Source organism: Ptychodera flava, chromosome 8 (assembly GCF_041260155.1).
Source record: "Ptychodera flava strain L36383 chromosome 8, AS_Pfla_20210202, whole genome shotgun sequence".
Lineage (NCBI taxonomy): Eukaryota > Metazoa > Hemichordata > Enteropneusta > Ptychoderidae > Ptychodera > Ptychodera flava.
Genome location: NC_091935.1, coordinates 11760060 through 11904238, shown reverse-complemented (window position 1 = coordinate 11904238; position 144179 = coordinate 11760060). Strand labels below are relative to the sequence as shown.

Below are 144179 nucleotides of genomic sequence, written 5' to 3'. Positions count from 1 at the left end.
GAAAATTTGGAAAAAATAATCGGTAAGAACTAAAATGTATTTATGACCATCATAAGGTAATGGTCCAACGATATCCATTCCTAGTCAATCTCATGGTCCAGAAACTGGAGTCGGCAGTAATTTAGCATGGGACGGGGGCACAGCACGTTTCCTAGTATGATTTACTAGGATTTACACTCCATTTGCATACTTATACGGCACCTTAACAGGAATTATCATTTCACGCCCTGGGGGAATTATCATATCGACAGTAGTTCTCAACGGCACATCAGATTGTGACTTAACACTATTTGCAATAAAATCAATGACAGCTCTATAACGCTTCAAAAACTCAAGTCCCAAAATTAAATCATAAATCATAAATCATAAATCCAACAACATTCAATTTTCCCTTCCCCGCTGTTTGTACACTACTATATTTTGATGTCCAAATCGGATATTTCCGTAACTCAGGAATTAAATCTAATAATCATATGGGAGCCACTGTAATACTAGCCCCTGTGTCAATCAAAGAATTTACCTTTCTGTTACAGATAGACACAGGAATTAAATTTTCTTCAAAAGTATTACCTTTCCCGGAGGAACAATCTGTATGTAAAATTTTTCGAGTTTCGCCTTCAGTAAATGACATACAACAAACAGCTGGCTTAGTAAATTTGCTCGGCTAAACCGTACAAACTCCTTCACACATTGACGGGCTATATGCCCTTGTTCCCACAATTATAACACATTCTACTATTGAAATAGTCTCTTGAATTTCTAAAACATTTCGAAATGTTATGCAAAATACCTTGACGGCGATTAGACCGTATTGCTTTGCTGTCAGCCTTTTTTCTTCCATAATTCTTTACTTTCCGTCGTCTCTTGCCTGTCGGTTGTGAGTCATTTTGACGCGATTGTTCATGCAAGTTCGATTCAATGTCCGACATTTCTTTCACAAGTTCTTTCAATTGTCCGATCTTTCTTTGATCTCCTCCGTTAACTCTGCTGGCTTCTCCTCTGGCTCCTGTTGCAGTTTGTTACAACTTCAGCCTTCTTCGCGTGTTCATAGGCGCTTGTAAAATCGGTTGGATTCATTCCTACGACGAATGCTTGTAGTGGAGGTTTCAATCCATTCATAAAGTACAATAAAAAATTTTTGTCGGTTTTCCTGGCTTTCTCTGCCTTCAGATTGGTATTGGTCGACTGTCTGGTTAGACTGTTGTTTCAATTTGAAAAGTATTTTATCGCACAACCAAATAGGACAACACATATTAAATCGCTCAAGGAAAGTCTTTCCTAGGATTTCCATGTCAGCCCGTCGATCGCCAGGTAAATTCCGAAACCACCTCTAGGCTTCATCTGATAAGTAAAGGCCAAAGCCTTTGAGTCTTTTTTCTTCTGACCAGCATCGAAAGTCCGCAAGTTAGTGTATCGCTGCCACCATCTTAGCGCGTTCTCATTTTTGTGACCGCGGAAAATGCCCGGTCCTAAACAATCGCCGTTTCCAGAGACGATGTCCTGTAACTCCACCAACCTGGCCGTGACATCGTTCTGCCATTCAGCTACATTTTATACCTTCGTTCTCAGCTGCATCCATCATGCTGTCCGTATTCTTCGTTCGGTGGTAGGTAGATTAATACCAAATTGGTCATTTTTCTGTCAAATTGTTAAAATTCTCTGAGAATACCCCTTGAAATCAGGCCCATAATTGACATGTGTCGCTAATTCATAATAAGTAATAGTTTCCGTGTAATTCACGATTTTAAAAATCAAAACAAATGCACGTGGCTATCCCGGTCAAATAGGGGAGCTTTTGTAAACATTGTGGACACATTTGCATTGCTATTTGCATAATTCCCCTTGAGTGACACAGCGTTGCGTAATTTACATAGTGACGTTGGGCTTCTCCAAAAACTAGGATTACTCCCGCCTGTCAACAATAAACCGTAACAATAATGTTTGTTTAAACTTAGTCCAATAAGTCAGTTTTCAACATACAGAAGTGTTTCCGCTCAAAACGCACTGCGGTCAAAAACTACGTGTTTTACCGGTATGTTTCACGTCTAAGCTTATCCATACCCGATACAAGTAAGACAACCGAAACTGTTCTCCATCCAACTTACTATAACGACCTCAAACCCAAAACATACGTCCAATTCTGTTAACGTTTTACATGTGAGTCGACACGCCACAAAGTTCCACACTCAAAATTCTTCGATCCTGCTCTGAATTAAATTAGGGCCGAAAAAAACAACCAAAAAACCACGACTTTTTCTGGTATATTGCGTCGGTCAATACAATGTCTGAGATTCAAAAACCGTTCCCAGAATCCCAACCTGTGATGCCGAACACCAAATTATTATGTCCGTTTCTGATTATATTTTACATACCTGCTTAAGTCCAACGTCCAAAATTATACCTGCTCCGAACTAATTGGAGCCGAAAAAAACGAACTTTTTTTCTAATGCGGTGATTGTGAATTACACATCGGTCAACCATGGTCCAACTCGGTAAAGTTCGCGTCGTAAGCTTATTATGCATCTTCCTCAATGCATCTGAACGTAATCACAGTGAATAAAGATTACATCCACGTACCTCACCAAGGGTTTAAGTGTCGTTTTATTTTGGAAATGGTTGCGATGTCATACAATTTGACAGTAAATCGTGCGACATCCCCCACAAACTCTTTTGAATTCCCCCGAATTGTGCGAGAAAAAATATGCCGACCTCTCCTCGGACCCGATCGGCGAACGTTGCCCGGGTAACACAAGTCGATTTTCTTATTAGATTACGTTCGAATGACCTTGATTTGGTTTGAATCTCCACTCACTGATCGGATCTCAGAGCAATTGAAAAACCAGACCACGGTCCCTCTTTGAGCAGACATTCGCTGCAAATGCATGAAGCACTGATGAGATGATGGGTCAAAGGCCATCTCTTTGTAAAGTATGCAATGATTTACAGTCCAAATTCGTGTCCATATGACCTTTTTAAATATTTCAAAATTTTGTTTGGCACAATTTTAAACTTTGGCAAGACTTTTATAGTAACATAAACCACAACAAAATACAAAAATAATTACGTTAACTCGAAAAATTACATCATCGCCGAACTTGCCATTTCGAATCGACAACTGGTTTATCGCGTAGATGATCTCAACCACGCTGAGAAGTGACGCTGGCCTATCCACTGCTCTCGTTAATCCGTACCTCAACGCAACGCGGGCAGCAGTCACGAACGAACGATGCCATTTTTGGTTTCAACATGTCAAAGAAGGCGATATTTTATTTAATGTTGAACCGAAGTACACGACCCGTATTTCATTATTCGTATCGTTGTGGGTTTTTAAGAATAACGTACTCTGTTAATATCCCCGTGGTCACAGATTCCCAATCAACTTTCAGAACAAGTTGCCTTCGTAACTTCCGAGACTCGCGATCAAATTGTTGTTTGACCAAATGATCAATGTCGGCGAATAAATTTTACGAGCCAAAACAGACAGATAAATAAATTTACGCGAGGCACACAACAAAATGGCTTTCATCCTGCCGCTCCAGACAATACCACGGTCAGTGATCGTTGTCTGGCTAATACAAAGCCAGAAAAAAATCGGAGAATAATTACCGACTCGTTTTTAACGGTACCGTAAAGTTCAGACTGTTTGCTTGAAAGCGGTTCGAAGTGATGCGAAGGTGCGCAAAGATTTACATACATGAATAAATGACACCTCTAGTGAGACAGATTTTTGGCCATGCTACAGCCTGGAAATTACATGGCTGAAAAGTTAGGTCGTGTTGCTGGGACAGCTATCGCTATATAATTTAAATACACATGTTAGTGGGGATTTATAATGAGCTGTTTGTTGATGGCACGATAAAGTTGCTGCGCTACTTGTCAAAATATGGAAACATCAGTCGGTACCCACCAAACTTCGTATGATAACCCTCATTATACAAGTAAGCTTATGCTATATCTCGAAAATACCCATATTTATGGTTGAAGAATGAACTAGCTGCATTGCAGTGCTTGACGTCTTTTTCGTCAATTTTTAGATTACTTCTCACAACGTGTGAACAATAAACAATTAGTCCGATAGTATCATGTCTAATTAGCGTTGCAGTCTTTATCTGGGGAACGCAGGCAAGCTTATTTACATATGAATTTACGACACGCTCGATATCAGTAATGACTGCTGACGTCATTGTTTTTGCCCGGTGAAGCCATTCGCTGTGGCGACTTGCCGAAACGAAGGTTCCAAAAATCGGCGATTTATTCTATTTTCCTCGGAAGTTTTCTTTGAACAACTGTCATTCCCGATCGACATTATCACTAGGTAACAAAATATGCCTGCGCTTAGGTTAATGCACGTTTCATTATCAAATGCCGTGGCAAAACAGTTTTTTTTGTGTTTTTCTCGAATTCAATGTGTGAATGAGGTGGCCTTCTTGACGCCTCGTCAATTCGCGCTCACAAACACCAGCTGCTTGAAATTCACACAGTGTCATTGGATACATAATGAACTCAAAATCCGTGCCTGGGATTTCCTTTATATGCTTTTATTTTTTTGTTATGAACTCTTGAAGGTGTTAGACTAAGGTGCTTTTCAAGGAATTGTAATTGTCATGCCATATAATTTGAATGGAGACACAGAGAAAATATTGCAGACACGGATTTGAAGGATATTGTCAAGAAATTTCAACCGGAAATCTTGCAGCGTGCTCACTTAAGGGCCTTTCAGAAAATATATACTTTATTGAGGTTTGGGACTTCCTCAATTGAGAAAAAAATAACAATCTGAAAGTGTCTAAAAGATATTTATCTACCTTAACTTTTCCAACTAGAGCTTGCTCTGTATACCCGGATTCTCCACCATGTACTACCATCGACAATTGTCTTCCTCGGAGAATCGCCATGCAAGAGGATATCGGGATACAGAAACAGAGTAGAGACTCCAAGTCTTCAAAGATAACACCGTTTATTTCTTATAAATGGATGCTACATATTGCCAGATAGTTCCTTAGAAAGTTCTCTCAAGATGTTGTCCCTTCGTCTGAGCTGATGTTCTGAAAGACACCTTGTATATACAATGCAATGCGTACAATCTTTATTTACATACAAATAAAATGCAACGTTTCTCTCTGACGTATTTGGTGCCAAGGTACCTACATGTATCATTGGCCAAGACCATAAACACCAGAACAGTATGTATTTGCTAGATTTCTCACAAAACACCGAAACAGTATGTACATGCTAGATTTCTCACATGAGGTACAATCATCGCACATAATTAACAAGTCTGAACCCGTCTGAACCTGATAATTAACCTTTATGCAGAATTGATGTCAAAGTCAATGAACTCTGTAACAGCTAGCCGCACCCATTAAAAGATGACGTTATATTCTAATATTGGTTTGACGTTTTAACACACGTTAGATTATAGTTCATCCAGTGACTTCAATTTAAACATCGCATTGACACAAAGGTTCAAAGTTTTCAGAACAAGGTATGAGCAAACCTTTAGACCTTCTGAGTGGCGTACCCTGGTATTCAAAGATACCGATTGATGAGATAGATCACGTGTAAGAGTCTATGCATCGACAACCTGTGCCTCCTAGATTTTAGATATTGATCGATGAAAGTCACATCTCCCTCGACATTCACGAATGCATAAAGAAACAAAATAAATAAATCTAACAATGCACGTAAAAATGATCCAATTGGATGGCATTCGGAAGATCAGATGTTCCTTGGAGTCACGAGGATGAGTACTCGACTAGGGCAATGTACGGTCATCAGAAGAATGACCGTCAAACAGTTCTGTTGTACGAATTCATTGTGTTGTTACACATTTAGTTAGCAGAATTCGGGTACGTGTAGTTCAGAACTATCAAGTGTTTGGGTACATTATTCAATTTCATTTTAGGACATCCTGTACTCATGGTTGACTTGGCCTATATTTACTGAGACATACCTGCGCATAGTTTGGGAAAAATTCACAGAGTGTAAAATACGCTGAGGAGAGTAGTTAGAGTTCGCCTCATAACGATTATCTAGTGACGTCCAATTACTCACGTTTTCAAATTGCAGACGAACTATCAGGTAAGCAGCGTTTTTTATTTAATGTCTGTTAGCTTCCACGGTTACCTTACTTCTTCTATAAGTATTTCTTGGGAACTCTGTTCCAACATATACTGCTGGTATGTTTTGTTCGCTCAAGAGTGTTCATGGTTACCTACAAGTGCCGCTTTTATACGTTTAAATGCAATTACCTCAATTTCATGTCGAAGCAAGCAACGAGAACAGTTGGCTCTATGAAACATGAATTCATCCCTGTAACAGGACTGTGACCTGGCCTTCCGCGAATAAACAGCACATTTCTGAAACAAAAACTATAGATTATATGCCTTAGATAACAGCACTTAACTGTAATGTATCATAGAAACACATTTATTTGCTCTATACGTTCAAAAACATACAGACTGAGATTTTCACTTCCCGTCGATGTGGTATGATATTGTAACCACAATGTGTAGAAAAATGTAAACTGGCGTCATTGTAGCTTAATTATTCGTTACACTGATTGCATTTATATCAAATTTATAGCTTATTTAATTTTAACTAGCTTTCTATTAAAGCCCCAGTAATGCTAACTTTTGATGATAATTTCACCATTTTTATTTTGAATGTGAATCATAATTTCTTGTTCTTCTCCCCAAAGAATGTTGATATAAATTATACAGTGTTCAGCGTGTCAACTCCGCCCCTATGGTTGTAAATTCCATTGTTATTGTTGACAGTGACTTCTGGTCGGGACTACAGTCAAATTTAAAAATTAAAAAAGTATTTTACACATTTGAACGAACAGTTGTCCAGCTAAATAGTGGGTGTTCAAAATTCTTTTGGGAGTAGAATAAGAAATTGCTTTTGATATATAAAATAAAATTAATGAAAAAAATCATAGAAGTTAGCATTACTGGGACTTCAATATTGATATCATTTACACCATATCAGTCTTCAGAGAAGGTCGGCAAAAATGGCAGTTTTTTCGTCATTATGCACGACCCCATGGAGTTTTCCTATTTCACTGAGGCATTCTACTTTACTAGCCAATAAATTCTGAACGCCCTGGTGCCAAGATTGTAAACGAAACTGCTTTGACGTGGTACATGATGATTATCAATAAAACCATATTTCCAAATTCCTGAAGAGAGGGGAGGTTTCATCTGTACTACCTATGGCACAATTGCCAAAAACAGAGCACAAATCAATAAAAAATTGCTGCAGTGAAAGGACCGAAAACCGCGGGAGAAATTTGTAAAGACTACAATCTTTGATTATAGCGCGAAAAATAAACTTGAAATGTACAGCTTTCATTAGAACAACACACGGACGTTTACGTTCATCAACCGAGTTACAAGCAAAAGAAATAAGTGTAAAGTGTCGAAATGTGCAACAATGCTGATAAATCAAGTGTTAACATGATCAATGTTCATAAATCATAATTGTCAACGGCTTCTGTACTCCTGTTTACAAGCAGGGAATATTCAAGCGCTAAAACAGAACATCACACTCACGGACACACTGTACGTGAAAGTACCCACAATGCAATGCAATTTGTACACACGGAGATCGGACAGGTAGTCCTCGTACCACTCCCTACTTTCTGATCGGAAAGAAACGCCAAAACAAGAGCACTGTGAGCCTGTCACCGGTGAATAGTTGTTAATGGATGCTTTTGATCTTCTAATCATGTTGTAAAATGCAATTAACAGAAAATGATCGTGATTCGTCACGGTAAGTATCGATGTGCTGCTCTTTGGGAGTCACGTGACTTGCCGTTCTGCGCACAGCCTTACAATCAAACTCAGAGTTTACATGTCCTCTTACCTCAGCATGTGTTCTAACACCAAAAATCTTACATGAAGACCAGTGGATTTATTCTAGTCAACCATAGAGGACATTTTTAGTTTTGTGGACGAGCTTCTCTTTTCAGATGGGCCGAAACTCTGCGGTAACAATTCAGAGTAAGTGGTCCGATCGTTGTGAAATCTTATTATCTGTGTTGTATTGTACATGTGTAACCCTCGTCAAAGTCAAGACACTTTTCAAATCACCTATTGCTGGCAAAAATAGATTTAAGGCGTTGACATCTTATCATTATTCTGCGCACTGTCATATAATCCGACCCAGACTTCTTGATATCAAGCGATAGCTAGTCTTTAAATAGAACTCCTAACGTGACTTTTATCAACTGAATAAACACTCTCGAAACACGTGTGTCTGTCTACCACTATTTTTCTTGCTCTTCCATCGTATAAGAAATTGTTTACTCAGTAGCTGCTTCGCCATTTGTCAAAATGCGTTAGAAACTATTTGCAACAAGAGGCAATAGGAGAAGAAGAGGGAATCCACAGATGATTTAAGCAATGTCATAAATAATGATGCTTTACCTAATAAGAGCTGGGTCTCTGCTAATTCTATGCGCCTTAATGTTATGAAAACTAAGAGTCTTTTTATTGCAACTCCTTATAGGTTAAATCGTTTAAATGATCGTGATGTATCGTTATCATCTGCAAAGGTCCTAGGTGTAACTCTCGATGAAAGCTCATCTTGGAATGATCATATAAATTTCATGTGTACATTGTTGAGCAAAAGAATTGGTCTTTTAGGCAGGCACGTTCTTTTATACCCATTGATGATCGTATCATTTTACATTTTAGTTTAATTCAAAGCACATTAGATTATTGTGCGTAGTATGGGGTAACACAACTGAGAAAATCTGGAGAAACTTTTTATACTGCAGAAGATAACTTTGCGTGTACTTTTTGAATTGCCGTATGATTTTTCTTCTTTTTGACTGTTTTCTTTATTCAATGTTATGTCAGTAAGACAAAGAATTTATTTTTTCCTTGCAATTTTAACATTTATGCTCCGAAATATCTTTCAGATATGTTAATCTTCCGAAGTAGAATTCACCAATATTATACAAGTTCTGTAGAAAAAACGGATTTTAATATTCCCAAAGCAAATATATGTATGGGTCAGAGAAGTTTTAAATGTCGATCGTCGCAAGTGTTGAATTCTTAACCCAGTGCATTACGACATGCTCCACATATAACAACATTTAAGGTGAAAGTGAAACAATTCATAAAACAAAATGTTCCTCAGTAATTATTTTTGTTCTTTGTATTGAGAATTTTGCTCTTTGTATTGATATTCTGCTGCTTTTTTCTCTGTATATTTGATCCCCGATGAAAATTACACTTTGAGTAACTCGGTCGCTTAGTAAAAGTGTAAATAAAAAAGTAGTATCTTCAATATACGTACAAAGTTTCGTCGATTTTGATTGAGTCAATTCAGACATATATCCCGTATTAGGAAGTTCATCAAATATGCAAATCAGAGCTTAACTTTCATGTCATACCTTTAAGTCTTTCATGGCGGATAAATCCTTGTGTGATCAACATTTCTAGCAAATCTAATCTGATTCTGTGCAGCCGTTCTCGATGTATGTCTTGTTTTTTTCTAAAATCATTGATTATTCAAATGAGCATGAAATATGCAATTGACTTACGCTTGCTATATTGAAAGTGGCGATACGATGACAGCAGTCAAAGAAATTTAGTATTTTTACATCAGCTAATAACATATTTATATGCTTAATGGCCTGCAGAATTAATATGTGGTGAATATTGTTCATGATGTTCATCATAACACTTTCAATAAAGTTGCAAACATTGGCAAAGGTTTAAATACATAGACAACTGCATGCACTACACAATGAAACACATGGGAATTTTCAGTTCATATCTGGTATGAAGATCAAATATGCTTATCTGACAACTTGTTAGAACGTTTTTAAAGGCACAGTTTATTATCACAGTAACAGGAAATGTGGCCAATATGCGATTGCTAGAAAGGTTACAGATGGTTGATAGATAGTCATCATTTACAGCAACTTAAGTAGTCTGATACAGTATGTAGTAGCTGATTGACAATAAGTTTAGGCAAACCAATCGGCTAATCGCTTCCAGGACGCTACATAATACCAGGGAAATTTATAATCGATAACGATTTCAATGAAGAACAAAATATTGACAAAGTGTTAACGATCACTTCATACATTCACTGATGCATGCAGGAACCAGGGATCGAGAAGACCGCCTTTAAAATGAACAAAAACTAAGTCTTGCACTCGAGAAGAATTATTTCCGTGAATACAGTTATCTAATCTATCGGCAGAAAAAATATCCTCAAGCGATTTCTTGGCGGGAAAGTGAGCAAGGCTTTTTCCCCACCTGCCAGGTGACCTAAGATTTCATTGTGGTTCTCAGCGGGCAACTTTAAAAAAGTAAGGGTCTTGTGAGCAAGCTTGCTGTAGGGATCGGTTGCTTTCGGGGATTTGTCAAGCAACATCAACAATAACATTATTTGTTAGACACATAGCGTAGGCTAACTTTAATAAGAAAGCGGTTGATGTAAATCCAATATTTCAAATACAGGAAAGTACTTTGCAAGGCCAATTGCAATAGAATCATATCATTCTCACTGTCAAAGAAAACGAAATTGAACTTATGGATTCAATAGTAACGTTTCCGAACGTTCGTATATGAAAAGCGGGATAACATTTCCATAAAAAAACTTATGTTTCTAGCTTGTATTGCGTTTTTTTTCTGTGATTGCGTTGTAGACGGTTTTCTTCTATAATAAAAATAATGTCAGGATATTACAAAATTTTTACACTGTATCTTTCTTTATAAGTCAGTTAAAAAAACTTTGTTTCCAGCTTGTATTGCGTGTTTTTTTTTCTGAAATTGTGTTCAGACAGTTTTCTTATACAATAATAATTATGTCAGGATAATACAACAATTTTACATTGAATATTTCTTTGTAAGTAATTCATATTTGAAAACTTCATTTGAAAGTAAAAAATAAGCCAACATCTTTGGCATTAAAAGTACGCCTATCTTTCGCGTACATAAAGGCGGTTATTTTTCTGACTGGTACTCGGCGGCCATCTCTGTAACCATGGTTACACTCTAGCACCAACCGGGGCTCCACACGCCGTTATAGTTGTCAGGATTAGCGCCCTCAAAGTCCAAGGGTGGGTTGATGGCCGGTCTCAATTTTTTCTCGTATTCCTTCAGCTTCTCCTTCAGTTCCGCCACCTTTCCTGGATATTTCTCAGCAATATTGACCTTTTCTATAGGGTCGTCTGAAACGTATGATAAAATATAAGTTAAATCACAGAGCATTTTGAGACACTGTGGTTTACAATGTCCAGGGCAAGACAGCAATCTAAACTCATACATGCAATAATTTGTCTTGCACGAAGACCTTCAAATACTTATCGCTGACAAATCTTGAAAAATATCACATTCGATTGTATAGACTATGAAAAGAGATGATATGAATAATAATGAACATGAGCTACAAACATTATAACTGATTTTATGTCTATGCAACTCTGTTCTTAACGTCGATGACTTATGATTTTTCTCTCTCTCAGTCTTAATGTCTAAACCTGCTTTTGTAATTTCATGCTTTTCTGATTGACCCGGCCGTTGAATGCATAATGTCAGTTGCCATTTGTGAGAACTGAATTTGAGTGTGGACCAGAATTAATGTGTCAACAATAAGTTTCCCTATTTTTACAAACTGTTCTGTGTTTGTCCGGCATGCGCGGTAATATTATGACAATATAATAAAACTTTACAGCTATTGTCCCTTCAATTTTTCTATTTGATAGGCACAAACAGACTAATTTACTTACCTTTTAAATTATAGAGTAAGGTTACATTTTGAGAGTCTGGCAACTTGCCCAGCTCGCCGAAGCGTACGGGTGTATGCTTTGGTTGGGGGCCATCAAGAATTGGTTTATGCCAACCATCTTAAAAAAAGAATTTTCGAGAAAAACAAATTAATGACGTCATCACTACTTGCTATTATTAATGTTATCGGTGAAAAGTAACGCCTGCAAATTTTAATGATAAGCTGCTTCCCTGGTGATGGCTTTACGCCTGGATCAGGCAAGAACAGGCATTGCAATTATTATAAAATTGTGATAAAGACAACGATCTTACATATAATGCTGAGTCTCAGTTCGTCTATGAACGTTTAGGTCAGTGGGATAATACACGCCACGTGACGCCTCGAAGCTGGGGCTTAAATGACTTACACGGGTGTAATCTTTTGCTAAACCCTTTTGTTACCGTGCAAATTTTGGTACTACAGAAACAAAGTTGAATGTTAACTCTACGGTTGAAACATTAAGTGTTAAATTTTCATAAAATTTCACAGTCTCCAAAATCTCAAACAGGAGTCCAATCACACCGCATATTAAACAGCAAAGTATTGTAAAAAATGAGAGCTGGAATATCTATCAACTTCTTCAGTGTTTACATTCTCTCTGTACAGAACTTACAGCAGTCTAGCAGAGTCTGGCAGAATCTGACTTTCTCTGATGTTCAACATTTTCATCAAGTGCACATTCTTCCATCCTTACCTGATAGTGCGAGGGAACGGCGTGGATGAAATATTTCAGGTTACCGATGATGAGCTTGTAGTCTCCAACTCTACAGAGGTGAAACAATAGGCAGGAAAAGGCTGTGAGCGTCGTGGAGGAAAGCTCGCCTACAGGCCTAACAAGCTAACACTGTAAACCAATGCCCTATAGACCATCGTTTTCTGAGTAAAATCTTTGGAGTGGGCATTTGCATGTAAGTAATGATTTGTTGTGGAAATGCGTTATTGTGAGATTTTAGTCGGTCACTGCTGGATCAACCTATTCTGATCTGCAGGAGTCAGCGATGCATGAAGTAAAATTCTACTTAAAACTTCCACGGACAGAATATGGCATAAATTCCTCAACCTTATAAGCCATGGACATTAAGCTTACAGGCGGCTTACTACAATATTTTCGGTAAGCGATTTGCTCATGTTCATTTGACGTCACTGCTCACCTGATAGCTGACCCAGTAGGTTCTACGTCATCAATATTGTACACCATCTCCGTCCGAGGCGATGGTTTTCCTTCTGATAGTGTGTCCCATACATCCAGACCATCTAGGTCGCCCTCTAAGAGAAAAATGTAAATTAAACAGGTAAGGTACTCGAAAGGTATCCTTTAACCTTAGCTAAACGACAGAGGAAGAAAATGCTTCTGAATACATATCATGTGTCGAGGTTTTTCAAAGTACCATTTCTTATGACGATTGGTTGCCACAAAGACACGTAAGACTACCGGACGTTCAGATACACTTATATATATATATATATATATATATATATATATATATATATATATATATATATATATTATATATATATATATATATATATATATATATATATATATATATATATATATATATATATATATATAGCATTAGATTAATTCCTTAAATTAAAGCAGAATGCGCCTCGGGGACAGATATTAGATATCTCAATTTTTCAGTACTTTCAGGTATACCACTTGCGGGCGTCATTTTAAAGCTGTTGGTGTTAGAAAAAATTTCACCGTCTTGGTTTTTCGAAAATAGACGAGAGCACAGGAAAAGGCTGACATGTTGAATTTGAAATATCGATTAGTGTTCAGTAATTTGTTCCTTTAGGACCCAATTTTGCTGTGTGACCCCTGAGTTGTTCTTGAATTGGTAAGAGAACAGTTGAAAGTTGCATTGACGAAAATTTGAGCATAAGTTAACGTCCTTTCACGGACTACTTTAAAACTTTCAAGTTAATTTAGTCGTGTTTTGGAACTCGTAATAACCAAATACAGCAATGAAATCTGTTCTGCACCGTGCCTACCTGCTTCGGCTCCAGCCAGCTTCAGGATCGTTGTGTGGAAATCTGTTATATGTATTAACCTGTGAAACGATAACAGCAGCGTTAAACATGTAGTGCATATTGTGCTTGAACGATAATAACCTAAATAGATAATGATTTTGTTGATTATTACGAAACTCTAAAGAAACGACTCCTCAGAATGAACACAGCGACGACCTGTAGTTGCTTGATCGACATAATTATTAACAGGCTGTGGAAGGCCATAAAACAGAACTCACTCGTTGTTCACGTAACCGGTTTTCTTCAAAGCGGAACTGCACACAAAACCAGGCACTCTGGATCCTCCTTCGAATAGAGTTCCGGCATTACCTCTCAATGGCCAGTTGCTTGCCGCTAAGTAATGTACTCCCCCATTCTGCCGAAAGAGGAAAATAGCATCGTATTTCATAAATCCCTCCTAGGGCAGAAAGATTTTAAGAAGAACCTTAAAAACTACATGAGATGAGATCTCTGTGTCTGTCTCGTCACATTTGTATTTCGCAAGTGGACAAACGGACCTATTGCAAAGGATGAAACGCGGTTCGATTGGCAGCATTCTACAAAGATAGATGCTCCGTATACATACGTTCGGAACGTGTGTATGATAACTATTTGGTGTTTGCTGTCGAGCTCGCTGAAGTTACAACAGTAAAACAAATATTTCGATAGGATCATCAACTCACATCACTGAAGAACACAAACAGAGTATCTTCCCACATTCCACGTTCCTTTAAGGCTCTCGTTAGATTTCCGACAGCTTCGTCGATGGCAGAAACCATTGCTTGGGAATGTAATCACATTTAAAGGAGTATTTTTATGAAGCAATGAATCAACGTGAGCAAAATGATTTTGTTTTTTATTAATTGTTGTCGTGCCGATTTGCTTGTGATTTTTTTTTTCGTGGGACCACAGTGGAAATAAGTTTTTAACTTTTCTGTGTTATCCCAGCACTTCTGTCTTTGTCTTTTTTCTTGTTTGTACTGTATGGATATTTTTTAAGTGCTAAATAAATCAAATCAAAATCAAATCAAAAACATACATTTGAGTGTCAAAATGAATAAGCTTAATAGGTACGACTCTTAAATTTCAGCGCGTCGTTTATAAACATACAATCTTACCTTGGGTCCTATAGGCTAAAATGATTTCGCAAATTACAACCCTATTCCTTATTCCTTCAAAATAAAGTAGTTCGCTCTTTAGAGCACAGTACAATACTGCATTGCAACTAGAAAATCAAGTTTGATTTTCCTTGGCTTCTCTGCGATAGAATGGTTTTTGGAACCGTGTCATCATAGTTTCAAAGGTACAATGAGATAGCAAATTCTGGTGGAAAATTCAGGCTCAAAAAGTCTTAGCGATAGCATGTTCGACAATGGTAGGCAAGGTTTAAGCAAAAAAAGCGCTGTGATCATGCAAGTTTTCTGGCAAAAGTGTTTTGTTTTTGTATATCCTATATAACATGTGTGCAAAGTCTAGAGAATATACGCCTCTGATCAGTCCGCCAATGATAGAATTTTATTCATGTCGTTACATGCTAACAATAAGCCGAAGGGACGGATCTATGGATCTCTTGAGCGAGGGCAGCACGTGTGGAAGAAAAGGTCAAAGAAAATTTTTGGACAAAAAGACCTTAACAAAAAGTATCACATTTCATGTATTATCATGATACACCTGTCACCACTGTCACAGTGTGGATGGGTATTGACGCAGGACGACATACATAATATGATATCTTTTTCACGCCAAAACGGCAACCTCCGTCTCCACAAAATAATATTTTTATGATATAAGTAGCATCCCTTGCTTTCGTCATCAGTTCATAGCCTAGACGATAGTTGGCTTTAATCGAATAGTTGAAACTCGCGTCTGTGTGCCTATCGCAAGTGCCTTGTGAACAATGTCCCGCCGATATATTGATCTCCCCTGTCACCATAGCAACGTGTACTTACCACAGAGTTTTCTACGGTCGGTGTTTTTGACATTCTTGTACAAATCCTCAAATCGTTGAGGGGCCTTTCGTTCAAGAAACAGAATATTAATTCATTAATCATTGATTAAAGTTCGTTGTCCAACGGTGACACGGTAAAAATCATGAAGTATTAATGTGCCAGTGAAATACTTTTTTGGATAATCGTGTAACAAACATTTTGTTGTAATTTTATGACAGAGTCTCATTTGAATTATTCAAAATACGTTCAGAACGCTACAAGTCAGGCTTGTTATTTATCCTTAATTTATTAGTCTTGTGGCACGTGTAAGTTAAATTTTTGAATGCCTTATGGTAAAAATAGGTTCGGATATTTCGACAAAATAGTTAATGACTCTCGGTTTCTAAGGACTTAATTTCAAACAATTTTGGCCAGAACTTTTCCCCACAATATTAATATTAATGTTTTCTAGTATGTCTTTATATGTTGTAGAAAAAGTGATAGAAGACCAGATCAAAGCACCGACTCATTTGCCCTAGTAACGTGCGTGCCTACCTCACTTGGCCATTTTGGAAGATCGATAGCAAAGTACATGAACATAGGGTCGTTGACGTTGTGTTCCTTGATGAGCTTCTCGGCTCTACGAACCAACATTTCCTGCGATGCAATGCATTTCAGAACACCGCATCAGAGTACACAATGACACTACTACAAACACTACAAACACTATAGTACTACAAGATTGTCTTGATTTGTACCGACGGATATTTGTCACTCAGTAGCTTCTACTTCGCACATGAAGGTCAAAATATACCCTGAAAATCATCACCACATAATCCTCCACAATAGTAAGTTCTGGAAAGCCTGATAATTTGGGAAATCCAAACACAAATTTCGATGATGATCTGGGTTCAAGGTGTGCGAGGGCTCTCGGACAGCGCCCTCTTGCGATGGACCTTCAAGTTTAGCGTTCACAGGTACTATAAATTTTAGCTTGCACAATCACTGGAAATTTCAAATAACCAGCCGGGCTGTTCATTTGCTGTGACGAGCTAACATGCAAATTCTTCTTTACCTTTCAAAGTGAGATGTTTTTAAAATAATACTACAAGTATCCTGCCACGTTTTCTGGTGAAAAGAAGTTAACATATTTGCATATACGAATTGTTTTAACTTGCTCTTACGTCATCGCAGTGTAAGCAGATCATAACTTACCGTCAGATATTCATCGCTTTTCTCAACTACACCTGTATTGTCCCGAAAATCATACCCTGCGACGTCTGTACGCGAAAAAGAATGAACTCGTTTCAACTTTGCTATTGATTCAGACCAGTAAAAAGCTATCAGTCTGATTTTTAACTCATCGCAAACCGTAGGTTTATCGAAGAAAGTTGAATCAATGTGCGTGCTAGCTTTACCGCAACATCATGCCAACTTTTATGCAAGGCCGTTGTTAGCAGCCAATTAGTCAATCTTTGGATAGCCTGGGTTGGCACAATTCGTAAAAAAAATCATGAACCCTTGGTATAGACAGACGTGTAAGCTAGCAAACAAGGACAGATTGTGCAATCTTAAATTTAACGTTCAGTTTACAGTATATTTTGAACGACATCATTTTCATTTCGTGTACACAAACAATCTCTGGAACTAATTTTGCCCTTTGAAATAACAATATGCAGCGACAGATCCGCTGAATGGCAATAGGGGTCTTCAGTGAGAGGATCATTATCGCTCACCTTGATTTTGAATGGTGCGATGCATCTTATCGAAGTGCGTCACCAAAAGATTGTAGTAACCATAGAAACTGTCAAATCCTCGATAGGTTGGTGTATATTCCCATTTGCAGTTTCCCAAATGCCACCTGTCATACACAAAAAATGCACCAATATTCTGTAATTACCATTTCAGTGAAATTCGATCACAGAGTTATCTGCACCACTTTCAAGAAACTAGGTATACTTGACATTTTCAAACAACATAAATTACAACTCGCACTTTTCGTACACGATGCTTTGAATTTTAGGCTACCAGATACCTTTTAGACTTTTTTACCCCTATCACACATGTGTACAGTACAAGGCAAAATGTTCGGAAAGACTTAGCCATACCAAAAGTCAGACACAAAGCAGGTCAATTTACAGTTAAGTATGCTGCAACGAAGTTGTGGAACAGCATCCCTTGCAGTATAAGAGACATAAAAAATAGACATCAATTTAAACGGCAATATAAAATGTATCTCCAGTCATCAAATTAGCCAGTCATGCATTGTTTTCATGTTCATTCTAAGTTAACTTTATCTTCGGTGATAGTTTTTTCTTTTTCTCTCGAAAATTGTGATGTTATTTCCAGGTTATTTTTCTTTCTCTTCTGTTACCAATTGATATCTTTATTTGTAACGATCATACCTGAAGCAGAATTCTTTTGGTAATTTTATATTAATATAATTTGATTTATTTGTACTGATTACGTTTCTGTATTACATTTAATTTAATGTATTGAGTATAGTGAACAGTTTTGCCCAGAATATTATTAAGAATATATTTGTTTTCTTTTGTATAAGGAGATGGACTTGACTAGTTGCTAGACAACTATTTTCCTTTCTCCTTTTCCCCCTTTTCTCAATGTTTTGTCACAAAGTGTTTGTTTGTATTTGTTTTGCTTTTGATTCTGGGAATAATATATATATATCTCAAAACATAAAAAGTGGTGTGATATGAAGAAGGCATGCGAAGACCCGAATAGGTGTATACAACTACATAGATAGATAGTTAGATAGTTAGATAGATAGATAGATAGATAGATAGATAGATAGATAGAGAGAGAGAGAGAGAGATAGATAGATCGATAGATCGATAGATCGATAGAAGATAGATAGATAGATAGACCATAAACACGCACATACATACATACATACATACATACATACATACATACATACATACATACATACATACATACATACATATATATATGCATGCATGCATGCATGCATGCATGCATGCATGCATACATACATACATACATACATACATACATACATACATACATACATACATACATACATACATACATACATACATACTGTATATAGAGACAGCCGAAAGATGGGGATATTGACTTAAGTCTTACTTTCCAAGCATGTGTGTTCTATATCCAACATCTCTCAGCTTTTCAGGAAGAAGTTTCACATCAAGAGGCAAGCCGTGTGGCTGAGGGGACCACAGAATTTGGTGCTGGAAGATAACAATGGTCAAGTTGTAAGTGCCGTAATATCAGAGATGATTTGTCTTGACAACAGCTCATCATTTAGGCTGTCCGAATTTATTACAAATCTTGCAAAGAAAGATGTGAATTTTCCTTGTCCAGCAGCAGACTTTGGCTCTTAAGGTAGTATGCACCTCGAATGTGAAAGACTTACACTTTTGCTTTGCTCAAACGTTGCTCAATGAAACTTTCAACCATTCTCTTACCAAATCAGGAGTATAATTAAGGGGTCAACGCGCAAAGTTTGGCACTAGAGAGACAAATTTTTACAGATATCTGGAATTCAAAATGTCCACCAAGCTTGTGTTAACTCCCTGAGGATATAAAAAATTTTGATTTACGAAAAACTAAGACGGTGAACCCTAAAGTGATAAATCAGAAAAGAATTGTGAGTAAAAATTTGAGTCCTAATATCTAACCTAGAGGCTCATTTTAACCTAACTTTACAACTTAAAAATCCTGACTGTATATTTGTGCTTCTTGGTTCCCCCTGTGCTCAATGAATAATTTTTGAGATGGTGCGATGTTTGGAGAATCGCAAAACTACAAAAAAGGTGGTGAATTACTTCCAAGAAGGCCATGAAGAAAAGTTATTGGGCCCTGGACTTCTAGCAAAGACGACAGAGGCAGCCAGCTATTTTCTCGTTTTCGTTCCAACCGACAACTTTTCCGGCTAAGTTTATGATATTGAGGTCCCATAGAGTCACTGAGTTTGGATGGAAACTTGCATATGGTTTCCAACAAATGCATTCATCATGAAAACCAACGACAAGAAGGCCATCATTGATAAAGTACATCTTGGAAATTTACGATGCATAAGCGGTTAATGGTGTCGGTTTTGTGACATTTTCAAAAAAAAATATTTTGATTCGACAAAAAGTGGAAGCGACGATTAGGGGTAAATATATTATGTAATTTTGTTTGACGGAATGGCAGGGGGCGCAGTTCAATGGAGTTGTGGTTTGCAGAATAATCGATATGTATAGTAGATTTTGTAATTATTCGAGCACTACTCAGCCGAAATATCAAGTCATTTGTACGAAGATGGCAAAGCGTAGTAGGAAAAGGTGATATTTTGACAAGGGTGACTTGAACAGCTAAATGCATGTCACATCATACTATATACGATTATTGGTATATCAAAAATTGTATATATTAACAGAAAACGGCATTCAAAATACTGAATTAACTTCTCTATATCGATGCAGCATCAAGAAGCTGAATTTTAATGTCACGTAAGTCAAAACAAAAAGTCTGAACCAATTTTTGTAGCGAATTTTTATATGCAGGGTTAATTCAAGCAATAAATGTATTGTTTTCAGACCAAGATGACCCTGAAAGAATAATATTTTTTTCTACCTGCAACCAGTGGATCAAATACCGCTCTCGCAACTTTTATAGGTAAAATAAACTATTCCTAATGAGTTAGGGGGGCTGGCTTCATCAATTTAGTCACATGATAGGGTTGCCAACTTAAAAGACAAGCAAAGAATGACGAGCAAAGAATGCAGCACCCACCTGCAAACCAACTCGATGAGCGTAGTATCCGCTCATTATCGCTGCTCGGCTCCTGTATGGGTTTGAAAAGTAGCATTTTTGGAATGAGGCACAATTAGTTCATTTCAGGGAAGACGAAAAATAAAATGCCCAAATATAGCCAGTCAGTTATTAGTTTTATATCAGTCCCCCTTGGATCCCACTTGTCGGGACCTTCTACCTCCGCATCTGGAACAAATATTGCGGCTTCCAATTGAAATATAATAATTTTGTCATCTTCACTTATAGCCATCGGTGACTCATCGCCTCATTATATTCCAATAGGGCCGTTCACAGTTTACGTCACTGTTCTCTCATTAATATGCAAAAATAAATATTTGTCCGCATTTTTAGATTACGCTTTTGAAAATTACGCATGCAAGAACGACGAAAATACATCTCATGGGCGACTGCTAGTGTAACAGTGAATACTAAAAAACATATTCACGACTCAGAGTACAAGCTGCAAAAACAGCCACGCATGCAACATTGATAAAATTTGTCCGCATTTCAAGCTGCGAGTCCGATGTCGCGCGCGTACAGCTATATTTAGTAACAAACCTGTAACCGTGAACAAGGCTATACGTAAATTGTATTAGTGTATTAGACGCTTGTTCGATTTTACGTGTTTTTGCTTGTTTAGCTGTTTGTTCTTCATGCAACTGACATGTGTAAGGGTTGTGAGTAATGTGGGTCAGAAACACGCCCTCGCAGGCAAGTCTTGCAAGTATTGCGGTTTCAAACTTATATGTGTTTCCATTTTCACTTGTAACCACTGATGACTCACTATCTTTTATTTTTTATTTTATTTTATTTTATTTGTTACGCAGATCAACGGGCAAACCCACTAACAGATCTTCGAAACAAAAAAGTCACACCATCACAAGACAAATGTACACTACTTCATGATATCCCAATAAGTGAGTCGTTTATGTGCATTTGTTGCTTGTTTGGTTTTTTAGTCGTTTTTGTTCACTTCAGTCAATCGGTGGGCGTATATTGAGTAACTTACGGTGTGCACAAAGGTTGTGAGTAACTGTTGTTCAGAAGCACGCCCTCGCCGGCAAGTCTTGCCATGTTCGGTGTTATCACATCCGGATTGTTCCAACTAACATCACCAAATCCTGTAGCAGGCCATATCAGGTGAGGTGGCGCATTCGTCAGTGGTTAAAGCCGGGGGTTAAAGTTAAAAAACGACATGAAGTTAGCGGCGACGTCAAAAGTTCAATGAAGGATAAAAAACTTAATTCTTTTAGTTTGGGGGTGGGGGGGGTTTTGACCTAAAAAAGTTTCTATCCTACAAATCGATTTAAGGTAAAAATTGCAAGGGGAATGAATATTTTGAAAAAATAGAGCAGAAATGCACACTTTCATGTTGAAGCCAGCGGAGGGAGTTGTTTTAACACGGTGCAGAGCTGCACCTGGCCTAGTTAGTGTAAACAATGTAGGCTGTTAGCCTCTGTTGCACCATAGACGGTAGTTTCTCTACTGTCTATATGGTTGCACTCGGAATTTATAATTGTATTTTGCTACATTTCTGGTGCACGTGTAGTCCGCCTGAATGGAGTAGTGTGAACTGAGTTGTTACAACCACCAGGACAGTTGAGATAGTTTTTATACCTCTGGAAGGAGAAACCTGGACTTTATTGTTGTTGTTCTTGTTCATTCATTGATAAACTTCAAGTTTGTTGTTAGTATGTTGTATTTACATTTGATGAAACACAGAGTGTGTTCCCAATCTTAAGCCCCACTAGCTTTATCTTTAAGCATTATTTTTATGATTTTACTTTCAAACTAAAATAAGTTGGTGACAATGTAGTCATTTAGGTCTGTGTACACACTTTAACTACCTGCCGGGGCTATATATGCAATTTTGAACAAGATAAAGATTACACTGCGATTAAATGTTCGCCCAAACATTAAATCACAGCCCCATGCAGAAAAGCTAAAACCTTGATACTATGCATATCTGCACTGAAATCTTAACATCAACTGCACAGAGTAGTCCAAATTGTAATGCACAAGGGTGAATGTTTTCAACTATGATATTGTATGTTCTGATTCCTTTTTAATATTACCAATTTTTGAAAATACCAGGAAATCAAAATGACCGTTAAAATTTTAATTTACATGTGAAATATTTCTGAAAGGAATGGTTTCCTAATGCAGTAAAAGTTCATATCTCTTCAGAGGGTAGATTTCAGAGAGGAGAGAATAGGTAGATAATTTGAGGTCGACAAATTTCAAGAGTTACAGCTAGTGGAGCTTTAACGATGCATTACTTTATTTCACCCCTAAATTGACTGATCCTTAGCTTTGCTTTACATAGAAAGAGCCTGGCAACAGGTTCAATATAAGTCAATTAAGTTTCTAGGGGGGTGGGGGGGTTTGGGGAGAAACTAAGGGAATTAAGTTTTTATCCTACATTGAACTTTTGACGTCGCCCCTTAGCTAAGGCAGGTATTGGAAGGTACTTGTGGGGCGAATGCAAACATCGGAGGCGGTTTGATGAAACAATTTAGATAAAAACGAACAGACATTCGGGTAGATACGGAGCAATGACACATACATTTAGAGGTTATTACCCAATATCGCCTGTTCCTGTGTCGTATCAGCATGAGTGTCATTTGTGCTGCGTCAGACACGAGACGAAGTCGAGTGTCTGACGCAGCACAAATGACACAAATGCTGATACGACACAAGGAACAGGCGATATTGGGTAATAACCGATTTATCATATACCCATGCCCATAATTTTAGGGAATTTTTACTAATAGAACGAAAAACCTTTAATTTTGAGGCTTTACTTTATTACGCCTTGCGCATAAATATCAGAATGTTTATGTGAACAGGCTTCATTCATAAAGTATACGACGAAGATGTCAACATCACGCGCGACATAGCTGCAAGTCGTCCATATCTCAATGAAACCCAAGAAGAAAGACACCAGGATACAAAACTCGTCATACAGAAGGAACATTTTAAGGTGCAATTTGCTAGTACAACTGTAACCGATCAAAAACTGCTCAGCTTTAAATCTATCCTGATTTCGATCGTCGTACGGCACGGAGCTCGCGCGGAGAGGGGACGCCATTTTGTTAGTTTACCTTTAGAGTTGCCATGTCAACAGTCGTCGCGCGCGCGACATCGCTGTCACGCCACGCGCTGACTACCTGTTCGGTGGAGACCGTGCACAGTGCCGACGCCGGGCAGAATGTTTGCTGGAACTTGACCAAAAAAATACCATGGGAAAACATTTCAAGACTCAACGTGATAGGCCTATTTCCGTATTTTGCAACCAGAAATACCCGTGTTCCTCGAAGCCCTTCAAGTTTTTACGTCGGCGACATCGCTTCGCAGGCGGGGAGCGGCAGACATTTTGTTGTTTACGTTGTTTACCAACAAACTGCTAATGTAGTTCGGGAAAACTCTAAAACTGATGACGTTCATCGTGCATATCTCGACGTTTACCGTGAAATATCACGGCTGATATTTTACGGTGAACGTCACTAGGATGTAGCAATATGGGCATGGGTAGGCCTATATGATAATGTTCCGTATCTACCCGAATGTCTGTTCGCTTTTATCAAAATTGTTTCATCAAACCGCCTGAAAAAATATGGAAGACATGATTATACATGCATGAACACCGAAATGCGCTAAGATTTCTATTGTATCACCTGTAGTGTTGTTCATTCAAAATCTCTGTCACAAAATGTTATCTCACTCAAACATGGTGACGTTTTGATCATGCGCAAAGATGTATATGTCGCCCAGCATCCGAGAATACAAGCTGAAAAGACGTGTCGCTAGATGATATGCAGCATTGGTGTACCAAAGACCTACCTAAATCATCAGCCAGAAAGTACACGATGTGCGGTTTCTTGGTCTTTTCGGCGGGTTTCCCATGGTCAGTACTGTCACGTGCTTGCCTGACTACTGTATCAGTAGCTGTCGCTGAAATATACCATACACGAAACAGAGGTGAACTTTCTTTGTGTAAAATTTCGGTCGAATGGTATGACTGCATGGAAAGCGTATCTTTATTTCAAGAATTGTATCCGAACACTATTTGTCGATTTGTCTACTTGAGTTTTTTCAAGTCAAAGCTATCGGGAAGAATTTGTCGTGTGAACTGGGTAACGCACTTCGCCACAGTCAGCAGATTTACATACGCTCCACACAAATCCGGCTGTGTCGAAGACTTTGCCAGATACAAACGTGAAGTTCACGGAAATTCTCATACCCCTTAGAATGTACAATGAGGTAAACTTTAAGATGCAAATCTAATTCGTATACTTTTCGAAAAAAAGTAAAGGTTTTTAATGTTAAAGCCACAATATGTAAGATTGTGCTCGAACGACCTGTGTTTTAACATTGACCGTATCACGTGAGATACACCGTCAGTGAACTTTCGGTTGTAGTAATTTTGGGCATTAAGGAGGGTTAACGGATCATGCGCACTGTCGACGTTGACACTGCTTCCAAATCGACTGATTATCTAGTCTGAGGCATGACGATAACAAATTATGGTCATTACATGGTAGTGCAGCGAGCGATCATTGTCATACGTTGTCAAGCCGTCGAAGAATTCACGGACCAATACTAGTATTCTTTGATCTTCTAGAACACTTTCGGCGCTGATTAGAATGTCTTAAAGACTTAAATAATCACGATACTGGATTAATTGGAAGTTTGAAGGACAACCTTGCCCGCTGTGACTTCACCAAGCTCGGTATGGGGAACGATTTCACGTATCGCACGAGTCGTTAGCGCCCCCACCCTTTGTACCTTCACAGAAATTAAACCGGACCGCAGTTCCAATCGTCACATATATCATGTACAGGATTTTATGAAGTGATTGACCGGTCAGAAAAGGTTAAAACATAAACTGGCGTGATAAGAAAAGAAACGATAAGATGACCGCGGGGCTTGAAACGTCATTGTGACGAGATACATGTAGACAACTGAGTACGGAGACAAAGTAGTAGAAGATTCAAGAATTGAAAAGCTAGAGTTGAAAACAACTTCAGCTTAGATTTCTGAAACAATACACACACGCATACATACATACATACATACATACATACATACATACATACATACATACATACATACATACATACATACATACATACATACACACACACACACACATACATGTACATACATACATACATACATACATACATACATACATACATACATACATACATACATACATACATACATACATACATACATACACACACACACATACACACATACATACATACATACATACATACATACATACATACATACATACACACACACACATACATACATACATACATACATACATACATACATACATACATACATACATACATACATACATACATACATACATACAGACATACATACATACAGACATACATACATACAGACATACAGACATATATTGGTACTTACATAGGTACATACACAGGTACATACATAGGTACATACATACTCTACTACTACAGGTGATCTTTGTGTATGTATGTATGAGGTAGATAAACTATTATTTTTACAAGGATAAACCAGTTTACATTCCCACTACAGATTTGTTTCGTCAGCAGGGCTGGCTACATCTGTCGGATGGTTGTGTTCGTACAGAACCAAAAAATTATAAATTTACCCAATTGCTGTTTGCGTGTTGCCTTCCATCTTATTAGCCATCACCATCCACAGAAATCTTTTAATTCTTTGCAGTTAATTACAATGAATAAGCCATCGATACATGCAAACATAGATCACCGATAAAAAATATATAATACGTGTTATTTTGTGTGATTAAATTCTCATTGAGTTTACCTTTGACAGTTAAAATTATTGCAGCGCCTCCTATGAGCAAACCAAGCAGGAAGTAGGGAGTACATGAGGACTGTCTCCCTGTCGTCTGACGACCATGCAAAGACGATGATTGACCAGCTGATCCCTGTGTAGAGGAAATTGGTGGAAACATCAGAGTAAAGTTGTAGAACATGACTATAAAATCTCTCTGTCTAAGTCTAAGAAATATAGCTTTCAGGACGAAAGTTGTTGTTTAGTTGATAATGATGAAGATGATAGCTATAGTGGGGATGGTGGTGGGATAGTGGCAGCGTCTGAAGTTGCAATGATGATGATAATAATGATGATGATGGTGATGACGATGATGATGATGACTATGATGACCATGATAATAATGGAATGAATGAAAGAATGAATGAATGATGATGACGATGATAATCAATCAATCAATCAATCAATATGATGATGATGATAATGATGAGGATGAATGAATGAGAGAATGAATGACATGATAATGATGATGATGATGATGATGATGATGATGATGATGATGATGATAATGAGATGATGATGATGATGATGAGTGATGATGATGATGAAAGAATGAATGATATGATAATGATTACAGTGATGATGATGATGATGATGATGATGATGATGATGATGATGATGATGATGATGATGATGATGATGATGATGATGATGATGATGATGATGATGATGATGAAATAATGAATAATATGATGATGATGATGATGATGATGATGATGATGATGATGATTTTGTCATTATTGTTCGCATATCCTCAGGATGAACGTTTTTGCCGTACGTTGCAATTTTATTTGAAATTTATCCCGAGAACAATCATTCATTTTAGAAGTCTGACATTTTCCGCCAATGAGTTGAATGTCCGCCCTAAATCGCGAGAGTAATGAACTTATACGACGAGCTGTAAACGTTTCGTATTTTGTTAAGAGAATTTTCACAGCACGAATGTAATGCAAAATAGCGTATGTTGCTGTTTGCCACGACCACGATTCGTTGATTATAAAACTTGCTCGAAGAGCTGGGCTCAAATTCTTTGAATTTACAGATTTGGAATTCTACTTTCATTGTGTTGAGTAGAGCACAAGTTTTCTGCTTTCTACAAGAGCTTCAAACTTATGTTTCTCAGATTTATGTTTACGTACAACACAATCACGTGACAAAATGCATGAAACGCTACAGAATCCCTGCAACAACGAGTTTAAATTACAAGATCTCTGCCACATCAGTAAAAGATTCCGCGAATTGCCAGTGGCCATTAGAAAATGTACTTCTGAACTGGATACTGTATAGACCTCGTTTATAAAAAGCTGGTACATTGCTAATGGGCGAAACTTGAAATTTATAACAGCGTAATTGCCTGTAATAAGACACACTATAAATGGACTGTGAATAAGAGAATATTTAATGACGAATGGCACATTTCAGTGTGGAATGTGAACCTCAAGTAATGGCTTCAAATCAGCAAACAAGTTCTGCAAATTAAACAGTCGTGGACTGATAACGCATGGTTTATATCGCGCGCTTTAGGGACTCGAACTTGGAGAGATCATTAATAACTTGCGTCGGCAGAAAGGAAGACAACGAGATAAGCCATCAATTTGTCTTGATATGACGACCTTTGCTTCATCTCGTTATTCTGGCATTACCATTCCCCGCCAACGCACGTGCCGCTGTGTGTAGAGATCCACGCAACCCTGACCCACCTTGCCGATGTCATCGTCACCAGTCACGCGCTTTTATCAGTCTATCGCTGTACATTGAATTGTCGTGGGGGGGGGGTTACATTCGCTGGCGTGGCTACCTGCTGGTTAGGGTAAGATGGCAGTCAAGCCAGATTCATGGGCTGGTCATCGCATTGTTGAACAAAGATATGCATATGGATATGTTATTCAAGAGATTCGTAAGGCAGCATTTTTATGACACCTCAGAATATGCGTCATTGGTATACCTTGGTCAGCTCAGCCGTACGTATAGTCATTCGACGTGGTCATTGCAAGAGGACCCCGTATTCCTGATCTGTAAGCGATGCTCTACAACGTTCAAAACACTCCAAACGACGAAACAACAACACTGAAACTCGTCAATGACTCGACATGTCATCGATCTCCATAAACAGAGAATGACATGAAACATTTTACAATAATTGAATCATCGAAGACATGAGAAATATCGATGTTTCAACGTTGAGTGCGCTAACTTTTTATCTTTCGTTCGCTCTTCGTTCTTTTTTGACAGAGGCATGGATTCCGATTATTGAGCAAATACACTCTAATATCTCAATTTATCAATATCCCGTCCATCGCGATACTCCAATACTAGCCGGCTGCATTATTGATAGCGAAAAAAAATCAGTTAAGGTAGAATTCGCCTAAAGTGAAAGACTTCAATTTTTGCTCAAACTTTCCTCAAGGAATCTTGCAACAATTCTCTTTCAAAATCAAAAATATAAATAGGGGGTCCCCGTGCAATTTTGTTACTGGAGAAACAAATTACCCAAGATTTACCGATATTTGAAATTCAAAATGGCCGACATCTCTGTTTTAACTCTATGGAGAAAAATAAAATTTCAATTTTTCGGAAAACTAAGATGGCGACATTTTTTTTACACCAAGAGCTTTAAAATGAACCATCACAAGTGGTAGATCAGAAAAGAATTGTAAAAGTTTTAGAGTCAGAATATCTGTCCCCGAGGCGCATTCTACCTAAAGCTCTACTGGCTAAGGCTTAATACAGAACATGACTGCGAGACGTAATGCCAGAACCTCAAATATTTTTGACAGAGGAATTTCATTTGATAAACTCTGGAAATCTAAATATTCAAAAACTCTTATTTTTATTGTTTGTCCTTTGATTCAAAAAATATTAAATCGCTACTTTTTTATTAACACATTTTTTAACGTTTTTAACGGCGTTCACAAAAGTACGCGATCTTGTAGTGTACAATTGCACTAAATAGGGCAAATAGCCTGTGACCCGAATCTGACCAGTGCACAGAACATTGCGATAACACCTAGTGAAAAGCTCCTCACGTGCATGATCAACATCTGCATCGCCTTGGTGAACTGTTTGCGAATACACTGGTCTGAACTGGTAATCATATCTATCCAAGTCTGTTTGAAATGAAGTAAAGGTCTATGTATCGCCAGCCCTTCTGTGGAAATGTTTGCCTCCTGGAGATTACGTCGGACGGTGACATCCCTCTCTTCCCCCCCCCCCCCCCGCGAAAAAAAATCCACAAATGCAGAAAAATCACACAATCAACAAACAGATTTAAAGTAACAAATCAGACTTCGCGGATGTGCATCAATGTCAAGTTCGGGGTTTCGACAGATTAATTTAAAGTACAGGTTCGGAGGATGAGGGAATCTTAATAATGTTTGGCATTTTATAGTGCGCAACCTTTAAAAGGTCATTAGCAGTAATTTTTGACGAAATTTCCCTACTTTTGTTTTTACCGTAAGTTTTTGATTCTACTCCCGAAAACATATTGAGATATACAGTATTCAGCTTTTCGACTCAGCCTGCGCTCTTGTATAGACTGTATTGTTATTGTTGACAATTAAATTCTGGTCCGGACTAGAATTCAAACATAAAAAATAACAGCGTATTTCATTCGTATACACGCTGTGGTGAGATGCTGAATACTGATGTTTAACATGCTTTGGGAAATACAACTAGATCTTGAACTTTCAGTAAGAGAACATCAAAACGTGCAGCTGCTGGCCCTCAAATTGTTACGCTGGAGTATCTCATCAATGGAGCATCGAGGAGGTCAGGTTTGTTTAGTCACTCCAACCAACTCCAAATGATTTTTTCATCCTTTATATTAATTCGTCATCGCTTTTATGTCTCGATTTCTTACTTCAATTGCATCCATTTCTATGTCGTACCAAGACTTCGTATTTCAGTCACATCAGATTTCTTAACATTGACCTCGATGTCCGCTACAACTTATTTTGGTAACCTCAAATTTTCCTAACATTACCGCCAATGTATGTCGTTTAGCTCACCCCAGCGTGTATCACTCGATAGTGATATTACGGCCTACGATGTGAGAGTATTGTGTTTTTTCCTTTCAAGTTGAACTTAAAAACGCCCGCTGCAGCGTAACTGGAGTTCTCTGTTTCACTGTTTCTCAAGGAAGCATCATTTTTGTCGTATGAGAGTTGCAAATTGCTTGAACTTTTGCACTTCAAGTATTTCAGAAACGTTGACTAGGATGAGAATGTCACTTTCTCAGGAGCAGCGGAGAAAGAAGTATCGTAATAAAAAATGAGTCATTAAATTTTCTGCACACTGTTAGTTACATTGTCTAACGTTGGTCAAATCTTGACTCAAATCACTCACCTGATGTCTTCTCTGCCTGGTTTCCATGATGGCTCTGACGCAATATCAACTTGTTACCGTCGCTGATGCTTCTGCGTGCATTGATTCAAGTCGATTCGAGTTAAGGCGAGCAAACATTAAAATGCTGACCCCCTCCAGAAAAAAATATATCCGTTGATAATGATGATGAATGATATCATTGATTTGTGGTTTCGGCGACAGGACCACTTTTCAAAGCGAGGTCATCATCGTCTCACGTGCCACCAAACTTTGCGTGCATATAGTAGGAGTGCACCCTGAAGGCATATGGAACACATCTAGATACCAAATGAGGCTTCGGTACGAATAAGTGACCGTTCCATCTGAACATGTCACTTTTTTATCTGAGTAATTCACTATCTTCAGTGACACGTCAGTAGAAACAAACTGACGTTGCGTAATGCGGTCACAGATGAGAAAGAATGCCTTCCATCATAATATTTGTGAAATTCAAAAGCCGTATGGCTGAGGGTTTGCAAATGACAGGCTGTGTAAAAGAAATTAATAAAATCCCTTCATCTCTGATATACAGCCAAGGTTAACATATTTTATGTGTCTATATAGTATTCTGAAATGTTTCTCTGTACAAGAGACCACACGTTACCAACACAGCTATGGTGGGAACGCCCAAGTTCGCCCGATTTCGACAGACGAAACTTGAAAACGTCAACGACATTTAGTTGGACCAAGCGACCACGTGATTTTTGACGGAAGTTCCAGTAGACCTTAATGATAAATTGTTTGAGGAGGGGCATTAAATGAATGAAAACTAAGAAGTACGTTGCTCATATGTTGACAGAAATTGTTTTCTTTACAAAAAATTATCTTATCTCCATAATGACAGGAAAGGGTCAGAGAAGATCGGTCATTTTTATCAGAGCAAAAACAAATTCTTAATATTGCAGATTGTACTTTATCGTAAGTGTAAAATACGATCGTATACAAGTTTAATGGAATCGAGAAAATCAATAACTCTTAGTTGTAAACTAAGTGAAAATTAATTATGCGTGTTTTAGGCAAAGCTAAAACATTTATCACAGCTTTACATAATTTATCTGCGTTTTGATCAATTTATGGATTTTACGCGAAAGATTGGCACATGGATGTGTGCAAGATGGATGCAGCATCGCAAATCATTTCTCTGCACACGACCCGCTATAGATAGCATGTTTTAAGCGCAGTTTCAGGTAAGCCAGCTCGATGCCCGTAAATGTGTGCTCAAAAGTTGCGATGCAAACCTTACGTTGAATGAAGAGAACACTGATGACGTCATAGGGACTGAATATATCAAACGATGAAGGAATAACAGCTTTTCCTGACAGGTTGCCTGTTGATCAATATTCCAGATAACAAAATACACCAGACAAATCGATCACCCGGTGTTAGAACAGCTGCTACTTAATAACGACTGAGATTTGAAAATCAAATTAATGGCGATGAATTGTGGACGGCTTGACTTCTTTAACCTACACTAATTTTGACCAACTTAAAGCCCCACTAGCTGTATCTTTTAGCATTATTTTTATGATTTTACTTTCAAAATAAAATAAGTTTGTGAGAATGTACTAATTTAGTTGTGTATGCACTTATTACTAACTACCCGCTGGGACTGCAGGTGCAATTTTTAACGAGATAAAGATTAGGGAGCCTTCAGTAATTACATGGTGTGGGCCGGGGGAATTTGGGGGAGGGTCACTTTTTAGAAAACTGTTCGGGGGTCACTTTTATTAAACCTATCTTGGAGGAGGGTCACTTTTGACAGAAGCTGATTTTACCTCCAAACCATGTGATATTTCGTGAATCATCGACGAAGTACATTGATTCTCTTAAATACATACACATTATCCACACGTATCACAAGCAAAGAAGATGCAATGGCATCCTACATTGAACACCTTGAGCAGTTAAATCTAATGAAAGCCAAGAGACAAAAACGTATGGGACAGGTGGTAAAGTGTATATCAATTATCAAACGTCTATAAATGCACAGATATTGTTAGTTTTATATTGGAAAAAATGTTTATTGTTCTCTCATAGTGCGCCTTGTATAGTGAATCAACATTTCGGTGAAATTCAAAAATCAAATTTCTTGGAAATACATGGACTTTTAACCACCCTAGTCTAATCAAGAACATTAATATCAACAATCAAGTTAACACAAATGCACAGATTTACCTCGTTTTGTATAGGAAAACAATTATTCATAGTTTCCTCATAGACTACCCTGTATAGTGAATCAACATTTTGGTGAAATTCCAAAAATCAAATTTCTTGCACACACATGGACTTGTAACTACCCTAGACCAAACAAGAACATTAATATCAATAATCAAGCGTTCATAAATACACAGAGTTTCCTTAAAGACTACCATGTATAGTGAATCAACATTTCGATGAAATCCAAAAATCTAATTTCTTGTACACAAATGCACACTTTTCTTCCACTTCAAGCAAAGTACCTTCAAATATATTGTCAAACATATATAAATGTACAGATATAGCTTGTTTTGCGGGGGAACACTGTCAATAGTTTGCCTGATAGACTCCCATATATTATGATTTGATATTTTGGGTGACGCAGTATATCAGCCACATCTTGCCTTCTTATAGTTGCACAAAATATGTCGTCCTTTCCCCAAAATGTATGAAATATCATATGCCTCCCCTCTGTAATTTCTGTTTCTAACTTACACAACAATTAAACCAATTGTTATGTAAATTAGCTGATACTGTTTCAGTAAGTTCCTTGGGAGAATACTGCAGTGGTTTGGGGGAGGGTCAAGTTTAGAATGTCAGAAAGGGGGAGGATTACATTTTACAGTACAGGTGTTCACAGAATTCCCCAGGCCCAACCCTTGTAATTACTGAAGATTCCCTTACACTAAATGTGTGCCCACACATTAAATCGCAGCCAAATGCGAAAAAGCAAAACCGTGGATACAGTGCATATCTGCACTGAAATCTTCACATAACCTTCACAGAGTAGTTAATGTAATACATATGGGTGAATGTTTTTGTATGTTCTGTCTTCTTTGTAATATTACCATTTTTTGAAAATGGCGGATAATCAAAATTACCGTTGAAATTTGAATTTACTTGACAAGTGTTTCAAAAAGGAAATGGTTTCCTAATGCAGTAAAAGCCCATATCCCTTCAGAGGGTAGAATTCAGAGAAAACCAAAAAACACCTTCCTTTTCCCACCTGATATGCAGAGAAATGGTATAATTGCTCTTTACTGGGCTTGAATTCGTTCAAGTGCTCTAAACTATATGGATGACAATACTGTCAAATATCGCGGTCCACCACTATTTCCAAAAGCACATCGAGATAAAAAAGTACGGTATTCAGCTTCTCAACACAGCGTGTACACACGTTCACTGTTGTTTCAGTTGATTTCTTGCCCGGACCAGAATTGAAACATAACAATGCGATCTACTCATGTACAGGTTGAGTTGACAAACTGAATACTGTGTTTTTCAATATGCTTTGGGAGTAGAACAAGAAAATATACTTGCTTCTAAACAAAACTAGGGGAAATATCATTAAAAAGTTACATCTACTGGCCGCACCCATTAAAATGATGACGTTATATTCTAATATTGGTTTGACGTTTTAACACACGTGAGAATATAGTTCATCCAGTGACTTCAATTTAAACATCGCTTTGACAGAAAGGTTCAAAGTTTTTCAGAATATGGTATGAGCAAACTTTTAGAACTTCATTGTTTGAGTGGCGTACCCTGGTATTCAAAGATACCGACAAATTTAAAATCATTTTTTAATTTATTGATAAGATAAATCACGTGTAAGAGTTTATGCATCGACAACCTGTGCCTCCTCTTTGATGATATTGATCGATGAAAGTCGCAGAACTCTCGTCAATCACGAATGCATACAGACACAAAAAAATACCCAGATAAATCTAGCAATGCACGTGAAAATTGCTCCCATTGAAGATAATCAGATGTTCCTCAGAGTCACAGGGATGAGTACTTGACTAGGGCAATGTACGGTCATCAGAAGAATACCTGTCGAACAGCTCTGTTATACGAATTCATCGCCTTCTGACACGATTAGTCACTATTAAGTCAGAATTCGGGTACGTGTAGTTCAGAACTATCAAGTGTTTGGGTACGTTTATTCGATTTCACTTTCGGAAATCCTGTACTCAGGGCTGACTTAGCCAATATTTACTGAGACATACCTGTGTATAGTTTGGGAAAAAATTCACAAGCGTGTACAAAATGATGCGGTTCGTCTTATAACGATTATCTCTTAACGCCCGGTTACTCACGTTTCCAAATTGCAGCGCTTTTTTTATTCAATGTCTTTTAGCTTCTTCTGTAAGTATTTCTCGGGAATTCTCTTCCAAAGTACACTACTGGTATGTTTTGTTCGCTCAAGAGTGTTCATGGTTATCTTACAAGTGCCGCTTCTATACGTTTAAACTGCAATTTCCTTTAGAAATTTCATGTCAAAGCAAGCATCGAGAACAATTAGCTTTAAGGACAGTCACCTCTATCCACATATAGGGACTGTGGCTTAAAGTAGTATGCGCCTCGAAAGCAAAAGACTCAAATTTTCCTCAAGAATGTTTCAACCATTCACTTTCAAAATCAAGAATAAAATCGGGGGTCACCCTGCAAATTTTAGCACAAACTAAGACGGTTAAAGTTTTTCTTACTCAAAGTGCTTTAAAATGAACCCCCACAAATGATAGATCAGAAAAAAAATGGAAAAGTTTTAGAGTCCAAATATCAGTCCCCGGGGGCGCAGTCTATCTTATTGAAACATGCATTCACCCCTATAACAGGCCTTCGACCTGGTTTTCCCTGAATGAACAGCAACTTCCTGAAACAAAAACTACAAATCATATTGCGTAAGATAACAGCACTTATAATTGTAATGTAACATAGAAACACATTTATTTGCTCTATACGTAACAAATCATACAGACTGTGATTTCACTTCCCGCCGATGTGGTATGATATTGTAACCACAATGTGTAGTAAAATGTAAAAGGACGTCATTGTGACGTAGTACATCGTTAGATTTATTGCATTTACATCAAAGTTTATAGCCTGCTTGACTAGCTTTCTACTAATATTGATACCAATTAAAACACATCAGTCCTCAGAAAAGGTCGGCATAAATGGCATCTTTTGTCATAATGCACTGCGCAATTGAGTTTTCCTATTTCACTGAGGCATTCTATTTTAATAGCCAATAACTTCTTAATGCCCTGGTGCCCAAATGACGTGGTACATAATGATTATCAAAAATCAATCTCCTAATACCCCAAGAGTGGGGAGGTTTCACCGGCACTACCCATGGCCCCCCTGCCAAAAAAGGGCACAATTTTACAAACACTGCTACAGTAACAGTACCGAAAACCGTTGGGGAAAATTGAAAAGTACAGCTTACATTGGAACAACACATGGACATTTCACTTCACAAACCGAGTTACAAGCAAAAAATGAAGTGTGCAGTGTCAAAATGTGCAACAATGCTGATAAATCAAGTGTTAACATGATCAATGTTCATAAATCATAATTTCAACGGCTTCTGTACTCCTGTTTACAAGCAAGGACTATTCAAGTGCTAAAACAGAACATCACACTCACGGACACAATGTACGTGAAAGTACCCACAATGCAATGCAATACGTACACACGGAGATCGGACAGGTAGTTCTCGCACACTTCGTACTTACTGATCGGAAAGAAAAAACGCCAAAACAAGAGCACTGTGAGTCCGTCACCCAGTGAATATTTGTTAATGGTTACCTTTGACCTTGTAATCATGCTGTAAAATGAAATTAAAGTGAATGGAAAATGATCTTGATTCGTCGCTGTGCGTAACGACGTGCTGTGCTGCAATAATTGTAGCCTTGGTTGGCCGTGGGGCTTGGGCTTCTGTCGTGCGGCTCGCGCCTTGCCTCAACCAAGGCGCGAGCCGCACGACAGAAGCCCAAGCCCCACGGCCAACCAAGGCTACAATTATTGCAGCTACGACGTGCTGTGCTTTTGGGGGTCACGTGACTTGCCATTCTGCGCACTGCCATACAATCGAACTCAGAACTATTGCCGACTGAACCAGATTTACGGCGTTGACATCTTATCACTATTCTGCGCACAGTCATATAATCCGACCCAGATTTCTTGATATGAAGCGATAGCTAGTCTTAAATAGAACTCTTAACGTCACTTTTATCAATTGAATAAACACACTCGAAACACGTGTGCCGGTCTACCACTACTTTTTTTTGATCTTCCATCGTATGAGAGATTGTTTACTCAGTAGCTGCTTCACGTCATTTGTCAAATTGTGTCAGTAACTATTTGCAACAAGGGGGCAATAGGAGAAAAGAGGGGCATAATCCAAAGAGGTCTTGATGACAATCATAGAATGAAACTTCACGTGTTGACTCTCCTTTTTGTCAATACGGTTATACCAACTCGTAAGTCCCAAGACGGAAGAGATAAAGCAGACAGCGGACTTGTCAATTCCTTCTAAATGGACCAACTATGGTGTTGGCTTTTTTCACAACAAAAGCACTGTTGCATAATGCAACATCGACTCGGCTGAAAAACTTATTTTTCTATAGTTTCTTTCAAGGAGACAAGCAGTTAAAAACGTAACAACGTATTGTTCGTAATCTTGAGATTACAAAATGTCTGTTCTGCATAGGAAAATCTGAGTAAAATTATTATTTCTATAATGAAGCTCGTGCTAGCTGGCACCCATTATTCCCTCCAGGAAGATTTAGTAGCTAACTGGAGAAGGGCATTGAATATTTCTGGAAGGGGATAACAGAGACACCGGTACCGAAATGCAAATGATAGAAACGGCCCCCGTACTCGAATGTGACAGAAAATTAAGGTATTAGAATGCCACTGAGACGCCCGTTTATAAAATATCTAACGATCTTCGACAGCGCCATGTGAAACGACTGTCCCCTGTCCCCACCCTCGCCCTCGAAAATGTTCCCAGCTACTTAGCCTATTTCACGAAAGTGCATTTGCAGGTACGTCCAATAGAACTGAACTCCATCAGGGGTCGTTGTAAGATTAAGTGAGTCAGTCAGTCAGTATGGACATTCGTATAGGATTGACCAGTGTCAGCCACCAAAGACAACATATATCGAAGACCCCTTAGACGACAAGGACTCACTGAGCACGATTGGTATGTCTCAACCACATAGGTTCATCTGTTTCATCTGAAGACAAGCGTAGAGTTCACGCCCAAAATTATCGGATGTGGTCAAGTTACATTGCAGCTTGCAAGTATATTGTCTTCCATGCTAAATGCTTCCATGTAAAATGTTATATGCAAAATCAGCTCAATCCGATCGAGTGTAAATCTATATAAAGTCATGCAGTTATATTGTTTATATTGACAATATCGGGACATCTGAAAAAGTTTTAGTGCCGGCGTTCTGATATTAGCATCTGCGTGATCATGGCTCGCAGAGTTTGAATGAATGAAATGATTAAGCAATAAAGCACACCCAGCGATGGTATAACATCGCTGGGTGTGATTTATTGCTGTTACATCATGACAGTATATTGAAATTCTGGCGTGGAAGGTCAAAAACGGACTTTTACTCAAGCTGAGAGCTCGCGCGCATGCCTGCTATGGTATATCGCCAAAATACCTTGGTTGTTATCGCGTCTCGACCAATCAGATCGCAGCATTTCCGCCATCCATATACTGGTATGATATAATATGAATTATGATTTTATCAGTTGTTGGTCGCGTTGCGTGACAGTGCGCAAACTCTGTGCGGTGAACAAAAACGATAAATTTTGTAGGTTGAGGCCTGCGACATCTCAACGTTTCACGGCGATGCCCCAGTCTCACGTGCGTACTTTGCCCTGGGACAAGTTCGTATACGGTTTATGAATATTTCAAAAAAGACAATACACAAACACATCGCGACGCCATATCGAACGACTCCTGATATGAAGTTATTTACCAAGAATGATACAATCGACACATTTGAAAAAAAATAAACAAACATGTGAATAAATTGTCAGTTTAGCAAGCATATCTGTCATGCACTGCGGTGAATGTTGAGTAGCCTGAGCATCGATAAAACAAATTAAAATGATGATTTATGTTAGAAGATACAAAACCTATGACTATTTGACCACAATATGTTCCTTGAGTGGCGAAACACTATTGAGTGCTTGGTGGCAGATATTCGGACCCTCAAACTTTTACAATGCTTTTTGGTCCACTATTTATAAGGGCTCATTTTGAACATGATGAAGCTCATTGGGTATAAGTAAAGTTCTCACCGGCTTATTTTTTATGAAAATCACACAGTTATTTTCCCCTTTAAGGTATGACAGGGTTGCCGGCCATTTTGAATTTCAAGTGTCGGTAAACTGAATGTTGGAGATTTGTTTCTCTTGTATTTAATTTTGCGCGGTGACCTTCGAATTTTTGTTCTGTGCTTTCACAAGGGAGTGATGATTTAATATTTCTTAGGGAGAGTTTCAGCAAAATGTTAAGTCTTTCATTTTCGAGGCGCATCCTCTCTGAAACATTTGATAAATACAATAAAATCACGATATCAGTTTTAATCTATGATCAGTTCCATATTGTGTGGTTTCTGCTCTGCAACAATGGGCGATATTTAAGCAATAAAGCACCCTCATCGATCGACGGTATACCACGGTATTTTGACCAGTTCACGACGTATATGCACAGGCGGTATATGTCATGAACTGGTCAAAATGAAGTGAACTGGTCAAAATCGAGTGGTATACCGTCGCTGGGCGTTATTAATTGCTATCATATCATAAAAGTATATTGAAATTCTGACATGGAACGTCAAAACAGGATTTTTGCTCTAGCCGAGACCTCGCGTGTACCAGCCGTGGTATATCGCGTGCGTTTTCACGTCTCGACCAATCAGATCGCTGTGTCTGCGCCATCAATATACATTGTCTGTACAGCACGCATCGCGTTCACGCAAAACAGGTGCGAGGGCGTCTTGAATTTTTACATTGAATAATAAAAGTATGAAACCACTGCGTTATCTTTAGCATACGCCTCCATCACAGATATCCGGACTCTCAAATTTAAACAATTCTTTTCTGAGCTGCAACTTCTTAGGGCTCATATTTAAGCTCTTAGAGTAAGGAAAATTGTCACCGTCTTAGATTTTCGAAAATTGAAAATTTTACTTATAACACAGAGATGTCGTTCATTTCAACTTTCAAAATAAACTTGCTCTAATTTAGGTTTGTGCCAATCTTCGTCTATTTGCTATTCTTCACACTCGTCAAGCAAAGAAATTGTTTCACAGAACATTTAACTCTATCCAATCACCCAATAATTGCACACGTTTTGATGAAGGTTTTCTTGAGTTTCAGCCCATGTGGATAAACGCCTCAGTGTGTGTTTCTGTGTGTTTCTGTGTCTTTCTCTCTGTAAAATCAGACGTGTTTTTTTTCAGTGGAAAATGACCAGCGCATGCTTGTGCAACTTTCCTTGATTCAACAACATGTATGCGTAGTTAAAACAAGAATCATGCCGCTGATGACGTCTTCGAATACACATGGAGATAGCGCATCATCTTGCCTGTATAGTCCTGTAAAATGTATCAGTGCACTTGACAGTCAGCCGAATGGCGGATGTAGATGTGGATAGAAGAGCGGGTGCATTTAAATTGCTGCGGCAAAAACAATAATTGCCACAGAATTAGTGAATCTATAACCATACCTTCGTGTTTGAAATCGTGTTGTAATTTTCCTGTTTTTCATAGTATTCGTTAAAAGAACTCAGACTCCAAAGATTGACGTTTGCAGTTTTTCGAAGAACATCAGATTTCGTGGCCCCTTCTATCGTGCTGCGCATGAATCAGAGTAGGTCTATAGTTTCAGACGAGAGAAGCCAGCGATCTTGAATGGTTCATAACCTAGCTAGTAAGCTTTTGACAGTAATCCACTGAAATGGTTTCGCAAAGAAACCGCCCGAATTCGTTGGTTTGCACGGGGACAACGTGAATTTGAATTGGCAGCATTGCGCAGTTTTGTAAAATCACAAAGGGTAGAGGGCGTCCTTTAGCTCTGAAATCGGAATTTCAGCGGAAATCGAGTGCAATAAAATCGATAACACATACTCTGCCTTCAAAATGTAATGTTAAAATAATAACCATACATTCCCCCTTCCAACTTAAGCAGGCTTCGGTAAGAAATTCCTTTGTTCATTGTTTAGAAAGAACATTTTGATAATTTAGAGTAGCTGAGGAATAAGGTACAGGGATATGACTTTATTGCGACTATATGAAGATGAAGGTCGAATCCATGTTATTGCATGCAACATGTATTTTGTCTCAGTGAACGCCTGTAACCATCTCACTGTTTTCATTTTTGCTCTGGTTCTTTCTTGCTTTAAAGCGAACTTTATTCGTTAACGAACACGAAGGAATCAGAACAGGACACCATATATTGTATGAACACACTTGCCAGTCCTCAAGAGTTGCCATGATGTTGTATTCCAAAATTTTCAGTGTACATCTTCGATTAGCATCAGAGTGGTTTGTTTGTTGGTGGATGGTAAAAGGATCGATCAATTTTTAATTCTCGGGTATGATGTCATTATTTGAATTGACATTGATATTTTGTCGTGCTGCCCCTCAATCTCTCTCTCTGACCTGCTCTCTCTCTCTCTCTCTCTCTCTCTCTCTCTCTCTCTCTCTCTCTCTCTCTCTCTCTCTCTGACCTCGACATGTTTTCAATCTGATTAAAATCAGATGTAGACATGGCAACGTTTCGACCTATGCTGTTAGCGGATAGTGGAAACTTCGCTGTCTCTAAATCTAATTTTAATCGCCTGCTTGGTGTAGTTTTTCTTTCGCATTAGAACAATTCGGACATATTTTACAATTTTATTATGGAGTATCACACCCCGAGACAGTACAGAGTCTTTATTTTACATAAGCAAGTAAGGAAGACATCTTATTGATGAGCTGGTACAACTCTGCTTCGATCTAGTCAATCCTACTTCCAGGGATAATATCAGAAACGTCCGATTGATAATTTTCATGTTTTTCGTGTTCAGTGTTCACTGCAACCGCATTCTGCTGGCAGCCGCGTCATGGCATGGTGCACATTTTGCATAGTTCGTGAACGCACACAGCATGTACCTATTGGGTCACCACTGAGAACGACACGACTTCAATTCACTTGTATTTAAAGTAGGAGACCCGCGTCACGCACCGAGCCATATTGTTAGATTATCGTCAACAAGTGCAAGTCTGGCCTTGAAATAACGTTTGCACGCTCTATATTTCTCGCTGTCATTCATGCTTCCGAACGAGACAAAACGTCCAAGAACCGAAGATTCATCGAGCAAAGATTAAGCTCAATCGTGAGTCACCCTTGTCATCGGGCAATCCTCTCAAAAGTCTTAATAACTACCGATCCCATATCTATAAACCAGATACTGCACTCGTAGTCACTACACGGTAAATCCTTTTGAATGTAATTAAATATAAATCCAAAATTATTTAAGATATTTCATGTATTTTCAGTCAAAAAACACGAATCCTATGCTAAACTCTCTAGGGCACACACGATACGATTACAGGTGTATTGTGCCAGCTCTATCCGGTAGGTATCATGTAGATAGTCTTACATCAGCCCACTTGTTCGCCGAAGGTCATGAAATATTCACACTACGTTTTGTGGCGGTTATGTTATTTTCTGGTCTTTCGTCTTCTGACAAGTACCGCAATTCTGCAGTAGCATTATCTAGGCTCCGTGTGTTAAAATCCAAGCTAAAATCAAGCAAATATTCGTGTTTCTGTCCATGACCAGGATTCGCCACGCCGAGCTGGCAGCAGTTGTTTGTCTGTAGCAGATCAGGTCCAAAGAGCGCCCCCATGCAGCGGCAGGCGTCGGTGTCGGCCTTTCCGAGGCTAGTAGATTGTTAGTTCGCAATCATCCGGTGATAGAATCTCTTGACCACCTGGCAAAATTTAAAAAAAAAAAACCGTAATAACAAATAGTGTGTGTGTTTGTAAATGTTTGATGAAAGTACTCAGGTCTGACAATACTATCTCTGATTTTTCAGTGACAACGTGAAAAGAATTTACCACAAAAGACGAATGTTAAAACACAAAATTTGAAAGTACACTATACAATTTTGCCCATGCTTTATCAAGTCAACCCGGCGTGCATAGCAACAGTGTAAAGGCATATAAATGTTCACTATCTTTTTTGGGGGGGTAATCACTGAATCGTTATTTTATGAGTCGTTTATTTTGAATGCCACACTTTCCTCATTTTTTACAACAGAACGTCAGAGCGAGTCTGTTTGTCAGAAGCCCACTGTGACGTAGTAATCCTTTACAGTTATCACAATCGAGTTGTAAAGGTGCATGCATGAAGGGAAAAGTTCAAGGTAGGCGGGAAAATGGGGTGTTTCATGCGGTAATCCATATGCCATGAAATTTATTAGAGGATTTTTTCAACCCTGACAGCCTTGATTTAGGGGAGACATCGAGGTTCAGTTATTTTTTTTGTTTGGATGCGTTATTAAAATGGCGGAAAGACAACAATTTAGTGAACATTTATAATTCCATAAGATCTCTAAACTCACGGAGAAAAGCGAAGCTACAGTAGTTTTCTTAGTACCGTTTGTTTCCCGAGTACCTATCGTCCTGGAGCTGAAGAATATTGGCGCGCCGTGGTGGGCCTTGCCCTCACAGAGCGTCTCGCCGATGATTGTTACTTTATACAAGTACGCAGGTGCTAAATCACCGATGACCATGCCGCTGATACCGGAACCCCGCGAACCATTGCCGATGTAGGTTTGTTGCCTGGTGGTCTTGGTATCCATGGTGATGAGATATCTGTCAATGTCCGGTTCTGGCTTCATACTGACGGTCAAGGAGTTTTCACTCATTTTCCCCTCCAGTGCCATGTCAGCCCTTGCAACTGAATCACGGGACAATATCAAGAGTGTTTAGCTTGAAACATTATCCTTAACTTTGTAGAACAATTTCGCCATATAAAACAGACACATTTTCTTGTTCTTAATTCTCAAATGCAAATTATTAGCCTTGCCATCACAGTGCATTGTATACAGTATGCGATGTTGTTGTTGAAAGGTGAATTCTGGTCCAGTCACTCAGTCAAAAACATTGGTTAAGAGACTGTGTTAGTGTCGAAGTTTCTACTACTCTGACTCTGTCTGTCTGTCTGTCCTGTTTGTCTGTCTGGCTGTCTCCCTCTCTCTATCTGTCTCTGTCTGCCTATCTGTCTGTCTGACTGTCTGTGTCTGTCTGTCTGTGTCTCTTTCTGTCACACATGCACACACACACACTCTCTCTCTCTCTCTCTCTCTCTCTCTCTCTCTCTCTCTCTCTCTCTCTCTCTCTCTCTCTCTCTCTCTCTCTCTCTCTCTCTCTCTCTCTCTCTCTCTCTCATTATAATTATATCAACGGTCTTCAAGATTACCTTCACACAATTTTGGTGCGGGTTCAGGCGGTGTTACAACTGTGACCAGATTGTCTGTCGGTGGAAGGAAAAAAAAAGAGTTTTTATTTGAAATAATAAGCTATTTCCGTGCGTATAGTAAAAAGTATAGTAGCTCTGTGTACACATGACTGAAAGAATGAAACGTTGATTATCGTCATCACAGCCTCGTGTCGTCATAATCACGCGACTATTTAAAACTAATTGACGTTAAGCCTTTTAAAAACAAAGTGCCGATCCCGTCTGAGGCGTCATCAGAAGTGCCGCCTGGTTTGATAAACGGCAATGAATTGCGTTGGTATGACGCCATCAGATAACACCTGTCAAATTTATGTCACGGGCGCAGATGTACATGAATAGAAAACGCACAGATCAATTTTTCATGTCGTCTTTCTCGTCAGAGAACTTTCAGTCAGCGTAAAGGTGAAGGGCCTACCCTCGTTTTACGCATGGGCAGATGAAGGAAGTTTCTCCTTGATGAGAAAGCTGCGACATGGCCTTATGGCAAATTGAAACATAATTTTGAAGAGATCATATTGAATGCCTTACCCAAGAATCTTTACAGTAATCATTTCCCCACTTTCAACGTTTTTTAATATATATCTCACTTTTGCCCATGCAATATATACCGTATGGTAGTATGCGCCTCGAAAGTGAAAGACTTAAACTTTTGTTCAAACTTTCCTTAGTGAAACTTTCATTCACTCTCTTACTAAATCGAGAATAAAAATCAGGGGTCACTGTGCAAACTTTGGTACCAAAGAAAAAAATTACTTAATATTTATCGATATTTGAAATTCAAAATGGCGGCCATCTCCGTGTAAACTTTATGGGGGAAAATACAATTTTCGATTTTCGAACAGCTATGACGTTGAAAATTTGTGTTATTCCGAAAGCTTAAAAAATGAGCCCCCACAAGCGGTTGGTCAGAAAAGAAGTCTTGAGGGTCTGGATATTTGTCCCCGAGGCGCATTTTATCCTGAGAAAATCAAGGCGATCGCTGTGGTGTGTACGGTACACCTTACGGCTGAAATTCTGACAATCGTCCACGGGGAGGTGTCGAAAATGGTGCGACTGAGTAGACATGTAGACCGCTCCGAAGAAAATTGGTGATTACATGATAATATATACATCAAATTGATTGAAATCAGATGAAGAAATGGCAAGGTATGAAGTCAAATCGCCAAGAATGATCAAGACCAATTATGTCACAATCCCTACATCTGATTTCAATCAGAATACAGTTGACACGACATATATCATTATTGTCGGCTTTTGAGAAATTTGCTGCTAGTAGACAATATCTCATGCAGCAACTCCAATGAATTTGGAAACAAGTGAAGAACACACATCAAGCTTTATGCAAGGTATTTTTGTATCTGAACAACCCTGAAATTTAGTGCGTGGCGAACTAATCTCGACACGAATTCTTCAAATGGCGCACAACGAGCGCATTGTAACCGACTTGTACGTTTATTTTGTCACTTTAGCATAATTAAAATCATATTTCCTGTGGAGTACTTTGTACTGGAATGTTTTATAAAAACTGGATTTCCTTTACGTCCTGCAAAATAATGCTGATTTTTGGCATGGATTGTTGTTGTTTTCTCACTTTAAACAGAACCGCTTAGAGAAACACATGTGTTATCGTGTTTCGGTCTAACATCACGATGCTGTGCACAATTTTGTGAACTGCACGCGAGACATTATACTTCAATTCTATTTTGGATGATCTACAACTTTCATACATAAGGATAATATGCGCCTCGAAACAGGAAAGTTTACCCAAACGTTCTTTAACGAAACCTCAAACCAAATTCTTTGCCTTTCAAACTCTGTTGATAAAAAAATCAAACTGTCTATTTTCGCAAAGTCAAGACGGTTAAACTTATTTCAAAATGAGTAAGCAAAATTGTCGGGGCAAGAAATTCAAAGTATGTTTAAAGTTTGAGCGTCCAAAAACTCTCCTGGAGGCGCATTCTAACCCCGGGGATTCTAGCTTAATCACAGTTAAGCAGGACTGAGCCGCTGGCTTTACAAAGGGATACCTGAATACCTGATGACACTGTAATCTCCAGGTTGACCGGGCTACTCCAGAACACGTGCCCCATGCATCGCCTGAGGGCAAAGATCTCGACCAGTACGACGCGGTCTTTCGGCACACCTTTCAACGGAATGTTGGGTCGGATTCCGCTTCTCAACGCAAAGTGGTATTTGTCATCGTATCCGTTGTAGACGACGAAATAATTGACCACGTTGTCTTCTCGCTGAACTCTCACCAGCGCTTGGTAGTTTCTGACCTGGCTCCTAATCTCGGTGACTTTTGGGGGCTCTTTTTATCGTGGATAAGATAAAAAAGAGACGAAAGTTATACGAATGTCGCTTGTTTTGGCAAAGTGAATTTTTAACAAATTACTTCACAAATTTGTCAAAATCGTCCTTCAAGAGTCACAATGTTAGTCGTCTATAATTCACAGATTAGCTGTAATCATTTTAAAGTAGCAGGAGAAAGCCTGATGAGCCGCAATTTTCGGCTTCCTGAGCTCCGTCTTTTTTCGGTAGGTCGTTTATCAAGTACCTATCTGCATTGTACATGTAAAGCAGCCTACCGCTACGTGAAGGAATGTCAATAGGTTTTCCCAGACTGTGTTGGGATGGCCGGATGAGAGCGCCGTAGAGCAGTCCGGGTAACCGAGACCACCATTCTCTCTCGAGAAACCAATCGGAAGTGACGTTGACTTTGTCACTTTGAAACGGAAGTGAGCTCTATTACATACAGCAAGAACCATAAGGATGCCTTGCTAAGGGAATTGAAAGATGCGAGTTTACTCACCAATGACGTCTGTTTCATCACAGATTCCTCCTCTCGCAAGCGATACCCATGTTTTCAGAAGATCGTCAACCTTCAAACGGCATTAATATGAGGAAAAGGGTTAGGATGTGTGCATCTGAATGGAAGAGCAAGTGCTTTGAAACCAAAGTGCAATTGAGCTGTCGAATGCAGATTGAAGCCTCTATTTTTGCTGTCAAATGAACATGTCAGCTGCAATGGAAAAGTTTCACTGCTGATTTTCCCTGAGGAGTTTCGTGTTAATGGGAACGGCAAGTTTCTAAGGTTTCAGACGGCGAGTCTTGTCAATTTTTATTAGCGCTGATCCGTGGGTTAAGCTAAAACCAATAGTCAGTTCAAAATAAAGAGCTCTTACTTCAAACTGACTTTTTGCCAACCAGTAACGTACTTGCCTTTAAGGCTTTAAATACACATAGTATGTTCTTTTCAAAAACAAACATCTCCAAGGGACTAAACGTGTTTTTTTGCTAAGGGGAACAGAAGCGCTCTTTTGTCGGTGATGGGTGAAAAATAAACTACTTAATAGCTCAACACCTGGGCGATTTCTGTGTTTATAGTGATGTAAAGGTCAAAAAGCACAGTTGGTATTTCTTCGCATTTCAACAAAACACGTCCAAAACATCATGGAAATTTCGATTTCAAGAGTCTTGAGTTTCCTGTGTTGGCAACTGAAACTGCTCACGCATCTGAATCTTTTTTTTTTCTTACTGTTCACAGTGGCACCAAAAACTGTTATAGTTTGGGTTCGGCATAAATTTGCGGTAGACACCTCCGACGAAACTCAAGCGCGAGAAATTACTTAGCCTAAATCAAGCAATCGTTTTGGTTCAGTACAAATTGGCGCCACCTCACAGAGTTTATATTTGACCGAAAGCGAGTGAAACTAGAAGAAACCCAGCTGCAAAGAGGTTAATCGTTCTTTTGATAAGTCATCACCGTCGTGCAAATATGTTTGCATGCAGTCCCTGATCGTAAATCAGTGTCTTTTCAGTCATCGACTGCTTGTTTCACTTCAGTGGTATTTTACAGTTCGGGGTATGAAACAGTATCTATCTATTTTAAGGACAGTAGCGGTAATTTTTGCACAATCTATCATTCTTCACAACATTTTCATGAAAGGTGCAGCGACGTGGCACCAACTTGATGCAATAATTATAACTTGTTAAAAGGGGTACCGAGGCACAGAATTCTTCGCGGAACGTTGGTAATGATCTGGTGCAGCTCTTGCCGACCATTCGATTTTGATAATTACAGCGCTTTACAGATAATTACACGGTTGTCAGATAATTTGAACCAAAATCCAAAATTTTGTAGGGGAAAATACAAGCTGTTTGCAGCTACCCTCTTAATACTATTCAAAATTTCCCCTCCCGCTCAATAGAGATACCTCTCTATACACTCCACAAAGAGAACTTTAGAATCTTTACCCTCTTTACTCGTTGAACGAGAGAAATAGCTTTAGGTACCGATTTTAGCGTACAGCTGTGTTGGCTGTCCTCGAGTTATCCTTTGCGCTCCCCGAGGTAGAATGTGCCTCTTGGACACTCAAATTCTTACAACATTTTTTCACTGGTATGCTGCATGTATGAACTAGTTTTGACGCCAGTGGAGTTGATGGAGTTGATCTAGTTTCCATTTATTTTTTTTGTTTTGAGAACATCGAAGATTTGTTTCCACGTTGAGTGAACTTAGAGGAAGTGGCATCCATTTTGAATGTCAACCATCTTTTTCTCGCTGTACCCCCCCCCCCCCCAAAGCAAGTTGAGATAAACATTATCCAGCTTGTCAACTCAGCCTGTGCTTGTGTAAAGTGCATTGCTATTGTTGACAAGTGAATTTTGGCCCGGACTAGGATTCAAACGTAAACAATAGCAGTGTTTTCTGAATGTGTTGCAGCAGTGTTGGCAAGCTAAATAGTTTGTGTTTAACATGCTTTCGGGGGAGTAGAACAAGGTATTACAATTGACAAACAAAGCAAAAAGCATAAAAAATTACGGCTATTGTCCCTTTAACGCCGAGATGTGGAATATTTGACTCGTGCAGGGGTGGTGAGATTGGAGAATGATGCTTACCCCCATGGAATGGGTATCCCTGTGTGAAAAGTGCGGTCCTAGTTTAGTGTGGTCTAATCGCTTGTTCTCGGCATCGACATCGGCGGAGGTGTAACCCTCATCACTAGTTTCATTGTTCGACGGTCGAGGTGATGTGCGTATGTCGGCAGAGTCCAACGTCGATGCCGCCAATGAGCTCGGCCCGGTGACTGGGACCGTGAAGACGTAGCTATCCTGGCACCACAGGGCCAAAAACACCACATAAACTTGTACAATTCTCATTGTCTCAGTCCAGGACGTGTGCTATTTACCTGGAAGAGAAAGAAGCCACACGGTGTGTTTTGATTTGGATATATTATCTGTGAGGCGTATTCGTGATCGAGACTGCGATATAATCACGTCTTTCTTTCAGTTCACCAACTCAAGCTTGGCAATGAATACGTCAAGAAAATTGAAGGCAGATAGGATAACGCGGCATAGATGGCTGTTTGACCGCGCGACCACGGAGAGTTCTGTCTAGAGTACAGGCGCGCTGATTGAATATGATTGCCCCCTTGTTACGTTTCTATTAGTCGACGCACTGGGTTGTGGAATGTAGGGTATGGCCGTTGACAGTTACACGAGCTCGGATTCATTCGTAAAACGGTGCCTTCCCGTAAAAGTAATCAGTTAAGGGCATCTTAAATCTTCACGCTGTAAGGGCAAGGAGATAGAGCACTGCGCCGGAGAGCAGACGGTGAACGCTACGCATCACTGCGAAATATAATAGATCATGCACAAAACTCATTATTGACGACTCGATTTGGACTATTTCTTATATGAGCAGTAAACTGCCGGTGCGCTCCTATGCTGAGCTATTAAAATTTGAGTATGTTGCTTTGTGTGAAAAGTCGAGTGCTTCATTCAGCTCAGGTCACTCCTCACGGTGGCGGAATGGAGATCAGACGTTGGACTGTACGTTGCACCCAATTGTTGCTGTTTATTTGGTCAAAAAATACTAGCAACGATAAATCTTATATGTCAAATACCGCATTAGTTGACGGTTTAAACGCCAGGCTAAGCGTAGCGAGTCGACGTAGTAAATTGTCGTACAATCATTTGAATCATCCGATTTTTTTAAAAACTTGAAGCCAATATTTGCTAAAAGTCGAAATGAAGCGACTATCACTACTGAGTAATTCTCTCGAAAATTTCACATTTCGGTGAAATCTTTTGAATTTGCTTTTTGGTTCCTTGCAGGCCCTCATTACTACCAGCTTTCGTGTGTGCCTTGTGGCCTGCCATGAATCCCTTGTTACTAAGGTTACTTAAAATTGTGACGAAATTAACGAAGTTATCATAGTTGACAGTGTTTACGGTCAAATGGGCATAAGAGCAACTGGACAGGAACTGACGCCTTTCTACATAGACACTGTATGTATGTATGTATGTATGTATGTATGTATGTATGTATGTATGTATGTATGTATGTATGTATGTATGTATGTATGTATGTATGTATGTATGTATGTATGTATGTATGTATGTATGTATGTATGTATGTATGTATGTATGTATGTATGTATGTATGTATGTATGTACGTATGTACGTATGTATGTATGTATGTATGTATGTATGTATGTATGTATGTATGTATGTATGTATGTATGTATGTATGTATGTATGTATGTATGTATGTATGTATGTATGTATGTTGTACGTACGTACGTACGTATGTATGTATGTATGTATGTATGTATGTATGTATGTATGTATGTATGTATGTATGTATGTATGTAGGCTATGTATGTATATGTATGTATGTATGTATGTATGTAGTATGTATGTATGTATGTATGTATGTATGTATGTATGTATGTATGTATGTATGTATGTATGTATGTATGTATGTATGTATGTATGTATGTATGTATGTATGTATGTATGTATGTATGCATGCATGCATGCATGTATGTATGTATGTATGTATGTATGTATGTATGTATGTATGTATGTATGTATGTATGTATGTATGTATGTATGTATGTATGTGTGTGTGTATGTATGTGTATGTATCCAAATATACGCAATACAGTAACTCCAATAAGTTTAACACACCGCAATTACTGCAAGAGTCACATGTCGTGTATGTTTCAATAATGTCTATATCATGTCAGACCAGCGGTCTCTGGTGTGTTTTGACATAGCTCACAAAATACTTCCCAAGGTTACAGAGACATCGATTCCGCCGGAAAGATCCTCGTTTTCCAGGAAAGCGGCGGATGGATGGTAGTTGTATGCGGGATTTATACGAGAGCAAGCTACAGTAATGACGCTTAAAACGTTGACCTATAAATTCTGACACAGTTCAATGACTTCGGGCGAATGTGACAAACAACTTTTGCTCGGCCGTGACGTCAGCACAAATAGGACAACAAAACAACGTTCTCTGCCATGTTGAAGATTGCTAGGATGCGGGCAAAAGAGAGTGCTAATTGACTTTCGAAATGTAAGGGAAACAAAATTCGCAGCGACAATATGGGTTCGCTCGGCCGATTGAGGGTCTTTGGAAAGCCCGACCTGGAGTTATAAAAAGGGAAGAAATATTCTGACATCGGGGTTGAAAATGGCATTTTGACTATCGGCCAGAAGTAAGATAGTGAACTGGAAATGTACAGTGGTGGTGGTGATGATGATGATGATGATGATGATGATGATGATGATGATGATGGCACACGGGTGGCGATGGCGGTGATGGAGTTAGAGAAAGTGAACTATAAAGACCTTATCATAAAGCGCATTATAGGGATGGTAATTGTAACTTTTTATGACATGTTCGTTGTCTCTTTCAGGATCGAGAAAACAAGCAACTTCAACTTTCCCCTCAACGAAGTCTGTATCAAAATTGACTTTGCTGTCAATAACGCTGGACATATCACTCATGCGCGCTTGGTTGACTAACTGAATACTAGAGCTCTTTCGACATGGGATTAGAAAAAGAAATTAGACTTGAAGACCAGAACAACTATGCTGCAAAGAACATCTGGAGAATTAAAAGTAACATAGATGATGGACTTTTAAATGATAACACCGCCATCTTGAAAACGGAGTATTAGTTCACCATCGACTTACCACTACAACTTTGAGCTGTCACAGCAAATGCGAAAGACGCGAAAAGCTATCATGCGTGTCACCTGGCTTCCCCTTTGACTGAAGTTTACGTGTTAATATTTGTCAACAAAGCGATAAAACGGAATGTAAACATGTTGATGGCTGACATAAAACTCCACTCAAAGCCAACTGCGCAACTGGCTAAGATACTGTATAGAAAAATCGCTGACCTACGGTGAGTGCGTATGATCAACGCTTGCATGACGTTCTTGGCAAACACAGTGTTGTATTACTTACCGCCTGTAAATTACGTCGTCGTTGAACAAGAAAGATGAATTGACTTAACGGGGACCACTGCCTAAAGCAAGATCGACAAAGGGTTCATTGAGGACGCGCACGGTTCTGTTTTTCTGCGCTGCAACACCATGGTGTTGGGATATATAGCAGTGGTTACGCACCCGTGAACATTGGCATACGTACAATGACCAATGACGAAGGTCGTTAAAGCCTCATAATTCTATTTGTGTTTTTCACTTGGACACGTGTTTACAAGTTGTAGATAGTTTTACGCTGTTTTTCTTAAGTTATTACCGAGGGAAGGAAAGTCCGTTGGTGGCGCATTGACCTTTCATACATCATAAGTTTCAGAGCAATTAATTATCTCGCTAATTAGGGAACCTCCGACCCCGCACGTTCCAGTGTCTTGCGCGAGATCCTCTTGTGTCTCATCCATTGCAGATGAGACCGCTCGTCGACCCAGCTTGTCGAAAGACATGAAGCATTCAAGCAGACAGTCGACTTCTCACTGAGGGGCCAAAAGTCATAATTTCCGATGATTGTTGTCACTTTTATATTTATTATGTCAACAGCACTGAAGATCTTGTTCTCCCCAAAGCATGTCGAAACACCCGCTTTTCAGCCTGTCAACACAGCGTCTACAAGTGTAAAATGTACTTATTGTTTCGAGTTTTAGTCCGGACCAGAATTCACTTGTCAATAAAAAACAATGCAGTCCACACATGCGCTGGATGAGTTGACGAGCTGAATACTGTGTATCTCAATATGATCTTGGGAGTATGATAAGAAACTGTTGTTAACATTAACAATAAAAGCAAAAGCAAAAACAAAAACTGCGAAAAAATCTTCTAAAGTTACAGCTAGTGGCTCTCTAAGCAGATGGTTGTCGTCGACAAGTTGCCAGCCCTTTTTCTACACAGAAAACGGACTGACATGGAAGTTATTCATCTTTGCTTAATGACAATAAGATTTCCTACTCTGCTAGAAAATAGTAAGATGCATAACGTTCCACGATGACCTACAGAACCTGCCTTGTTGAGAGGGACAGGAACTCTAACTTTTTATGATTATATTGTCAGTACCTTTCTTTTGATATCAACTACAGGAAATTGCAATACTAAACAAAGAACAGTGAAAACACGTCACAAAAGGTACAGCTACTGTCTCTTTAAGTGAAAAACATTTTTGTTCCATTTAGCTTGCATCGTTGCAGTCCGAACCCCCTCTCCACCACAAAACAAACAAACCCCTAGGCTGCTGACGTCTTCGAGGGAAGTGTATGACCATGATTAATGGACGCAGGGTTGAAAGAGTACGATGCTTGTCAAAACCATGACGCAACTTTTACTCCATCGGCAACTGAACTAAATAAATAAACTGATAAATTTATAGTCCAGCCAAATAATGCATCCACAAATCCAGCAAGCAATCAACCAATATAAATGGAGTTGACAATAAGTCTCTCTAGGGAAGACAAAGTTTATTTTGTGGCGCACCCTCAGTCCGTAATTTTTCCCCTTTACTCGTCCTTTGCTGGAAATGCAGATGGAATTTTGTCGTACCTCATCATTATTTCGTGTGTTCTTGGTAGTATTTAATCTGTCTTGTTGTGGCCTGTACAAAGTGTTAATCTCATTTTCCTCAAACTATCAAATGGTTCACCCACGGTCCCTCTATCACGAGACACCGGGATGCACACCCAGCCATATACTGAGGAAAGTTTCGGATTTTCCAACTGGTGTGCATGTCTAAAGCAACTCATTAGAGTGTTTGTTTGTTTATTATTTATTTATCTATTTATTTTGCAATTCACGTATTTAGTCATGCAGTCCACCGCCCTGCAGATTCGACAGAATAAAATTTATAAATTTGAAATAAAAAATTGACATCGAAAATGCAGGAAAATGAATTGCCAGCAAGAACCGATGAGCAGATAAAAAAAAGGTCACAATCGTCCGTAAAGGGAAGAAGTTGTTCCATACAAGGCGAACATGTCAAAGATATAAGAAAGATCATTGTTCGAGAGGGTCTTCCCTCAAGTGCAATTTATGTGATAAATATGAATATTTCAAGATGTCTTTATACTTGTGAGTGCAGATGTTGGTCTGAGAAGAGTATGGCGGTGTTATGCTCCAGCTGGAACGTCAAAATTAATTTTATATAAGAACACCTGGCAGGGTATCTTCAGAATGATTATTGGAAAACGGAAGTTTGTATATATTAATTCCCGCCAGCCCTCGTGTTTTTGGCGGACTAAATCTACATTGATCCAATGTATGGCTCCCCTGAGTCGGACAAAGACGAACCAGTGACAGAAGGAAAATCTATTAAATACATTTTGTTTGGATTCTTGCCAATTTACAATGTAAGCCGGGATCAAATAAAAATAATCGGGAGAGTAAATAGGAAAACAACATTCCAGGTGTAATCTGGCCGACATATATTGATTTAAAAATCTAGCTGATTCAGGTTCTTTTGGATTAGTTATTAGCTTATATCACCGGACACTTCAAAAGCCTGAGCCACGCCCCCACTCGAGTTTGTCTGAATGCATACGAGATCACATACGGCGAGACTTTGAAGAGTCTCGCGTGGAACAATATCTTAGTATGATCGATGGTGATTGGCAGCGCTCAATGTGTTGTCAGATGGGGGTGCACTGCACTATGTTCGTTCTAGAAACGTTTATGGTTAACGTAGGTTGCAAAGCAGTGGTCAGTTCTCGTCCATGCATGAAAACTATCAACAATCTAGAGTTATTATTTGCGGATATTAGCCCACTTAAAAATGTGATTCCAATTAGATATATGCTTTTCAAAAAACAGGGCATGCCATTTTTTATGTTCGAAATAATGAAGCGTTGAATGGTTCCTTGATAAAACGTTTTCAGATTGGATAGTGTCGTTATATCAAAACACAAGACTAGAGTAGGCCTACATATGTGTTTTAATGCCATCAAAACCGAACTGACTCGTCAGAAGTCTTCAAATAAAGAGGTAACTGTACGATGATCCTGTTCACAACATTAAACATGTAATAACTTTTGAAAGGCAAACCGAACACGATCAGCGCACATGTATGTATAAAGTGTTAAACTTTTGTAAGTGCCTGTTCAAGGTATTAAGGTAGAATGCGCCTCGGGGACAGAATCTGATATTCGGACTCTCAAACTTTTTCAATTCTTTTGTGACCTACCACTTATGGGGGTTCATTTTGAAGCCCTTTGAAAAAGAAAAACTTTTACCGTCTCAGTATTTTGAAAATCGAAAATTTTATTTTTCTCTATAGAGTTAACATAGGGATAGTGGCCATTTTGAATTTCAAATATCAATATATGTATATCTCGGGTAATTTGTTTCTCTAGTACAAAATTTTGCACGGAGACCCCGATTTTGATTCTTTGTTTTGAAATTATATTACCATGCCCTGTCCATTTCGTTTTAATTGGTCGAGCTGAACCACGTGACTGCCCACAAATACACAGTAATGGTTTGTTTTCATGCCCGTGAATATGAATAATATCGTGAACATAGTAACTTTACGGCTAAAACGAAAATTGCGATTTGTACAAAGATCATAATCAACCACAAAATAAAATGGAGCATTTGTGGGCCAAGTTCAGACGCCTTTTTCAAAAAATCTCCGGATTTGCAAAATTTTTGCAGCGCGCGCATTCCTCACTGACAGGTTCTGGGGCCCCGTTGTCGTTCGCATGGAAAATTTTCCTAAATTTTGGCGGTTTTGGGGGGTTTGTTGATAATATAATTGAAATAACATACTCCGCAATGACCATTAGCGTTTATTTATGGGCGCGGGCGAGAGGATAGCAACATTTTTGGCTTTCCTCTCGCCCTTGCCCATAAATAAAGGTTAATAGTCAGCGCGTCGTCCGTTATTTCTATAGTGAATGGTTGAAAGATTCCTTGAGTGAAATTAGAGCGAGAGTTTAAGATTTTTTACTTTTAAGAAGCATACTATACCTTAAGGTAGATCGCGCCACGGGGACAGATATTTGGACCCTCAAACTTTTACAATTCTTTTTTGATCAACAACTTGTGGGGGTTAATTTTAAAGCTTCTGGTGTAAAAAAAACCTTTTCACTAGCTTAGTTTTTCGAAATTCGAAAATTTAATTTCTCTCCATAGAGTTAACACAGGGATGGTGGCCATTTTGAAATTTAAATATCGGTAAGTGGGTCATTTGTTTGTCCAGTACCAAATTTGCACGGTGGCCCCGTATTTTTATTCTTGACTTGGAAAGAGAGTGGTTGAAAGATTTATTAAGGAAAGTTTGAGCAAAAGTTTAAGTCTTTCACTTTCAAGGGGCATACTACCTTGTTCAATCAGGTGTTTGTAAATCATGTGGCGTCTAAGTGGTCTTGACTAAATTATGACTATTATGCAAATGTATGCAGAGGTTCAACGTTGACGTGGAACCCTGCGGAGGAAAATTAGAGCAAACATTTCTCATGCAACGTAATTATCAACATTTCCTCACGCTTTCTCTGTTCTTCTTTTCTATTTTCAGTGTGTAGACAGAGGTAACAAGGCGTGATGCAATTTCTTTAGACTGTTTATCACAGTCGGTTTAATTTGACAGAGTGAACATAAGAGTTCAGCGGTTCACATCAATTAGTACAGCGAAGCAATTGAAAGAATTTGTGCGATAGTCTGGCGTATCCCAGGAGCGTTCTCTTAATCTCGATAATCTTGTGCCAGGACATCAATTAGTACAGCGAAGCAATTGAAAGTATTTGTGCGATAGTCTGGCGCATCCCAGGAGCGTTCTGACAATCTCAATAATCTTGTGCTTTGACAATCAGGAGTTAACCAGGTGTTACGGAGCGAGCGTCCTCTTGGGACAAACTCGTTGGTATGTCTGCGACGAAATTCTTGGAGTTGTATGGACTAGAAGCCATCTTTCTCCTCTGTAACAGCCTCACAGGGTGCGAGATCTTTTCGCGCGACAACATGTCGCCATTTTTTGTCATTGGTCAAAGTCTTTTCTAAATTACTGAAAACGCAAACTACTTTGGAACAGTAAAATGAGGAAAACTTTAAAAATTCCCATTTCATAAAAGCGACTACATCGAAGTTTGTAGAAATTTTTAATCGTGAAATTTTACAAGAGAAATTATCAGTGTACAGAGTCTTTACGTTTCTACCGGTGTACCACAGGGTTCCGTTTTGGGTCCACAGTTATTTATGATATTACTTAACCCTTTGAGTGCTGTAATTTTTCCCACCAAAATTTTCCTGCCACATTTTGCCAATTTTTATGAATTTTTCTGAACGTTTTTGATAATTTTGGACCAAATAGACATTACATTTCATTTGCTACAGTTTGTTATCAAAATTTTGACAAAAATCTGAAGAAAAATTGACTGGAGTGTATTTTCTAAAAGTGACAAGAATTAACTTTGGCGGTCAAAGGGTTAATGATCTTCCATTACCTGTCAATTCAAACTCCTTACACATGTATGCTGATGACCAAACGTTGCTTGCAAGGGGTAAATGTATCGAGGATCTAACTGTGGCAATGAACAATGGCGTTCTTCAAATTTCGAATTGGGTTACTGCCAATGCAGTGTGTATGCTTCTAAAACAAAAAGGCTTCTGATAACGACCCCTTACAAGTTGGGACGTGTCAAAGAAAATTGTGACCACTTTTCTATTCATATTGCTAGTACAAATATTTCTCGGTTACAGTATGGTTCCATTTTTGGCGTTATTCTTGATGAGACTTTGTCCTGGAACATTCATGTTGATAGTATACGTATATTCATTGAATAAAAGATTTTTAAATTCGTAGACTTCGTCACTTTATCCCAAATTGATGGATAATTGTTTGTGTTATACTATGGTTTGATACAAAGTGCCTTAGATTATTGCTGTATAATTTGGGGTAAGACGACTAAAAATATTGATAAAGTTTATACCTTGTAAAAAAGAGCATTACGTGTATTTTTGATTTGCCTTTTGATCTCCCGTCAGTAGACGTGTTACTTACTCGATTTAATGTTATGTCAATTAGTCAGAGAATTTCTACTTCTTAGAAGTCACCATGTACAAATGTGTACAAATAACGCTCCTTATTATCTCAGTAATGTTAACACTTATCAGATACGTTCTGCTTTTTAACAGAAACTTTATGAACCACATTGTCAGTTAAATGTAGGCAAAGGAAGTTTTCATTATCGAGCAACAAAAGTTTGGAACTCCTTACCCACAGAAATGAAATCCGCAAGAAACGAAATAAGGTTTAAAATTCTATTAAAAGAGTTTGTCATTACTAGTACTGTATCGGTTTTGCAATTTTTGTTTTCCTTTTTGAGAAATTTAGTAGTCATTGTCAGAAATATGTGGAATTTAGAAGAATCTTATATACATTGTCTCTCTATTGCTTTTTTCAGTGGTTCACTACAATTTTACTTAGTATATATTTAATATACTGTAAGTTTTGTAAGCCGTTGTCTACTGTAAGTTTCGTGAGCCCCGAAGAATATTTAAGTAAATCGGTCGCTCATTAAAAGTGTAAATAAATAAATAAATAAATAAATAAATAAATAATTTTTCAACCGTCATAGGATTAGAAATAACGTATAATACTTTCTCCATAGTAAGTTTATCTCCAAATCACCAGCACGGTGGGCTGTCACCCTAAAATGAAAAGTACAGCCAGCTATTTCGTGTCAGGAACCCATCAAGACGGGCGCCTGCTGAAACTACCGAGACTGGCCGGGACAAGTTGCCTTTAATTTCGATTCAAAATAATGCGGAAAAGAGAAACTCTTCGTAATTCTATTTATTTAAAGAAAAACACGTATGCCGCCGGTAGTTCGCTGAATACTGCAGCTTTGGTCGCGCACTGCGAAGTGAGAATAAACGACTGGCGCAGAAGTGTCGAAAATTTAGAGTCATGGGATAGAATGCGGTTAGTCATGCGGGATCTTTCTTTTTTCGAAGATAACACAAATGCTACAAAAAAGCAGCATTCCTCCAAATATTCAATCCTGTCTGAGTCAATGATCATCCAATTAATTCTCTCTAACCGAATTCTGACGCAACGTCCCAGGCGAGAAGTCAAGGGATGTGTACATGGCGTGAGTGTGAAAGGACGGCTGATTCCCAGGGCACTGTTTCCATGCTCAGCGGAACTTACTGCAAATTCTTCCCATGAGAACTTCGTCTCAAAACTCACGCGGGGTTTTGCATCGTTTTGCAAACGTTTGTTCGGAGAATAAACACCGTCTGCGGGGTCTGTTTTCTCAAAACTGTCACAGAAGCAGGCCTATACCACAATTACTAGTACTGTATCGGGTTTGCAAAGCATCGGTACCACACTCTGACGGTTACAGTACGTGGCGGAAATCGGGAACCACAGATGACTTCTTTCAATACCAATACATATAAATCATGATGATATATTGAAGTTATATCATGATGGCTGTGAAAAATAGTCGTGTGCCATAAGGGTTGATGACCTTTGGAGATTAACATTGGCTCCGTGTGCCTTTAGATTTAATCGTTCAAGATAGATACCCATACACACTTTTTGTTCTATTAGTGACCGTTTTGAGGCAAAGCGTTGTTTATAATAAAGCTTCTGAGCTGTATTTTCTGTTGGCAGTGGTATAGGAACTGACAACTGTGGTGATGAGATATTATGGAATCTATGCAAAATATGTCATACCTTAATCGTCCGGATCTCACTGTAATGTGTGTTGAAGCCCCTCGGCCTCGCTTGTCGAGACCACGTCGTCTTTGGATGTGACCAGTCTGTTGTTCCGGACAAACACAAGAACCGCGCCTTATATTCTGTTCTTTATCAGTGAAAACTTGAGGAGGCCAGGCCCGTAATCCAAAGCGGACAATCTTAGCCCTCTTTGAAAGTAAATTGAACAATTCACAGCGAGATTCCGGTCAACCTCATACGGTGGCTGCCCTCTATTAACTGGGTCGATGAGTGAACTTTTGTCAATGCAAATTGGATTGAAACGGGGTGGAGGGGTTAACTTGGCGAGTTTGTATTAAGTTCCTGTTTAAAATGCGTCGTTCATGGTTCTGGACACTTACAAATCTTTTGATTGCACCATGCTTTGCTTTAGGCAGGCTCTTCGAAAGCGTCTTGTTTTAAGGGGGCCGATTAAGCAATTCAAAATGTGACGGTAGAGAGATTATTTATAATATTCTGTGTACCGGTATATTCAAGATACTGTCAATTGAAACCGTGGTCCTGTGTTACAATGTTGTGTGGCCATTTTCTGAACATGACAGATTGCATAAAAATAATTGATATTACAGTTGAATGTCAGGAAATATTGTCCAAACGTTTTCCTCGTACCAAATTTTGCATGCTGACCCCTGAGTTTTATTCTTGGTTTAGAGAGGGAATGATTTGACCAAACGTTTTTAAGGCTATTGGATTTTCATATTTTTCAAATTTCTCAAAAGCGTTAGGTGCCGTACAGCTGAATGTTGCAATATTACAAATTACTCATAAAAACAAGGGTGTAACTTAAAAAGAAACGTGGATGAAGTCACATTTGCAGATTAAATCGACATTACTTCACCATCCAATTATCCCAAATTAGTTCCAGTTCGTGCTGGCTTTAAACTTCGAGCCATTAAACTAACCCAGCAAAACCAAATCGAATCTCTAACTGACCAGGAACTGATTGTTGTGGGAGCCTTGGATGATATATGTCACTTTTTATAGTATTTTTAGTATTTTGTTCCTTCAGAACAAAAAAAACCCATATAATTCTTCTTCTTCTCCCTAAAGCTTGTGGAAACACAAAATGCCACGGTCACTCTTGTGACAATATCTTATCAACACAACACAATATACAATGTTACGGTTGACAAATGGACTCTCGTCCGGACTGCGATCCGATTTACAACAATTACGCGGGACATTACACGCGTACAGGTGGCGTCGACAATATCAAAACCAGCCATTTTCGGCGTTCCTCTGAAGCAGCCCAAGACACTGCATTTGATATAAACCCATGACGAGGAAGAAAACTATGGATAAACAGAACAAACATATCTGAATATCGATCACAAGTTACAGCGAGGGGTGCTGTCAATGTCATTTATCGTCTTTCGAACAAAAAAGATCTATTATAGTATATCGGTGGTTTGCAGGACTCACGGTCCCCTGATCAAAGACTATCCACGTATAGACAAATTTCTACGATGATTTGTGTTTTCTGCTACCATACTTTAAACCCGAAAAACATCGTAAGAAATCGAATGATTGGAGATTGAGGGCCCATTTGTCATGAATACTCGATTTAGTTAAAAAAATCACAGCAGGACAGCATGCTTTGCGCGCGATAATCAGCTGTATATAGAGAGGAAAACTTGCAAGGTAAGACTCATTCCTCAAATTTATGTAAAGCTGTGCATTTGATGTGAAGAGAAAAGCTGGATGTCCCCAAGCGAATTTCAGTTTAATGAGAACAAAACCGAAGCCATGATAGTTATATCCCACAGATCATCTCCCTCGACAATAAATGTAGAGAACGCCGACATATCTTTTAGTCACAATTTGAAAAGCGCTGTTTTTTCCTGATACCCGTTTAGACACGCATGCCATTCCATTGTCAGAAAGTTTGTATAAAACAGCCGGCACTCGCTCTGGGATAGATCCTTGTCTTTCGCCACTAAACTCATGGGGGTACTAAAACTCCAATCTATGCACTTTTATTTCCTCGTTAGTATGGTTGTAATTCTTTCCTAGTCGGGTACCCATGCCCCAACCAAACATCTGATTGATGAGTTGCAGGGATTTCAAAATGCTGCCGTCTGACTTGTTTTTATAAAGCGAAACAAAAATCTTTGATACGGAGGGGGTGGGTGCATAGTCAGCCGTGGAACGTTGGAAGTAAGAAAAGAACGTCCGTCAGTTGATACAGTTGTGCATAGTTAGCTAATTGAGTATGCACCTCGAAAGTGAAAGACTGAAACTTTTTCGCTCAAATTTTCCTCAGTGAAACTTTCAATCATTCTCTTACCAAATCAAAAATAACAATCTTGAGTTCAGAACATAACTAGAGAAATACTGATATTTGAAATTTAAAATGGCCGCTTCATTGGTTTATAAAATTTTCGAGTTTCAAAAGACTAAGACGTTGAAAAATTTCCTTACTCCAAGAGCTTTAAAATGAGCCCCCACAAGTGGTCAATCAGAAAACAACTGTCAAAATTTGAGATAACCGAATAATTATCCCCTGGGTGTATTCTGTACCTTCAAAATCACTCCGATTGTCCCTTTTTTACATATATTTTATGTGTGTTTTCAGTCAATGACTTTCCCGTGTCTTATTCTCTTGACTTTCTGTGTTGGAATGTCGTAAGTTCAAACCCGCATGTTTTCCTCGGCGTATCGTGCTTTGTGCGCGTATAAGTTATATAGAAATAGGAAATTTTAATAAGCCGTTGATATTTGCGTGGCACTTGAAACTCTGTTCTTTTAATCCTAGAAGCACCAGTAATCGAATGAAAGGTGATTCAATGACAACCTCTGTTGACATCGTTGCGTTCGTATCCGGTTTGCGTGCATGCGAGATTTCAGCGACTACACAACATGCAGGTGCTATAAGTGATGTCACAACTGGGGGGTTACTCCGAGTTGCAATCTATTCTTGGAATAACTTTCTATAGGGGCGAAAATATGTTCAGTTTTCTTAGTGCACACAAGCAGTAAGTCAGAATTATTCTGCCGGCTTTAGCTTTTACGGCAGAATAAAGTTTTTGGTGGTTGAACAAAACTGTCCCGTACTCAAAGGGGAATTCTAAAGGACGCATATCGTCAGCAGCTGAAGCGATCTGCATGCGTACTTTTGCTTTTCAGGGAAGTTATTTTGACATACTTGCATATATTCTGAGCCACTGTACTCACGTGACCAAGATGGCTGACTCACGCAACCTGCAGCGCAGGCGTCCGCTGTATCATCTCAGGCATGGATGGGATGTGCTCAAAATTTGTTACTTTGAAGTGGGACAGATGATGGTACATTAATTAAATGAAAACTAGAGATATTCATAATTTATCAATTGAACACTGCTACAATATCTAAACTTGTATCAAGGGTTAGTAACATTTAGCAACAACTTTTTGGATCAATCAATCACACTCCTTCCAATGTATCATATAGACCTAACTCTGCGTGGCAGGGCTGTGTGTTACCGGCGTTACACGGACTCCCACCACAGGAGGCAGTGTAACGCCGGTAACAAACAGCCTTGCCAGGTAGAGCAACATATTATGGAAGACCGGTCACGACATGCGACATGCGACCTGCGACTTCAAAACTGCGACCTGCGTCCCGCGAGTTTGAAACATGCGACCTGCGACTTCGGCATTTAGACCTAGGTGTAACCTGCGACTTCACAACAGCGACCTGCGTGTTTGTCAAACTGTGACCTGCGACTTCACAACTGCGACATGCGACAACAACACGTAACGTTTCATGGTGTTTTCCTCAGTATTAGATTGGAGGCGTCTTGCGTGAACTTTAATCCTTTGAGCGCCAAAGTCTATTTTTGTCCCCTTTATATAATAAACCCCTGTCAATTTTTCTCCAATTTTTGCAAAAAAATTGGGAAAAACCTGTAGCCAATGAAATGTGATGTCGATTTGGTCCAAAATTATCAAAAAATTACAGAAAATTCATACAATGGTAAAATTTTGCACTAAAATTTTGGTGGGAGAAAATTACAGCGCTCAAAGGGTAAAACGTGGAAAGGAGATTTAACGTTCAACATCGATCAATTAATAAGCCATTGCTTTCGCTTTGGTAAATCGTTCACCAAGTCTGGCAAAACTCAATTCATGTACACACCAGTTCACTCATTTTCATCTGGAGAGATAATTTTATGACGGAAATGTTGACAGTACGTGTTAATGCATGGAAAATAATATGCTACGTGATCTAGGCATTTATATGTTTATATTATAATTTCAAATTATTTTAGATATTCTTCGTCTGCCTTACCTCGCTTCTTTCCTTATGTTATCGACAAACTTTTTGATTTTTAGAAATCTCTGGTATTTATCCTCATTTCACTGTGGTATAACCATCTAGCTGTCTGTTTAATTCATCAGTTGTCCCCCCTGTATCATAACTGCGTCAGTGTCATTGCAAACATTCGAATTTTCAGTTATTGTCGTTCATTTTCTAACATTTCCAGTTTTGTTCCAATTCTCTAGTGATTGATCATCGGATGTTGCCATCTTTTCGTCTAATTTCATTTTTACTTTTCGTCAAAAAATCGAATTGATCCAACTTTTGTTAAAATAAAAATATTCTTACTGGTTAACTTCGGACTACATTTGTCTACACAAATAACATATGCAAAGTAAAGCAGTTAAAATAATACTGATATTGACAGAAGTGCAAACATATTTGCTAACCATGAATAGCCAGAGACCGACTCAAGTTCCTTATAGATAACGCGAGTTAAAACTGTAAAACAGGACATAATTAAACCTCGAGCTCCTACAATCATATTTTCAGTCTTTAAGCCTAATATGTACATACTATAATATGTACATATTATTTTTTGTGTGTATATAATATTTTAGATCATGTAGGCAGAAAAGTTCCAGAAACTATTAAACACTGATGTAGACGTTTAAAACCCTATTGCTATTGCATTATTTCAGATCGGTTTGCCTTTCGTAAGAAAGAAAATAAATTTGTGCTCTTCGTTTGTGGAATTCTCTACCGTCACAGCTTCATGCACTTCTATCGCTGGTTGAATTCTTTCGCTGGCCGATTTTTGCGTAGGCCAGCGGTGCGAAAATGATGCTCTGGTCGCGAGAATGCGGTAAACCGGCTGTTTTAATATAGTGCAATGGTGTCCCTCGTGTTTTTCAGGCTCGTGTTCAGAGCAATGGTGCGAACAAATCAAGACTGATATCGCAGTTTGAAAAACACGCAGGACGCAGGTCGCTGTTGTGAAGTCGCAGGTTAGGCCTACACCTTGGTCTAAATGCCGAAGTCGCAGGTCGTATGTTTCAAACTCGCAGGACGCAGGTCGCAGTTTTGAAGTCGCAGGTCGCATGTCGTGACCGGTCTTCCATAATATATAGACCCATCGCGGATGTTCGCTCTCGCGTGCGCTAGACACCTTTAGTAAAACACGAAGCAGTCATTTTGGTCACCTGACTAAATAGACCTATAAACATACACGTTGGTCGAAATCACACTTCTGAGAAGCCAAAGTAGTTATATTATCACATTAATAATTTACTTTTCAATTCAAATCATTAAACATTTTTGAACGACGAGAAAGAGCTAAAAATAAGCAGTAGCCTTTTTCTTAAAAAACAAAGGGGAATTCAAGAAAAGTTGCGTCTTCTTGAAGTATTTCGTCACGACTAGTCAGTCTAAGTCTTGTTCTTCAAGGAAAGATATATCGTACATTGTATACCAACTTCGGAAATAGATTGCTGCTAATTCTCGTGTTAATTTCTGCGTCGGAATGTTGATCTCACCTGCATGTTTTCCTCGGCTGATCGTATTTGTGCGCAATATATAGGCCTAAAGACAGGAAAAATAAAAAGCAGGTGGTATTTGCGTTTTACTTAAACTCTGTCCTTTTTAATTCTCCGAAACACCAGCAATAAAATGAGGGGTGACGACAATCCCTGTCGAGACCGTTGAGTTCGTATCCGGTTACCAAAGAAATACACGCATGATTTATTCACTATAGTCTACGGTTTATGGTCAAAAAGCGAGAAAAATGTCGAGGGCGTGCGGGTACAATTTGCAGGCACTATAGGGGATGTCACCACTGGGTTACTCAAAGTGTATTCTTCGAATAACTTTTGAAAGCGCCGTAAATACCCAAGATTTATTCTGCCCGCTAAAACCATAGGGGGTTGTAGAAATGTCCGTCCCCATGGGGTAGGGGTGTCTTGGTCTCAGCACAGCTTTCTTCTTGCTATAGTTTATTTTATTTTAATACTTCTGACTATGATATGTATTGCCAATAAATATTTATACTGCCAATCTTTGGTGCTTTGGTCTCAAGTTAGCACTGGTTTTGTTAAACGATTTTTTTTCGCCGTCCGCGTCGCTGTGTCATGCACGTATCTGTCCTTTGACAATCTTACGCGAAGTTTTGTCACTGTGTTGCGTCTATTATCTGATGTGTTTGATTACCTAATAGGCCAAAGCAAGCAAGGGTAAATTACTAATCTTAGACGCTGTCACCAGATTATCACCGGATTAACTTTGACAAATTCCATAACAAACGCACCAGCAAGGTATACATATATATATATATATATATATATATATATATATATATATATATATATATATATATATAATACCTTGCTGTTGCGTAAGTGTTGGACTTTGTCAAAGTTAATCTGGTGATAATCTGGTGACAGCGTCTACAGATTAGTAATTTATCGTTGCTTGCTTTGGCGCATTAGGTAATCAAACACATCAGATAATAGACGCAGCACAGTGACAAAACTTCGTGTAGGATTGTCAAAGGACAAATACATGGCCTAGCGAAGGAAAAAAGGAAATCGTCACAAAAATAGTGCTATCATAAGACCAAGACATTAGATTGGCAGTATAAATCTTTATTGGCAATACATATCATAGTCAAACGTATTTTGAAAAAATAATATCAAGGAGAAACCTGTGCTGAGACCAAGACCCTCTAGACCAACCCCCGGGGACGGACATGTAAACAATCCCCTATATGCTAAAACTTCTACCGGAGAGAAAGCTTTTGCAAGTTAAACAAGTCATCGCTGATGACACAGTCCCCACCTGTTAATGGGTGCTTTGATTACAGGTCCTCAGAGAGGATAGAGTTCTCTTCATTAGGTCTGTGATAAAAATACTTTTGAATAAATTCGCTTGATACATGTCTTGTAGTTCAGGACATGAAAAAATCGTAATAAAATGGCGGCCATATTGGATTGTATCACAAAACAAATCAATGTGCATATGTATGACAAAGGTCAATGGCCTTGTACCAAGTTTGAATAAAATCGATTGAGATATGCCTGAGTTATGGCTCTTTACATGAAAAAATCATAACAAAATGGCCGCATAGCAGCCATATTGGATCGTATCACAAAACAAATCGACGTACATATGTATGACAAAGGTCAATGGCCTTGTACCAAGTTTGAATAAAATCGATTGAGATATGCCTGAGTTATGGCTCTGTACATGAAAAAAATCGAAACAAAATGGCCGTACGGCAGCCATATTGGATTGTATCACAAAACAGATTAACGTGCATAGCTATGACATTGGTAAATGTCCTTGTACCAACTTTGAGTAAAATCCGTTGAAACATGCCTGAGTAATGGCTCTGTACATGAAAAAATCGTAATAAAATGGCCGTATGGCAGACATATTGGATCGTATCACAAAACAAATCAAGTACATATGCATAACATAAGGATGGATCCTTGTACCAAGTTTGAATAAAATCACTCCAGGCATCTCTGAGAAATTTGCGTGAACGGACTGATGGAGGCACGGACACGACAAAACCTATAAGTCACCCTGGACGGTGTCCGTAGGGACTAAAAACATCTGCACAAAGTTTCATCAAATTTGGCACAGTTGTACCAGAAACAGCGCTGTAATCTCGAATTATGCAAATTAGAACTAATTATGCATGCCACACCAATATAAATAGACCTGCATATGTATGCCATAGTGTAGTATCCTTGTACCAAGTTTAAAAAGAATTGGCACAGGAATATCTCAGATATCTGCATTCATGAGCCCCTATGCATGGACACAGCATTAATATTAATTTCATTCTTGAACGCCTGTGGATAATACCTGGGGACCCTGTGGATGGATATCAACTACAGGAAAGAAAACGGCCGTCACACGGCCATTTATGATCGAATCATTACAAAAATTGGCGTGCATATATATATATGTGATAGGGATTAATATAGGTACCAACTTTCAATGCAATCGCGCCCTGGCGGCGGGCATCGCTGAGAAATTTACGTGAATGAACGCACAGTCGTCAAATATAGGAAACAAAATGGCCACCACACAGCCATTTTAGACCGGATCAAAACAAAAATCAATGTGCATATGTATAACATATAGAGTAATCTATGTACCAAGTTTGAATGAAATTGCTCCTAGCATCACTGAAAAATTTGCATGAAGTACGCACCAACATCAAATACAGAAACAAAAGGCTGCCAGACAGCGCATTGGATCGTATCGTAAAACAAATCAACGTGCATATGTATGGCATAGGTGATAATCCTTGTACCAATTAGTTTGAATGAAATCGCTCCAGGCGTCTCTGAGATATCTGCGTGAACAGACGCACGGACGCACGCACGTGACCAAACCTATAAGTTCCCCCGGACGGTGTCCGTGGGGACTAACAAAACCATCAGAACGCAAGCAAATGAACAATACCGCCTCTACTAAACATTGCCACCAACGTTATATTTCATCACATTTGCTTGTTTTTTAGGACACCGTGCTCGAGACGTCCGTGGTGTATTTACCTCCCCATTGTTTTTACTTTCGTGTATGACTGCTTTCAAACCGAAAAATGCAAACTGGCCGAGAAATCAGAATTTTGCACGTGAAAATTGTATTTGTCACTTGACAATTGACATTTTACGTTCATGCACTGCAAAATTTATGTGAAAATGTGGCATGAAATGATAGAAGACTGAGCAAAGACACAACGAAAAGATGATGCCTTACATCATGGTTGAAATGATAGCATATATTTCAAAGAACACTGGGGGCATAGTCATCACATGAAAACAGCCCAACTTTGAATTTTTTCAAGTCTACACCAAATCCATGATTGTCTATTGCATTACAACAGATACAATGATTGTCAAAACTGCAAAACAAATGGAAAACACATTCTTCTTGTTTTTGTATAACGTTAACACACTCACTTGTATGATAAGGTGATCCCCTATAAATTCGTTTTGGGATCAGACTAGGTATAAAAACAATAACATTGGACTGTAAATGAAAATATTTCTACAGGGTTCATACATCCGGAGACACTTAAAATTCAAGGAATTTCAGGGACTTTTCAACAATATTCAAGGACCATTTTAGGTTAAAACTGCTACTCTCCAGATATTCATCTCATTTTTATATATCATTTCACTTATAATTGTTTTTGATAGCACAACTGATTATCTTGTCATTTTTGAAAATTGTGCATGAATTATCGAGTTTCCAGCACTTTCCATGATCCAATTTCATTTTCAGGACTTTTCCAGGCTTTAAAATTCAAGGACTTTCCAGGACTTGCCAGGAATGCACGGACCCTGTTCTAAATTACAGAGAAGTACATTGTTCCAACTGACAGGAAAAAAGATTGAGTAATTTCAATAAAACCTCCTATAAGGAGTTTCAATAAAATACATTCATCAATTCTTACATTGGTTCAATCACATCAAAAAAGATTTGCCATTTACAAACAAACAAACAGGCCATACTCAGGGTTGCAATGCATTGGCGTGGACTGACTTTACTTTTGCATGGTATAGTCCTATACAATGCAGGATTCTGGGCAGATGAATATTCCACATTGATAAAGAATCATTAGCATAAAACTATAATACTGAAACAATGCTCATTAATATAATTTGCATAAATTAATACAGATATGCCCTGTATCTTGCACTAATAGTACAGTCCTCTTAGTGCAAGATGAGAGGTTGATTGGCATTCATTTATGCAAATTATAATTGTGAGCATTGTTTCAGTATTTAAATTTTATGCAAATGAATCATTAACGATGTAAAATATTCATGTACCCGGCATCTTGCATAATTGTATACTCTGGCCATGGAGCAAACAACAACTTAAGTAAAATTTAAAATGAACTGGTTCTGAGATCAGTACTTTGTCTCATACAGGACAAATCCCTCCAATTGCTATTTTGTCAACAGGTGATTTGACTTGTAACTGCAACTGGTACAAGCCACCTCATGTCAAAAATTACATCAAAAAGTGTTTTGAATTACAAGACAAGATACACTCAATACCATCAAAAGTTCCTGTTGGCTGAATGGTCATTGACAACTGAAGTTGTTTCAAAACCTCCTACTTGTCTAGCCTTCTCAGAAACTTATCCTGTTACTATAGGAACCATTGAATTTCAACTTTCACATATCTTGGATGTTTTAAAATTTACCCGCCATAATTTCTGTAGTACTATTGATGTATGGAATTGTGCTCTAATGTACAAACATACAGGCACTTTTCACAGGTTAAGTCCAATCCCCTTGAATTAAAAGCACTAAGTTTTCCAGCTGACACTGATTCTTCGATGGCATAATTTGACAGGTTATAGTGGTGAAAGGGTAAAAGTATGCTGGGCACAATCATCAGCGCCGAAATGTCCACTGGAATACACACTCTTGTCCACTGGAATACACACTCATCTATTGTACACGTAAAATACAACAGAGAAATCAGGAAACTGAGCTTCACAAAAGTTAAGAAATATCACAAAAAAGTTTCTCTCTCAAAAAAATCTGCACAATATTAAACATACATATTGCAATGCAATGCAATGCAAGGTACTGTATAAGATAGAGCTTGTCTCTTGCATGGCTGTCACTGAAAACAATCAGCTTTTTTACAGCAACCCTCTACTGTGTGAATCTTAATATGCCCACTACAATCGAAACTTAACAATTCCCTACATGGAACTGAAGTATTCTATCTTAAACAATAAACCGGACAGAAATCAGACAAAAACAGATTTTCAAACATAATGTAACACAAGATGCACACAGTGGTTAAAATAAAGACATTTAAACTGCCATGTAGTCCAGCATTTGTAGTGCAGGATTTCTGTAAGTACAGATAAAACAAAAAAAAGAATAAGTAGTTCTAAGACGCTATTAAAATTGTATCAGGACATATGTTCATATACATAACGTACAATGTTAAATTCCTCAATTTATAAGTGACAGAAGACAACACTGTTACAAAGTGAAAATAGGAACACAAAATAGATGGGCTTTGTTAAGAAATAAGATTGGTATAGTTGAAAATGCAATTTATAAAAAAAGGAAAAAGCGTAATGCACACTTATTTATGTTTTATAAATTAGTCTTACTGTACAGGAGCTGATTATGCATTATATCATTTTATAATATCATATAATTTTTTTTTAAAAGGCACTTTGAAAATTATTAATATAGTATTATTATTAATTTTTCTCTCTGCTGACGAATAACATTGTCCCTCCGATAAAGTGGAATATCCTATACTCAGCACTTGAAAAGCCTGTCCACCAGCATCCCTCCCTACTTCACTGGAGAATCCTCTAAACAGGGGACAGGTTGAAGTGTTGTGTTGATTACATGGAGGAATTGCCCATTCTTTCGACTTCAAATCCTGGAAGTAATTCTGGTACACTTTGATTCAAGCCCTTGTCATGCCCTGTCAGCACACAGGGAGCATAAGAGAGGTCACTGGTTTTAGTAAAGATGTTGGAATTATCTCACTGCTGTTCACTATAATAGACTGAGTAGCTGGCTGGTTTTACAGGGAGCGTAAATCCCGGGCTTTTTGTTGAGACTGGTAAATGATAAATAGTTAGATGACGCTTGGTGTCTGCAAATCATTTTAAGATGCATGTGTGCCAATAAACAAGACAGGGGGCCTAGCTCAGCTGACTGAGAATCCAGCAATACTCCAGTCACAGACTATTCCACGCATCATTTCCATTGTGAAATTGATCGTTTGAAACATAGTGGCAACTGCACCGTGCCCTTTGAACTTTGAAAGATTACATCTCATGCACAAAGCACCCGACAAACATTAATAGATGACCCTGACATATACATGGCACTCAGTCAGCCTCATTCTCTATTCAGAATTCAAAGTTACGACTTCAAAACCCTGTATCTGTGATATGTTGAATATCTATTGAAGGGCAGGAAAACATTAGACTGGATAATCTGTCATATGAGGTGACCCTGCCTCAAGCCAAGGACACTCCAGTCTGGCAAAACATCTACAGAAAAAAACAACACAGGTACATAAAAATATAAAAACAAGTCTTTTGCATTACAATGTTGCATATTCATATATTTTGTAAATTAGAAATCTAAAACCTGTCTTGTCCCAACTGTTACAATTTTACATTGTTATCATTATTATCCATTTTGATGAGTTTAATATAAATTAGCAAATGAGCAATGACGGGTTGATTTTTAAATACTACCTTATCTCTACACACAGCTTGGCGGTTTAATCAGTATGATATTTTCTTAATAACTTGATATTTAACAAAATCTCTGCATGATTGCTTAACCCCTTGACTACCTATGGCGCCGGATATTTCCGGCGCCATATTGAATTACCATATACCTTGAGTGCCAGAAATATCCGGCACAGTTAAATAGGCGTATTTGCTTCGTTTTTGTCGCTAAAAATCCCGTAATTTCGGCGCCTGCACGCAGCGCAACTAAGATTGATGTATTCCGATCTGGCCTGAATGTGATTGCGCCTCCGTACGTCCGAATATGGCCAAAATCGGAAGCAAATGTCGTGACCATGACCTCGACCCTGAAAGGTCAGGCTGATCACTGAAGCGTCGCGCTGATTGTTTACAGTTTTCAGAAGTACGGACGATCGCGAAGATGTTTATGGGGTTTTTGAAATGAAATGTTAATGTTAATGAAATGAAATGTTATTTATTGAAAACAAATGATTTATATGTAAATATGTTGTATTAACAGCAATATTCGTGAATGAAACTAGAGGAAATACAGTGTTTTACTATGAGCCAGTGAAATTTTATAGCAGCCATATTATCAATATGACTGGTCACATGACTGGTCATGTGTTTGGTCATGTGATATGTTGTTCCCTAAATTGTCTTTTTAAATATTGTGAAATATTTTTTGATAAATCATAACCATTTTAGATGCATGTTTCTGCAAGGAACACTTAAAGCAGGTGTTTACAAATATAAAATGTGTTGATTTTCAAATACAGAATCATGTCAGATGCTGATGTTTATGGTTCATTTACTCTGCCTTTTGTGAGAAAAATCTTAAATAGGTACATCTATAAATAAAGTAAAGGGTAGTTATTATTACATATATGTAAAGGCAATGCCATGAAAATTGCAACTGTATTCAAATTTGCATCATTTTATGGATTCAAAACACGTCCTGATGCTTCAAATATTCATATTCTTTGCCAACTCTGGTCACATGACGTGTCATGTGATCAGTCACGTGACCTGGAAATACAAAATTTATGTATGAAAAAGTGGAAAATTTCATGCTGATTCAGAAAATATATGGTTTATTGGTACTTACTAAATTTTTACTCTAAGCAGTGTTCATGCAATGACTACACCCCAGATTTTATCAATATTTACATAAGGGGCTGGTATATAGGAATACATTGGCCTTGGTAGTCAAGGGGTTAATATTTTAGCATGCAATATCAATGCGTATATACATAGATATTTTCTGAACTTTTGAAATAGCAGACAGTAGCTATTACAAAACTTAATTCAGACACAATGGATGTTGCATCAACATCAGAAGCTGAGCAAAGCTCTAGTTGTTTGCCAATAATGCTTAAAATTTGAGACATAGGTATGGTAGCCAACACGTTGTAAAAAGTGAACTTTTACGGAACACTCGACTTGCATAGATGTGACCTTCCTGCAGATATTTTAAAATCTATTTTGTAAATTCTTTTCTCTGCTCCACACACAATCTGTACTGGCAGTGCTCTGCAGCTTACTTGTACAGGCATACACTTGTCAACTACCACCTCCACTTCTGCTAAATCAAATTCACTGCAAAAGCGGCCATCCAACTCAAGTTGTCAGAAGCGCCCTCTTGAGCCAAAAGGATAAATTCTCTGTTCTATATGAAACTACTGTTTATGGTGGTAGGCTTGTGTTTGCCACGACTCCTTGGGTTCATCTCCATGAAGACAATCTCACTGTTAATGTGTTCAATCTTTTCATGAACATCTTCCTTCTTGAACAAGTCAGATACACCATATGCCTGCAAGGGTTGAAGAAGCAGACACATTAGCTAAAACGAAATATGTGGAAATCAAAATCTATCACAACTTTTGACAATGAAACTGCAGAGGCTCTAATATTCACAATATTGTGAATATTTTGGATAGGAATTATGCGGCTTAACTCATTGAGTTGCCTTCATAAAAAATGTCCCAATCAATTTTTTTTAGATTTTCCCCTAAATTTTGATAAAAATCTATAACCAATAAAAAGCAATGCTAATTTGGTTCAAAATTATTAACAAATTCCAGAATGTTGTACTAAATTTTGGTGGGAAAATCTACAGCACTTAAAGGGTTAATGTGTCTATGCATTCTCATCTGTACAGTAGGTCTTGCAAATGTTGGTTTTGTCAATATGTGAAATATTTTTAATAGTGTAATACAACTCAGATGTATATCAATAACATTGTTTGATCTGCACACTTCATCACAACATGTGCTGTCCAACAGCAAGTTAGGGATATTTTTGTTGAAAAGTTTGTGTTAATTCCTTGATTTTCTTTCATGCATGTGATTAACTACAGGGCCACTGCAGCTGAGAGGTAGGTCAAATCTTGAGGTACAAAAGGGGATTGATTGGAAACAGCCTACTTGAAATGGAGGGGAAATGGGTGCATTGTGAGGTGACAAACAAATTCACACCAGGAGGTAAAACAAATTGGAAAATTTTCACGAGTGAGCTGGACCTTTGACAGCCCACTTGAAATACACCAAAATAGGTGAAATGGAGCGACTCAAAACAGCTTATTTGGAGGAAAAAGAGGTTAAATTGGTTGACTTGAAACAGTACCAATTACTTGAAACTGGTCTCTTGTATGTGGAAAAAAGGGTTCCATAGGTTCACTAAACCCTGGAAGCCCTCTCTGAATGAGCAAAAATGAGTCAGTAGGGTGTCTAGGTACAACTCTCTTGGCACAGAATTGTTTCAATGCAAAACACCCTACTTTCAATCGGTAAGAAGTGGTTTCCTAAAACCTTGAGGAAAGTTAGAAATGAACAGTTACCATGACAAGCGCCACCGCGGCTCCTAAGATGAATCCGGCCAGGACATCACTCCAGTGGTGTTTATGATCTGAAATTCTGGTCAGACAGCAGAAGATGGTCAGAAGTAGCGCTATGAACTGAAGGAACGGCTTCAGAAGTCGAATGCCCTTCCACTGCATTCTGCCTTGAAGATACAACTGAAAACAGACAGACAGAGAAAGTTTGTCAAATTTGTGTTTATTAATAAACCAAGACATTTTGTTGCAACTGTTTTCTTAATAAAATACAATTGCTCCACTTTGTCTCTCAAGAAAGGACCAAAGAACAAATTGACCAGATATTCTGTGTGATACTGATGCAACTTCCAGCTCAAGTAAACATATATCCTTCAATTGCATGTGTGCAGCAATTTTTTTAGAATGAACTGGAAACATTTTTTTAACTTGCTGTCACAAATCCACCTCATCAACTAGTATTTCTAAACATTTCCATTAGTCTATACAGATTACGGTGTAATGATGCACACACATATTGCCTTTAGTATTTTTGAATTTGCAGAAAAATTGCTCTAGAATATGAAAAAACATTGTAGTGACTTACTGAACAATATACATGTACATACATTTATTGTTACCCAGGTTGAAATAACATTTTAATATTTTGAAACATCAAAAATTTCATTTTTCTGCATAATGTACTACAATTTTACGAATGAAAATGGTGAACATTTAGCAAAGATGATGACAGAAAAAAATATTCATGGATTCTATACATTTCTAGTAATATTACAAAATAAATGTCAATAGTCACTGGGTCAGCTTACATTAAAGTGACAATACTCACCACCAAATATATCATACAGTACGCTGAGAATGAGGAGTGACCAGAAACAAACGACCTCCTGAAAGAGAAGATAACACACTTTTTCTTATGAGAATTCATTCCGAATCATTCATTCATTTTGTAAATAAACAAGGTATTTTTTTGACATCTTTACATGTATGAGGACCCTGCGAAAGCTATATTTGGAGTTTTTACTTCCCTGTGTTATCAGACACACTGACTATAAAATGATCTCTCAGGGTCAAGGTGTTTGCCATTTTGTCTGAAAATTAACATTTAATCAACAGCAATATTGCAGTAGTCAGGTAGAGATGTGGGCCTGAATAAGACAAAATGAGCAAAGAAACTGCAGCACTAATCTGTCTGCCAACTGTGACAGGAAGCAGTCTAGGCACCTGTAGTGTGGGGTGGTGAAGTGTGGATAATGCCATGTTGTATGATACGAGTACATGATTGTACTATGGTGTGGTGTGGTATGTGTGCCACTGTATGTGGTGCTATACTGCATATGAAACTAATTTTCAAAAACGCAAACATGACTTGCCTTGCTTCATTTATACTGTCCACATCACTCCCTAAACAGGTAAAATCTGTGATATAGCCAACCGAGCAATTAATTTTTGAAAAATCTGGCTGGCAGACGTCGAAGAAGTGCGGTCGCAATCGTCCGATCACATTCTTTGTCATGTCGGTGATGTCCAACGTGACCGCTGCCCCAAACAGGAACATTCCGATGATCTTGTAGGTGCGGAATAAATACGGATTAATGGGAACATCACAGCAACACCGGTTGAAGCTTTTCTGGGCCAGGTATTCCAGCTGACGAGTCTTCCTGTGTACGCAGATGGTAGCTTCCACAACAATCATCTGAAATAAGGGTTGAGAAAGCAGTTGTATTAGACATACATGTTGGGTAGACTGTTGTATTACGTACACTAACTATGATATAATATATAACATTAATAATCTACAAAATGGATGTGCACATAGCTGTATAAATTTACTAGATAAAGTTTCAAGACTATAATATAAGAACACTGATCTTAATGTACCTATTAATGGCTGACGCTTGAGAAAACCAACCATGGCTGAACAAAGACAATATTCAGTGTTTGAATGAAATACAAGTCAGTGTTATGTGAAATATTCTATAGACAGAAAGGGTTTCAATTTGCTGATTGCTTCATGTATGAAGGGGTGGTGTACATACCATGTGTAGTTTCTCAGTGTTTGATACAAACACTTTCAGTTTGAAAATTGTCAGTACGATACTGTGTTCTAACAGAGCCACTCTAATCTTTCAGTCTACGGTACACGGTGCATATTATTTAAAACATCAGGTATCACTTTATTTCTACTGGAACACACTCCTGTACGTCAAGCATTCTGATCTCTAAATCCTTGGCTTAACCTACAAATTATCCTTTGACCTTTTAAAGCTGGGATGAGAACCATGTTGCAGAATGTCTGAGTGTAAAGATCTTTAAAGAATTGCTACGATGTGGCGTGTGCAGCTTCAACAATGAATTGCTTGATTTTTGAATGCTGACTGTAACATATCACATATCCTGAGTTGAAACTGACTCCACTTGACCTTTGACACTTAGTACACTGGACTACAGTGTAGACTTGAACACAAAAATTGTCAATATCAAACGTTAATGTCATGCCATTTACAAGCTCAATTTGTGTTTAATCATGCAATGTAAATGTGAAACATGCGACTCCCACTCATATACTATACTGTTGACAGAAACCTGAGATTGGTGATTTGCACAAAATCAACGCGGCGACGTTAAAGACAATATCAAATAGAATGACTCTTTCCTCACTCCAAGGGACGCATCAAACGCATGATGCAAGTATGGTTCCCACTGAGAATACACATATGTAGATTCTGAATCCCTGAGGGATCGTCTTTCAAAAATTGCACGACAATGCTCTGACTGTTTTCGTTTCCTCATATCATAATTGATGACATATTTATAGGACTATCAATGTCGGGATTTTGATTTCGCGAAAGAGATCAGACGCTGTGCAGGTATGTGGAAAGTGAGTCTTGCTGCTGCGGACTGAATGCTTACATACAGCGTGGAGATACATGTAGTGCTCTAAAACAATTGCAAAATAACTGTGTGGTACATGCATGTATGTGTAAATTGCAACACCTTTACAATATCTTTCATCCGAATTATAACAATCACCATAAATCACATGAGAGAAGTCTGACCAGCACTATAAATGTCTTCAAATTACGGCAGGTACATCATAGCTGTAAACGGTATATAAGCAATATGGAATCATCATGCAACCAAACTTACAATTAGCTCCCCCAGCTGTAATATTTTCAAGTATAATCTTTCGTATTTTCCATATATTTCCTATTTGTATGTATATGATTGCATGTTGAACACCCACAAATCCATGATGTTTAAAATGGGCCTTTACAAATGTTAGTTACTGACAACCCAACTTATTCTTGACTGGCATTCATTTGTCAAAATAACAATGTACAGTACACCACACTGCATTTTAGCACACTGTAGGGTACAAAAAGATATAGTTTTACAGACCAATAACAATGAAAGTATATTCATAAGTTTAATCTATCATTCCTTCAATTGTTAGAATTTTTCACCACAGAGGTTTGTCTCAAGATAATCTAATTAATTCATGTTTTCGTGATTATTTTTGTTGTTGTTGTTGTTGTCATGGTGTTGGTGAATATGTAATATAAACCTGAGCAACAATCATATTTTTGGACGGGGATACATATTTATGTATAATATTTGCCTTTAGATATAGGTACATGTACGTGTATTCTATAACAGTTGAATATCTGCTCCTACATGAGACTGGTTTGTTCACTTCTGAGGTGTACCAACACATAGTATTTACAGCATGCTTTTGGAGTTCAGGGTGTCTGCCTACATGTACATAGTAAATACCGGTACATGTAAATAGTTTCTTTTGCAGAAGAAAGAAGACCACAGGAGGTCTAATTCCAGTGATACTGTTACTCAGCTTGCATTTGAAATCCAACACTTGTAATCTTAATAGCTTAAAGGGTGTTTGTTAAAGTTTCACAAATCTGGAGAAACCTAAAAGGTACGACAAGATGCACACCATTGTGTACACCAATGCCCTTCTTCTTTGACTTAAATTACAAAGTCCTGTTGTGTTATTTTACAGTGAAATTTGTCAGAGTAACTTTGCCTGGGGGATAATAATTTTAATGATGGTAAAACTGCTGGGGAAGTTTACAGAATCAAAGATAAGGGCTTGTGTTTATGTCTCTGTGTTTGATTGAGAACAGTGTTTTTAGACCAGAGAGGACAAACATTGGTTTCCCATCAGGGACATCACCAGCAGAGCATGTACTTTGATTGTCCTGGACAAGATATTGAAAAAGCCACATTTTGCAATACATTTCTACCAGGTACACAATGGTAAACCAGCACAGACTTTGTTTACATACTACACTTTTCAATAAAATGTATAAATGTATAAAAAAGGAGCAAATCTGAAGAGTGTTCAATATTTTTTGTAACTTTTGATTTATTTGTAAGATTATACACTCTGCAAAAGTGAGGACAAGTGATACAACTTGTCCATGCCCCGGGTTCATGCTCACACACTGAAGTCATTTTAACCTGCGAATTATAATATGTACAACATTTCAATGTACATGATGTGGCCACTGTAAACACCCTGGATTGCTGCAGGCAACTGGAAGCTGTCAGAACCGACTTGAAGACTTTATTTGGCTCAGTCAATGATAACCAGATGACAGTGAAGTATACGCTTAGATTATGAAAAATGTAAACATGACGGTACTGTATCTGTGCATCAGGTTTAATACATACAGTTGATGGAGTGTTCACAGCACATGATTATAATTTCACAATTGATATACCTTGCACCTTGCTGGTTGTGAAACTGGGGCTTCTAGGGCCTGGATCTAGGAGCTAATATATTGAATGTAACAATACATGGTTCCAGGTTGTGTGTGAACTTTCACCTCCGGAGCATATAAAATATATCTTTACAGACAAAAATTGTACAAATATTTGCAAAAATTAACATTTTGCTAATTCTTAAGTTAATGGGACTTATTACCTTTTAAATCTTCAAATTTATACTGACATACAAATTTTGTACTTTGTTTCCTACGCATGAGATTAGTCGATTAAACACATATTGTCCAACCTAGAGGACGCCCAACTTTATTAAGTGTCACAGCTACATGTAGTTCACCCGTATCTGGAAGGTTTTGCATCATTATACAATTGCTTTTATCAGTCCTGTAAGAATTTACATCAAATTGCACACAACTGGACCAATCCTAGGAAAAGTTCTAGATGTCAGTAACACTAACAGAAACTTTGCTGAAAATGGAATTTCAAAACGATTATACTTACAAATAAGACAGGCAGTCCCAGAGAGAAACTGTAGAGCATGAGAGACGTCACAGTGCTGTCCTTGTATGGATACTTCAGACTTTCATCGCTGCAGAAGAATCCACGCTCGTATATCGGTACTGACAGAAGTCTGACAACGGCTATTGGTGCGGCAACTGTGAGGGAGTAATCACATAATGATGTGAAATGGTTAGAAAGTGAAAGAATTTGAAATGTGTCACTTGGATGTGTTTATGTTATCATATCATGTTTACCTTTTTGCATGGCTGTCGTTTCGAAGCGGTTTTCTTACCATGCCTGCACGGTATTATGTGGTTTTAACCATGAAAACTGCATCAATATGATCCGAACAAAGTTCGGAAGATGCCGGCATATTAAAACTGTCACTGTCATCTTAACATAATATACAGCATGACATACTGACCAACTAGCCCATATACCTTTATAAGGTTAAAGGTAATATGTGAAATTAAGTCTACTACCAGCATTTTTATACAACAATCACATATCAACTGTGGCACTAAGTCCCCTCATGAAAGATGTCTTGATTTTTAATGACTGACTTTTCAATTAATTTTGGGATTGGCATTGATGGCCAGATATGGTTCAAACATTTCAAATCCCTCTGAGTTTCTTAACAAACATAAATTCAGTGTAAACCGCACCTGCATCTTCAATCCCTTGGCAACAAGTTTGAACATATGTGTTAACCAAGGGGACACTGAGGTTTCAAAAGTATATTTAGAGACAGTGTCAAGTTCATAATTATACTGCATCTATAATATTGCATCTGGAAAGCCCTGAAGCCTACATGCAGCTGCATATTAAAATTAAGTTGACAATGCTGCAAAGAGCATGCATTCAATGGCCTGTCCCACTGTAACTTGACCATGTTCCTTTTCTATCACTTCAGGGTCAACACTGATTTTATGGGACATTTTCTTGATAAAAAAAGACCCTGACTTTCAATTCAGGCAGCCGACACTGGCATTCAAGAACTCACTATCACAACAACTTGGCAATCTTCAGGATTGTTATCGTAAGTTTCATTGTAGATAAGTTGAGCCATTGTCTGCAATGACCATGGCACATATGACTTTGACCTGAACCATATGGACAATAATAATGATCCCCATATTTACTAAATATTCAGCTCATGACACAGACACATCCGACTTAATTATATGCTCAATTTTTGCTCAAACATATATCTTTCTTCAAAATCTTTGTTTTCAGTTCATTGGGAATTTTAGTGTGTGTATAGATGGAAAGAGTGTATATCTTTTATTATGGTATGCTATCACAAAGAAACATATAAACATGATACTGCCTGCATTTGAACTCTAGTTCAAGGTTATGAGAAAAGCTGGTGACTATCAGAAACAGGACAACTTGACAAGTTAAATTGGGAGAGACTTGCCAGTAGTGCATTCTTTGAGAAATACTGCTGGATGCTCTACATCATCAGGGGGCTGGCATTTTTACACTTGTTGCAAACACAACACTGAAAGCCTGAAAACACTATTTAGGGAAACAGCATTTGATCATTGTTGTGGTGGAGTTGAGTCATTAATATGAAGTAGTGAAATTGCAGAGTACACAGAGTAGAAAATCCAAAAATAAGCAAAAGTGAGAATCTGTCAAAATAATGAATTCTATCTCTCTCTCCCTGCCCCCTCTCTACCTCTTTCAGGTATATGATGGCATCTGTAAAAGGTAAATATTGCTCATTACTCATTTTAATCAAACCTCACCCCAACATCTAATGAGAAATCCTTGATTCCCTGATAGTCTCTGCTGGACCAATAACATACACATAGCAAGACATCTTGTTATGAGAAAAGTCTAATCGATTCTAATAAGACCAGACTGTCTGCCTCCAGTTAGCTTTGCAGATAGAAATAATTTGTTGGCCTTCTGTACATACGATGTTGGCCTTCAGTGTCTGAGTGATGAGTATTTACTTTTTCCTATAGTAACATGGGCCATCCTTTGGTAAAGTGGAATATTTCCCCTCTCTATGCTTTGACTAGAGAGATGGAAAAGTATACCGGTAATTAGTTAAATAATCAAGTTAATGTGTGTGTTTTAGGTACATGAACAAATGAACAGAATACTTTGTTCTGAAGTCTTCCTGTGAGTGTATGTCAATGGGGAAACTCTCACCAAGGTACACAAATAACAGATTGATAGAGCATGACTCATGCCAACACATGCCCTTCCATTTCTGACGGAACCGAAATTTGCGCATTTATTCTTCAGTGCATTAGCCGAGGCAAGACCTGCAATCATTTTGTAGTTCAGTCACAACTCTTCCACATTCCAATGGTGGTTCGCCGCACCTTTTTTTTTCCCAAAATGAATGACCAACCCAGTAGTTACAGTAAAAAAAAAGCCCACTCAACCACAAAAGACAGCCACCAATTAGCGATAAATATGGCTGATGCAGAGAGTGGTGCGATACAGTGCACTCGCTCTTCTGTGCAATATAAAGCACTCATTATCCGTCACGGAGTATTGAATGTGAAAGGGTTAGAGAATGCAAGTGTCGTGGTTTATCTCATTGTGAGTTAACACCGAGCACTCTGGCTTAAAGGTAAAGATGGTGAACCATTTAAGTCTCTCAGAGCCTAAATGGGAGACACTGATCTGTTCTTGTTAACATCTCCAGTGTGGAAAGACTTGCAAACAGAACTCTAATCGAATCATGCACCTACAGTAATTGCAGATATGTACATGTAGAGTAGTTTAAGGTGGTATGTGCCTCGAAAGTGAAAGACTTAAACTTTGAAAACTTAAATTTTGCTTCAACTTTCCTATATGAAACGTTCGACCATTTTCTTATCTTTTCCAAATCAGGAAAAAAAATAAGGGCTCACTGTGCACATGTCGGTGCCAGAGAAACAAATTTAATCTAACTTACACTGATATTTGAAATTCAAAATGTCTGCCATCCCTGTACTAACTCTATTGGGAAAAATAAAATTTGCGATTTTCAAAAAACTATGATGGTAAAATTATATTTCATTCCAAGAGCTTTAAAATGAGCTCCAACAAGGGGTAAGTATTTAAAAAATTGAGAGTATGAGAATCCTCATGGTCCATTCTACCTTAAGAGTAGTATGCACAGTCACCAATCATGATGGAGAGAGACCATGATCTATATATTATGATGGACAATAAACAGTTGTAAAATCTGCATACATGTACACTACGCAATGGCAGGCTAACAATTCACTGATCAATTATTGTGCAATCTACTTTCAAGAAAAAGTGTACTAATTGGACCAAAAAGTTGATCAATTGTAAATCGAGAAATTTCCCCACAACATTGTAAATTAAATTGCTACTGTCTATATACCGTACAGGTACAGGATAACTGATAAAATTGACAATAAATATGAAATTTTTTTTATATTAATTAAAGTTTTGTCGTCTACTTCATATCAACCAATACAAATATAGATGCTATATATGTTAAGAAAACTGAATGACTACAGGGAGACGCATGAAATAGGGTTAAAATTCCAACCCAATGGTACAATTACGTGCATAGTTGCAGTCAATGAGCACTTAAAAAATACCATGTTAACAGACTGCTCCAAATAAAAAAGTCAACACACATTATAGGCATGAAGAATTAAATTAAGGTAAATATTTTGATGGTCAACATGTTATGTTACATTTCAAAGGGATGCAATATTTGAATTTCAATAGGAGTAATTGAAAACACTTTTCGGGTCAAAACACTAATCAGGTCAAACAAAGAAGATGAGACGTTTATTAAGATACGTTAAGCACCCCTGTAGGATGAATTTCAACACTGCATTTCTGCAAATTAAATTTAGGACAGTTAACGTTTGTGTATGGCATGCATTGTGGAAAATATTATTATTAATGGCATCGTGTAGAGACAGAAATTCCTAGTAATATTGTGTTACAAAAGAGAATGTTTCAAAATATTTATCAGAACAATTATTATAATTACTGTGTACCAGTACTTTGAACATCTACTCTTTTATGCATCCAAATTTTTTTTTTTTGGATTGGTTAAGATTAAATCTAGGATATACCCCATGATTAAATTTCATACTGCAATTCGAATGTACCTTATTCAAAGCTGGTATACAAATGGCTTAAAGCAATAATAAATCCCTTTCTTTTTTTCATGGCTTACATTCAGCCACTTCGGTCAAAATTCATTCACATTTTTTGTACTCACAAAAGCCTGAACAATTTAGTCATAATCAATCACACTGGCAAGAAAATTGTTAAATGATATCATCCAAGGTCAGCTTGAGGTCAAGGGTCACATGTAATATAGATTGGTACCATTAAAAATCACATGAAATATCTGTAAGTAGAAATACATTATTTCCAATAGCAATAATGACTAATATCAAATTTACTGACATTTCTGACACACATAGCAATTGCATTTTGCTTTTCTTGTGTGAAAAAACTTATCTAAATGTAAGTTTCAATGAAAAGTCAAACAAACGTTAGAAATTTTGGTTAGTTGTAAATTTCACTCCAAGTTAAAACTTTGCACTCTGCAAAAGCACTACATGTTCAGCCATACATGTATGTAGATATTGTACATTGTATCTTCAGCAATTCATAGTTTATTTGAAAGGAGTTTGAAAGGAGACTCAGACTACATGAGCTATAAAGCAATAATCATCTTTTTTGTCAGTTATGGCTTTATGGCCCAGGTGAATTCATAACTATACACAGAAATGGATCTATTTTGCGTTTGGTGGGCCAACAGCTAGAATAATAAGGTATGATGGGGGATCCGGTGGTACAATCACTAAGCTTGGTGATCTATAGGACAGTGTTGTAAGTCCAGTAGTCGTGCCACTAGGCATGGTAGTCTACAGGACAGACATGTATCCAAAGTGATAGGCCTGTTGGTCCACATGGCAGTGAATATAGTGATAAATCCAGTTACATGTAGTTCTACCAGCAGGCCCGGTGGTCTACAGGACATACAGCAAATCCAGAGATGTCATACATGTATCTACTAGAGCTGGTAGTCTGCAAGACAGTGATTATGGTGGTCAACCAAGTGGTTGGATCACTAAGTCTGATGTTCTACAGGACACACTATAATGGTACATGTAGATAGTGGTCATACCACTCCTAGCCTGGTGGACCACAAGACAGTGAATAGGATGGTTTTAAAATCCAGTGGTCCTGTGTTCACCTGTATTTAATGCATACACTACAGCAGCAACAGTATTTTTCACTCTTCTACAACACCAGAGCTTAGCTACAACAATAATGCTGGTATCAGATCTGAGACCATTGGCATATCATCACCCTTGTCCTGCTACTGTTGTTAAAAATTACTCGGTAATAAATAACCTTACACAAGACAGTTATTTTATTACATTGTATTAAAAACATCTCGACAAGCTAAAGTTACATGTACGGTGAGAATGTCCAGATAGTACAACAGCTACGCAGCAAAGGCAGTATCTCGATAATGTTACCCTGCACTTTGGAGAAATCTATTTTCAGGAAAAAATATGGAAGGTATTCATGACTCATAAAAGACAATAAATTTGGAATATCCACATATAGCTAGGAGTCTAATTCCACACTGTGAGGTCTATAAACACCTACAGAAATATGACTGTCTGAGCAATTTCCATGGACTGGAGTATTTTCAAAGTCTCCAAAGTCACGGAAATTGTGCAGATTCTATAAAAGGGTTGGGACACTGTATTAAACTGACTTTGGAATGCTAGCTTTGCTTTATCCTATGGCTATCATTAATATGTAGGTGAGGTTTCAGCTTTGTGATACTGAGGAAAGGCCAAAGAATCTGATCGATACGCTGTGTATACCTACAGAATTCATCTTATCATTCTGTGTCTGTTAGTCTTTGCTGGAGGGAAGGTTCACAGCAGCAGTGGGTGTATATTATGCCAGCCATGGTGTCCATTCTTTCCAACACAAACACTCCATGAATAGTTTTGAAATGTGATAAACCAAAGGAAAGCACATCTACTATCCTTTAAAGGGGCGATTTTTGATCTTTAAACCGAGAATGTATGCTCATTTAGTTTCATTTAACAATGCAATCACTACAAATTGGCCGATTAAACTTTCAGAAATTACCATGATCGCAGAAACATACTCGCATCGAACTTTCAAAAATTACAGTAATAAAGTTTAAATGGCAAGTTTCTACCATCATGAAATGAAAACTCCCACTGAAAGCAATTCTGTACTAATACTGTACTCTACTTAATAAAATTCTCAGCATTGATCCCATTGACTTAAATTATACAAAATACCAGTAAAATGGTATACGGTATACGGTAGTCCTATCAACGATCCCTTTCATTTCATTGTTATTGATTACTATAAATGAGTCATGATAATCTCAGATTAGGATTTGTACATGCCTGTAATCCCTGTTAGCTCTATCTCTTTGTATTTTTTTCAATAAGATGGTTTGAAGTCAAAAGCAACTTATATTATAAAATGCTTACCTAAGTGTGAACACTGAAAGTTTTTCGTACATTGGCGATGAACGCACAGCTTTATAGATAACACCTGAATAATTTTCCAGTTGCAACTCAAATACGGCTATTGCAAATATTATATGTAAGTGCCTGAATTTAATTGACCAAATCCATCACCAAGGACAGAAATAATGGCATTTTCACTGACAATTTGGATTGACAAGAATCCAAAATTTCACTCCAAAGATTGGATGCAATTTGCTTGGGTGGTAAGTAAAATGTAAAAAGATATCACCATTAAAATGGGGCTTTAAATACATTTGACATTAAAACCATATGTTAGTCACTTTTACTTTCCATGTACAATAAAAAATTTATCAAATAGGCAAATAAAAATTGGGCAACGCTCCAGGAAAGACACAGAAAATTTGCAAATTATGCCTCTTTTATCTGAACACATTTACATTTCTAAAATCAACCTCTGTTTTATCTGTGACAACTGCAGAGTAAAAAAAAACACAAATTGCCATATGCAGAGAATCTGCTCAATGTAAAGCTACAACTGTGTGAAAAAATGCACATCTAGTTGACACAGTTTCATCACCGGAGGGGTTCATGTTTACATTGTTTCCAGCCGGAGTCTTGAAATATGGCAATCGTGTGGCTTGATAATGACACACTATATATACATGTAACCGCCATGATATAAACCTGACTGCGAGATTCTTTGCAGGAGGGCCAAGGCAGTGGATTCAATTATCTCAACATGAGGAGCGTCATGCCACTTGGGTATGATATCATATATTGAATGAAATGTAAAATTTGTCAGTCATATGTTGACTTTGTAGAATATTACTTATTTTATCAGAGAGTAGGCGTGAGAAAAAGCGTACATTTCACAGCTCCTTGCCGATGAGATATGCAAATCACTTCCATTACTTACACATGATGAATCACTTCCACAACTTATGATTTTCTACTTCAACAATGGCATTCAAAACATCCTTTATATTCAACCAGGCATTTATACATATGAGAAATTACTATGGAAAACGTTTCATTTTAGTTTTACCGACCGCTACAAGACTCATGGCTTCTAAAAAGTTTATCACACAATCATATACCATTAGATGGCGATTATAATATCAACTGCCTCTGGGTAAAGATATAATATGGCATGACTCAGTATAAATTCCATCACACTAGCAGTATATCGGAAACACATGACAAAGGGAGCATCTTTCAATATCATTGCAAAACTTTTGCTACAAAAGTAAAGTTTAATTTTCTATTCTGGATGGTCGCACATTAAGTGCACGCGGGAGTATATCATGTACAAGTACTGCTGATACAACACTTTGATCAGATTTGATAGGATTTCAATCTCCTAGGTTACCAGCACTTGCCTAAATCTGCATATACCCAAATCAAAATTCTTTTCATGTGATAACTGAAGTTATCCTCGCATTAGGCACGTTCAACTATACATACTACTGAAGTTCAAGTTTCAGGTATTGAATGTGCACTGGTACTTGCTGGAGTTGAAAACCAAGTACAGCGGTTGCAGAGTATAGCTGTCCTTTGTTCAGAGGTGGAGGCACCGCTTAATCACGTTCCCCATGTAATGGACCGTGTTTTAATTAATACGCGACAGCAATATTTCACACATTTTTCGCAACCATTTTAATTATCAAACCTAATCTGCATCATGATTAATATCTTTAATCACGAAATTCCAACCTGGATATCACCTGATCATCATATCAATTATCATATCTAAGACACTTTTTCCCCTTTACACATTTTGTATCACAGTTCTACCAATTGTCTTTAAAAAGTAAAAATGTCCGTCGCTATACACATGGTTTTACTAGGGTCTTCAATAACAACAGCAAGGTCCCCTGGTAGTCCAGTCAAAATAGGGTTAGACCACCACAAATTGCAACAGAATTTTTTTTCTTCAGAATGCATTTCAAAGAGGTACCCAGAACAACATATTAAAAGTTTACTCGAATCTACCTTGGGGAAATATGACTAATTTGCATAAATCAAATATGGCGGCCACGATCCGACAAAATAACATAATTGCCATATATCACGTGTTAAACAAGCGATTTCAAAGATTGACACTCTTAATTTGGCCCAGGGAATCATTTTGGAGGTATAATCTTTCATATGGGTACTTCATTAATTTGCATAATTCCAATATGGCGGCCAACATTCCTACAAAAGACATTTTCGGTCATATATCACGTATTAAACAAGCTATTTTAGTGATTTTAAAGTTAAAAGTACATTTATTGGGCATGGACAAACGATTTTTGAGATAAAATGATTTGCATAGGTAATTTGTTAATTTGCAAAAATCCAATATGGTGGCCAACATTCCTACAAAGGACATTGTCGGTCATATACTACGCATTAAACAAGCTATTTCAGTGATTCTAAAGTTTTAATATTTTATTGGGTATGAAGATACACTTTTAGTGGTTAAATTTTTACACAAAGGCCCTTTGATAATTTGCACAAATTAAATACGGCTGCGATATTAATGCCCCATTGCTTAATAGCTTCAAATATAAATAAGAGTTTGGTATAGTTTTTAGCACTAGGAAACTATCAAGAAGAAACTGTTAAGTCCTTGGACATTTATATTTAAAATTTTGATTTTTCTATATATGACGACTATTAATGATTGTTAGTCTTCTGAATAATATATTCTCTTTCTGAATATAATGTTGGATTCATCTGTGTAGGGCATTTTTGTGATTTGTATGGGTGTTTAACACTGTACAGTGTCAAAACATGTAATCTGTAATGTTTACTTTTAAAAAAGACGTGTTCAAAATCTTTAGTTTTTAATTTAGACTGAACCCCCTTCTTATGGATGGGTGCATCTTCATAAGACCCCCTAGATGATAGGCAAGAAGTCGTCACACATAACAGCAAAAATACAATAAACACAACAAAGCTAAAAAACAGAAAAAAATGATACGACCAAAATAAAAAATGCCATAATACACACAAATTAAAACTTAGCACTATTGCAAACAATGTCAGATTCATGAAACTTTTTGGACACACAAACTAAAAAACATCTGAAAACTGCATGCTTTAGCAGAGGACAATTAATCCAAACACAGAATCCAACTATTACACAATACAAAAAAGTACATCTTGAGTCATTTTTCCAAGTGTCATTTTTCAAGATGTACATTTATGTATCGCGAAACTGTTGCCTTTGCTAAGCTGCAATTTTCAATTTTTGTGAGTTTGTGTTTTGATCAAATTTTTAAGAGTCTGACATTGTTTGCAACAGCGCTAAGTTTTCATTTTTGGTTATATTGTCTTATTTTTCTGCGTTTTATTATCTTTGTTGTGTTTATTGTATTTTTGCTGTTATATGTGATGACTTCTTGCCTATCATTTAGGGGATGTACCAAAGATGCAATCGTCCATAAGGAGGGGGCTAAGTCTAAATTATAACAGTAAACATTAAAGATTACAATGTCATGTTTTAACACTGTAGAGTATAAAACACCTATAAAATCACAACTAATGTCGTACACAGATGAATCCAATGTAATATTCAGAAAGAGATTATTATTAGACGACTTACAATCATTAACGGTTGTAATATTTTGAAAAATCACAAAATAATTAAAATTGCATGACTTTCTTTAAATCTCACCAGTAAACGCACATCAATATATACGTATTTTAATCCATTCAAAAGTCACATATGTAAGTCTACCAAATTTGCTTTATCATTCTTTTCAAAATACAATATATTTATGGAGTATTTTATCAAATTCAGATATCCCAGACACCTATTAAAATAAACTTGCATTCTTAAATGGATCGTTTTTTGTAAGTAAATTTATAGTATATTTTCCACATTTTTAAAAATAAATGTTCAAGGACTGAAGGTGGAGCTGAACGTTGCAAACACAGTTTTTTCAAAGCAATATTTCTCATCTAAGATGACAAGGAAACCCAAAGAAACTATTTTGTGAAATAAGAATGTATGTAGAAAAAATACGACAATATTATTTTTCATTATCTATCCTCATTCTAAAATGGCATGGGCTGAAAGACTGACACTAAAAAAGTGCTTAAAATCGTGATTAGCAAAACAAAAATGCCTCTAATTCAAAATGTAAGAATTTTATTGCAAAACAAAATAGTTCTTTTGTCATATAGCATTTAGAAAACATAACGTGAAAATTTCAGAAAATTTGACCCAGCCAGACTAGAGTTATATTCTTGAAATTGGGATAAAAGGGAAGCAAGAAATTGGGTGATTTGCATACATTAGCATAAATTAACCCTTCTATATCATGCAACTTACGACTGCTTGCCCAGCTAAAAGGTGAACCTAACCAATTTTGAATCTTATGTTAACAAATTAATCAAAATTGGACGAATATTTGCAAAAAAATTATTTTGAGGAAAATACGCTGTGTTGAGTGCAATGGCCTCTAAACAGTTTTTTCATAATATTCCTATCGCTAAAAAGTCAACCAGAACCTTGTTTATATTAGAAGCTATTTGTACATTAATTTGGCAGCCATATTTAAATCTGAAAATTATCAAAGAGTCTTTTAAAAACATTGAACCGCAAAAGATGTTTCTTCATGCTCAAGAAATATATTTAAACTTCAAAATGGCTGAAATAGATTGTTCAATACATGATATATGACAGAAAATGTCTTTTGTGGGTATATTGGCCGCCCTTTGAGTTTATGCAAATTAACAAAGTGCCAATGCAAATCATTGCACCTCAAAAATCATTTGTCCATGCAAAAGAAATATACTTTTAACTTTGAAATCACAGAAATAGGTTGTAAACCCTTTGACTGCTGTAATTTTTTTACACCAAAAGTTTAATGTAATATTATACCAATTTCTGTGAACATTTCTGTACCTTTATTTTATAATTTTGGACGAAATAGATCTCATTTTTCAGCAGCTATATTTTTTTATCAAAATTTTGGCAAAAAGCAGAAAACTTGACTGTGGTACACTCTATAAATTTGAAAAAAATAGACTTTGGCGCCCAAAGGGTTAATACGTAGTATATGACAGAAAATGTCTTTTGTAGGTATGTTGGCAACCCTATTGGATTTATGCAAATTAACGAAGTACCTATGCAAATCATTGCATCTCGAAAATTGTTTGTCCATGCCAAAGAAATATAATTTTAACTTTGAAATCACCGAAATGGCTTACACCCTTTGACTGCTGTAATCTTTACACCAAAATTTTAATACAATATTTTACCAATTTCTGTAAACTTTTCTGTACTTTTCCATAATTTTGGACCAAATGGATCTCATTTTCCAGCAGCTACAGTTTTTTATCAACAATTTGGCAAAAAGCAGAAAAATTGACTGTGGTACGTTTTATAAAGTTGACAAAAATAGACTTTGGCGCCAAAAGGGTTAATACGTAGTATATGACAGAAATGTCTTTTGTAGGTATGTTGGCCACCATATTGGATTTATGCAAATTAACAAATTACCTATGCAAATCATTGCATCTCGAAAATTATTTGTCCATGCCTAAGAAATATACTTTTAACTTTAAAATCACTAAAATAGCTTGTTTAATACGTGGTATATGACCGAAAATGTCTTTTGTAGGAATCTTGGCCGCCATATTGGAATTATGCAAATAAATGAAGTGCCAATATGAACATTATACCTCCAAAATGATTCCCTGAGCCAAATAACTAGTGTCAGACTTTGAAATCACTGAAATAGCTTTGTTTAACATGTTATATGGCCAATTATGTTATTTTGTCGGATGGTTGGCAGTCATATTTATGCAAATTAGACATATTTCCCCAAGGTCGATCCGAGTAAACTTTTAGTATGTTGTTCTGGGTACCTCTCTGAAATGCATTCTGAAGAAAAAAATTCTGTTGCAATTTGTGGTGGGTTAGGTGCCAAAATCTCGTAGATTGACTGGACTATGGTAAACGATATCGTCTATTTGTTTACTGTAAATTAAGAGTGGTCAGCGAAATGGTATCTCAATGAAGGTTGCGAGGGTGTGTGACCTCAGAACAAAAAAGTATTTAACGTTGTAAGTCAGTCAAAAGTTTCCCTTAGCAGTGGTACAACAAAAGGCTTTAATACCCCAGCGCTTTGTCTGAGTTGAAAGTGGTCGGTCGAGATCTGAGACATCATGGAGGAGGTAAAAAAAAAGCATTGTCTAAAGGGGACAAAAAGGAGTTAAAAAGAACTTCCCGAGCTCACACAGTACCTTAAGATTTTGTGGCTTGGTTTCGCGCACTCTGTCTGTTGTACCGATGAGTAAGAATGACTAAACGACCACGAGAAATACTGTTTGTGTTTTGAATTGGTCACTGTGGTTTACCGGTCCTTATACGCCCCTGTTTACGTAGACGAAATAATCGATCGACACCATAGGGGATTCTTGTGTACGGCAACATTCATCAAGCGAAACATTTCGCTATTCACCGATGACGCTGAAACCACGGTTGAAGGTGAACCGATACACGACGGCCGATGTGTCGTATGCATTAGAAAAGTAGGTACCGCACAGCGGCCGTAGTACATTATCGGTTCACACAAGCGACTGTGGCTGAAACCACAGTCGCTCGAGAGTTATTCAGCTCTGGGACTAGTCGCCCCATAGACGAGTATACAGAAGCGAGAAATACCTCAAGTCTGGAAACAGAACGGCTATAAAAACCACGCCATGTCACATTCCGTGTCCGATTTCACTGTGAAAATTAGCAAGTTCAACTATCATGCAACCGTCGATCGTTCCCTACCATTCTAAAAATTCATACCTGATACTTTATCTGATTCAAAAACGCTCGTTTCGTGTGATTTTCGGCCGAATTCGACGGACAACTCGCCAAAACCTGGGGGTGAGCAACATTCCGGTCACCTCGTGGGTACCTCCACTTTACTGACGTTGGCGCAGCCTACCCATGAGGGATGACTGGAATGTTGCTCACGCTTATGTTTTGGCCAGGTGTCTCTTGAACTCGGCCGAAAATCACAGGAAATGAGCATTTTGTAAGCAGATGAAGTATCAGGTATGAATTTTCGTGTGATTTTCGGCCGAGTTCAGAAGACACATCGCCAAAACATAAGGCATGAACAACCTTCCAGTCACCCCTCATGGGTACGCGGCGCTAACGTCAGTAAAGTGGAGGTGCCCAACGTCCACTGTGAGGTGCCCGGAATGTTGCTCACGCTTATGTTTTAGCGACGTGTCCGTCGAATTCGGCCGAAAATCACACGAAACGAGCGTTTGTGAAGCAAATCAAGTACCAGGTATGAATTTTGAGAATGATAGGGAACGGTCGACGGTTACATGATAGATGAACTTGCTACTTTTCACGGTAAAATCGAACATCGAAGTTGACATGGTGGCAAAATCCCTATACGAAATAGCCATTCTGTTTCCAGACTTGAGGTATTTCTCGCTTCTGTATACTCGTCTATGGGGCGACTAGTCCCAGAGCTGAATAACTCTCGAGCGACTGTGCTGAAACGGATTGTTTGAAGTGTAGTAGAGAGATCGAACTTGAAACGAGGCACCCTGAAGGCTTGTTCCCTTTAATATGCCTGCCTGTTCTCTTAATTCGGTGTTTGGCAAGGAAAGTCACGGCGCATCGGTGGTGTTTGCAAGTATGACCGTTAAATGTACGTGACAGCATGTCCATTGTGCGTGTTTCAATACGCAGTTCGTTGGCCGGCTCGGCGCGGCGGTCCGGCCTGCGCCCAGCGCCTGTCAGAATGTAAACACATCGTTCACGGTCATTTGCCGACATTCAAGAGCTCAAAAAAATGTTTTGCGTTAACCTGGGGAACTGCACTAAATCAGCGCTAAAATTTAAAAAACATCTCTAACTTACCGATACACAGCAAAAGGAGATCCAACAGAATATAACAGCATTTGCCTGCCCCCGACGCCATTTTGGGTGTGAGTACCAGTGTAATTCCGGAAGCCGTTATCTTTGTTTTCCCATGATGCACCTCTACAAGAGCAACTTCATCAAGTGAAAACGAAAGTAACCTGTTGAGCATCTGTATTCGATTACCATAAAGCAAGGCTGATGCACTTTTTAAAGCGGGCTCAAATAACTTTTCTAGTTCTATTTTACTGGGATAGTAATGTTCACTGATGGACGGAACTGTCTTGGTCGATCAATGCTAGATTTACATCAATATTACCAATCCGTGCTTTCTTTACTCCAAACAAAGCCTCTGTAGACTTGGATGCTAAATTACTCCGTGCCCTATACCGTAAATCAGAACTGGATAACAGTAGACCAAGGTAGTTGTATACAGGCACAACTTCCAATCTAAGAACCATGGAATTTAACTCGCCCCCCCCCCCGCTTCCTGTCTAAAGACAACTATCTTTGATTTACGATTCATTTTAAATTTCCATTTGCATGTGTACAGAGATAAATTGTTAAACAGACGTTGTAATTGCAGTGGTATTACAAAGAGACAGAACATCTGCCAATAATAGATTTAAAAAGTTTGATATTCGGAATGTGTTGACCAGCAAAATCATGGTGTAAGGCATTTCCAAAATCATTGACACATAAAGTGAAAAGCAAAGGTGTTAGGATACTGCCCAGTTGCACTGAAAGTTCCCGTCTGAAAATGTCTGAAATTTCTACGGGTGTTTGAATACAAGCTTTGACACCAGAATACATAGAGCGCAATGCTGTGTAAAATTTACCACGCAGGCCGACTTTTGACAATGTATACATGTAACAGGAGAGATTGATTCTGTCAAAAGCTTTCACAACATCAATTAATGAACAATATTGCCTACCATTAAGCAACATGTATCGATTAACAATAACATTCAAAATGAATCATAACCTGTAGTCGAATATTTTTTTCAGAAACCAGTTTGTTCCTCGACAAGATGATAATAAATGTTCAACCCATTCAAGTAGTAACTTAACAATAGTCAGCACAAGAGTTATTCCTCTGTAATTATTAACATTATCTCTTGATCATTTTTCATGAAGTGGTATTACTGTACTAAATAAACAACCCAGCTATTTGGAAACAATCCCTTGTCAATTATTTTGTTTGGAAAAAAAAGAGGTTCTTTAAAAAACGGCGGACTGCTTTTGAAAATTTCTAACGACATTCCGTCAATACCTGGAGCTTTACTGGCTTCCGTGTTCTTAATTTTCAACAGTTTCCGAGAGTCTTTACAATTGCAGCAGTAAGGAGCTTATGTAACAACAACAACAACAAAAGCAATAATAATAATAATAATAATAATAATAATAATAACAATAATAATAATAATAATAATAATAATGGTTTATTCTCCTCAACGTGGTGACCAATAGGTCAAATTACAAAGAGGTACATTCTAAAAAGTCTCGTCAGTAAAAGAGCATATCGTAAAAAAAGTTTTACGAATCGACCACAGACACGCTAACGCTCACTGTGATGGACTGCAGAGACTCTTCAACGACTACACCAGAAAAATACGCATTTGGAGTTCAAATATCGAACACGAAACATTTTTCTTTATTCGTCAAAATTGCCTGGTACTATTTTCTATGATTGATTTAACTATTCAGACTACTTGGGGACTTCAAATTGCGGTAATGTTACAATATTTTGTTGACTTGTTTTTTTTTTTTCTCATTTGACACAGTAACATTCCTTGTCAAACCATATATTTTTACTACTACTATTAGACTTGGTTCAAGTCTGTGATTTGTGAATGTTTGAGTGGAGTGAACGCAATGATTTGTATTTTGCTTTTATGTGAAACGCTCGCGTGAGTGGACGCGATGAGTAGGGTGAACGCGATGAGTGGAGTGAACGCTATACAGCGGAGTTTCACCCGGAATCACATGAATCCGGCAGAAACTAACTCACTACTGCGCAGACTCAAACGTGACGCATTCAATCGCTGGGAAAACCTGGCGTGAGCTGCCAAATTCCGGATAGGTTTGTACGAAATAGGAGAGACACAAGAGAAACTATTATAAATGATTTTATTTTTTTTAAATTCACCGACTTGAACCAAGTCTATACTACTATGTACACATTCACAAATTTGGGTCTGCCCCGGGTAGGATTAACATAATCCTCTTTGGGAAAAAAGATTTGGTTCGCGTTCACATTTCACAGGATCTAGGACCGGCCCAGTCAAACCTTTGACATATTCAAAGTTCAAGGTCGACTGTTTTTCTTTTCTTGCGGTTTTTACGTAAAAAAAGAGCTAATCTAACTGCTAACCGACATTTGAACTAGCGGAGACATCTCCACTGTATTGAGTTGTAGGACGTGATGACTTTTGACATTCCATACAGTCTTTTCATTCCACAGTATTTTTGAAAAGAATATCTGCTGCATCAAATACATTGTTGACGTTAAAAAACATGAATTTTTCCCGAAGCGATTTTTTGTATGTCTCCCATGGCTTATTATAATTGACGAATTGCGAAACGGTGAAATATAGCGAAATGAAGAAATAAAGAAACTGGAAATAAATCTGACAAACAGCAAAACATACGGTCACTTCCATGTATCACTCGTGCAACTAGCTCTTCTCATTGTCCCCTTACTAGTATTACAGCGCCTCCATGTGGCGAAGGGACTGGACAGAAATTACAGGAAGGGCTGGCCGAAAGTTTTACAGAATGACGCTGCGCGTAAAATATTGACCCTTCAAAAATGTTTGAAAGAAAAAACCTGATCCTCGCTAATTTTCACGCGCAATAAACAGTGAGCGACATCTACATCAACAATACATAGACCCTTACTCTTGGGGCCATTTCGAATTTTAACATTAACATTGACCTCAGCAAATAAAAATCGATCAATCAAAATTCTGCACTCCAACTTTGTAGACCATATGGCCAGGCTACTGCATTTTAAATACCAAGGTCTTAATCCATCTTGTCAATTTCGAAAAGATTTTTAAGTATTATTTTTCAGAATTTCCCATGACCTTTGACCTGCCCTATACCTCTGCAGCTAAGGTATGGCTATATCTTACCCTATGTATGAGTCAGAAAGGGCTGATATCTATTGAACAATGGCTTGTATGGGACCAAAATACACATATAAATTTCGGGGTATCTGCTAACCCTCATATCATCCTGTACCTCATTAAATATGCACATATATAATTAAAGGCTGGCCAATGTAGCTGGAGGTCAGATTTTTGATGGACACTGATGATTATGTGAACAACGTATTCTGCTAAAATATCACGTGATCAGTATGACCTTTGACCTCGATTTCAAATATGCCTATCAGTAACTTCAGGTGCTACAGCCTTCATCATATTTGGTGGAATGAGGCACATAATGGCATCATTAATTTTATGTAAATTAAAATGTTATTGATGTTGACTATGACATGGTTTCTGTTTGTTGCGCATCTACACAAAAAAATTGTTAAAAACATTCATAATAGCTAGTTTTGAATACCGAGTATCCCAATTTTAATATGCAAAATTCAAAATTTTCTGTTACGTACAGGAGGGGGACAACCCCACCTAACTATCCCCAAGTAATTGTATCATTCATGTCACTTCAATATACTACTTCAATGCTTTTGTAGTGTTTCATATCCTTGGTCGGTTTGTGTGACATACTTTTAGCCTACTACCTAGAACAACCTTAGTCAATAACAGTTGTGGTTTTCTTACAGATTAGGACAACGGTGACTTACTATCTGTCCCCATCAGAAAGTTTGCATTGTAAAGAGCGCTTCTATTTTCATTTCCAAGCAGATAATTGTTTGCCTATAGTTCCAATGCGAACTATTACCATGACATATGAAAAGCGTCTTAACAAAAAGAATTGAAGATCATATATTGGCAGTTCATTGCAAGTGAAAAAAAGATTCCTGTGAGAGGAGAAGTGAAAAGAAAGAATGCAGGAATGAGCACGGCACAGTTGAAAAAAAATAATTCCAGGTGAAACAGGGAGGAAAAAATGTTGCCCCAGAGTCGATCAGAATATCAAATATTCCATCCCTAAACTGTTCAAGTAGATTACCAAACTTTGACAGAAATTGTTGTGTAGTTAATTTCTTGTTCTTATTTGGTGATGGACGATATAGAATGATCAGTTTCATTGAGATGTGTTATGAAAGAGTAGCTAGCATTGCCTTGAAGGATTTTACAATTTAATGTGATGGTTTCCATGAAGACAGTTTCATTACTGAGTTGTAATCAAGAGTTACACCACCACGTGTTTGCGTGGTGTTTGACAAAAAGAGTATCCTGTACATTCGTCGCTAACATGGCTATTTATGTATTTCAACCATAGCTAGTAAATCGGTGTTCAGTTCCACGTGATGATAATGCCAACTTCAGTTGCTTTGTTGCAAATTGACCCATCATTTTAAGATTGGAAGAGGGAGGTTGGTAAACGAAATGCAGCATTAAAAACAAAATAGACATATTCGCAAAATGTCGGGCACTACCGAAGATTCAATTAATGACACGGGTACGATCACTGCCTGAATTTGATTAGTCGATGTCGGCTAATAATAGCTTACATATACTTCTCTGAAATGACGTACGTCATTTTCATCATTTATTACAGCTAATAAAAAACCGTGTGCCTTAAGAAGGGAAATTTGTTTAGAACCTTTTAGGCTAATATTTCCATCCACTATGTTTGCTTCGACCAAGTAAACATCGCTTGGACCACAGGATAATTTTGAATAACCATGGTTGGCACTCTCTTGACATTTACATATACGGGTCAAATGATCGTTCAGGGAACAGGCTTTTGAAGTTTTATTTTATTTTATTTTTATTAGGCTTTATTTAATGAGGGTAGCCTGGTAAACTCTAGAGAGAGTTTATCTCCCCCAGGGCCCTCGACATTACAACAAATATATACAAAACCACAAAAACAATTTTCAAGAGTGAAAATACAAACAACCACATATAACAACTGCCACATTTAACAGGAAAAGCAAGAAAAAATTAAAATTCTGCCCAATATTGTTTTAAATAATTTCTTTTAAAAGAGACAAGTGTCTCAGAAGATTTGACTTCTGTTTTCAACTTATTCCATTCCATAGCTCCCTGTACTGACCATGTGCTTTTAAAAACATTCAATTTGGCTCTAGGGATATCAAGCTTATTTTGGGAGCTAGCTCTGGTCACACGGCTATGACACTGACTGACATATTGGAACATTTCCGTCATATACAATGGGGCTATACCTTTCAAGGATTTAAAAACCAAACACATATTTTTGTATAAAATTCTATCAGGTAAAGGCATAATATGTAATGATCTAAAAAGTCCATTGGTCTGATAATTATACTCAGTGCCCATCATAACACGCACAGCGCGTTTCTGTAATTTGAATAACTTGTTTATATTTGCACTAGTTCCCCATGCACTACAACGATAGTCCAAATGGGGAAGTATATATGCATTATAATATGTTCGTCTAGTACTTAATGGTAAATACCGTATTATACGTCTAAGTAGAGCTATACGTGAATTGACCTTAGGCTAATATTTCCGTCCACTATGTTTGCTTCGACCAACTGAGGTAAACATCGCTTGGACCACAGGAAACATAAGCTTATGCGTTCTCTAACAAAATAGAGAGAACAGTTTTCACTTAATTTGACTGAACTTTAATCGCTTCAGTAAAATTAACTGAAAACTGTTCTGTTTTGTTAGAGACATATTCGCAAAATGTCGGGCACTACCGAAGATTCAGTCGCTTAATATTCACATCCAAGATAAAATGACAATAAACTCATGACACATGACAACATTATGGGATTCTTGGACCTCATCACGGCACGTCCGGACTCGTCCGATCAGAGTGATTTTTTTTTCATATTTGCTTGCTAGCTTGAAGGGGAGCTTCCTGTTTATAATTAAGGCGGTCAAGTTGCTTTTGCTATATTACCAGAGTACAACAACGAGTAATTTTCATTCAATTTCCTTTGAATTACAATTTGGAGTAATGACAAAAGCAAGGTTACAGTACTCTTTCACTAAGCCAAGAGTCACTCCGATATCCATCGTAAGTGAGTGTAGAACGAGCATCTTGATTACATGAAATTTCCAACAAGAAACTAACTTCGACTCCAATGGTCACCTTTCTACTAGGCTATATGACAAGAGAGATGATTTCAACTTTAGTATAATTAATTTTCCACACCTCATCAGTAATATTCCACTCTCACCTGCTTATGGGGTATACATTTCCCAGCTTATACGATATGCAAGAGCATGCAGTTCATATGGTGATTTTGTAGAGAGACATGGCCATCTCTCTTTTAAACTGTTAAATCAAGATTACACCAGAGCAAGACTTGTCTCTACATTCAAACGCTTTTTTGGCAGGTATCGCAAGCTGGTAGATAAATACAATATCTCTCTTCGACAAATGATCACTGATGGCATCGGTGACATTGGGCCTTAGTTAGTGACCACTACCTATCTGACTTACAGATTGATATATGGCGGGTGCCACATGTGGGGCAGGATGCGCTTACTATTTTCGAAACACCTGACATCACTTCTTGGTCTTTTGGCCAGAGGTCCATATATCTTTCTTTCATGAATTTGACTTTGTTTGTACCGTCTATTTACTGTCTGTTCTGTGCTGTTTTGTGTCTATGTTTACAACTATTGTCTTACAAATTTTGACCTAGTGTTATTGGATTATGGATTGGTATGATTGCGATTATTTTACTACGACCAGGTCGATGCTCCTGCTGGTGGACATATTGTCCCCGAGGGCATCATCCACCTGGTACTTGTACATGATAATGAAGGACTGTATAAGAGATATATTCATACCGGCTGGGACGTCGCCCGGGTTAACAAGGTCCCGACCAGCTACACGGGGCACAGTAGCTCAAAATCCGTGTGTCCCTCGGATTATCCTTCGGGATGTTACTAAGACATCATACGTGCAATCAGAGGGCAATTTTTATCACAGAAATGGAGAAAGCTACCAGACAATTAAACCATGCAAATTGCTACTGACGGACTGTTTAAAGTCATCTCCAGCTTGTGATTATACAGGTTCTATCACAAAGTGTGGTATTAAAAACTGCAAAACCTGTAGTATGCTCATCACTACAGAACAGTTCAGTAGTAGTTTGACAGGTAAGACCCATTCTACCAAATGTCTGGAACCTCTGAATTGCACAACAAAAAACGTAATCTATGGAATTGAGTGTTCATTATGCGGGCTCATTTATGTTGGTGAAACAGGAAACAGCTTACGATCTAGAATGAACGGACATCGCAGTGGAGTGAATCGATCTTTGGATGTGCAACTTTATAAGCATTTTAACCAGGACGATCACTCCACTTTGTCTATGCGTGTCCGTATTCTTGAAAAAATATACCATCCAACCAACAGCCCCACACTTAGTTCACCATTCCGTAGACAGAGAGAATACCACTGGCTTAGACAGTTAGGTACCGCAATGCCTTATGGTTGTAATGACAACATCAAAGATATAGGCAATCTCTCAAGTCCTGGTTGTTCAGAAGTGAATGTGATGGGCCTATTTGAGTCTTCTGTCCGTAGAAGACGTAGTCATGGACATAGGCGTTACCATCGGCCTAAATTGGATACATCAGCTACATCCAATTGCCATGACAAATTTCATGAACTGCTTCTTTTATTGCAGAAGCCTTTAGGTCTCCATCACATTCGTACTTCATTATTTGCTCTTTCCATCAAGGACTTGAGAAGGTTGCATGTCTATGCATTGGGATTGTCTTTGACAGATCCGAACAAACAACCGTACAGACTGGTTAGTATTATTGCTGACATTGCACTATACAGACTATACAAGCCTGTCCGTGCTGAACCTATGACTGATGACCATCGTCATTTCATACATCTTCCATTTACTAACAAAGGAATTGATGCCATTAATATCAGCAATATACTACACAACAAAAAGGTTACATCAACTATACCTGTATACTTTAAGAACCAGTCTGTACCTATTCTGTCATATCAATACACCAAGACAATCTCCAATAAAATATTCAATTACAATAAGGCATTGCGGCACTTAAAAATTGATGAATTCCTTCAAACACCAGCATCCTGTGACTGCTCTACATCTCCCTTCAAATATACTCCAGTTGGCCATGTCATCACTGGTGATCTGAACTTGGTTGAACATCACCACCTTCGTAAGATATTATCTTGTGGACCCAAGTTCAGAGAACCTCGCAGGATCAACTGGAACCATAATTTTAAGATCATTATGGACTCAGTTGAAGATTATGCCAGGAAATGGGCTAAAAGGGAGGATGTAGAGTTGGACACACTGTCAGAATGGGTCAAATCTGTGAGGAAAATAGTGCGTGGCCGTATTGGTCGACTAAAATCACATGTTTGCAGAAGACCCTATTCTGTATTTAAAGATCCTGATGCTGTTAAGTGTTTGAATGATATCCATGACAAGTATGTTGTCGTCCCTGCTGATAAAGCTGCCAATAACATTGTATTTGTCTGTAAGAAGTATTATTTTGAATGTCTTATAGACGAACTTGGTGTAACTAAGACCTCAACCAACTCCACTTACAGACAATCAATGTTCAACAAATCTGAAATTTTGGCAAATCATAAGTCATTCATGGATAATTTTAATGTTACAATAAAGGATGACCATAATAAGTTGCCTAGCTTATACTGGATACCAAAGCTCCACAAAACACCTTACAAAGCTAGGTTTATCGCAGGATCTTCAAAATGTTCAACAACAGAGTTATCGAAGATACTGACTTCTGTTCTTTGTACTGTTAAACGGGGACTTCAATCATACTGTGATGTTGTCTTTTCTCGGAGTGGTATTAATCAAATGTGGATATTAAAGAATTCGAAGGAACTCTTGGAAAATTTGAAATCAAGATCTGTTTCAAAAATAACATCTATTAAAACTTTCGAATTTTCCACATTGTATACCACAATACCACATGATAAATTGAAAGAACGCTTGAAAAACATCATCAACCAAGCATTTTTCTACAAAAACGGTTCACGCCGTTACAAATATGTGGTATTAGGGTATAATTCTACATATTTTGTTAAAAATACAACTAACGCTAAAGTGTTTTATACCGAGAAAGACATTATCAGTATGCTTGATTTCCTCATTGACAACATATTTGTTGAATTTGGAGGACACATTTTCCAATAGTGTATAGGAATTCCCATGGGCACTAACTGTGCTCCCTTACTTGCCGACTTATTTCTGTTCTCATACGAGGCAGAATTTATCCAGAACCTTATCAAGCAGAAAAAGGTCTCTGTAGCTCGTACTTTCAACCTAACATTTAGATACATAGACGATGTTATTTCATTGAATAACTCTGAATTCAGTAAATATCTCGCTATGATTTATCCTCCAGAATTGGAGATTAAAGAAACTACAGAAACGGCCTCTTCTGCTTCATATCTGGACATTTTACTTGAATTTGACTCCAATGGTCACCTTTCTACTAGGCTATATGACAAGAGAGATGATTTCAACTTTAGTATAATTAATTTTCCACACCTCATCAGTAATATTCCACTCTCACGTGCCCTGCTTATGGGGTATACATTTCCCAGCTTATACGATATGCAAGAGCATGCAGTTCATATGGTGATTTTGTAGAGAGACATGGCCATCTCTCTTTTAAACTGTTAAATCAAGGTTACACCAGAGCAAGACTTGTCTCTACATTCAAACGCTTTTTTGGCAGGTATCGCAAGCTGGTAGATAAATACAATATCTCTCTTCGACAAATGATCACTGATGGCATCGGTGACATTGGGCCTTAGTTAGTGACCACTACCTATCTGACTTACAGATTGATATATGGCGGGTGCCACATGTGGGGCAGGATGCGCTTACTATTTTCGAAACACCTGACATCACTTCTTGGTCTTTTGGCCAGAGGTCCATATATCTTTCTTTCATGAATTTGACTTTGTTTGTACCGTCTATTTACTGTCTGTTCTGTGCTGTTTTGTGTCTATGTTTACAACTATTGTCTTACAAATTTTGACCTAGTGTTATTGGATTATGGATTGGTATGATTGCGATTATTTTTCGAACTGAGATTTCTTAAACTTACGCTTACGAGTACAACAACAAGTGTTTTCATTCAATTTCGAACACGCGTAATAAGTTTAAGAAATCTAAGTTCGAAGGTAGCTTCATGTTGGAAATAACCTTCTATGTAATCAAGGCGCTCGTTCTAGACTTGGTTCAAGTCGCTGTTATAGTCGTATCTCGCCGGTCTGGGGAGTGTACTCACTGCTTAGAGGTACTTCGAGATCTTTGACAGAGTAGAGACTCACAGAGTCGTTGGATATCAATGATGGTGGTTTATTACTGAAGTTTAAAGTTTACACATCTGATGCCCAGCTATCTCCGACTGAAAATAGTGGGTGATCATCCCTTTTTAAAAAGAAATCATAACATCCTAATGAGATTAAATTAGTTAATCCTCCAATCACTAATCAACTAATATTTCTTGATCGGCTACAATAATTAATGTATTCTTCCATTTAAGAAATACATTACTAAACCTTCTCTGATAGGATATTGATCATATAAAATCTTACATGATCTGCATAAGTGATATCATCGTTATACAACATTTCCCTAATGTAATCATCCCAGGGTCCTGTCTGGAATCTAAATATTGACTATAAGATTTCACTTTACTGCCTTGACACTAGATGTCACTAATAAAAGTGTCTATCTTTATCTTTGATACTTAGGTGTCAATGACGTAAGTACATTAAATGTCCCTAACAACGGAGTTTGAACCAAGATGTGTTAGATGTCACTAATAAAAGTGTCTATCTTTATCTTTGATGCTCAGGTGTCAATGACGTAAATACATTAAATATCCCTGACAACGGAGTTTGAACCAAGATGTGTGAAAATTCATAACGATCATTAACCCTTACACAGACTTGAAAAGTTCAGTCCTCTCGTTCATTGACCTTTGTACAGATTCCGAAATTACAAAAACAATATCAGTAAGCCAAAGAAAATTTAGTCTGTAACATCGCGATCGGTGATTTTACAAAAAATAAATAATTTGCAGGTCAAGATTTCCTGGCAATCCGACAGGTTACCTTTGAGTCTGCGCAGAAGTGAGTTTGTTCCTGCCATACTTTGGAAATTACAGAAATATGGCATAAATGGTGATTTTTATAGTTTAATCTAGTCCCTGTACAAGTAACGACTGCTTTACTGGAGAATTAGACTCCAAAATGGAGTTAAAGGGCCATTATTTGTAACTTTTTACCATTTTTACCCCGGAAAATTCCATGTTGGGGGCTCATATTTGTTGCAAAATGTTGTTTTACGAAAAAAAAACATGATTAGTGATGTTATAGCCACATAAAACTGCTAATTTTTGTACAAACGTGTTGCCCTTCCGAGCTCGTTTGTTGACGTCTGGCATGCTCAGCGTGCTGGGGAGCACGCAGATACATGCGGAATCAAAACAACATTGCGTAGTGGATTGCCAGACATCTGGCTGCGCAACGTGTTCGGACAATGGACTACGACGTAAGTACCGGGCATAAGTAATGAATATTTATTTTTAAATTGCTGTAAATGGCTCGCGCAGGTGCAGAAGAATGCCTACGTTGGAATCCGCGTGTCAACAGAGTTTGTATTTCTGTCCGGACAAAAATTGAAATTTTCGTTGTAAAATCACATGTTATTTAGTTGTCGGGCACGTAATATTTCCGAATAATATGCCATTCTCTGTTATTTGACAGGCTCTTCAACATGAGCCAGTGATCATTTCAATCAAAACCAACGGAAAAATCGCCAGAAGATACAGCTAATGGAACTTTAAGCAAGTATATAATTTAAGTCAATATTGTTTAATATTTTCATAAATGATCTTCCGAGTACATTTGGTTCCAGTGAGGACTGTCCTATCAAGCTTCGTTAATTCCTAATCAAGTGTCTACTGTACGCTGATGATCTTTCATTGATTTTAGATTCTAAACAGGTTTACAAAGCTGTTTAGATAAACTTCATAGTACGGTATTTGTCGTGACTGGAAATTATCCATTAACATAAAGAAAACAAAAGTTATTGTGCTTAACAAAAGTAATCATCTTGTAAAAGGAGTTACACCATAGACCCTAAAAACGGGTCGTTTTTAGGGTCTATGGTTACACTCACTTACGATGGATATCGGAGTGACTCTTGACTTAGTGAAAGAGTACTGTTACCTTGGTTTTGTCATAATCCAAATGGTAAATTCAAAGGAAATTTTCGCAATCTCAATTGAAGGTAATTAAAGCTCTTTTCAGCCTTCGTAAGGGCCTTCAAAGATAATATGGGCCTACCTCTTGTGAAATTGATTTCTTGTACTTTAGTTCCTCCCCAGCAGCAGTTTCATCAAGTGTTAGTTGAAGTTTGCATCTTTGAGTATTGTAATTTTTGCCTTACCGCACTCCCTGGGTGTGTTGTTGAGCAATAAAGTAAAGTAAAGTAAGGTAAAGTAAAGTAAAGTAAAGTAAAGTAATAACAGCCGTACATGTACTCAAAATGACCAAACCTGAACCAAATTTCATGAGCAGCGCAGCCAGCGGTAGAAATGGGGTAAGGGCCAGACCAGGCAATCCGGCCATGCGCCAGTTTATCCTTGCCAAGTTGCAGTCTGCAACATTCGAATTCCCGACTGTAGACGTTTCGCTGTGCGTACCACTCGCGGTCCCACATGTGAGAAGCAAATGACACGAGCGTTCAACGGCGGCCAGTCGATGTAATTGAGGAGGTAAGAACTTGAAAGGAAGGTGCATGTTTGTCCGTACAAAAAGTTGAAAACAGCCATTTTCCCCTGCACCCGGCCAGGCCACAGGCACCACCGTAGTTGATAGCGCTTTTTACCCAGGTACTACACTTACAAAGCGTCTATGGCGGTGCCTGTACGTGTTTCCCCTATGGTACAACCATTAACGAAGTAGTAGTCATGTAAGGTGAGAGAAGCACTGGCGTTTGGTCGTTGGTTCACGTAGCTGCAAGATTGTAGAATTGTAGCGCTACGGTGAGGCGGTCGGTGATTTTTGGTTTTTGCGACTTCGCTCACCAGTAGCGCTACAAGGCCGATGGCCCTGGGGAGTATCATATAAGCGCACCCCACTCGACCAGGCGTGTTGATGTGGAAATGCAACATATTTACTGCATTTGGTCGCACCGATTTATCACTACTGAAGACTAAACAGTATATTGCACTAACTTTGTCGTTTATGGGGTTTGGAATTTGTTCAAACACGACGATCGCGTTCTGAAAACATTGAGCGTGGGGTGTCGGTGTTTGTGGGAGCCGCCATTACCGGGAGTTGGTAATGACGGCTCCCAGAAATGTTTCGGAACGCTATTACTTGCCCTAAATTTCTAATAACTGTACCAGTAATTTTTAACAGAGAGCAAGAGTTTTGCCATATGAAGTGAATTCAAAGAGGGAAAAACAGATTCAAACATGAACTACATCTTGTTACTGTTTTGTGAAGATAAGAATGGACAGTGAAATTGATCTAAATGTTATCACACTTAATTGTGTAATTGGTTTGTGAAGTTGTTTCAAAACTTGCCTTAGAAGTTGCACTGACTTGTTATAATTGCGGTGAAAATCAAAGAGCTTTTATGGACCCCTAATAAACACACACCATGGGAGTACACTTTGCCGTGCACTTCACATATGCAGAATCATATTACATTCCTTACCGCCACCCTGAGTGTCACAGCCAAGTCAGTGTCTAGTTGTCATAGACTCTTGTTGTCTTCGCACTGTACGAAGTTCTTTGTGCAAAAGAAATCATGATCCACGGGAAAAGAGGTGTACATACGCCAGAAGCAGTACGTGAGAAAGTTCTCGAAATGTACGTGGATGGAAAGTCATTTCGACAGATATCAGCGGTGACCGGCATTGGCAAGTCATCAGCGTAAGACATGCTGTGTAAGTCATCCTCAGAAATGAAGACGGGCACTATCCATGTTTGGGAATAGTACGAGAACTCGACTTTGAACATATACTCGGCCATGGCCACTACTGAAATACAAGTGTGTGTACACTTGTAGGAAACATTTATCCCACACATAGACACTAATCAGTTCCTACCGGCCAACAGGTTTTATTGCTTTACTTCAGCAATTACAGCTGAAGCCTGCTGTTAAACGACACTATCATCCGTCTGTTCTTTGCCTCAAGTTAATTACAAGTACTGATACTGCAGCAAGTTTTGGAACAACTTTACAAACCAATTACACAAGTGTGATAACATTTGGATCAATTTCACTGTCCATTCTTATCTTCACACGACCATAAAATGAAGGACTATTACCAAAGGTTGAGACGACCCAAACTAGCCAAAATTAGCCAAACCAGCATAAACCACCAAAAAACGACCCATATCATCAAGTAAACGACCTAAAACAAACATTCTAGGTATTCAGGGATACAATAAAACTCCACCTTCTGGAGAAACCGTCGACAGAATTGCGGGCAGCCATGTTGCTGGTACTATCAATTACCAAGTTGTGGGGCTCATTTCGATGACACAACTGAAAACGAAAATAACTTCAGCATCGTAACTGGGCTCACCGAAGGAGGGCGCTTTTTCAAACTTTGTGCAGTGCAGTGCTAGTGGGGCATAATTGACGAATTTTCGAAAACATGTGGTCTCCAGACTCTCATTCACCGGCCAATAATGTGCAGGTGAGTGAAAAAAAGGTTAAGTTTACGATTTTTAGTGTTTAACTATGTTTTGGAAGATTTGCGCTTTTTTTTGCTCCAAGAGAGACTCTTTAATGATTTTCCATCAATGCCATCTATTTGCTATTTATTTGCTAGATCTTCAACTTTCCATGGTAACCTGCATGCACGCATATATATGTTTGTGTGCATGCATGCATGCATGCACAAATATGCAGGTATGTGTATGTACATGTATGGAACCAGGGCCACGGCACATGTTATCTTAATATTTGGTTTGTAGAATTTATTCAAATAAATTAATGTTAGTATCAAAAAAAATGTGAATGAGCTGTAAAAATGTAATAAACTAAAAACTTTGATCTCATTCCTTGGTAAGCCACTAAACACGACAACGGGGAATTCCCTGTGCTACACTTTACGTTGTAAAAGCAGTAACAATCTTGCACAGCGCCCTCTATTGAAGAAACAAACCGAACCCCTTAACTCGTTGATGGCATGTATAGGAATTTGCAATGATCGAAAATGCCGGCTGGTTTTCGCCGTTTTTGGGGCGGTTTCTCCAGAAATCTGAGACATATTTCATCCCTGTGCTTATTTTAGGTCGTTTACTTGATGATATGGGTCGTTTATGGTGGTTTATGGTGGTTTGGCTAATTTTGGCTATTTGGGTCGTCTCAACCTTTGTCAATAGCCTAAAATGAAGGACTATTACCAAATTGAAATGTCGCAGAAAAAATGTGAGAATACTTTAGTCTTTTCTGTAGATTTGGCCACCTAGAAAACATCTTTGAATTTGGAATTTTTCCACAACCTAATCCCAATTAAAATCTTTGCATACGAGTAATAAGATTGTGTGATTTACAATGTGCATGGCTGGCTGCTGCTCTTTCCCTTACCAAAAACATAGCGCTATTTTTAGTAGGTGATAGCGCTATTTTACAGAGGTGACAAATAGGTGACAGAGAGGTGAAAGTTTTGTGTATAGAGCTTTATTTCCAACTGAAACAATGGATATCTACTTGAAATCTACCTACACCTATTACAAAACTGCAAGCTAACAAGTAGGTCTATCATAGGCGTTAAGTAGTAATTTCAACGAAATATTTATGAGATGCAAATTAAGTCATTTAAATATCTACGAAAATCTACTGCACACCTACTACTTGCCTCACCTGGAAAAAAAGGATTTCAACCTACATGATACCTACAGAAATCTACTAGTCACCTACTGTGACACCTACCTTGTACCTAGTACAGACCTACGACAGACCTACTAACATGCCTACATAAATCTGCAACACACCTACTAAGATACAACTAGCACCTATAAGTGACCTATGATAGACCTATGTATGTGACCACAGTAACTACATTCTAAAAAGCACGGAAATGCACATTTTATCAAGTAACATATTACAATTTATGAATTATGAATTTTAGCAATCTTTCGTTCGAAAATTTCACAAGAAATTTATTTTTTTATATATGTGATTGTGCTTAGACTCCAGTTAACTTAAATGCTTGGCTTGTTTCTGTGGAATAATATACGTCACTTGAACTTGACCATGGTATCATCCACAGACAAACATCGCACATCGCTCAGATTTACACATTTTCTAAGATTATACCGGTGATCATGTTCCACAAATTCGACGAATTTTCCAAAGCTTGTCAAATGCAGGATCACCTCTTTTATGTATTACTCTGTCACTGTCAACAAAGTGAACATGTCTCTCGGCATAGTAGCACTGAAGGCAAGCACTGGATCAAGTTGGCCAGAAATTCAAGCAAAAATATTTGAAAAAACATACATACATAAGCATATCAACCAGACCCATCGTGGTGTTAGTCTGAAACAAACTTGAAAATGTTCGATCAAATGTTCCGGGTTCTCAAGATGTCAGGCCATTTTGACTTATAATCATTTTGCTACGCCTCCATGCTGTTCAGATAGTTCGCGTATCGTTCTATTCCCACATCCAACTCGTTGTACCTCCATGGCTTCGGGTAACGATGTAGTTCAATATTACAACAGGTACCGTCATTCTCCGATTACGAACTTCCCGCCATGACCAAACATCAATGTTCTTATCGTCAAACCATCTCTCGTTTCAAATTCATGACTCCACTCACCCGAATCGTCGTCAGAATTACTGCAGCTTGAAGTTGTTGAAGCATACGATGTTGGTCTTGAATCGATATCAGCGTTATTTCCGGGTTGATCATTGCTGCACCGTCTTTGTCAACTTTATTGTCAGACGATTCATGGCAATCACATAGTCGAACCAGAGGACTGAGAGTACATGTCATCCTCGATGTTTGGACTTGGTAAAACCATAAAATGAGTCACTGCTACTACCACAAAAAATGTCAGCAATGCGATGTCTAACCTCCGTGCTATCGCTCAGATCGGCTAATTTTAAGATTTTGGTTGAAAACTCAGTGCAATACGGAACCAAAACAAGCGCAAAGGTCATATAAATATTCACCAGCCTGCAGCCGACAAACTTTTAGGCCGGGAAATCCCCTAGACAATGATCAATTGGGTGTACCCCTATAGGCAGAATTCTTTATTCAAATAGGGTTTAAAGTTCAACTACGGCTTTTACGTTTGTTCTCCTGTGAGGGCGCCTCAATTTTCCTTTAGTTGTATGATAGGTCATGATAGTTCTATGTAGGTGTGCTTTACCTACACAAATCTATTTGTCACCTACAGTTGATCTAATACAGAGTTAGGTGTAAGATAGGTGTTATTAGGTACTAAGTAGATGCATAACAAGACTTATTCCTGAAGACCTACAAGTAAAATGACACCTATTTAACCCTCTTGAGATCTACAAAAACTCCTAAGAACCTACAAATATAGCGCTATATCTACTATAAATAGCGCTATCTTTTGGTCAAGCTGAGATCACAAACAACTGCTCTGCTAGTGTTTATCTGCCAATGCATACGCACATGTACTTCTGCAACCCTTTTACCTTTTACATGTTTGCTCACTGAGCACAGCAGTCTTTCAAAGTTTTATTTTGATAAATGTATTCATCAAGAGCAGATTCAAGTTTCGTTTTCGTTACTCTTCAGTGCAGATTTGTTTTCTGTAAGTGAGAGCCCATCCCTAGGTCACGTAATTTGAAACTGTGTGCATCTCACGCACTAATGCGGCAGTCAATGTCAACCCCCACCCTCCCCACCCCGGAGCATAGTGGGGGATATTGAAATTAATCTTATGAAATTTGTCAAATGCCCCACCCCCTGGGGCAAGACAATCTGGAAATTCCCCACCTAAAACAAGTAAATCCCCCACCGCAATGGGTGGGATATTCTTACATTCTGCACTTGTCCGTGAAAGGGATCAAAGTGAGGCGATTGCCCCACCCCCTCAGGCATAGTTTAATGGCAAACACAGTCTAATCCCCCACATTTGTCCCGTGTTGCCCGAGGTGGGGGTCCCTCGGGGATTACATTGACTGCTGCATAACGTAGCTGCAATATGTGGCCTCCTTGGTCGACTGAGCCCGTTTCGACTATGATGTAAACTTGTACTTTTTCTACTGGGTGTTGATTTACGTTGAACAGTAAGCATTGCCGAGATCCATGGCTTCAAATAAGTTTACATCCATTTACAAAGCACATTGTGCAATTACACTATCGCGTGAAGCCGATCTACTGTCATACGACTCATACACTTGCACAAACGGGTCAGTCACAATCAGGGTGCGCTAGAGTGTGTCACTTAGGTCAAAATTTCAAGTTCATGATAACTGTCCAGTTAAATAATATGTTGAAAGGTTATGGTATGGGGCATATCTTCCTAAAATTTGGTGAAGCAAACGTCATTAGTATTACCACAGTGCACATTGTTTTATATGGTCGACGCAGTGTCACGGACGCTACAGAAATGTTGTACATGAAACACAAATGTCATAATAAAATTTTAAACAATTATTTGTTAATGATTTCTTATGTTATTACAATATGAAAGATGCATATTGGCATTAAAATAAGCTATACTTGGTATGATTTACTTAATTTTTCCATGAATAAACACCACCTCAAGTTTAGTTAGAAATACAACAATATTGGTCATATTTTTTAATAGGACTTTCAACTTCTCTATGTCCTTCCGCTGGTATGCTGTACTTAAAAGTTTTATTGTCATGAATTAACCATGCTATAGCAACAATATTAATACCATTCAGTGTAATCAAAATGAACTTCTTTCTAAAATATTTTCTGTTTAGTATGACATGTAATTTTGTCACGGACGCTACCAAAATCAAACTTGAAAGTTAGGTCAATTTTGAAATATAAAAAGCAATAAACAATCTGGTTTTTTCTTTCTCTTTGCTCCAAAACCTTTCTCTATCAAACATTTAAATTGTGAAAATTTTGTCAAAACATTGACAATTTCTTTAAATTGAACAAGAAAGCTATAGCAACTACTGCAAAAATCAGTTGGAGTAAATAATCAGCTTTACTTCTGGGATCAACCCTCGAGTCGTTTTCTGACGACACTCCTCATGGTCTATAAAACGAGCATCTAAAACAAATCCTTCTTACAAAATCATAGCTCATTATGTAACTTTGACCAACATGTGAAGGAGTAAGCAGTCCGTCGATATCCGGCAAGACAACCGAAAAGTCCGGTGAGTTAATTCAAACACACTTTGTCCACATTGCTCAAACAGTTAAAAGGTTTCACGATAGCGGTTTTACATGTGTAACACGGGGAAACTGAATTTTTTTTGAATTTGTCTCCATTTTATGCCATTAACTTATCGTATAAAACCAAGATGCAATCTGTCATCAAATTGGTACTACAATCAACCAAACTGAACAGATTGCTGAGCAGTACAGAAAACATCATCTGGCAAAGAAAATAAAAAACTGAGAGAGCTTCCATATAAGTAATCAAAGTTGGCGGCATGAATTAAATAAACCAATACTCTCCTCAGACCAAACCGATTTCAAAGGCCATTTACAGCAAATATTGTTACGAAACCATGAAACCTGGAAATGGCTAAACAAAGAGAAATAAGATTTATTTCTCGAAACAGCCTTTCACAACACGCTTTTCAAACACCGGAAAGCAGGCACCAATATCGACCTGAAATCTATTACAAAGTCCATGAAAAATTGACACAAAACCAAAAGTTCGGTTAATCGATTTAAATGCCTAAAACAAGTAATCGTTGTCAGATTAGTACAACATTTACTGTTAACATAACGAGCACTAGCAACGCTCAAAATATGCCCTAAAACAACAATCCTTATAAGCGTCCAGAAACTCTGGTCGATGCTGGGTCCTGTTATTTATAATATGACACCACACACCGGATCGCTCACTATAGATTCAGTCAATAGTGGCTAACTCTCTCAATAACTAATCTGGCTTCTCCTCTTTGATGACGAAGATGACTTCATCACACAACCAAGCGGAGGAGATACAAAACAGAGAGCGACTGATGAAGGAACCCCATTTTTGGTTATGAAACGCCGTTAAGACGATCACTCAATCAACAAATCCGTTTACCGGGGACCCAGATCACACGACTAGGGTCAAAGCACTATCGATTCACCGGTGTCTTGCCATGTATTCCACAAAAAATAAATGCAATGATCCTTTTATTCACCATATCGTAATACTAAACAATCTTGGTAGAGCCGATGTGTGGAGTTGCCCTCATTTTCCTTTATATAAAATGTGGTGGTTATTTCACATTTAGATTGGCTTATAATCTGAAAAATAATGTTTGCATTTTATAGTAGCATCTGTGACATCATGAATTGAAATGGAATACACAATAATAAATGCATATACAGCACAGAATTCATTGTTCTTTACACTAGAATTCTAATCACATATTCAATATAATTACTGCATTCTTAAAAACACCAATCAAAGTGTTACAGTTGAGGCTCAACATAACTTTTTGAGTGTTTTATTATTTAAAAAAAAATCAATTTTGTGCAAATTTACAATTTTATGCCTTGAAGAAATTTTGTAATCCAACTCCATGTATGTACACACAATACACACTAGTATTTATATGTTTCAGTGGATTAACTGCTTTAAAATGTTTTAAATAGTTATTAATTATGACTATGTAGTAAACACAGTCACGGACGCTACACCGTCACGGATGCTACATTTCCATATTTTAGGAATATTGATAGTGAACGCATGGGACAGTAATTATATAATTTGTTTATTTAAGGTAGGCACCTATTGACACTTAGGCCTGTGACATCAGATCTTTTATAACTCCTGTTGTCCTTAAGATATGAGTGTGTCACGGACGCTACAAGAAATTCCGACCACAACGATCTCCATTTTCATTTATTCACAAAACAATACAATATGCAATTTTACTTAAATTTTGTGTATAAAATGCTTGCCAAGGTTGGAATTAAATTCAATATTACAATATTTTATCCATTTTTCTACTTATAAACTAAAGGTATATGTACTTATGGTCATAAAACACAAAAAACATAACGATCAGTGTTCTCGCTAAAAGCCGGCAGCAGGCGAAAATAGCCGCCTGGCAAGTCAAAAAAGCATGTGACCTGCCGGCTGGTGTCACACTAGTAAAGTTACTATATGTCGCATTTTCACTGAAGCCTTGCCCATATGTCTGAAATAACAGAGAAAACGACGTTAAACTTGCCAAAATGTCCCGATAAAACTCGTACTTCGTACTTCTGTAAACACATATATCTAGAAATGCATTACGTACTACGCCCAATCAGATTAAGCGTTCTTACTCACTCTTTCCAATGCATAGAAATTTACATAGGACAAGATCTCACCACGACGTAATCATTGCAGTGATTGGCCGATTTTGTTTCGCGCCCTGTAGCATGTTCTGAGCAGGTCATAGATCATGAGGTCAAGGTGAATGTTCTCAAACAACAAACACAATGGCGACATCTGAAGGACCAGTGCGAGCGATCGGAAGTGCCAAAAAGAAATCTAACGATATTCAGCAGTACTTTACGAAAAAATAAAAATTAGACAAAGGTAAACGTAAGTGAATCATGTGTTCTTAAAATGTAACTAGCGAATTTTTGTATTTGCTGATTGTACCGGGTATAATGTCGAGCCGATGCCATCAACATCGTGATCGTGCCGGACGATGCACGAACGATCAACGAATTTCGTTCACTCCGACGGCGTCGTTTTAAGGCTGTCGTAAAACGAATTTTCATAAACTTGTCATGTGCTTGGCACTCTGTTTTATTTCCTGTACTTTATCGCCAGTAAAAATACAATTTTGTGGTGCTGGCAACAACAAAATAAACGGTAGCTAGCCCTGCCTACGATGCTGTGTGTTCCGCTACAGCTAATCGCCCCGCTCACCACAGCCCTACATGTACAAAGACCCATACGTAGGGTCGGTGACTTCAAATCCATTTTTGGACTTGACGTAAAAAGCCAAATTACTGCCGAAATTCAGCGTTCTTGGGCCCAAGTCGTATCCCTGCCTACCTCAGCTACTCGATTGCTTCCAAAAATGCCAGTCTTTTATTCACTTCTCGTAAATAACCGTCGATGTCGGCAACTCTCTCGCTAGCCCTGCGTACGATGCTGTGTGTTAGCTGTAGCATCCATCGACGGTTATGATTACTGATAAAGGTACACAAAAAATGAGAAATGAGATGCTAAAAACCGTACTTTTCATACAATTTAACAACATCTTTGGTAATAAATTGTAAAGAAAATCAGGTGCTCAAGTGTCACCAAATAAGCACAATCACACATAGTCACACAAAAAATCGCCAGCGTTTGGGAGATAACCCTGAATGATGTTACAGTTTTGGTAAAAATACCACAGTTTCTGTTCCGATGCACATAGTCACATGAAATAACTTGTGAAAGAAAGGTTAGCTATTCTGCAATAACATATGTAAGCTAAAAATTCCACAATTTTAACACTATGTTCAAAAAAACATTTTGAAATTAAGTACATTTTGAAGTGAAACAGCATAACGCTACTTTTTACAGTTTTTAAAGGCATTTTTGTGGATGTACAACCAAACCTGCACAATATATGCAATATTTCTTTATGTGACCAAGTTAGTTACAACTATAACTATTACTATTTATTAGAAACAAATAAGCAATATAATATCAGTCTGAATAGCAGATGTATGTCCATAACAAATGAAAATCATCTAGCGCACCCTGATTGTGACTGACCCGAAAGAGAATGGCAACCACTGTCAAGTGCATACCACTTTACGGCACACATACAAACAGTACAAAACAGTGAGTTCACTCCGTGTCGTCGGAGAGAACATGTCGCAAAACTCTATTTTTACGACTTTTTGTGTTTTACAACAGCAAGAACGATTATTTTGCGATGTCTGGCAGATTTTCAAGGGTTTTCAGAAAACACTTCTGAGAGTTGAAGGATTTACAATGATTGTAGATGTGTACAGACCTAATGAAATACGTTTTCAAGCTTGAATTGTCCAGAGCTATAATTCATGGAGGTAGTCTCTGCTACCTCCATGGTTAATTCAACCGCTGGTGCACATGATGCCCATCGGACGGGAAGTATATTGATTTTACTTGCCCGACGGCAAAATTCACTAGCAACGGGCATCGAGCGATATCAATTTTTGAGCCCTGTCCTGGCTAATGAATTGCAAGTATTTATCATTATTTAAATCACGCAGGCTGCAGTTTGGCTTTGTTTTCAAAATGTCACAACATGCTTTAATCTTATGCCCTATGACTGCATACATGTATGCGGCTATCACAATGGGCAACAACATGTCAAGTGTACAAAAGCTTCTGTCATCGATATGGAGAGTAGCCAATCACAAGTTTGGATTCACGCTATGTTTTCATTCATGCCAAAATGTTGCAATTAGTTTGGTTTTTTTTTTTGCTTACGAGTTTTTCCGCCCTCAGACAATGCGTGCTCCTTCAGTGTCAAGCCGTAGAATCGATGACATGATGACCCAAAATTTAGTGGCAGAAAAATACCACCAGAAAAAAATTTTGGTGGCAGATTGACAGTTTTTGGTGGCAAATGCCACCATTGCCACCGATTATTTCCAACACTGTATTAGGAACTTTATGATCGATGGTTCTGACCAAATGGTTTTACACAGCAGTGTTGTTCTATACATAGGGCCTGCTACTCTGGAAAACAAGATACACTGTATTATTTAACCTTATAAAACATGTAGGCATGGTCCAAAAATCAGCGAACAGTGATACCTCTATACCCATCCTTCAGTTAGCACATTTACACAACCAACTTCGGTTGGAAAATAATATCATTAAAATAATGCAGAAAATTCGCTGCTATGGCGGCATTAATTGTGTTTCTATTAATTTGAAGATCTTTTGGAGTTTGGACTCCTTTGGAAAGTTTTTATCAATGTGTTGAAGATATTTTTACCACTAGTTTCCATGTTTTTACTGAAAGGGGTTTGAACCATGTGATGTTACGATATATGTCAATAGGCAGTCTGATCAACCTCCATCTATATATGATTAAACATATAGCTGATGCAATAAGCAAACGCATCTCAACAATATCCAGTGATAAGGGCATCTTTGATACATACAAAAGTCACTGCAACATAGCGTTGAAAACAAGTGGTTATACCGACCAAAGTCTTTATTAAGACCAACCAATCAACAAGGAGAAGCAGTGACAGGAAACGTAACATCAGATGGTTCAACCCCTCTTTCAGTAAAAATATGCAAAAACTAATCACATCACGTAATATGGCCCATCTTCCCATTGGTATTGCATTGTCATTCATGTCATTGCAGTGTCATTCATGTTCAGGCCAGGCTGTCCGTAATTGCATAAGTAATGTTTATGTTATGCAAGTATATGCACAACCTGATGTGAACGTCATTTAGTGGACAATGCCAAAGCCCATCAGAAGATAATCCCTGCCATGTCACATGATGAGAGCGCCAAGCTTGATGCTTTTTTCCCATGATTCAAATACATTAACCCTTTGAGTGCCAAAGTCTATTTTTGTCCCCTGTATAAAATAAATCCCATCCAATTTTTCCCAGATTTTTGCCAAAATTGTGAGAAAAAACTGTAGCAAATGAATTAAAATGTTCGGTTGGTCCAAAATTATCAAAACAATGACATAAAAATTCATAGAATTTGGTAAAATGTTGCACTAAAATTTTGGCAGGAAAAAGTTATAGCATTCAAAAGGTTAAGTTGATGAAGCACTAGACTGCAACTTCTGCTACTACTTTTGTCCAGTTTTATAAAAAATCATGAGGGTTAAAGATGGCAAAAATGGCTTTTTCGTGAATAAGTGACCCCAAAGCTAGCACATATGAAAAAATAAGCCTTGGTGATGTTCCCCTTTAATTCAGATTTGTTCAAATTGTGTTAAAAGTTGCTTACTTGTGTTTTAGGGGCATTTTTTCCCGTTTTCAGTCAAACGATCTTCTCTGAAACTTTGTCTGTTTGCTTTCAGATCTGACACAAAGAAGTTTTTGCATTGTTGGACCAGAAATTGAGAGAGACCATACGTGTGGCAACAACATATAAAGATGAGGCCATTCACTTGTAAAGTGTGTGGTAAGAGTTTCACAAGGACTAATCATCTACAAAGGCATCTAGGGATACACAAAGAGGAAACTCCGTTTGTTTGTAAAGTATGCAGTAAGAGTTTAAAAGAGGATGAATGCCATGGCAACACACATAAAAATGGAGAACCACATTCCTGCAAATTGTGTGGTGAGGATTACACATGTCATGGAAATCTCAAAGTTCATATGTTGACACATACAGATGAGAAGCCTTTCGTCTGCAAAGTGTGTGGCAAGGGTTTCACACAAAGTGGACATCTGAAAGTTCATATCTGGACACATACAGATGAAAAGCCTTTTGTGTGCAAAGTGTGTGGCAAGGGTTTCACACAAAGTGGACATCTGAATGTTCATATGAGGACACATACAGGTGAGAAGCCTTTTGTCTGCAAAGTGTGTGGCAAGGGTTTCACACAAAATGGACACTTAAAAGATCATATGTGGACACATACAGATGAGAAGCCTTTTGTGTGCAAAGTGTGTGGCAACGGTTTCACATCTAATGGAAGTCTGAAAGTTCATATGAGGACACATAGAGATGAGAAGCCTTTTGTCTGCAAAGTGTGTGGCAAGGGTTTCATATATAATGGAAGTCTGAAAGTTCATATGAGGACACATAGAGATGAGAAGCCTTTTGTCTGCAAAGTGTGTGGCAAGGGTTTCAAATATAATGGAAGTCTGAAAGTTCATAGTCGGACACATACAGATGAGAAGCCTTTTGTCTGCAAAGTGTGTGGAAAGGGTTTCACATATAATGATAGTCTGAAAGTTCATATGAGGACACATACAGGTGAGAAGCCTTTTGTCTGCAAAGTGTGTGGCAACGGTTTCACATCTAATGGAAGTCTGAAAGTTCATATGAGGACACATAGAGATGAGAAGCCTTTTGTCTGCAAAGTGTGTGGCAAGGGTTTCACATATAATGGAACTATGAAAGTTCATATGAGGACACATAGAGATGAGAAGCCTTTTGTCTGCAAAGTGTGTGGCAAGGGTTTCACACGAAATGGAACTCTGAAAGTTCATATGTGGACACATACAGATGAAAAGCCTTTTGTCTGCAAAGTGTGTGGCAAGGATTTCACATATAATGGAACTATGAAAGTTCATATGAGGACACATACAGGTGAGAAGCCATTTGTCTGCAAAGTTTGTGGCAAGGGTTTCATACGAAATACACATCTGAAAGGTCACATGTGGACACATAGTAATGAGAAGCCTTTTGTCTGCAAAGTGTGTGGCAAGGGTTTCACACGAAACGGATGTCTTAAAGTTCATACAAGAATACATACAGATGAAAAGCCTTTTGTCTGCAAAGTGTGTGGCAAGGGTTTCACATATAATGGAACTATGAAATTTCATATGAGGACACATACAGGTGAGAAGCCATTTGTCTGCAAAGTTTGTGGCAAGGGTTTCATACGAAATACACATCTGAAAGGTCACATGTGGACACATAGTAATGAGAAGCCTTTTGTCTGCAAAGTGTGTGGCAAGGGTTTCACACGAAACGGATGTCTTAAAGTTCATACAAGAATACATACAGATGAAAAGCCTTTTGTCTGCAAAGTGTGTGGCAAGGGTTTCACATATAATGGAACTATGAAAGTTCATATGAGGACACATACAGGTGAGAAGCCTTTTGTCTGCAAAGTGTGTGGCAAGGGTTTCACACAAAACGGATGTCTGAAAGTTCATACAAGAATACATACAGATGAAAAGCCTTTTGTCTGCAAAGTGTGTGGCAAGGGTTTCACATATAATGGAACTATGAAATTTCATATGAGGACACATACAGGTGAGAAGCCATTTGTCTGCAAAGTTTGTGGCAAGGGTTTCATACGAAATACACATCTGAAAGGTCACATGTGGACACATAGTAATGAGAAGCCTTTTGTCTGCAAAGTGTGTGGCAAGGGTTTCACACGAAACGGATGTCTTAAAGTTCATACAAGAATACATACAGATGAATAGCCTTTTGTCTGCAAAGTGTGTGGCAAGGGTTTCACATATAATGGAACTATGAAAGTTCATATGAGGACACATACAGGTGAGAAGCCTTTTGTCTGCAAAGTGTGTGGCAAGGGTTTCACACAAAACGGATGTCTGAAAGTTCATACAAGAATACATACAAATGAAAAACCATTTGTCTGCAAAATGTGTGGCAAGGATTTCATATCTAAGCAATCTTTGAAAGTTCATATCAGGACACAAACAGATGAGAAGTCATATTTGTCTGCATAGTGTGTGGCAAGGCTTTTGCTCGGAATGAAAAACTTGACTTTTGACAACCATCAAATGTGGTCTTACACATTATTGTGATAAGTTTTAGAGGACACAGGACACAGTCACATACCGCATACACGTTAGTCTGCTAAAATTGCATAATGACTGTATTTGCAAGTATAATTTCACTCCTGCACTCGATTGATGAAAAAAAACTGACTACAAAATATGATGAGCCGTTCAGTGATTCTACACTACAAATTTTGATTGTACGATGTACATGTAACATTATTGAAAACAGTTCAAAGAACAACTTGAACAACTGGGCTGTGTTTCAAAACATGCTGAAACGTAATAGCAAAGGGTATACATGTGGCTGTCAAACACATCTTGCAACCAAAAGGTAGAGTTATTGCAGCTAATCCAGGCACCAGCAGTGTTCAAAATTTATACATTTATATTATACCGGTACATCAAAACCTAACCATGGATATTCAGTCTCCCACTGCTCTTGGTAGCCTGGTGTGGTTTTGGACGGGATTTTTTGGTAACTGGTGCATCATCATCACAGCTTGTAGCTTCACCTGTTGTTGTATCGTTGCTGTTTCCCCTGTTGTCGTATCGGCAACAACAGGACAAAATATCGTGGATTCCGACATGGGTTCAATTTCACTGCGCTTCTCCATTTTCTCCATGTTGGGTTGCCCGGTAGTGTCTTATGATTGACCCTCTGAATCATTTTTAGCTCCCATAGTCATATGTATATATGGCAATGGAAGCTATTCTTATAGGCTAGGGAAATGTATGTATGTCTGTATGTCTGTATGTCTGTCCGTCAACATCAATAACCCCAAAACCGCTGTACATTTCATCTTTATATTTGGTGTGTACATGGATGATGGGCTGTAGATGAGATTTTGTTCAAATGAAGTTGTCATTGCCAAAAATATGCAAATTAAGTGAAAAAATGTAAAAACAGTCAAAATTGAAAAAACTCAATAACCACTGAGCAGATTACATGAAAAATTAGCATGTACGTACTTTGGGCTGACATGAAATGATTGTGCACATCTTGGGTCAGTATCTTGGACTTGCTATTTTTCATGAATTTTTTTGTACTTTTCTCCCATTTTTGGTCAAAAAATCTTCTTCTCTGAAACCACGAGTCCGATTGATTTGAAACTTGGTATGGAAGTGCATAGGAGTGACCTTTCCCAAATTTGGGCAAATCGTGGTGAAATTTGCATATTTTAGTTTACACGTCCATAGACTCCCATGTATAAGGCAGATCTCCATAGACTCCCATGTATGAGGCCACGAAAAATAAAAATTTAGTTTCTCATCGTATTCATATTGCAAAAAGGATGCAGTGACACAATTTTTAGTCCCCACGGATGAAGTCTAGTGGGCTTATAGATTGGGTCATGTCCGTCTGTTCGTCCATCCGTGAGTCCATACGTTCACGCAGATATCTCGGATATTTTGACAAAATGTCATGTGACCTTGATGACCTTTGATCTCAAATATACATATTTGTCCATAACTCAGTAACCACAAGTGCTACCACCCTTCATATATGGTATGATGGGACACCTTATGACGCCACATATTGTACCTCATTAATTATGCACATATCTAATTTTGAGCGAGCCAATAGAGCTAGAGGTCTGATTTGTGGCCCTTATGAAAATTTTTAGCCTGCTGCACAGTGTTCCTGCACAGGTGCGGCACTAGTGCAACAGACAATTACTGTAACTCAACTGTAAGGCGACTTTTTCGCATGCAAATTAGCTGCTGCCGCACAGGCGCAAGAAATGATAAAAACAGTAACTGTGCGGCAGCTTTGTGCAGGAACTGTGCAGCAATATACAGCAGGTTGCGGCAGCTCTGCTGTAAGGCGATTTTTCTCATGCAAATTAGTTGCTGCCGCACAGGTGCAAGAAGCAATGAAAACAGTAACTGTGCGGTAGCTTTGTGCAGGAACTGTGCAACAATACAACAAGTTGCAGCGGCTTTGCTGTAAGGTGATTCTTTCGCATTATACACGTTAGCTGCACTGAGCAAATATATTTATGCAAGAAATGCTGAAAACAGTAACTGCAGTAACTTTGTGTTTGAAATGTGGAAGCATGTGTTTGCACAATAGCCCTTTGAACTACAGAGTACATGAAAGACTGTGCAGGAACTTCACAGAAAATTGTGGCATCTTGCAGGACAGCTACCAGGAGTAGGTACAATTTGCAGCAAATTATTTTGCATGTTACTGCAGATTTGCTGCAAACTACAAAATGCAAAATTTCCTTCATAAGTTGGCATAATTCCACAGCAGTCAGCTCTGGGATAAACTTTTACCAATTTCAGCAACAGAAAGAAAACGAAATACATTATTAAATAGACGATAGATACTGAAAACCAAAGAAGCAACACAATTAAGTGACAGCAAAATTGTATTGTACCATAAGTTTCAACGTTTTTATCTTTTCCAACGATATAATACTTTCAGCTCAGATATGTACACAGAAGTTGTAAACATGGCCAATGTTAGTGACACCATAACGGTGACACCGGTGACACCGTTAAAAACCTGACAGACTGTGGACAGCACAAGATGTGTTTTATCCAACTAAGTTGGAAAAATGGTCAGCTCAAATAAAGTTATTGTCAAATAAAAAGACAGAGAGAAAAAAGATTAAATTCAAATTGTGGTACGATTTATTTTAAATGCCATGTTCATTTCATGCCACAAGTATCTTCAAGAGAATTTCTTTTGATTCGAGAAGTTTCATGTAACATTTACATTACTGTCATAGGCTGCGATTTTGCTTTCTGTTCTCTGAATTTCTTGTCCCTTCCTCACTATGCATTCTGAAAAATACAAATCGTTCAGGGAAGAGTATAAGTCTTTACCGTCTGACCACACATTTAAACATCGCAATTGATGAAAGACATCAATAATTATTTGAAAAGAGACAAAAAAGTTGAAAACTTGAAGCAAAAAAAATGCATATACATTTATGATTATTTAATAATGATCAAATGTCAAACAGCGGACAGCTCGCCCTATGTTGTTTACATACCAACGGCGGCGACGGGCGACAATCTGCAAAAATCTCAGCACTTAAACTGTTGTGAAACGAAAGTGAATTCAGTATGAATCAATAGTACGAAAATTTATCTGTAGCTAAACATAGCAATGCAACGATTACAGAACATTATAGCGATGAACAGACGGACGGTACATTGACTTACCGGTACATTTGAGAATTGCTCGCAGAGGCTGGATGATTCGATCCCGGTTCCGGTTGCAGGTCTCTCCGAACCGTGTGTACATACTTAGAAAACATAGTGAGCATTTTTACTGCTGTTCGCGTTCACAAATTTTGAAACCAGTCTATCTCTGGTTGCTGTATACACGTTTTTCCAACACTGTGATATCATTTGCCTGGCGATTCCATAGAAAGATCACGAAATTGTCCACTAGATAACTCCCTAACAACAAGTACACAGCCGATGGTACCAAAATCTAACTTCGCGCCGATCAAGCCTCATGACGTTAACGGAAGTGCGATCTTTAAATCATTACGCGATTTATAATGTAGTCCCGTTTTTAAACGTTGGAATTGACTCTACATTATTCACCAATCCGTTATGTTTTATACTTGATAGAGCATCCAATTTACAAGTATAATGAAACTGGTTATTTTCATCATAGAAAGACTCAAAATAGAGTAAAATTTCTTTCAACACGAAGATTCATATCAATGCGCGAACTGAACTTGATGAACCGTGACCTCAAAGTGTAAACATGTCGGCTGCTCTCAGTCTCAGCACTGGACGTTGGCGAAGCAGCGTATTGAATTTTCGAACAGCGGTCGGGATGGGGTGTGAAACACCCCAAAATTGTGCTCGGCAATTATCTAACACTGAAAACATGGACAAAAGCATTGAATATCAATCCAGTCATAACAGAAAGCGAGATTTTGTTAGCGATGACAGGACACAGACTTAGCTTCCAGTGCTGGGCACTGTACGTACGTACCGTATACTGTATACACTGCTATAGCGTGAAGTCTGAGCACGTCCACGGCCCTGCTTGGAGCCAAGGTACTGGTAGCGGGTCCTGCGACATTGAAGTTTATTTGTTGTTTCTACAATGAAAAGTTCTCATCTGTCGATATTTTTAAGGTACAGATTTGCAGTAACAAAAGTCTACGACGCGTCCTTACACAAGTTACAGACCATCATAGATTTCGTTCGAAACTGTTTCAGTGCATTTTGGTATCACTCGCAGAAAATACAGAGTTTAACTTGCAAGTCAGACAAGTCCCTGCTTTAAAAAGTTGTTTCCCTAAAAATTCAGTTGTCGATTGAACCTTGATTTACCAAACCAGATCGTCGAAGGGGCCCGGGGTACTCATGTAATGATGTTACATGTCACTGCTGTATAATACAGATGTACTCTTTATATCCATCATCCTGCAATGTTGTTGAGTTTAGGCCTGTGTCGCTTTCACCAGCTGAACTGTGCTTTAAACCCTTTCACCCCCAGTTCCCTGTTTCACCAGCTGAACTGTGCTTTAACCCTTTCACCCCCAGTTCCCTGTATACAGGTCCAACTTTACCATAGAAAACAATGGATTTGGGACAAAGGGTTAAAAGCTGTCCATTATCTAACAGTTTTTATAATTTAAAAGTTGGATTGTCTGTTATAAAATAAATGAATGTAAAATATAAATGAAAGGTCAGTTTTGTTTTCTTAAATATGACTGGTCACGAAGTGCAATGGTACACTGTACTCCCGGTAATGAAATAGTCGGCAATGTGCCCATCATGTGTTGCTCCATATTTGCAGCAATGACCAATAACAATCTGTACATGTAATGTCATTTCTGGCACACAAGCTGCACACTTTGATGGCCTGCCGCACACAAGCTGCACACTTCAAGGTCTGTTGTACACAAGCTGTACACATTTTACATTTGCCGCACACAAGGTGTACAGTATGGAGATTATTGCACAGAAGCTGCACAGTTTTGTCTCCTGCTGCACAGTTTCTGCTCAGATAACACTGTCAGAAACTGTGCAGAACTGTGCAGCTAGCTGCATTTTCTGCACAGCCTCTCTGCACAGCTTTCCTGTGCAGCACTAGTGCAGCAACTCTACGGCAGAGCTGCCGCTAGTCTACAGCAGAGCTGCCGCACAGTTTCATTTTCATAAGGGGGTATATAGGGATAACTTAGCAATACAATTTTTTTGACAAAATGTCACGTGACCTCGGTGACCTTTGACCTCAAATATACATATTTGTCTATAACTCAGTAACCACAAGTGCTATACCCTTCATATTTGGTATGATGGACACCTTATGACACCACATACTGTACCTCAATAATTATGCACATATCTCATTCTGAGCAAGCCAATAGAGCTGGATGTCTGATTTTTGGTATATAGGGATAACTATAGGAGAGAAATTTTTTGACCAAATGTCATGTGACCTCGATGACCTTTTACCTAAAATATATGTTTATGTCAATAAATAAGTAACCACAAGTGTTATGTCCTTTGTATTTAGTAGGATGGGAGACCTTATGACAACACACGCTTTACCTCATTAATTATGTACACATCTAATTCTGGGCAAGCGAATATAGCTAGAGATCTGATTTTTTGGCATATAGGGATTAATTAGCAATATAATTTTTTTTTTCAAAATGTCATGTGACCTCGATGACCTTTGACCTTGATTATACATATGTATGCATATCTCAGTAACCACAAGCTCTATACCCTCCAATTTTGATAGGATATTAGACCTTAAGATGTCACATCTTGTACCTCATTTATAATGCGCATATGTATTTCTTGGCTGGCCAATACTGCTAGAGGTCTGATCTTTTTTCCCGATTTAGAACCATAACTTAGACATGACTCATGTGTTTCAAATTGGGAACAACGACATAGACCTATGTGCCCATAGATCTTAACATGTACACTCCACTGATACTTCTTAATGACCACATTTTCCTGCCCCACCAAGACTAATACTCCTATTACAAGTGGGGACTATGTCATTGTCAATGACTTGTTGAGTTAATGGTTGTATCACAGTATTCGATATTTCTAATTCTGTATTTTTTCCATTTTATATTCTGAATAAATATATTAAACATATTTCACTGTCTCCAGTACATTACATTTAAGTATTTTAACTTCATGCACTTTATCCCTTTCACACATGTTCAAATATCTGACTAGAGAACAAACACTAAGTAGTCCAGGATGGGAGCTACAGTGTCATTGACGCTATTTTTTTCACAGACTTGTGAAGGTTTTTGTTGAAGCATTTCTGTCAATCACTCACTTTGTGTCATAAGTTTCAGAAACTATCACTCGCCTGAAAATTAGAGACTTATTTCATAGGCAAAGCTGACATGATAACCTACCTTTGAACTAAAATGCCAATTTTTCTGGCCATGCCCAGAGAATCAGAAACTTTCCACACAAAATGAGTAATTGACAGAAATGTTGCAACAAATTTAATATTAAGCATGCATTCATCTCGTCTGGTTGTCGCCTGAGCTCAGTCGCGTGGAGTGCTTTCGTTAACATTTTACTGTTATCCTTTTATCGTTTGCATATAGAAAACGCATGCATAGACGTCAAATTCAATGCATAAAATACGCACTTTTTTGCTTAAAAACAAACACTGGGACAGCTATTCACCTGAAGAGTGTGTGGTCAGAGTTTTGCATAGAACAATTCTTTCTAATGCCAAATTGGGTCACAAGCTGAAAGTGTAGCCACAAGGTGACCCTGTATACTGTTGATTGCCTCAAAAAACTTTTCATTTTAAACTTGAGTTGAGTTCCATCGTTTTTAAACACATACAGAGCCACAACTTGCAGTCTAGTCCACTGTCAATCTCGAATGCAAAAAAGTTTCTATACTATTCCATTATGTAGAAGTTTAATAAACTAACTGGAGTTTACTAGTAGTATTTTTGACAAAGACTATTGAAACAATATATATTTGATTTATAATTATATTTGATTATTCTGTTCTTGTTTTCCAGCTTGCAACACAGCAATTTCACATTCTTTACAACAACTTCAGAAATATAGAGTTTTGACTAGTATACTGTTACTTGTTCCAACTTTGCCACAGTTACCGTGCACATATATTTTGGCTCTCAAACTTTTTCAATTCTTTTCTGATCTACCATGTTTTGATGCTAATTTTGAAGCTCTTAGTGTAAGAAGACTTTCCGCTGCCTTAGTTTTTTTGAAAATCAAACATTTTTCTCCATAGAGTTAAGACAGGGATGGTGGCCATTTTGAACTTGAAGTATCAGTAATCATAGTATTTGTTTCTCTAGTACCAAAATTTGCTCATTGACCCTTGATTTTTATTCTTGATTTTTAAAGAGATTATGGTTGAAAGATTTCTTCACTTGAATTTTATTCTTGATATTTAAAGAGGTTATGTTCAAAAGATTTCTTCAGGACAATTTGAGCAAATGTTTAAGTCTTTCACTTTTGAGGTGCAACTACCTTAAGTGGAAACCCAACTGTGAGATTTATCTGAAAAGAATGCATTTCTCTGAATTAAAAAAAAATGTCTACCCCTGTACATACTTTAAAATTCTGTGGGCTCTCATCCAGCCAGTTGCCCATGCACAGTTTTGGGAATTCCCAGTCAAAATTCTCCGATCAGGTGTAATACTGACAAGAGCGATGTACGCTTGGAACGTCTGATCCATGATGTAATTGAAAGGAAGTCACAGAGAACATAGCTGCAACAATAAGTCCAATCTCAGTAATGTGTGTGAATGACAACTGGATCACTTGTAGCGTACTTATCCATAGACCTAAAGATCCGTTGCCTGAGGGTACTCCCTACGCTTTTTGGAGGGGAGCCTAGAGAGCGCCCTCAAGGGATGGATGTTTCAGTCAGACTTATCCATAAACTGATCAAAGACATAAAAGTCATATATAGTTCACGTTCATTACCGAGAGGGAACTTTGAAAGCCACTTCTACGTAACTGTCAAGCTCTATTTTCTGTGACTTTGTCTCAAAACGTAATAATTACAGCATGGATGCACCGCTCTTGTTCACGTCGCACCATCAGGCTCCGAGATTTGGGCCGCACAGCCTCAAAGTCTGGGTAACTGAGACTAAATTGTTGTAAGTTGGCCGTATTGTTGCATAGATCATACACATACTGGTAACAGTAGCGTGCAGGTTTTGTTTTAGTTTTTGTTCCAATCTCAGAATTAAATGTAAGCTACAATATCTGTGAATGTGTAATAAACCGATCTCATAATACCCTCTGTCTTCCAAGAGTTTTCTTTGAATAAGACCAAAACCAAGACTGGAAAAGTGTATAACACTGTCATATGTGTCAAAAGTGGCATATGAATTCAAACCTATCATTATTAAAGACTTCCCCATTTTACAAAACTTATCATGTGACAGGGAAAATAGAAATTACAAAAACAAAATGGTGGCCGTTGTGTATTGTGCATTCAAGTAAATGGCATCATACAGTGTTCGAAATAACACCTGTCCGGCAGTCCGAGACTGGATGTTTTTTCTGCCGGACTGGTAAAATAAAAAAGTTACCAGTCCGGCGGACAGGTTGACTTTAGCGTGGGGAGTCTTCTTTAAAACTATGTCTGCTATTTTTTCTCCGGGCTCCCATTCGAATTTTATGGCAAGACAGTTTTCTTTCCCGTAAATTCATCCTACTCAACAGCGCATAACAAAATACTTAGGCACATAAAAGTAATCGCAGTATCAGGACTGGTAAGTTTTTGGCAGGACAGGCAATTTTTTGAAGTTACCAGTCCTGGTGACGGTTGATATTTTCAACGAATTTCGAACACTGCATCATACTTGTTTCTTTTATGATTACGATGTATATATGCAGGAAATACTGCTTTTTTGAATTCTGTTGGGCGCCATCTTATGAGTGCGGCACCCGTTTATTATTTAACCTCTTAAAACGCGTAGACATGGTCCAAATCAGCGAGCAGTGATACTTCTATACAAGTCTGTTAGCACATTTACACCAGCCAATTTTGGTTTGAAAAGAAAATCATAAAATAATGCATAAAATTTGCAGCTATTGGGGTTTTAAATAATTACCATTGCTTGACTCAGTTAGGACAATGCGTAGACCATCAGCTCAATTAGAGTTTTTAGGATTAGCATGAAGTTATTGCATATTCACAGTGCAGTGGCACCTCAGTAAATCTGAACGCTGCATTTACTCTTGTTGAGATGATAGATTATATGGCGACCTGTAGTTTATCAGAAATAACCTGTTGAGCTTGAAAGTTAACTTTTGTTGCATTTTATAAGGTTCCCAGTTAATTTTTTTCTGATTTTTGCTGAAAGTTTGATAACAAGCTGTAGACAATAAAATGTGGTATACATTAGGTCCAAAATTATGGAAAAGAAGTACAGAAAAATTTATAAAAATTGATAAAATGCTGTACTGAAATTTTGGTTTGAAAAATGACAGCCCTCAAAAGGTTGAGGAGATAATGACATGTGGTATTGCTCATTCAATTTGACCCTATCAACAACCTGGGAGACAGTCTGAACACTTGCCAATGAAAAAGATGAATTTCGTAACTTTCTTACTTGGAATTTTCTGACGGGATAACGTCTATATTAGGTGTTAGTACATTTAATTGTAATGCAGTGCGATGTGAGGGGGAAACATTTGATTTGAAGAAGAAATCTCCCTTTTTGTCCAATTACACTGAAGATTACACAAAATATGCAAATATGCAGCCCTAAGCTCGCAACAAAATAAAGTTCTATTTTTCATGTGACAGACCAGACTGAAAGATCCGTCGCTCGAGGGCACTCGCGACGCTCCCGCCCCTGCACACACACTGAGGGGGGGGGGGGAGAGTAGAGACCGCCCTCGAGCGACTGAGCTTTCAGTCTAGTGACCTACATGTACAATAAATTTAGTAATATTAGGAAGTATGCGCCTCGAAAGTGAACATACTCAAAGTATGCTCAAACTTTCCTCAAGGAATATTTCAGCCATCCTCTTTCAAAATCATAAATAAAAATTGAGGATCATGGTGCAAATATTGGTACTAGAGGAACAAATTATCTAAGATTACCAATATTTCAAATTCAAAATGGCCACAATCCCAGTGTTGACTGGAGAAAAACAAAATTTTGGACTTTTGAAAAACTAAGACTGTGAAATTTTTCTTACACCAAGAGCTTTAAATGACCCACTACAAGTAGTAGTTCAGAAAAGCATTGTAAAAGTTTGAGATTCCAAATATCTATCCCAAGGCGCATTCTCCCTTAATATACACACAGAATACTTTTTAAGCCTTTGAGCGCTGTAATTTTCTCCCGCCAATTTTTTAGTGCAAAATTTTACCATCTTTTATGAATTTTCTGTAATTTTATGATAATTTTGGACCAAAATGGACGTCACTTTTCGTTGGCTACAGTCTTTTCTCAAACTTTCAGCAAAAATCTCCGAAAAATTGACAAAGGTTTATTTTATGTAGGGGACAAAAACAGACTTCAGCGCTCAAAAGATTAATGAGAGAGAGACTATGTGAATGTACGGTAAGGCTGAAATTATGCTGTCTTACTTGTGTTGGTATTGCTAGAAGTGGCCATTACAATATTTCGTCGCTTACAGCCATTTAGGTAGTACGCGCAACAAAAGTGGGAAACTTAAACTTTTGCTTAGACTTTTGCACTGTAAAACCTTCAACCACTCTCTTCACAAATCAAGAATAGTAATGCAAGGTCAACATGCAATATTTTGTTCCTGAGAAACAAATTGTGAAACATTTTAATACTGATAAAGGAAATTGAAAAATGGCTCCAGTCCCTATGTTTACTCTATGTTTACCCTATGTTTACTCCATGGGTGCAATTGAATTTCTTTGTATTCCAAGAGCTTTAAAATGAACCTGTACAAAAAGTAGAACAGAAAAGAATTGTGGGGTCAAAATCTGTTATGTGGTGCATTGTACCTTTAACACCCCTGCAGCAGATAATATGTGCCGGTAACTATTTTTTTAAAGATTCCCATTGGATAAGTGTAATTATTTAAAATGTCAGCTATTGTTTAATATTTGTGATTGTTGTCATTGAGAAAGGGAGCACGTGAGAGATGAAAACTATAGTTTGTTGTTCTCTTGACCATGTTGTTTGTGGTTGTTGAATTGTAAGAATAATGAAAAGCCATGCTAACTTTCCAAGCTCTTTTCATTTTAAAGAGTTGTGATAAAATCGTCTGAACAGAAATTACAAAAGACTTAAAGGTCAAAGCCAATTATGATAAACTGTTAGGTAGTCCCACTCATTAAACCTTGATCCCAGCCCATTAAACTACCATAACCAAGTGTTATTGTTCATAACAGACACAGAGAAGTTTCACAATTACATTAGAAAAGATAGCACGCCTCTGACACAGTACTTGCAATCTTTTCACAACCTTCAGCGCACACTGGAACATTCATGTTGATTTCATTGATAGAATGGCAAATCAAGTCTAATATAGAGACAACTTGAACCTGCCCATAACACAGGTGAATGATGGTGTATTCTATGGCATGGAACCTTTATACAGATAGATTCATTGTTAAAACTAGGTATAACTTGTGTCCTTTGATTTATATCCTTTTGACCTGTGAATGTTCAATTTGTCGAATAAATATCATGCCGATGTTGATTGGAGGAATGTGTGCCCATGTGATTTTTTTTTACTCATATTTGGTATGTTTACACATGTGAACCTTTAGTAACACATGAGAAAACATTTAATCTAGAGCTGCATGTATTTAACTTTTGATCTGTGTACTATCTAATGTATGCTGAACAATAAAGAACATGGCTTTGAACATTCACCATACTTTTTAGATACACATTGGTCAAGATCATCTTCATATCACCTAGGGATAAAATCTGACCGTAGAAAGGGTACTTCAAATGAAGGAGATTGTTTCTATTGAGATGTAAATATAACAGAAGATGAACTTTTATATTTCTGTTTAATTTGTGTATTCTTAGGAGGATTTGCAGGTAAAACATTTACCAATTTACTTTTATTCACATTGTGTATTTTGTTGGTTCGACAAATAGTAAAAAGGACATTATAATCGTGTAACAAATGGAAGGTGAATTTCATCTCTGTGAACAATATCACATATGCTTTCTTATGATGTAGCCAACTAAAACACTTTTCCTTTTTGTGTAGTTTCTGAGGCCATCAACATTCAGGCGAAATGCAGCATAAAAACAAATTCAGAATAGACAAATTCCCAAAGTGTCGGGCACCACCGAAGATTCAATTAATGGCACGATCACTGCCTGAATTTGATTAGTCGATGCCGGCTAATAGCTTACGTATACTTCTCTGGAATGACGTACGTCATTTTCATCATTTGTTACAGCTAATAAAAAACCGTGTGCCTTCGGAAAGAAGGGAAATTTGTTTAGAACCTTTTAGGATAATATTTCCGTCCACTATGTTAGCTTCGACCAACTGAGGTAAACATCGCTTGGACCGCAGGATAATTTGAATACCATGATGTGATTGGCACTCTCTTGACATTTACAAAGAGGGGTCAAATGATCGTTCAGGGAACAGGCTTTTGAAACATAAACTTATGCGTTCTCTAACAGAATAGAAAGAACATTTTTCAGTTAATTTGACTGAACTTTATTCGCTTAATATTCACATCCAAGATAAAACGACAATAAACTCACGAAACATGAAACATTATAGGGATTCTTGGACCTACTCACGGCACGCCCGACTCGTCCGTTCAGCGGAGTGACTTTTTTTTTCAATTGCATGCTAGAATTTTGATAGTCTGACTTTTAGGGGAGCTTCCTGTTAATAATTAAGGCGGTCAAGTTGCCATTGCTATATTACCAGAGTACAACAACAAGTAGGCCTAATTTTTCATTCAATTTCCTTTGAATTACAATTTGGAGTAATGACAAAAGCAAGGTTACAGTACTCTTTCACTAAGCCAAGAGTCACTCCGATATCCATCGTAAGTGAGTGTAGAACGAGCATCTTGATTACATTAAAGGTATTTCCAACATGAAGCTAACTTCGAACTGAGATTTCTTAAACTTACGCTTGTTTGAAATTGTAGAGCATGCAATTTCAGTCTTCGTATAGAGGGCCTTCAAAGATAATATACCTCTTGTGAAATTGATTTCTTGTACTTGAGTTACTCCTCAGCAGCAGTTTCATCAAGTGTTAGTTGAAGTTTGCATCTTTGATTATTGTAATTTTTGCCTTACTGCACTCCCTGGGTGTGTTGTCAGGCAATAAAGTAAGGTAAAGTAAAAGTAATGACAGCCGTACTCAAAATGACCAAACCCGAACCAATTTCATGAGCAGCGCAGCCAGCGGTAGAAATGGGGTAGGCCAGTATGTCCTAGCCGTCTTGGCGGTCTGCAACATTCAAATTCCCGACTGTAGACGTTATCGCTGTGCTTCCGTACCACTCGCGGTCCCACATGTGCTTTAATGTTCTGAGAAGCAAATGACACGAGCGTTCAACGGCGGCCAGTCGATGTAATTGAGGAGGTAAGAACTTGAAAGGAAGGCGCATGTTTGTCCACAGTCGTTTGGAGAGCTATTCAGCGCTGGGACTATTCGCCCCATAGACGAGTGTACAGAGGGGTATTTCTCGCTTTCTGTACACTCGTCTATATGGGGCGAATAGTCCCAGCGCTGAATAGCTCTCCAAACGACTGTGGTTTGTCCGTACAAAAACAGCCATTTTCCTGCAGCCCGGCCACTGGCACCGCCGTAGTTGATAGCGCTTTTTACCCCTTTCCACTACATACACTTTAATAAAGCGCTATCAACTATGGCCTGTGTTTCCCCTATGGTACAACCATTAACGAAGTAGAAATGTAGTCATGTAAGGTGAGAGAAGCACAGGCGTTTGGTCGTTGGTTCACGAAGCCCCTACGGTACAACATGGTAGCTCCATGGTACAACAAGTAACTTGTACTGAGACCATTGCTTGTTGTATCATAGCGGCTTCGCGAAGAGACGATCCAAAGCCTGTAGAGGGAAGCCACTCGAACCGGTTGAGGGCCTGGGGCCAGGGCGGTGAGCGGGGCGCGATGTCTGGTCCCCTGCCCCATTTCTACGGCTAGCTGCGCGGCTGACGAAAACTAGGGTCAGTTATAGGCTAAAGCTGTGTGTGGCGTGGTCTGGGCCATTTCAGTCAGAATTTTGATTGCATATTAATGAGCACAGTCACCCGACAAGACATGTGATCAAGTAGAATGACATAGAGCTAAAAGAGAGCTTTTCAGCTTCATGATATTGTTGTATATTAGCATAAACTCAGGCCTTAAAGAGTTAACCAGCTCAGAGCGTTTGTTTAACCATGGAGCTCTCTGCTACCTCCATGGTTTAACATTGTAGATTTGTCAGCATTGATAATGTATAGCTTTTCTGATATACAAATAATACCGGTACATCACTTGCTTGTTTTAGAGTAACTCGATGCTTTGTCAATAATTGACCATGAGACATCAAAGACCTGGTCCGTGTCTAATAAACTTTGACAATTCCGTGCTATTGTATGTGATTAACAAAGTGCGTCTTGAAGATGTTTTCAGTGTCACTGAAAACACCTTCAAGACGCACTTTGTTCACAGGACGATGTAAACCGTATTCTCCTTGTTGACTCCCTGTTGATCTTTACACTGGCTTCCTGTGATTTAAATTTATCATGGTATTTTATAATACTAACGAAGAGTTTAGACCCCTTTGGAAATTGTTTATCAACAAATTGAGAAATTTCTTGCCCACATTAGTTTCCATGATTTTACTGAAAGGCGGTTACAGTGTTCAACCAACTATGGTTAGTCAAAGCAGGGGCCACGGGGGGGCTGTTCTGGAAAATCGGGGGGGGGGGTGGGGGGGCAATCACCAACACATATGTAAAACCCTTGAACTTTCTGCTGAAAATACTATCAAGTCAAGAAATGGATAATACAAGAGAGATTGTGCCCCCTGCAACGAACCAAGCCATGAGCGTTTGTTTAACCATGGAGCTCTCTGCTACCTCCATGGTTTAACTGTAGATTTGTCAGCGTTGATAATGTATAGCTTTTCTGATATACAAATAATACCGGTACATCACTTGCTTGTTTTAGAGTAACTCGATGCTTTGTCAATAATTGACCATGAGACATCAAAGACCTGGTCAGTGTCTTTAAGTGACCAAATAAACTTTGACAATTCCCATGCTATTGCATGTGATTAACAATGTGTGTCTTGAAACTGTTATCAGTGAGGATGATGTAAACCTTATTCTCCTTGTTGACTCCCTGTTGGTCTTTACACTGGCTTCCTGTGATTTATATCATGGTATTTTATAATACTAGCGAAGAGTTTAGACCCCTTTGGAAATTGTTTATCAACAAATTGGAGAAATTTCTTGCCCATATTAGTTTCCATGATTTTACTGAAAGGCGGTTACAGTCAAGAAATGGATAATACAAGAGAGATTGTGCCTCCTGCAACGAACCAAGCCCCACTGCATGTACGCAACAGGCCAAACAATGGCAACACCAGCGTAGCCTTTTGGTTTGATTCAATTATTTATGTAACTTATCATATGTGATGGTTTATTGATATGTATTTCAGACTTAAACAACTGCACAAATTGCTAAGGACTGTGATTTTGTCTGTGGAGACGATCAAAGCTTATCATACCATTAGGATTTCTCTGAGAGAGGCCCCCAATTTGCATGCATCGACAAATATACTCGTACACTAATCCATGTGACCTAAATAAAGTTATTGATACATCGATCCACTTTTCAACAAAACTTGTATGTATTATGAAATTTATGATCAATGGTTCTGACCAAATGGTTTTACACAGCAGGGTTGTTCTATGCATAGGGCTGGTTACTCTGGAAAACATTTTTAGATACACTGTATTATTTAACACATATAAACATGTAGGCATGGTCCAAATCAGCGAACAGAGATACTTCTATACCCATCCTTCAGTTAGCACGTTTACACAAACCAACTTTGGTTTGAAATAAATCATTAAAACAATGCAGAAAATTAAATTTGCACCTATGGGGGCTTTAATTGTGTTTCTAATGAAGATCTTGTTGAGTTTGGACCCCTTTGGAAAGTTTTTATCAAAAAGTTGAAGAAATTTTTGCCATTAGTTTCCATGATTTTACCGAAAGGGGGTTTGAACCATGTGATGTTACGATGTATGTCAATAGGCAGTCTGATCAACCACCATCTGTATATAATTAAACACATAGCTGACACAATAAGCAAATGCATCTCAACAATATCCAGTGATAAGGGCATCTTTGATACATACAAAAGTCACTACAACATAGCGTTGAAACCAGTGGTTATACTGACCAAAGTCTATATCAAGACCAACCAATCAACAAGGAAAACCAATGACAGGAAATGTAACATCACATGGTTCAATCCCCCTTTCAGTTAAAAAATGCGGAAACTAATCACATCATGTAATATAGCAGGGACCATCTTCCCGTTGGTATTGCATTGTCATTCATGTCATTGCAGTGTCATTCATGTTAAGGCAAGGCTGTCCGTAATTCCATAAGTAATGTTTATGTTATGCAAGTATATGCACAACCTGATGTGAACGTCATTTAGTGGACAATGCCAATGCCCATTAGAAGATAATCCTTGCCATATCACATGATGAAAGTGCCAAGCTTGGTGCTTTTTTCCCATGATTCAAAATACATTAAGTTGATGAAGCACTAGACTGCAACTTCTGCTACTACTTTTGTCCAGTTTTGTAATAAATTATGAGAGTCTCAAATGGCAAAAATGGCTTTTCTGGACTAAGTGACCCCAAAGCTAGCACATATGAAAAAATAAGCCTTGGTGAAGTTCCCCTTTTAATTAAAGTCAGATTTGTTCTAATTGTGTTATAAGTTACTTACTTGTGTTTTAGGGGCTTTTTTCCCCGTTTTCAGTCAAACAATCTTCTCTGAAACTTTGTCTGTTTGCTTTCAGATCTGACACAAAGAAGTTTTTGCATTGTTGGACCAGAAATTGAGAGAGACCATACGTGTGGCAACAATATATAAAGATGAGGCCATTCACTTGTAAAGTGTGTGGTAAGAGTTTCACAAGGACTAATCATCTACAAAGGCATCTAGGGATTCACAAAGAGGAAGCAACATTTGTTTGGAAAGAATGCAGTAAGAGTTTAACAGAGGATGAATGCCATGGCAACACACATAAAAATGAAAAAACTTATTCCTGCAAATTGTGTGGGAAGGATTTCACATGCCATCGAAATCTCAAAGTTCATGTTTTGGACACATATGGATGAGAAGCCTTTTGTCTGCAAAGTGTGTGGCAAGGGTTTCACACAAAAGGGAAATGTGAATGCTCATATGCGGACACATACAGACGAGAAGCCTTTTGTCTGCAAAGTGTGTGGCCAGGATTTCAAACGAATGAACTCCTGAAATGTCATATGAGGACACATAGTAATGAGAAGCCTTTTGCATGCAAAGTGTGTGGCAAGGGTTTCACACAAAAGGGAAATTTGAATGTTCATATGTGGACACATACAGATGAGAAGCCTTTTGTCTGCAAAGTGTGTGGCAAGGGTTTCACATGTAATGGAACTATGAAAGTTCATATGAGAACACATAGTAATGAGAAGCCTTTTGTATGCAAAGTGTGTGGCAAGGGTTTCACACAAAATGAACATCTGAAAGGTCATATGTGGACACATACAGATGAGAAACCTTTTGCCTGCAAAGTGTGTGGCAAGGGTTTCACATGTAATGGAACTATGAAAGTTCATATGAGGACACATAGTAATGAGAAGCCTTTTGTATGCAAAGTGTGTGGCAAAGGCTTCACACGAAAGGGAAATTTGAATGTACATATGCGGACACATACAGATGAGAAGCCTTTTGTCTGCAAAATGTGTGGCAAGGGTTTCACATGTAATGGAACTATGAAAGTTCATATGAGGACACATAGTAATGAGAAGCCTTTTGTATGCAAAGTGTGTGGCAAAGGCTTCACACAAAAGGGAAATTTGAATGTACATATGCGGACACATACAGATGAGAAGCCTTTTGTCTGCAAAGTGTGTGGTGAGGGTTTCACACAAAATGTACACTTAAAAGGTCATATGTTGACACATACAGGTGAGAAGCCCTTTGTCTGCAAAGTGTGTGGCAAGGGTTTCACACAAAATGGAAATCTGAAAGTTCATATGAGGACACATACAAATGAGAAGCCTTTTGTCTGCAAAGTGTGTGGCAAGGGTTTCACACAAAATGGACACTTTAAAGTTCATATGTGGACACATACAGATGAGAAGTCTTTTGTATGCAAAGTGTGTGGCAAAGGCTTCACACAAAAAGGAAATTTGACTGTTCATATACGGACACATAGAGATGAGAGGCCTTATGTCTGCAAAGTGTGTGGCAAGGGTTTCAAATATAATGGAAGTCTGAAAGTTCATATGTGGACTCATACAGATGAGAAGCCTTTTGTCTGCAAAGTGTGTGGCAAGGGTTTCACATATAATGGACACTTAAACGGTCATATGTGGACACATACAGATGAGAAGCCTTTTGTCTGCAAAGTGTGTGGCAAGGGTTTCACACAAAATGGACACTTAAAAGGTCATATGTTGACACATACACGTGAGAAGCCTTTCGTCTGCAAAGTGTGTGGCAAGGGTTTAACACGAAACAGATCTCTGGAAGTTCATACAAGAATACATACAAATGAAAAACCATTTTTCTGCAAAATGTGTGGCAAGGATTTCATATCTAGGCAATCTTTGAAAGTTCATATGAGGACACATACAGATGAGAAGTCATATTTGTCTGCATAGTGTGTGGCAAGGCTTTTGCTCGGAATGAAAACTTGACTTTTGACTACCATCAAATGTGGTCTTACACATTATTGTGATAAGTTTTTAGAGATCACATCAGGACACAGTCACGTACGGCATACACGTTAGTCTGCTAAAATTGTAAAATGGCTGTCTTTGCATGCATAATTTCATTTCCACATTCGATTGATGAAAAACCTGAATATGATCACTGTTCAATGAATCTACACTACCAATTCAGATTGTACGATATACATGTAACATTATTTTAATGAAACAGTCCAACTAACAACTTGAACAACTTGGCTGTGTCTCAAACATGCTGAAATGTAACAGCAAAGGGTATACATGCGGGCCATCAAAACACATTGTGCAACCCGAAGGTTAGAGAATTTGCAGCTAATCCAGGCACCAGCAGTGTTCAAAATTTATACATTTATATTATACATCAAAACCTAACCATGGATATTCAGTCTCCTACTGCTCTTGGTAGCCTGGTGTGGTTTTGGATGGGATTTTTTGGTAACTGGTGCATCATCATCACAGCTCGTAGCTTCACTCGTTGTTATATTGTTGCTGTTTCCCCTTGTTGTTGTATCGGCAACAACAGGACAAAATATCGTGGATTCCGACATGGGTTCAATTTCACTGCGCTTCTCCATTTTCTCCATGTTGGGTTGCCCGGTAGTGTCTTTTGATTGACCCTCTGAATCATTTTTTTTGACAGACTCGTGGAGCAAAGTTGAAAGAAAATAGTTGTTTGCGTCAACGCCATGCTGCATGTGTGCTTTGATCAAATTTTGGGACATTGAGACGCGATGATTGTGCATGGTTGGCATTTAATTTGTTGCAGCATTTCTGTCAATCACTCACTTTGTGTCCTAAGTTTCAGAAACTATCACTCGCCTGAAAATTAGAGATTTATTTCATAGGCACAGCTGACATGATAACCTACCTTTGAACTACGATGCCAATTTTTCTGGCCATGCCCAGAGAATCAGAAACTTTCCACACAAAATGAGTAATTGACAGAAATGTTGCAACAAATTTAATATTAAGCATGCATTCATCTCGTCTGGTTGTCGCCTGAGCTCAGTCGCGTGGAGTGCTTTCGTTAACATTTTACTGTTATCCTTTTATCGTTTGCATATAGAAAACGCATAACAATGAAAAAATGCATAGACGTCAAATTCAATGCATAAAATACGCACTTTTTTGCTTAAAAACAAACACTGGGACAGCTATTCACCTGAAGATGTTGTGGTCAGAGTTTTGCATGAAACAATTCTTTCTAATGCCAAATTGGGTCACAAGCTGAAAGTGTAGCCACAAGTTGACCCTGTATACTGTTGATTGCCTCAAAAAACTTTTCATTTTAAACTTGAGTTGAGTTCCATCATATTTAAACACATACAGAGCCACAACTTGCAGTCTAGTCCACTGTCAATCTCGAATGCAAAAACGTTTCTATACTATTCCATTATGTAGTAGTTTAATAAACTAACTGGAGTTTACTAGTAGTATTTTTGACAAAGACTATTGAAACAATATATATTTGATTTATAATTATATTTGATGATTCTGTTCTTGTTTTCCAGCTTGCAACACAGCAATTTCACATTCTTTACAACAACTTCAGAAATATAGAGTTTTGACTAGTATACTGTTACTTGTTCCAACTTTGCCACAGTTACCGTGCACAGATATTTTGGCTCTCAAACTTTTTCAATTCTTTTCTGGATCTGCCATGTTTTGATGCTAATTTTGAAGCTCTTAGTGTAAGAAGACTTTCCACTGCCTTAGTTTTTTTTGAAAATCAAACATTTTTCTCCATAGAGTTAAGACAGGGATGGTGGCCATTTTGAACTTGAAGTATCAGTATATCATAGTTATTTGTTTCTCTAGTACCAAAATTTGCTCATTGACCCTTGATTTTTATTCTTGATTTTTAAAGAGATTATGGTTGAAAGATTTCTTCACTTGAATTTTATTCTTGATATTTAAAGAGGTTATGTTCAAAAGATTTCTTCAGGACAATTTGAGCAAATGTTTAAGTCTTTCACTTTTGAGGTGCAACTAACTTAAGTGGAAACCCAACTGTGAGATTTATCTGAAAAGAATGCATTTCTCTGAATTGAAAAAAAATGTCTACCCCTGTACATACTTTAAAATTCTGTGGGCTCTCATCCAGCCAGTTGCCCATGCACAGTTTGGAAAATCCCTGTCAAAATTCTCCGATCAGGTGTAATACTGACAAGAGTGATGTAACGTCTGATCCATGATGTAATTGAAAGGAAGTCACAGAGAACATAGCT

The 144179-nt window shown here is 38.0% G+C and overlaps 4 protein-coding genes across 11 annotated transcripts; 1 reads left to right on the top strand and 3 right to left on the bottom strand.

Annotated features, from left to right (window-relative positions):
- Nucleotides 1–9826: 9826 nt before the first annotated feature.
- Nucleotides 9827–31029, bottom strand: LOC139138495 (arylsulfatase J-like). The gene is made up of 17 exons (XM_070706895.1): nucleotides 30750–31029; nucleotides 26376–26499; nucleotides 24384–24494; nucleotides 21550–21661; nucleotides 20520–20571; nucleotides 18867–18970; nucleotides 17474–17598; nucleotides 16953–17017; nucleotides 16293–16394; nucleotides 15759–15822; nucleotides 14493–14590; nucleotides 14049–14185; nucleotides 13792–13850; nucleotides 12945–13059; nucleotides 12488–12557; nucleotides 11756–11872; nucleotides 9827–11197 (listed from the first exon to the last, which is right to left on the bottom strand). The coding sequence occupies exons 1-16, from the start codon at nucleotides 30774–30776 to the stop codon at nucleotides 11777–11779; spliced, it is 1461 nt and encodes a 486-aa protein (XP_070562996.1). The 5' UTR covers nucleotides 30777–31029; the 3' UTR covers nucleotides 9827–11197; nucleotides 11756–11776.
- A 10628-nt stretch (nucleotides 31030–41657) lies between these two features.
- LOC139138490 (uncharacterized) lies at nucleotides 41658–60452 on the bottom strand. 6 transcript variants are annotated; one of them, XM_070706889.1, is made up of 7 exons: nucleotides 60247–60452; nucleotides 49188–49477; nucleotides 47098–47167; nucleotides 46321–46596; nucleotides 44247–44300; nucleotides 43422–43724; nucleotides 41658–42753 (listed from the first exon to the last, which is right to left on the bottom strand). In XM_070706889.1, exons 2-7 carry the CDS (start codon nucleotides 49446–49448, stop codon nucleotides 42704–42706), a joined length of 1014 nt encoding a protein of 337 aa, XP_070562990.1. In that variant the 5' UTR covers nucleotides 49449–49477; nucleotides 60247–60452; the 3' UTR covers nucleotides 41658–42703. The 6 variants fall into 6 exon arrangements, with proteins under 6 accessions (XP_070562990.1, XP_070562987.1, XP_070562988.1 ...); XM_070706886.1 differs by having other exon boundaries at nucleotides 43387–43724; nucleotides 60247–60348; XM_070706887.1 differs by lacking the exon at nucleotides 60247–60452 and adding an exon at nucleotides 52555–52840.
- A 13717-nt stretch (nucleotides 60453–74169) lies between these two features.
- Nucleotides 74170–95417, bottom strand: LOC139138489 (phospholipid phosphatase 1-like). The gene is made up of 6 exons (XM_070706882.1): nucleotides 95263–95417; nucleotides 80884–81038; nucleotides 77007–77329; nucleotides 76463–76520; nucleotides 75640–75816; nucleotides 74170–74613 (listed from the first exon to the last, which is right to left on the bottom strand). The coding sequence occupies exons 1-6, from the start codon at nucleotides 95321–95323 to the stop codon at nucleotides 74470–74472; spliced, it is 918 nt and encodes a 305-aa protein (XP_070562983.1). The 5' UTR covers nucleotides 95324–95417; the 3' UTR covers nucleotides 74170–74469.
- Nucleotides 94582–122826, top strand: LOC139138488 (zinc finger protein 26-like). Of its 3 annotated transcripts, XM_070706880.1 has the most exons (3): nucleotides 94582–94678; nucleotides 107161–107244; nucleotides 120594–122826. In XM_070706880.1, exon 3 carries the CDS (start codon nucleotides 120670–120672, stop codon nucleotides 122680–122682), a length of 2013 nt encoding a protein of 670 aa, XP_070562981.1. In that variant the 5' UTR covers nucleotides 94582–94678; nucleotides 107161–107244; nucleotides 120594–120669; the 3' UTR covers nucleotides 122683–122826. The 3 variants fall into 3 exon arrangements, with proteins under 3 accessions (XP_070562981.1, XP_070562982.1, XP_070562980.1); XM_070706881.1 differs by lacking the exon at nucleotides 107161–107244; XM_070706879.1 differs by lacking the exons at nucleotides 94582–94678; nucleotides 107161–107244 and adding an exon at nucleotides 108014–108173.
- The last annotated feature ends 21353 nt before the right edge of the window (nucleotides 122827–144179 follow it).

Coding starts and splice junctions, on each gene's coding strand:
- LOC139138495 (XM_070706895.1), bottom strand. CDS start 30,776: ATGGAAACCAGGCAGAGAAGACATCAG. Junction 20,572..21,549: donor TCACAACCTTTGTGCACACC/GTAAGTTACTCA, acceptor AAACCCATACAG/GAGCCGAGCAGCGATAATGA. Junction 15,823..16,292: donor TTCCAAAATGGCCAAGTGAG/GTAGGCACGCAC, acceptor CTTGAACGAAAG/GCCCCTCAACGATTTGAGGA.
- LOC139138490 (XM_070706886.1), bottom strand. CDS start 49,448: ATGAGAATTGTACAAGTTTATGTGGTGTTTTTGGCCCTGTGGTGCCAG. Junction 46,597..47,097: donor TGATGAAACAGACGTCATTG/GTGAGTAAACTC, acceptor CACGATAAAAAG/AGCCCCCAAAAGTCACCGAG. Junction 42,754..43,386: donor CTGTAGCTTCGCTTTTCTCC/GTGAGTTTAGAG, acceptor AAATTTTGCCAG/GTGGTCAAGAGATTCTATCA.
- LOC139138489 (XM_070706882.1), bottom strand. CDS start 95,323: ATGGCGTCGGGGGCAGGCAAATGCTGTTATATTCTGTTGGATCTCCTT. Junction 77,330..80,883: donor TGGGACTGCCTGTCTTATTT/GTAAGTATAATC, acceptor CCCTTATTTCAG/ATGATTGTTGTGGAAGCTAC. Junction 76,521..77,006: donor GACAGTATAAATGAAGCAAG/GCAAGTCATGTT, acceptor CTTCTCTTTCAG/GAGGTCGTTTGTTTCTGGTC.
- LOC139138488 (XM_070706881.1), top strand. CDS start 120,670: ATGAGGCCATTCACTTGTAAAGTGTGTGGTAAGAGTTTCACAAGGACT.